Genomic DNA, 144179 nt, shown 5'->3' with positions numbered 1-144179 from the left:
AAGGTGTTATGTTGGAGCAGTGTGAGTTAGTGTCGTGGTTGTGTGTTTGGCCATAAAAACAAGAAGAAGAGGGTTCACTTCTCCCACCAGTAGGAACATGTATCTGATAGCATGCCATGAGGATCTGGTGCATCAGCGGGCCTTCCTCATGTAAAAGGGTCTTGGATATAAGTGGGTCTTCTTCATGGGAAAGGGGGAGATACCGCTTCTCGTCTAGTGACAGCATGACATCTCCCCAGTAGATGTCTCCTCCCATGTGATCCTCCCTCATGAAACTGCCCAGGGTCAGTATCAGGTAGCGGCTGTCTTCTCCCGGCCACATCGAAGGAGGTCACAACCAGGGAATCTGTGCTGACTCCTCTGGATTCTCATCACAGAACATAGAATTCAGCACCAATAATTATTCACTGCATTCCAAACATTCTGATTGGCTGAGAGGATATCGATAGTGACTTCTGTGTTCTAAAGGTAGTTACTGCATGCAGTATTTCTGATGGAAAAACTGCTAAAAGCATGTTGCCATGGAAGGCACAATACATTGTTGCTGAGTATCCTTTTCTCAGGTCTGACCTTTTTCATATTCTGAATTCATTTAGGTTATGGTTTGGTCTGTGTCAACCATTCTATATGTTCACGTCTGTGGATTCTAGGAGATTGTTAAACCCATACAACCCTACACCAGAGCCAACACCGATGAGTGTTTGCCTCTGGTTTGCATTTCAGACCCTGGTCTGATATATGCTACAGCTTTAAAATCTTGTGTAAGTGTTCAGTAATTTTCTAGTTTTCTAGTTCACTGTTTTTCCAGTAGAGCATCTCCTAATAGGATGTATAATGGCTTTCAGGTTCTTGTTTTAGGTTGCTTGCAATCTATGGTTTTCCATAATGTAATGATTGGAGGTGCTGCTACTGGGTGATTGATTTCAAGCACTGCTACATTGGGTATCTAGTCAATTCATCTAAACCGATTCCATCTAATACCATTTCATCGAAATGTTTCCATCTAAAAAATGTCCTTCGAAGGGATTGTGTCCTCCGACGTATTCCTTATCTTTTATAATACGTTTCCAACTTGCTGGCCTCGGAAATTTTTTCTGTAGAGGGCGCTGCGCGTCGACGTCCGCCGAGTCGATGTCCCTCGACGGCCACCGTATCGGCGCCGACGTCACCATGCCCATAAATAGCCACGCTCTGCGTCCGTTGCTCAGTTCCATTTTTCCGCGCTTCGTGGGGCCTCGCAACGTCGTTGCTCAGTTCAGTCAGGATAACTCTATATCTACTCGAATAATACCTACTCGTACTCGATGGCTTCTTCATCGGAACCGACAACGCCGCGATCTGGCTTCAAGAAATGTCGAGACTGCGGTAAACGAATTTCGATAACGGATCCACACAGGATCTGCTTGTGGTGCTTGGGATCCGAGCACCATTGTTCGGAGTGTGAGGACTGCATGTCCATGACGGCGAAAGCCTTGAAGGAGCGCAAGGGGAAGCTCGAGAGAGGTAAGTCAAAAACCTCCTTGAAGGTTTCTTCGGCTGAGTCGAGGCATTCGTCTCCTCGCCATCGAAAACATTCCGATTCTAGATCTCGAAGTAGCTCCCACCATTCGTCGAGATCAAGACACTCAAAAAAGAGACGTCGAATATCCCCTTCCTCGTCGTCTTCTCTGTCCCCAGAAAGGGTCTCCTCTCCCACGAAACACAGCTCTCAAGCTGAGTGGGAGGAATTCAGAAAGAAAATGTTAAGCGTCTTCGAGAACGCGGCCTTGAACCCCTCGAAGACAGCTGAGGGTGATACCCCGGGTGAAAAACCCAAAAAATCAAAATGCCGCGAGTCGCAGCACCCGGTGAAACATTCCACCCGAGAGAGCCACGAGCCATCGGGTAAGAAGGCACCATCTTCAACGCCATCGTCGAGGATTTCTTCGACGCCGTCATCGAAGATTCCTTCGACGCATGGATCGGCGCCATCGACGCCGTTGTCGAAGGGTTCCTCGAAGCATCGGTTGATAGACTCGACGCCATTGTCGACGCCGACATTGACGCCGATGAAAGAGAAGACCAAGGCTACTCCACAGCCAAGGGTGATTCCAAGGGCCTCCGGCACGGCGTCGAGACTGTCGTCGATGTCCTCGAGTAGGATCCTGATCCTCTCGAGTTCTTCGAGACCCCTTCCAGTTTTTTCGACGCCATTCTCGCCGTTCATGGAACTGCCCACAGATGGCTCCGACCAATCTTCAATCACTCCTTCAGCTCCTGTTCCATCTTGGGCTATTGGTGAACTGGCGGAAATCGTCTATGACAGTCTCTCAAGACCTGATCTTTCTGGGTTTCTGTTGGGATACCGTCAGTACCATAGTGTTCCTGATGGAAGACAGGATTGCAGACCTGGTTTTCTTTTTGTTTTTAAATATTTTTATTAAGTTTTCAAAACCAAACAAAACAAACATTACAACTGTTTCAATACGCAAAAAAGAAGAAAAAGCATCATTAGACCATTTTATTTCCATTAGAACTCCCCAACTCCCCCCCCCTCAAACCAGAGCCAATTCGCGCATGTCTGCTATTGGGGCATTATCGGGTGGCACAGTGCTTGAGCGGTCATCGCCCAAATCTTCCGTTTCATTGTTACCCTGGTCGGGGTTAGCCATAGAGGTCACCAATTGCCGCCAGGCCAGCAGGGGCCCTACTTCCTCCTCGCCCCCCCTGGTAACCGCTTCAAACCAGACAACAGATTCAGCTTCCGCCCACTTCATGAGGTCCGCCCACCATAACTCCACCCAAGGTCTATGGGTCGCCTTCCAGCTCATTGCGATCCTACGCTTGGCCAAAACATAAGCCAAGTCCTTCATCTTGTTTATGTGTTTAGAGTGCCTGGGCCTAGGAAAAAGCCCTAGCATGCATGACCAGGCCGATTCCACATCCAGCACCACTTCCCCACCAGCCAGCTTCATTTTGACCTCACCCCAGAACCTGAGCACTTCCGGACAAGCCCAGAACATGTGTAGCAGCCCTGCATCCACCTCCCCGCACCTGGGACATAGCTGCGTGGCTAGTCCCCCAAACTTTGCAATCCTCCCAGGAGTCAGATAAGCCCTGTGAGTAACATACAGTTGAAGTTGTTGGAATCTCGCATTCCGGGACACCTTTTTATGGTACCTCTGAGCCCACTCCCATTGCCCGTCTGTCATAGGTCCTCCCACCTCATCTTCCCAATCCTGTCTTAGTTGAAGCAACTCCCTCCCCGCTCTCACTCGCAGGAGCTCATATATCCTCAAAATTTCGTGCCCGCCTTCTGACACATCATACATGGTTTCCAGGGAGGCATCAGGCTCCTCCTCTAGCACCGTCTCGGGCAATCTTTCTCTAGTCTTTTTTACAAGCGTAAGTTATATATTGGCCACAGTGCACCCCCGTCTCCTCCTGTAACCTCTGGAAGTCCAGTGCCTCGCCATCCCGCCATATGTCTCCAAGGGTGGCCAGGCCTACCTGTTTCCAGTATCTCCGGATCGATTCGAGTAGTTGAGAGTCGCTCCCGCACAGAGCCATCAACGGGGCCTGTTGGGAGTACGGTTCCAGGTCCCCCATCATCCTGCAAGTCCTTTGCCAGATCTCCCAGCCTCAGCAGCCGCCCCCTGCCCACCGGTTTATCCCTACGCAACCACACCACTTCCTTCAGAAAGTATGGGGCTGAATCTCCAAAAAAAGCTGCGCTTCTGCCGAGTCTTCCGCCGAAAGCCACCTGGCTACGTACAGCAGCTGCCCCGCTAGGTAATAAAGCTCAAAATTTGGCAGGCCTATGCCCCCCTTGTCATACGGGTTCTGAAGCTTCCATAGGGCCACCCTGTTCCTGGAGTTACCCCATAAGAAACCCCTGCACACGCTATGAAGTTTCACGAATAAGCTTCTGGGTATCAAAAATGGGACATTCACAAAAAAGTGCAAAAGTCTAGGCAAGACCACCATCTTGAGCAAGGCCGCTCTCCCCATCATGGTCAGGGGCAATCTGGCCCAAAGCACCATGCTGTTCCTAATCCCCTCTTTCGCCCTTTCCGTATTATGTTTGTGTTCCGCCTCTATTTTATGGTATATACTTACTCCCAAATACCTGAATGTCTCCGTCTGCCATGGGATTGTGTCACGGCTCGCTCCCTTCGCTCCCGTTCCCGCCACTTGGGGGCATGTTTTGGGGTTTCTTCCCTACTGGACATTTCCTCCGAACCTTATGCTACAGTGTCCTGATGAATTGGGAGCGCTAAAACCCGATTTCCCAAATTACTTCCCTTCCGGATCCATTCCAGGTTTTTGGCAGCCAGCATGCTACTGCTACTTTAATCAAATGACTATGCTTCCCAGAATGCCTGGCTCACTGCCTCACCTCCTCCCTTGCAGGACAAGGCTGGGTGGAGGATAGGCAACACCTGTTGCTGCAGGTGCAGCAGGCGACACGCCTGAGGGGTGTGCTCGTTAAGCAGCTTTAAAAGCCTCAGTTTGCTTCAGTCCAGCGCTGGTCATTGTTGCAGTGTTCCTGTCGTGACTGGTCCCTTGTTCCTGGTTCCTAGTTTTTGTGCCCAGTTTCTAGTTAGTGTTTCTTGTTCCTTGTCCTGGAATTCGTATTTGTATGCCTAATTGATTTCTGCCTTTTGGAAATCCCTTTCTCCCTTTCTCTGTCTGCAGGCAGCCTTTCTCTGAGCTTTCCTTTTGCTGTAGCCCAATTGCGCTGTTCACTGTTTCCTAGAAATTGTCCTTTGCTACTGAAAGACTTGTTGCATTAATCTTTCCTTTACAGGTTTAGTTTCCTGCCTTTTCACCTTGGATGGGTGGGAAAGTTTCCCTTTTGATATCGTTTTCACTGCTCCTGATCCTTGCCTTCTATTGGGATCCATGCCATGTTTTCCTTTACACTTTTACATTTATTTCCTATTTTATTATTAGGTGTGGGAAGCTGTTGTAACTAGCTCCTCTGTGATTATCTTTTGTTTTCCACACTGTACTATTCCTTCTTGCCTCTTGACTTGGGTTTAGGTATTTAGTTATCCTCACTCTTTGCCTTTACTGCCTTCTGGGTTCTTGTTTGATTTACAGGGTTGTGGGTTAGTACTGACTTTTGAGTGGTCTTTCCGGTCCTCGTGAATACGGACATCCAAGTGGTCTTTCCGGTCTTCGTGAGTACTGGCATTCTTGTGGTCATTCCGGTCCTTGTGAGTACTGTTTCCAAATTCTTTATTCAGTACCGTCTAGAGTGTCAGCTTACAGATTCTGTCCCTGCTTGCCCTCTACGTGGGCTTAGCGCTGTCAGTATCTGTAATAGCATAGTGGGTAAGGAGTTTGCCGACTTTCCTTTCAGTCATAAGGAGGTTCTAAGTGCTTACCCTACATTCCTTTTCATATAGTGGTATACACGAGTCTTGGGTATTGAATGCACGTTGTTAGATTCAAGGTTGTTTACTGTGTATTTTGTGCACATTTCCCCTGCCATATCCATCGCCTTCTTCCTTTCCTGACAGAATGACCAGCCGTTGTTCCCGTTTGAACATGGCCAGATTACGAAGGAAAGGCAGCAAGGCCTCTAACAAGCTTATACAGAAAGCTTCCCTTACCATTACCCGTGAAAATCGAATCTCTGCTCCTGACTTAAATGAACTCCTTGACACGAATGGGTATTTACGTGCAAAGTATTTTACCCACTGGGTGGCCCATCCTACATTGCCTGATCCTAGCTCTGTCTTTAATTTTGATCCAGAGTCTATGTCCGCACAAGCCTTAGCAGTGGAAAACAACACACTGCTAGAATTTATACACACAAGTACCTCTGTTATTGAACCCCATGACTCCGGTTGTGCTTTACCTCAGATTGAACAGTTTCATGATTCAAGCATGAAGAATGGAGGGGTTCCTTGCATATCTTCTGTTTTCTGCCCTCAGTCTACAGCTTACTCCTCTGCACAGGTTCTTACTGTGGTCTCTAATGTCAAGGGGTCTGATGCCAATAGTCTGCTTAAAAGAAACACAGACCACGTCGGTACGAGAGAGTATAGATCACAAGACCTGCAAGCAGTAGATGACAATATACAATCAGTGCACTTCCAGATGGCTAGGGCAGGATCCAGCCCTGATGCCACCATGCCTTCCCCTGTGCCTACTGATAGGGATGTACAGTTAATGCGGGACATGCTAAAAGCAGAATTTGAGGAGTTAAAACAAGAATACATTTCCTTAAAAGAGGAGAATAAGATGTTACAGTCTTTTCTGAATACACCTCCAACTTTATCCGTTGATGAAGTGAATACTGTTCAGTCCCTGAGTGCGGAGACTTTTGTAAATCATGATACTTGTCAATACGTAAGATCTATTGGGAGTGAAAGTCTTTTTTCAAGCACAGCGCTTATTCAGGGCACAGGTTCTGACAACTGTCCTACCGTTTGTCAGGAATTGCTGTTAGCTGAAGATTCACAAGCCACTCCTTTACCTGAGGCTTCCTGTGTAGCGGTTTGCCATAACTCTGAGCTTGAACACATACATGCTTCTGATTTCCAAACACAATCCACAATGGTGGCATACACAGAATCAGTCACAACTGTAGGCTTAGGTTCTGCCCTTGATCTAGCTGCTGAGACTGAAGTAGACATTCAAGCTGATGTGGAAAACGATGCTACCTCTGTGTTCGCTCTTCCTTCTGCCAATTTCGGTCACTATGAGCAGTCAAAGACAGTGCAGAATTCATGTTTTGATGGACTCATTCCACAGATTACTGAACCAAAAACCCGGCAGGCGATCCCTGAACTGTTGATTGTTAATCAGCCACTTTCAGGAGCTAAGACAGAGGAATGGTCAATTGACGAAATCCTGATTAACAGAGACTTTACTATGGTGATTCCTCTGGTTGATTTTGACTTCTACAAAGGAAGAGACTCTGTGTCATCCACTAAGGAGAGGGACGGCAGGGGTACAGCTCAGACTTTGGTTACTGGTGCCAAGGGGTCAACTGCCTTAAAGGGGCTTTCCATTTCTGAACCACAAGTGTGTCTGTCGAATTCTGGGACTTCAGACTGTCCTCCTACTACCATTGACTCTTCAATAATCCTGTCCACAGCTCTGCAGTCATCGTTGGCACACGTATCTTCGATCAATAAAAAATTGCTATGTCTGCCAGTCACCCAAGAGCTTTCACCATGTACGCAGTCAGAGCCAAAGACCTTGACAAGTTTGTCTTCAGCTAACAAGATGGCTCCAGCTTGCATGCCCTCAGCCTCAGAATTTCCTCTAGTATGTCTTTCTTTGGCTATAGTGACTCATCCAGCGGATTATCCTTCAGCCAAGGAACCTCCGGTAGCACATCCTGAGTGCCTGTCTTCGGTCCCAGAGCCTACTGCTAGCTTGGCTTCAGTTCATGAAAGACCTGTATCCTGCTCAGCCTCGAAGCCAATATCGGAGGTGCACCTGTCTGCTCGGTTTGATTGTGTTGCAGATTCATCTACTTCAGAGCTACCTCCTAAATCCCAACCATTTATTACGGATGAACGTCCAATCTGCCCTTCTTATGCTTCAGGAGGATCACCAGAAGGCCTGCCTCTTACACAAGCTAATTCTCCCAACTGCTTGACTGTAGAATCAGCACCTCCCGCATATGCTACATCTGAGTCTGAGACTTCTGCCAGAAACATCAAGCTGGTTCACGACTCGGGAGGGCCTTACATGCAAGGCCGTTGGACTTGCCTGGAGTGTTACAAGGGGGAGACGGATACCATCCGCCATGGCCCAGACATCGAACAAGTAGCCAACCAGGATAACGGGCTGGACGGTTCACATTTGGGGGCCGGTTTGGATCAGCCGCTTGACAGCCTTTTTGTGGCCGGATCCCACATGAGCCTGAAGGAAGGGACGGGCACGGCCCCCCAACTGCTGCACCATTCGGGTGCTAGTAGCCAAAGGAAGGATATGACTGCTGCAGTTCAAGATGTGCCCGTTATTGCTCCTGCTGCGAGTGTGCCTGATGTACCAAGTACTGGTCTGTCACTCCTATCGGTATGTCAAACGTTCCTGCGGTTGTATTCCATGAGCAACAAGGTAGCTACATGACTGACACCAAGAGTGCCAACCTCGTACAACCCATTGGACTTCCAGGCCCCAAAGGCGTGGGACAGATGCAGTCGAACCTTGGTCACCCTCAACCACAGGCCTTTAATCAAATGGATGATGAGAGAAGATCCGAACCTCTACCTCGGCCGCCACCTTCTTTGTCTGAACATGAACATTTCCTGAAACCTGCTGTTTTCTCACCTCCTATGTGTCCACTCTCAGCAGGGGGGCTACCAGAGCATCAATCATTGTCCAAAGCATGTTGCACCAACCTGCCTCCCTCCGCAATGATGTATGAGTGTTCGCTCCCAGAGACTGAGCTTCCTGGACCTTCCAACTCTGCTTCAGGTCCTGCAAGTCCTTCATGCCTTTCTTCGACCCATGAGTCTCTTCCTCACCGAAAACCCGCCTATGGCTCTTATAGATTGCAGCCTGATTCTATTCATTCCAGTCCTTCTGCTTCTGCCCGTGGGTCATCGTTTCCGTCAGTGCCACTTTTGAAGACAAAGCGCTCCTGTCATGGAAAGAAGAGGTTTTGTGCGAGTAACGGCCGCCTGGAGTCAGCCGTGGGAGGGGGTATAGTGTCACGGCTCGCTCCCTTCGCTCCCGTTCCCGCCACTTGGGGGCATGTTTTGGGGTTTCTTCCCTACTGGACATTTCCTCCGAACCTTATGCTACAGTGTCCTGATGAATTGGGAGCGCTAAAACCTTATTTCCCAAATTACTTCCCTTCCGGATCCAATCCAGGTTTTTGGCAGCCAGCATGCTACTGCTACTTTAATCAAATGACTATGCTTCCCAGAATGCCTGGCTCACTGCCTCACCTCCTCCCTTGCAGGACAAGGCTGGGTGGAGGATAGGCAACACCTGTTGCTGCAGGTGCAGCAGGCGACACGCCTGAGGGGTGTGCTCGTTAAGCAGCTTTAAAAGCCTCAGTTTGCTTCAGTCCAGCGCTGGTCATTGTTGCAGCGTTCCTGTCGTGACTGGTCCCTTGTTCCTGGTTCCTAGTTTTTGTGCCCAGTTTCTAGTTAGTGTTTCTTGTTCCTTGTCCTGGAATTCGTATTTGTATGCCTAATTGATTTCTGCCTTTTGGAAATCCCTTTCTCCCTTTCTCTGTCTGCAGGCAGCCTTTCTCTGAGCTTTCCTTTTGCTGTAGCCCAATTGCGCTGTTCACTGTTTCCTAGAAATTGTCCTTTGCTACTGAAAGACTTGTTGCATTAATCTTTCCTTTACAGGTTTAGTTTCCTGCCTTTTCACCTTGGATGGGTGGGAAAGTTTCCCTTTTGATATCGTTTTCACTGCTCCTGATCCTTGCCTTCTATTGGGATCCATGCCATGTTTTCCTTTACACTTTTACATTTATTTCCTATTTTATTATTAGGTGTGGGAAGCTGTTGTAACTAGCTCCTCTGTGATTATCTTTTGTTTTCCACACTGTACTATTCCTTCTTGCCTCTTGACTTGGGTTTAGGTATTTAGTTATCCTCACTCTTTGCCTTTACTGCCTTCTGGGTTCTTGTTTGATTTACAGGGTTGTGGGTTAGTACTGACTTTTGAGTGGTCTTTCCGGTCCTCGTGAATACGGACATCCAAGTGGTCTTTCCGGTCTTCGTGAGTACTGGCATTCATGTGGTCATTCCGGTCCTTGTGAGTACTGTTTCCAAATTCTTTATTCAGTACCGTCTAGAGTGTCAGCTTACAGATTCTGTCCCTGCTTGCCCTCTACGTGGGCTTAGCGCTGTCAGTATCTGTAATAGCATAGTGGGTAAGGAGTTTGCCGACTTTCCTTTCAGTCATAAGGAGGTTCTAAGTGCTTACCCTACATTCCTTTTCATACAGTGCTATACACGAGTCTTGGGTATTGAATGCACGTTGTTAGATTCAAGGTTGTTTACTGTGTATTTTGTGCACATTTCCCCTGCCATATCCATCGCCTTCTTCCTTTCCTGACAGATTGGCAGAATGGGCAACCTTTGTGACGGGACATTCCTGTATCTGCCCAAAGGAAACAGACTAGACTTCCCGGGATTCACCGATATGCCAGAAAGGGCAGCGTATCGTTCCATTACCTCCAACACATACTGCAGATTTTCTTCCGGATAACGCAAGTAAAGGAGCATGTCATCCGCATATAATGATATCAGGTGCCTACCGCTAACTGTGCTTATGCCCACCTCCCCGTATTGATGACGCAGGTATACTGCCAACGGCTCTAACGCCAGTATGTATAGCATGTCGACCAGGGGCACCCTTGTCTGGTCCCCCTACTAAGTTGCCAGGTGTCCGAGATCGTGGACCCCGTTTTAACTCTCGCCATCGGGGCGCTATAGAGCAACTGGACCCACCTGAAGTACCCAGGTCCTATTCCGTATCCTTTCAGGACCGCTTTCAACCAGGGCCATCTTAACGAATCGAAGGCTTTGACCGCGTCTAACGACACTATGGCCAGCTCGCCCGTATCTCCCTCAGTTTGGTCAATGTGGTGTAGCCTCCTGTAGTTATCGGTAATGTTCCTTCCCGGAACGTATCCCGTCAGGTCTGGGTGTATCAGCTTCCCAATCCCCCTCTTCAACCTATTAGCCAGCACCGCAGTAAGTATTTTGCTGTCCTGGTTGAGCATGGACAACGGTCTATAAGACCCGCACTCCACGGCCGGCTTACCTGGTTTCAGGAGTGGGATGATCACGGCCTCGCGGAGGGACAATGGGAGTTCCCCCTGCTCATAGGCCTCGTTGAAAGTGGCAAGCAGTGGCTGGAGCAGCTCCTGCTTATATGTTTTGTAAAACTCGCTAGGCAACCCGTCTGAACCAGGCGCCTTGCACGTGGGCAGGTCCTGAATCACCAGCTCCAGCTCATCTGAGGTGACAGGTGCATCTAAATCTGCGCGTTCTAGGTCATCCAGGGTGGGCAACTCTATGTCCTCCAATGTGTCCAGTATGTCTTGACACATATCCTCCCCTGTGTCCTCGTACAAGCGTCTATAAAACTTAAGGAACTCCTTGTTTACCTCATCTTGGGTGTTGCACATGCAGCCTTCTTCATACTTGACCTCACTAATCACCGAGCGGGGGGTCTCACTCTTGTACAGCCAGGCCAGCAATCTGCCCGGCTTGTCGACTCCTGCATGTATCCTCTCCGTGTATTTACTGTAATTGAGTCTTCACAGCCTATCCCAGAGTGCACTGCAAGACGCCTGTAACTCTTTTATCTTAGTTCTGTTGTCGTGGGCGGTGTTTGCGCCACACGTGAGACCCTCCAGCTCCCTTTCCGCTGCTTGGAGTTCCCTTTCTATACCCCCCTGGAGCCCTTTAGCCTTGGAGATGGCTACCCCACGCACCACCACTTTGAACGCTTCCCACAAAGTGCCCACAGAGCGTACACTTCCCGTGTTTATATCAAAATATTCTTCGATGGCATCCCGCAGACCCTCCCGGAACCCCTCGTCCTGCAGCGCCTCGGTCCTGAGCCTCCATGTTGGGATCCGCGGTCTTGGGGGCTGGTGTCTCCACTCCACCACCAAGGGCGAGTGGTCAGATAATACTCAGGCTTTATATTCCGCTCCCACCATGTCTCCCACAATCGCGGCCGTCACAAATATATAATCTAACCTAGTATGCAAATCATGTGGCGCTGCGTAGTGTGAATATTTCCTATCCTCAGGGTGCAACCTCCTCCACACATCCTCTAGGCCTAGGTCTTTCAGTAATGCTCCCAGCGCTCTAGCCGCTGGTGCTGTTTTTCCTGCCCTGTCCGTTGACCTATCCACCCTGGAATTCAGGATGCAATTAAAGTCCCCCCCCACACCACTGTACCCCCTGCCTAGGGCCCAAGTTTACTATAAAGAGTCCTAAAGTAAGCTGCTGTGTCATTATTGGGGGCGTACACGTTTACAATGTGCACTTCCCTGCTTTCCAGGAGGCCCGTTACCACCACCATCCTACCCTCCGGGTATACCGTAGAGCTGAGCACCTGGAACGGCACATGCAGCGCCACCCAGGTGATGACCCCTCTAGCATACGCCGAATACGCAGCACCTACAACAGCGCCCTTCCATTTCTTCCTAGCCACCTCCAACTTCTCCCTTGTAAGGTGGGTCTCCTGCAGCATGGCTACGTCTATGCTCATCCTCTTTAAATACAGCATCACTTTATTCCGTTTCAGGTAGCTGTTGAGGCCCCGTACATTCCAGGTCACAACTTTGAGATTACCCGACGCCATCTGTTCGGACTACTCCCATCCCAACCCTTCCCCCAATGCTCCCAGCGCTAATTTGTTTTCTGGCTCTTTCCCTACAAACACCCTGCAACACCCGACCCCCCCACCCCCTGCCCTCTCAACAACCCCTCCCCTCCCTGTTCCCCAACAACACACCACAGCACACAACCCAACCCCTCCCCCCACCCTACCCTACCCCAACAAATGCCCAGCTCCATCCCTGGATCTCAGGCCCACCCGCGTCTGGTCCTGTCTCGTATCCGAGGACTAGGACCCCGCGGGGCATCACCAATCTAACAGTGACCTAACTAAGTATACAACTAATGGGGTCAAGGGGTGCTTCACCGGAGCTCCCTACCATCTATTTTAGGAAAAGTGCGTCCAACAGGTTCAGCCGGTTGATACCACGACTCACTCCCCACAAGCATAATACAACACTATATTCAAGTCCCAATGTCTTAGCCATGTCCCCCTGGGTGCTGCAGCAACATGCTACTTATCTGCCGCAGCTTCCATCCGGACATCCGATTCCTGAGGCCGGCCCTGCATGTCCAACCAGTCCATCGCCTCAGTTGGCGTCTCGAAGAAAAGGGATCTGTTCTTGTAAAACACTTTCAGCTTGGCTGGATAAAGCAACATGTAACGGTGGCCAGCCTCTCTTAGCCTTCGTTTCACCGACCCAAAGTTCATTCTGCTACGCTGTACGAGCAGCGTGTAGTCTGGGTACGCCGTGACCTTTGCTGACCCTCTTTCAATCCTTCCGGAAAAATTCGAGAATCCTCTCTCGATCCCGATAATTCAGGATCTTTGCGATCATCGGCCGCGGGGGGGCTCCCGGGGCCGGTCTCCTTGTCAGGGCCCTGTGCGCTCTTTCCACCGCGAACCCCTGGGTCAACACCCCACCCGTTATCTCCTGTAAGAGCAAGGTTTCCACGTATTCTGTGGGATTTGGCCCTTCCATCCCTTCAGGTAGACCCACTATACGGATGTTGTTGCGCCTGGCGCGCCCCTCTGCCTGCTCCGCTCTGTCTTCCAGGTTGCCCACCCGTTGCACGAGGGCGTGGAGCTCCTCAGCGTGCGTGGCGCATGCCTCTGTAGCCGTGGCCATTTCCTTCTCCAAGGCCCCAGTGCGCTCCGCTATCGTCCGCACATCCTGTCGCAGCAGGTTCACCTCCTCCTGGACCGCTCCGATCTTGAGGTCTAGGCCCTCCTGCAGCTCCTTCATGGCCAGGCCCAACTTAGTCTCCCAGGCCACTTTTAAGTCAGCGATCGCAGCCAGCACCTCCTGAATCGTCGCCGCCGCTGGGGTCTCTTTACTTTTGCCCCCCTCCGCACCCGGGGGCGACTTAGCGTAGGCCTCCATCGTGGGCTGTTTGATCCTAGGTCCAACCACTTTGGAGGACATCCTGCTATGTCAATTGGGCGAAAGCCTGCCGTGCCTCCCCCCCACACAAATGTCCGCGTGGTCACGAGCCACCCTCAGCGGTCCGGATGTGCACTTGTCTCTCCGCTCGCACCCAGAGTGGGCTGCGTCCTCCCAGGTACTTGTATACCTTCGGTGTCGTGGCGCCGATCTCTGCCCTGCTCCTTTCAGCTGTATGCCCGTTTATAGTTCGCCGACTTACTATTGCGCTGGCTGTGAAGTCAGTCCGCCTGTGTGCTGGCCTTAGGCTGTTTCCTATCAGTGATCAGCCCGCTCATTCACGTTTGTCCGTACCTGACCAACTCAGGCTTCCCAGGAGACTATCTTCCCACACTAGCTCCACGTATTTCTGCTGCTCAAGTTGCCATGCAAATGCACTTTCTTACAGTTCCAGTATGTCTGTATTTTGTGAGCGTGTTACGTGTCACTTCCAGGGCGCCTGACACCATACGCCCGCTCTCAGTCCACTCGCGTGTCTTAGGCGAACTGTACAGCAATATGCACCATATGTTGGATAGTGGGGCACACTGATTTCCACGCCTGCACCTATTTCAATGCCATGCAGGTCCCGATACTGTATTTTCCGTTGGATAGCTCTGCATGTCAATTTCACTCTCCGCTCACTCCATTCACGAAGTGCAGCCCGTGCTGGCCCTGATACTGTATCTGTCTGTAGGAGCGTTATTTGTAACAATGTAACTGTCCGCTCCCCTCCATGCAGCGCACACCTCACACCTCTGGGACTGGTAGTGCTCGCCCCACAGGCTAGGGGTGGTGTCGGGGCAATAGCTCTTTCCACCTTGTCGTCTGTGCTTGGCGGTGTGGGTGTCCGGCAACCTTCGCTCCTGCTGTGTGTCCTCTAGCGCTCCGCTTCAAACACTTTGGCGTTGTAGGGCAACTAATGTCTCATATATATTTTAAGCCCCACTCCCGTCAGGCGTCCCAGTTCTGTAACATTCGTGGCCCTTCCTGTGACTTTCAATGTGTTCCGCTCCGCTGGACAGGTCACTGCAACTGTCCAGGCTCCCTGTCGGTATTGATATCTCACAGCCTTTGCAGGATGTCGCATCATCCGTTCACTGTGTGCTGATGGCCCTGGGCTACGCCTTTGCAGCGCCCCTTTACGTTACCGTCACTCGTTCTGTATGCTTTCGGTGTCCGTTGCACTCCCCAAGCTCAAGGCTCGTTCCGTAGAAAAAGTTGCTACAGTGTATCCACGTGGGTGTTTTTCCAGCGCGGACTGTGCCAGCCGTGCCTTTGTTTAGTTTCCTCAGCTGTGGCTCCCGTGAGCGTTCTCCTGATCCCAGCTGCTGCGATCTATATGTGTCGGCGTCCGGATGAGAGGGACGGGCGGACCGCCGAGTCGTACCAGGCATAAAGCAAATATTTCTGACCCTTTCCGCTTCAGGCTTTACACCACATTCATATCGTATCGGCAACCAGCCCCTTGTCGTGCCAGGGCCTCGGCGTTGTTTCCCCTGTGTCGTTCCTCACGCGCCTCTCTGTCTCTGCATCGCAGTGTCAATGCAAGTCCTTTTCGTTAGAGTCCTTTGTTCTCGTTTGTGCCACCGCCATCTTGGATCCATGCATATCAGGCTACACCGTTCTCAATAATGATGGTAACTGTAACACCAACGCATCTTGCAGACTTCCGACGCACTGCAAACCGGCTCCATACTTTCATGTCCATGCACATATATTTCCATCTGCAACGGGCATCTGCATATGCACTTTTATTTCCGATCAACGCAGGATGGTCCGGAGCTCCTCTGGATACACCGGATTGCAGACCTGTTGACCACGTGCCAACTCTTCTTCCAGTCCTTTCACATGATGTCTTAGTGGTTCCAGAGACTCCTGGGCCTAATGGCTTCTTGCGTGTTAGCACTAACTCTTGCGCGCCTGAAGAGGAGACGCTCTCAGCTTGGTCTTCTGGGCAGCTGGTCCCAGGCTATAGAACAGGATTCCAAGATGATTCCAGTCACATCCTGCATGAGGGCGGATCTTCAATGGTGGCCGTCCGCCAGCAACCTTTCAGTGAGGATCTCCTTCCAGGAGCCCTACCCACAAATTACGGTTACCATAGACTCCTGCCTTCTGGGTGGGGAGCGACACTGTGTCACCTCGAGGTGTACGATTTGTGGACGCCTCAGGACAGACGGTACAACATCAATTACGTGGAGCTCCTGGCAGTTTTTTCTGGCGCTCAAGGCTTTTCAACCAACTATTAGCAACAATGTGGTCCGTATTCGAACTGACAATTCTGTAGCGATGTTTTACATCAACAAACAGGGGGCACCAAGTCCCCTCTCCTTGTGGACCTTGCTATACAAATTTGGAATTGAGCCATCCAGCACAATGTCTGGCTCCAAGCGAGTTACGAGTGGGCGATGAACAGCGATGTTCTTGCCGACATTTTTCACCAATGGGGCACTCCAGAGGTGGACTTCTTTGCAACATCATCAAACAGGAAACTTCCTCTTTGTGCGTCCAGGGACAGGTTCAGAGTGTCTTCTTGGGGGACGTCCTCGAGATCCCGTGGGACAACATGAAAGCTTATGCCTTCCCTCCATTAACACTGATTCATCGGTCACTCTGCAAACTCAGGAGCACATCCAACTGCACTCTCCTCTTCATTGCTCCTTGGTGGCCAGCCAGGTTCTGGTTTTCAGAACTGCAGTACCTGTCTGTGTTTCCTCTGATCAGGTTGCCGCAGATTCCTGACCTTCTTCACCAGAGCATTCACCAGCTGTGACACCCCTCCCCACACTCGTTCAGCTTGGCGGCCTGGTGCCTGAGTTCCGATCTTTAGCTCAGTTCAATCTGTCTGAGGACAACATGCGCATAATCCAAGCGGCCAGGAAACCTTCCACAAGGGCTCAATACAGGAGCAAATGGCTCAATTTTTGCCATTGGTGTTTAGCCAAAGAGCTCGATCCCAGGCATGCTTCTGTCAACAGTATTCTGTCCTTTGTATGTGACCTGGCAGCCTCTGACATACATGTCCTGTCATGCAGGACTTATTTGTCCGCCATTCCGGCTTACCTGTCTACAGACAGCTGTTCCTTTTCATTGGCTAATCCAGTCATCAAGAGACACTTTGCTGGTCCTCCATCTTTTTGCACTGGTACAGGCCCCTCATCCTAAATGGGATCGGAATGTGGTCCTCAGCGCGTTATGTCATATGCCCTTCAAACCTATGGCTACTACTGAACTTAAGTACCTATCCTGGAAGGTGGCTTTTTTGATTGTGGTAACATCTGCAAGACGCATAAGTGAACTTCAGGCTCTTTCTGTGGAATATCTGTTCCTAACTTTCCATAAGGATAAGGTGGTGCTTCGCACTCACCTTTCTTTCCTTCCTAAAGTGGTTTCGGAATTCCATTTAAACCAGTCTATATCTCTGCCGGTCTTCTTCTTGAACCCGGTCTCTAATGCTGAAAGGGTTCTGCACAACCTTGACATCCAACGTAGTTCTACCTCGACAGGACTAGTGAACTCAGAAGCTCTTCTCAACTGTTCGTTACATTTGGTAATCCAAAAGGAATACTTGCCTCAAAAGCATCCATCTCCCGCTGGGTTGCTTCATGTGTTTCCGAGGCCTACAAGGTTCAAGGCCTTCAACCACCTGAAGGCATTCATGCACATCTGGTCTGGGGCAAAGCGGCTGCTGTTGCCTTCCAAAAGTATGACCCTTGGGAGACCATTGCCAAGGAAGCTACGTGGGCCTCCCCATCGGCTTTTTGCAAGCATTACTGTCTAGATCTGAGCTCCTGGGCTGCTGCCAAATTTGGCCAGGCAGTTCTCAAGAATGTAAGGACACCGGTGCTGGTAATCCCTTTGCGCCCTATTCCGAGTTCCTTTAGCGGGTCCCTTCCTTAACACCTGGTTTTACCAGGAGTTATGGACGGGACCCATTAAGGGAAATCAGGGCCAATGACCCTATGGGGGCTCAAATGGGAATGGGGAATGGCTTTTACAATGGGGACTTACCGGTCCCGCCAAGGTCGGATGGAACCGGTAAGTCCCCATTGAACGGAACCGGACACGGTCCAGTTATTGGTGGTGTTCATGACGCTAATAGCGCCATGACTACCACCATCCTTGGAATGAGGGCCAATGTGTAGGGATGTCAGCAACAAAAGAACCAGTGTTCCAACATATAGTTCCAAGCTTCTTCCAGCTTCTGGCTTGTTTTACAGCTTTGCCTTCCCCAAGTTCAAAACAGTTCCAACAGGCCTTGGGGTTCCATTCCCCAAGTTCAAAACAATCCTAAAAGGCCTCAGGGTTGCCTTCCCCAAGTTCAATAAAATTCAAAAAGTGTCAGGGTTCCCTTCCCCAAGAAGGCAGCTCTTCCCAGCTTCAATACCACAGTCAATTGAAATCTCTCAGCGTTTAATAATAATTCCAGATTAACTTTGTAACCATTCAGGCTTTTCAATAGTTCACAGAGATTGTTCCTTGCAGCAATCACTTAAGCACTTATTATACAAAACAGCTTCTACATCTTGACTTTCCTTGATTCTTTCTAAGTACGTGTTACTCGGTCTAGGCGCAGTTGTCGGATCATACGGTCCACCCATTACAGGTCACGCAACCGATAACCCTTGGCATTTTGTTAGATTTATATGTTCTATTTGGACTTGCTTGCCAACACAGGCTTTCTCTCTGAACCTGTGTCACTAGTCCACATTTCTTGGTAGTCTCTTGGGCATGCCACAACTTGAAGTTCACACAAGGCACTCTGTGGTGTTTATTTCCTTCCACCACCTTGCTTTCACATTGTCCATTAGTGCTTATAACGTCCTTTCCACTTGGTTCATAAATACTCATTATTGACTTTCACTTTGTTCATACTTTCAAATTGTCCATCAATGCTTATTACTTGTTTTCACTGCGTTCATTAATGCACATCACTTTCTTTTCACTCATGCAGTATTTTCATATACTTTTCATATCTTTTTCTTTAGTTCGGTAGTCAATAATACTTGTTGCATTTCATTAGTACTTTGCACCTTATTCGGTATTCACAGCTCTTCAATTCGGTCTTCAAACCCATTTATTATAACTTTCCATCCGATCAGCATTTCCATCCGGCCAGTTCCAGCCCCAGGAGTGCCCCGGTATGAGTGTTCCCTTTCTTTCACTAACTGGGTGTCTTCTTTCTCCTCTCCGGCTTTATCTCACTCCCCTTGTGTTTGTCGGGAGCTTCAGCGAGCAGCGCTCACCTCTTTCGAACCTTGCTGCAGCGGTCTGTGGCAATCTGGAATCTTCTGTGTCCCACAGCGCCACTGTAGACATACAGTGCAGCGGATTCCAGATATCTCCACCCTCTTGTGACCCGTTTCGGGCCCCAGCATCTCTCTTACTCCTCTGCAAAACACAGCGTCCTTTTCGCCGACCCCTCTCCAGCCTGCTCCAGGTCGGGTCAATGCGTCATTCTCAAAAGGTGGGTTTCTCCCTTCTTTCTGCCGGTCTCATTTTATGCACCTGTAGCCTCTCAATTGGTTGAAGGTGCAAGTCCTTTGCCTGACCATAGTTGAATCTATTAGTGGGACATGCCTGGTGGTGTGAATGAATGGAAGTGTGCATAACTCCCAGTTGGCTCCTCCTCGTCTGAGTCTTAAAGGAACATGATTGTGGGACAGTTTGTGCGTGTGAAAGAGGAAAAGACTGACAATAACCTACAAAGGCAGGGAGAGGGTAGGGTTCATTCTGGCAAGGGAAAGGGGGATACCATGTCTCACCTAAAGACATCCTCTCACCACTCCCCAAGGTCCCTCCACCCAGGTAATTCTTCCTCACATATCCACCCTCAGGGTCGGAATCCAAGAGTGATGCCCTTTCCCTGGTCACCTGAGGGGAAGATCCAGTGGGTGTAGATGGGATGATGTCCTCAGGTTCATCACAGAAGAAGTTTGAAAAGTTGCTTTTAGGATTGTTTAATGTGTGATTTGTTTGACTGGTGGATGTGAGGGGTGTAATGTGAGGGGTGTAAAGGAGGTAGAGTAGTGTTGTTAGTTTTGGGAAGGAGGCAGTGGACACAGAGCTAAATATGCACTAGTTTACATGACCTCTCGATTCGTTAGACGTGACTAACAAAGAGTGTACAATGTAACAAAGGTTTTTCTCGATTCAGTGTTCTCTGCGGAGTGGTTTTCAAATTAGGGGGTGTGTACTTCTAGGACTGTTTAATGTTTGAGGGGTGGATGTGAGGGGTGCAAAAGTGGTAGAGTAGTGTTGTTAGTTTTGCGAAAGAGGCAGTGGGCATGGATATAATTCACACTATTTTGCCTGATTTCTCAATTCGTAAGACGCGACTAATGAAGATTATATAATGTACAAAAGGTGAGGTTTATTTTCCGAAAGTAAAAGATGTATGAGTATTGGTTCAAGAACTGTGATTCTCAATTCAGATTGTTTATTTGTAAATTAAATCAGAAGTTGAAGGTGCTGTATATCAGAAGTTGACAGTGTTGTGTTTACTTTATGTTTATATTTATATATTTATATGAAAAATATTGCAGGACGATTGGGCAGTGGTGTAGAATAAACTAAAGGTAAGTTTAGCTTTTTTTTTCATTATGTTCCAGGAAGGGGGTGCTAGACATTCAGGATGCTTGGGATGTGGGCTGTTTTTTCCGGTATATGCCTGCATTATGAGCAGTCTGAGTGCCGCTGGCCAGCGCATCTTTCCCCTCCTTACACCTCCCTCGTCTCTTAGTTTCTGTGTAGTTTCCTATGCGGGTGCTAAGGGTGTTTACTAAAAAAAAATGTAATCTTGTGGTGTGGCGCTATGCAGTGCCATACCTTTAGAAGTTCGTTTTCCTGTTGATGATGTCATGGTCCTCATTAGAGAAGGTGGTTTTCAGGAACTAGACTGTGGCGCCAAGGTGTGCCACAAGGTAAGTGTTTTTTATTTCACTTATACACCCTTTGCTCCTGCAATGGAAGCCCCACCGTTGTTAAGACTTGAGGGAGGAGTGGGGAGGAGAAGGATGTGCAGGGGATGGGGGCACTAATCAACAGCACTCAGTCTGCTCGAGCAAAGATTGTCTAATTGGAAGAAAGAAAATGACCTTGCGGCGCCCATCAGCTGATGTCGCGGTCATCAACAGAGACAATGGATTTCAGGAACTAGGGCATGACGCTGACCTGCGCCGCATGGTAAGTGGGTTTTTCTTCAAATTAAACACTGTTAGCACCTATATGGTGTGATGGGTGTTTAATTCAAACAATATATATATATATATATATATATATATATATATATATATATATAACCTTGCAGTGTGGCGCTCTGCCATACTTTTTGAAGTCCATTTCTCTGTTGATGAGGTCACGGTCATCAATAAAGAAAATGGATTATAGGAACTAGGACGTGGTGCCAAAGTGTTTTTTTTAAATCCCTTAGCATCTTCCTAGTAAACTATACTAGTGCTAATGGCGATATAATCCGTGGTGGCAGGCCGAGACTGCCGGTAATGGTACCCGCTGCCTGCGTTTAGGGACCCTTTTTTCATTTGGGCCTTTAACGTAGATGTCGGGCAATTACTGGTACGGTTAGCCTGTTGCTGTGGTGCTTAATGTTAAACCCACGTCTCTCCAGTTGAGATCTTTTTTTAAACCTTTTGGGTCCTTCTGATAACCGTTATGGGCTGGGGTTAAGGAGGGGATTGGAGGGGGAGGGAGTGGGTGTAGGAAAGATAGGTGGAAAAGTAGAAAAAATATTTTTTTAAAAAGTTTTACATTTTCTGTTTTTTTTAATTGACAGTCAGGTAAAAACAAACCTGAAAAGGGAGCAAAAAGGTGCCTCAAAAGTTGTTGCATTCAGTGATATTGACACATAGCACTTCCTGCCGGTGAGAACGCCACCAACTGGAGACCTGTGTTGCTGTGGAGGGTGCAATGCTGGGGCAGCAGAGGTGACTCTCCCATCTTTAGCACCAGAGGAAGGCGATGGGAGAGGGGCAGAGGATGAAGCAGGTGATGATGATGGTCCTGCTTCCTCTGCGTACTGTGGCGTTGCAGGTCCGGCGGTGGGTAGCAGGGCATTACAACCAAGGTGAATTGTCTGTTGCCAGAACCTGCTCCTGAAATGTTCATCCACTTGCCACCAGTGGTAATGTATCAGGTGGTTCATGAATGCTGTGGTGCCCAAGCTTTGTGCAGGATCGGAAGAGAATCCTCTCCTTCGCACCTTGCCACAAAATATTCACTGCCCCTTCTTGACATCCAAAAGGAGTGTCTTTAGGGACCGTGAAGTACCGCCAGCATGATATGATATGATATGCTATGGCATTTATAACGTGCCTATACATAGTGAAGGTGTGAAGCTCCTGCAGCGTTACTTCTTGGGTGTAGGTGGCTGCTCTACCCACTCAACCTCTTCCGTGTCTTCATGAACTATGACGCCTTTGAAAACATTTTTGTTGGAATTATACTTATTTTAGGGTTGAACACTTTTTGTCCAACGGAAGATATTTTTACTTACACATTGTCATTTGCTTCATGTGTAATCGCTGTTTGCAGAGGCTGGAATATACCTTCCTCTCCCAATATTTCTTTGGGTTTGCAAATTACCTGGTTTACTCTCCTGCCAGGTTTCTTTATGCAATGCCAACTGCCTGGTGTACTCTCATGGTAGGACTTCACTTATGAGTTTCACTTGCCTGGTATACTCCTCTGCCAGGACCTTTATATTGATATCAATTGCTTGCTGTCTTGCTTGTCAGGATTTCTCATATATATTTCATTTGCCTGGTGTCTTTGGTTTACTCAGCCCTCTCATTTATTTTAGTTGCCTGGTGTCTTTGGCTTACCAGGACTTCTCATGTGCTTCATTCATCCGGAATCTTGCTTTACCAGGACTGTCTTATACACTTCACTCGCCTTGTATTTTTGGTTTACCAGGACTTCTCATGTACTTCACCAGCCTGGTATCTTGCTTTTCCAGGACTTTGTCATATACTTCACTCCCCTGGCATCTTGCTTTACCAGGACTTCTTATTTGATTCCCTGTATCATAAATATTGCCGGTATGGCCCTCGGGTTGATATATATACTCGTGTTAATGTTTATTTAAGTTAGGCCCTACATTTACATTTCAGATCTTCACAGTTCAATGGGGTTTGCCTTTTTGCCTTTTGGTATTCAAATAAGCCTTTTGGCATATTCACAACATTACAGTGTTTAAATCGCTGTTGGCACAGTCGCCAGTACGTCCCAGGGTCCCCTCGAGCTTTGGGTAGACTCATTGACTGTCTCCAGAGTCTCCTGTTGGATCTGCGCTTCTGCAATGTGCTGCTGTAACCCGCTTTCCAATCTGGAGGCTGTAGACGTTCTTCCGGCCTCCCTCCCAGCTCTGCGATTGTAGGTCTGCTTCCCTTCAGGATCCGAAATGGAGAACGCCAGCTTCTCAAGTCGCTGAGCACCCAGGAGCATCCTCGCAGCTCCCAGCGCCTCTAGAGCGCTTCAGTCTCTACTTCGGCGTCTCTCCCGTGGCAGCCTCTTCTGCTCTGTCACCCCGGTACGTACTGTTCATGAGATTTTCCTTGCCTAACTGAAATGAGCGCTTGCTAGGTTTAAATATCCCGCGCACAGGTGCTTTAGAAAAACAACTAGACTGCTTATTGTGCATCTTCCTCGTCTCAGTACTCGATAAGGAACCTTAGAAGAAAAAGGTGTTATGTTGGAGCAGTGTGAGTTAGTGTCGTGGTTGTGTGTTTGGCCATAAAAACAAGAAGAAGAGGGTTCACTTCTCCCACCAGTAGGAACATGTATCTGATAGCATGCCATGAGGATCTGGTGCATCAGCGGGTCTTCCTCACGTAAAAGGGTCTTGGATACAAGTGGGTCTTCTTCATATGAAAGGGGGAGATACCACTTCTTGTCTAGTGACATCATGACATCTCCCCAGTAAATGTCTCTTCCCATGTGATCCTCCCTCATGAAACTGCCCAGGGTCAGTATCAGGTAGTGGCTGTCTTCTCCTGGCCACATCGAAGGAGGTCACAGCCAGGGAATCTGTGCTGACTCCTCTGGATTCCCATCACAGTACATAGAATTCAGCACCAATAATCATTCACTGCATTCCAAACATTCTGATTGGCTGAGAGGATATCAAAAGTGACTTCCGTGTTCTAAAGGTAGTTACTGCATGCAGTATTTCTGATGGAAAAACTGCTAAAAGCATGTTGCCATGGAAGGCACAATACATTGTTGCTGAGTATCCTTTTCTCAGGTCTGACCTTTTTCATATTCTGAATTCTTTTAGGTTATGGTTTGGTCTGTGTCAACCAGTCTATATGTTCACGTCTGTGGATTCTAGGAGATTGTTAAACCCATACAACCCTACACCAGAGCCAACACCGATGAGTGTTTGCCTCTGGTTTGCATTTCAGACCCTGGTCTGATATATGCTACAGCTTTAAAATCTTGTGTAAGTGTTCAGTAATTTTCTAGTTTTCTAGTTTACTGTTTTTCCAGTAGAGCATCTCCTAGTAGGATGTATAATGGCTTTCAGGGTCTTGTTTTAGGTTGCTTGCAATGTATGGTTTTCCATAATGTAATGATTGGAGGTGCTGCTACTGGGTGATTGATTTCAAGCACTGCTACATTGGGTATCTAGTCAATTCATCTAAACCCATTCCATCTAATACCATTTCATCGAAATGTTTCCATCTAAAAAATGTCCTTCGAAGGGATTGTGTCCTCCGACGTATTCCTTATCTTTGATAATACGTTTCCAGCTTGCTGGCTTTGGAAATTTTTTCTGTAGAGGGCGCTGCGCGTCGACGTCCGCCGAGTCGATGTCCCTCGACGGCCACCGTATCCGCGCCGACATCACCATGCCCATAAATAGCCACGCGCTGCGTCCGTTGCTCAGTTCCGTTTTTCCGCACTTCGTGGGGCCTCGGACCGTCGTTGCTCAGTTCAGTCAGGATAACTCTATATCTGCTCGAATAATACCTACTCGTTCTCGATGGCTTCTTCATCGGAACCGACGACGCCGCGATCCGGCTTCAAGAAATGTCGAGACTGCAGTAAAAAAATGTCGATAACGGATCCACACAGGATCTGCTTGTGGTGCTTGGGATCCGAGCACCATTGTTCGGAGTGTGAGGACTGCATGTCCATGAAGGCGAAAGCCTTGAAGGAGCGCAAGGGGAAGCTCGAGAGAGGTAAGTCAAAAACCTCCTCGAAGGTTTCTTCGGCTGAGTCGAGGCATTCGTCTCCTCGCCATCGAAAACATTCCCATTGTAGATCTCGAAGTAGCTCCCACCATTCGTCGAGATCAAGACACTCAAAAAAGAGACGTCGAAGATCCCCTTCCTCGTCGTCTTCTGTGTCCCCAGAAAAGGTCTCCTCTCCCACGAAACACAGCTCTCAAGCTGAGTGGGAGGAATTCAGAAAGAAAATGTTAAGCGTCTTTGAGAACGCGGCCTCGACCCCCTCGAAGACAGCTGAGGGTGATACCCCGGGTGAAAAACCCAAAAAATCAAAACGCCGCGAGTCGCAGCACCCGGTGAAACATTCCCCCCGAGAGCGCCACGAGCCATCGGGTAAGAAGGCACCATCTTCGACGCCATCCTCGAGGATTTCTTCGACGCTGTCGTCGAAGATTCCTTCGACGCATGGATCGGCGCCATCGACGCCGTTGTCGAAGGGTTCCTCGACGCATTGGTCGATCGACTCGACGCCATCGTCGCCGCCGATATCGATGCCGATGAAAGAGAAGACCAAGGCTACTCCACAGCCAAGGGTGATTCCAAGGGCTTCCGGCACGACGTCGAGACCGTTGTCGATGTCCTCGAGTAGTTTCCTGATCCTCTCGAGTTCTTCGAGACCCCTTCCAGTTTTTTCGATGCCGTTCTCGGCGCCTTCGAAGCCTGTCACATCGACGTCGACGACATCGACATTTTCTCACCCAGTAATGACGAGTTTGGCTCCTTCTGCCTTAGAGATGGGTTTTACACCATTTCAGAGGTCAGAGTACCCTGGACTATCTTCAATTTATGAAGAGGGGGAAGATTCTGACCAGGAAACATTTGGGTTACAGAGGACCATACTGCCTATTTCAGAGGATTTCACCTCTGAGGAAAGAAGACTGAAGGACCTACAAGAGTCACTACATGAGGCAAGTGGGCTGGACACTTCCCCAGAAGTGGAATTTGTTAAGCCAGACCCAGGGGAACATGCCGAAACACCCTATAGAACCCTTATGGCAAGAATTATTGAATTTGTTGGTTGGTCTGCGCCTTCCCCTGTTTTTCAACAGGATGACCTAACAGACATATCAGACAAAGGTCCGCAGGAGGACCCTGTGGTCCCCTTCCATGCAGCCTTACAAAGAAAAATTACATCTAATTGGGAAACTCCTGAAGTTATCCCTGCGGTCAACAAAAGATTGTCAGCCAAGTATAGGGTAGCGGCTGCTGACCCTGAATACTTATCAAAACACCCGACTCCAGAGAACCTGGTGGTTCAAGCGGCAACTTCATCTAGCAGTAGGACCGCTTACCCTACTGTCCCACAGGATAGAGATGACAAGAGGTACGATTCTATGGCGAAGAAAGTCTTCTCTGCTTGTAGTATGGCGTTGAAGTCCATCAACGCCACCTGTACGCTCGCCAGGTTCAGTCACACACTATGGGAGAGTACTTCATCAGTGGCTGACTGCATACCCAAAGGAGAGGAAAATGAAGCCTTCCTTAACATTATTAAAGATGGCAAAGATGCCATGTGCGAATCACTTCAAACTGGCATCGATTCCGCTGACAGTATCAGCAGGGCCATGGCCGTAAGTACAACAATCCGCAGGCATGCGTGGTTGCGAAAGTCTGGCTTTGCTCCAGATGTACAGGCCAGACTTTTGAATATGCCCTTTGACGGCTCTTCACTATTCGGAAAAAAGGCTGATGACAGTCTAGAAAAGTTACAGACTTCTAAAGCAGCAGCAAAATCTTTAGGAGCTGCTATTCGCCAAACTCCTTTTCGCCCCTCAGGAACCTCTGAGAGAGGAAAGTCCTTTTGCTATTATTCCGCATTCGGGAAAGGCAGAGGACAGCTGGCTCAAAGAGGCCAAAGGAGATCCATCCGAGGTGGACGGGTGAAAAGTACTAAGGCCGCAGCAGCACCAGGTGCCTCTTTACCCTCGGCATCTGCATCAGCCACCCCCAAACCACTCTGAGGCCTTTCCACACAATACACCTGTAGGGGGCAGGTTAACTCACCATCTGACGGAATGGCAGGCTATAACGTCAGATGCTTGGGCATTGGAGACAGTTGCCCAGGGTTACTGCCTACCCTTTCTACACATCCCTCAGAGTCATCCACTGGGGAACAGCTCTCTAAAAGTTCCAGATTCGCTCCTCTTGCAGGAAATTATAGACCTGCTAGAGAAAGGTGCCATAGAACCGGTACCTGTAGCGGACAGGAACAAGGGCTGGTACTCCCCCTACTTTCTCATACCAAAGAAGGACGGAGGACTGAGACCCATCCTGGACTTACGAGAATTGAAGAAGTTCCTCAGGAAGGACAAGTTCAAGATGGTAACTCTCTCTCAGATCCTTCAGGCCCTCCAGCTCCAGGACTAGCTGGTATCTCTGGACCTTCAGGATGCTTATTTCCATGTGCCAATCCATCTCAAACACAGGAAATACCTGAGGTTCGCAATTAGCGACTCTCATTATCATTTTCGAGTTCTGCCATTTGGGCTGACCTCTGCCCTGATGGTCTTCCCCAAGCTGATGTCGGTAGTGGCAGCGAGTCTAAGGAGGGAAGGGATCCACGTCTACCCCTACCTGGACGATTGGCTGATCAGGGCTGTATCTTCGGAACAGGCCCAGGCCCAACTAGATTATGTCTGCCACTTCCTTCACAAACTGGGCTTCTCCCTCAATTTAAAGAAGTCACAGATGATACCATCACAGAGACTCCAGTTCATTGGAGCGGTCCTGGACACTTCCCTGGGAAAAGCCTCGCCACCAGAGGTGAGGGCTCATGATATTCTACAGATGGTCACCAAGTTTAAAAATGCCCAACGTCTCCCAGCCTTCGACTTTTTGAGGTTGCTAGGCCTCATGGCATCCTGCATCTTCCTTGTGCCAGAGGCTCGCCTGAGAATGAGATCTCTTCAGTGGGCACTGAGAAGTCAGTGGTCGCAATTCTCAGGGAGAATGACAAATCTCCTCCGGATTCCGGACAAGGTAGCCCGTGACGTTCAATGGTGGGCCTATCCAGAGAACATCTTGAAAGGAGAACTGTTTTGGCAACCATGGCCGGAGACAACAGTAGTCACAGGCGCCTCACTCACGGGGTGGGGAGCCCATGCCAACGACTTGACCATCAGCGGTCGTTGGCCTCCATCGGAGTCCAGACTACACATCAACCTATTGTAGCTGAGAGCGATCAGACTAGCGCTGAAAGCTTTCCTGCCATCAGTACAGGGGAGAAATGTCCTGATAATGACGGACAACACGGTGGCCAGGCACTACCTCAACAAAAGAGGAGGCGTAGGATCACTGCCACTGTGCAGAGAGGCGATGCAGCTCTGGTTTTGGGCAATCCAAGAAGGAATCTCTCTATCGGCAGTCCACCTAGCCGGAGAGAAGAACTTGACAGCGGACGCTCTGAGCAGGCAGAGCACAATCTCCCACGAGTGGGAGCTAGCTCAGGAAGTCCTTCAAGAGATCTTTGCCCTTTGGGGAACCCCTCAGGTGGATCTGTTCGCCACAAGCACCAACAGGAAGTGCGATCTGTTCTGTTCAAGGGAATTTCCCCCGAGAGGAGTTCTAGGAGACGCGTTCGTAGTGGACTGGGAGTTTCCACTCCTTTACGCGTTCCCACCAGTCCCTGTTATTCCTCAAATGATCAGGAGGTTGAGAAGATTCCGGAAAAACATGATCCTAATTGCCCCGGATTGGGCCAGGAGAACGTGGTACCCGGACCTTCTAGATATGTCCATCTGCCCTCCAATCCGTCTTCCGCTCAAAGAGAATCTTCTCTCGCAGAAGGGAGGTCAGGTTCTCCATCCAGACACCAGAACCCTCAACCTTCACGCTTGGCTTCTGAAAGGGTGAGGTACAAGGATTGGGATCTCCCTGATGACGTCATGGAGGTGTTGCTTTCGGCCAGAAGGCCAGCAACAAAGTCTTTATACCGCTGCCGTTGGAACAAATTTTGCAGCTGGAGTAGGGAAGAGAATATCAACCCTTTTTCATGTGGTACACCAACGGTGTTATCGTTTCTATTCTACTTGGCAAACTCAGGCCTTCAAGTTGGCACTGTAAAAGGCTATCTCGCAGCGCTTTCTATCTTCAAGCGCACTGCGGAGGAACCATCATATTTCAAACTTCCTCTTGTGGTACAATTTCTCAAGGGATTAAATAATGTTTATCCCCCAAAACCATTCCAGGTTCCCTTGTGGGACTTAAATTTAGTCTTAAACTTCCTATTGGGCACTCCATTCGAACCACTTCACTCTTGTTCGCTGAGATTTCTCACGCTTAAAACTGCCCTGTTGGTAGCACTAACATCTGCTAGGAGGGTGAGCGAGCTACAAGCTCTCTCCTGTAAACCCCCACATACAGTTTTCCACAAGGACAAAGTTGTCCTACAGGTGAAGCCTAATTTCCTCCCAAAGGTTGTTTCTGAATTTCATATTACTCAGAAAATTACCTTACCTTCGTTCTACCCTCCTCCCCATCCGGGGAAAGAGGAGGAAAGGCTACATAGGCTGGACCCAAGGCGAGCTCTCAGCTTTTATAGCAGCAGAATGGCTAGGATCAGGCAAGCAGACCAACTGTTTGTAGGATACTCAGGTCACAAGTTGGGACAACCCATAACAAAACAAACCATCTCCAGGTGGATTATTTTGGCCATTCCGGAATGTTACAAACTGGCAGGGAAAGAGCCACCCCAAAAGCTCAGGGCTCATTCAACCAGGGGTATCGCAGCCTTTTCGGCTCTCCAAAGAGGGGTACCGGTCCGTGACATATGTGCGGCTTCCACATGGTTGTCCGCACATACATTCACAAAATGTTACAATCTGGATTCCTCCACTACTCAAGAGACCAGATTTGGCAAGGCCGTATTACATTCGGTCCATCCCTAAAGGGATACATAACATTCTCACTCCCACCTCCAATTACATGCCACTGCTATGGGAGTCTATCAAAGATAAGGAATACGTCGGAGGACACAATCCCTTCGAAGAACAAGTTACTTCTTACCTTGTAACGTTCTTTCAATGGGATGTTCCTCCGACGTATTCTTGTAGCCCCTCCCATCCATCCCCGCAGTGATACTTCCCTTGTGGTTGCAGCTTACGCTCCTTCAAGGTCAATAACCAATTCAGGCATGACTTTTCTTATGCTACAAAACGGAACTGAGCAACGGAAGCAGCGCGTGGCTATTTATGGGCATGGTGACGTCGGCGCCGATACAGTGGCCGTCGAGGGACATCGACTCGGCGGACGTCGGCGCGCAGCACCCTCTACAGAAAAGATTTCCGAGGCCAGCAAGCTGGAAACGTATTATCAAAGATAAGGAATACGTCGGAGGAACATCCCGTCGAAAGAACGTTACAAGGTAAGAAGTAACTTGTTCATCTAATGCATGTTTTTGGGGGTTAAAGGGTTAATGTTTGTTCAGGCGCATTTTAAAGGGTAAGAAACAGGGGTTTGGCGGGGGGACTCCCCTGCCCCAAAAAAAGAAAGAAAAATGCATTAGATGCACATTTTTTAGATGGAAAAATTTTGATGGAATGGCAATAGATGCAATGGTTTTAGATGAAATGACCATAAACCCTACATTGGACTCTGCACAGGAGATTGTTTGGTGGAATTGGCTATTTGTTCCCGTATATTATAGTAGTTGTTTTTTCAGTTCTATCTATAAATCAGTGAAGGCTGCCTTGCCGCCGGACCCTGCCACTCTCTGCAGCCTGGATACATGCGACCCAATTGCAAGAAAACGGCACCCCCCCTGCATATTAAGAAAAAGATATCTGTGCTGGATTGAGGATTTTTCTTATTGTGTTTTCTATTTGTGAACTTGTCTTGTTTTCCCCCTCACAAATAATGTATAGTCTATCTCTCCTACTGGATATGGGCCTGGAAAGGGTTTTAATTTCTTACAGGTAAATATCCTCTGAGATACAGAGTTGGCCTTGGTACCGAAAGAGATATTTTATGCACTGCCAGGGCAACAACTGTGGGTTAATGGGAAGTTGGGAGTGTGGGTTGGAATTCCTATTGTGATTAATTAAAAAAACAGCCAAGTATGCACTTGGTCAGGTTTATTACCTCTGTAAGCTCTCCCAAATTGGATGCAAGGCTAGGATTATTTTCATGCACTAGAAGAGCATAAGTCCCGGAATCCTAAACCTGGTCCTAGAATTCCGGCGAGCAATATATTAACATATACTGATACTGTTGAACCTACTGAAGCGTATCCTAAACCTACGCATGTGTCTGATTTAACATACTATTGTTATTCTCTTTTACACTGTAGGGGAGGCAAAGAATAGATACTGGAGCCCATGCTGTGGCGTCTAGATGATTTACCTTCAGCGGCTGTGGTGAGAGTGAGGCCCCAGACCACGAATGAAAGCAACAGTGTTGCTGTAGTAGATTCACTAACAGGCTTTCATAGAGTTGTTTTTCTGGGCAAGGGCAACATAGAAAGACCAAAGTATAGCCTTAGGAAAGGAAGATAATGCCTCAACTGAGTTGTATTTTATTCTGATAACTCCTTTGGCCTACAGGAGTGACACTGAGGTGGTAAGAGTATGTTCGAACATGACACAGGCTTTATGCCAGTATAAAACCCAAAAAGACAATAGAACATGCACACTGATACAGTTTATGGCTTCTCAGGCTTTCCAGGTTACAACATTTCACAATAGTACCCAGATGCACCAGCAGTCATTGTGGTACAGCCCCATTAGTGAGGCATATTGGTCAGGATTTCTGTATGTTGTTCTGAATGCTTCTATTGCCACTTTGATCTTTACCCTCCCTGTATCTGCACTTCAGGTCACAATGCAGTTTTCAAACTGTACAGAGGGTGTGGCCAGTGCTGCAGATAAGATTTGAAAGTGGGAGTATTTTACTTCCTATTTGTTTTAGTTGGGAGCAAAATGTTTTTTATGGCGTAAAAATGTAAGTCGAATTCACAATGAGAGTATTTTATAAGCGAGTGAAATTATGTTTTAACTAGTAAACGAAAATCTTTAATGAATAATTATTTCTTTGCACCTAGTTAGTCATGCACTTTAAAAGATGCATTTTACTTCTTCTCATGAGGCAGTTATAATAGTAGTTTCTTCCTCTGGTACTACCTGTACTACTGATCCATACATATCTTTGGAGCTGTGTGGGTGAAAACAGGGGCACAGGGTTCTGCGTGTCTGTATCCTATGCCTATTTATAGGGAGTAAAAGTGGCTGATACACCCCTTATCTTTAGGGCTGGGTGTGGTATAAGGTTAAAGCAGCGTGGTGCGGCCATAAAGTTACGACAGCTCAAGGGGAAGTTGCTCAGAAGGAGAAAGAAAAGGTAAGTATCAGGTTGGATTTGGGATGGTGCCAATACTGCCCTTGCAGCTTGGGGTATATACCAGGGCCAATCTTTAGATGTTTGTTTAGGGCCACAGAGCTATCCCCAGTGCACAACAAGGATACCAATTGTGGTGGTCCAGATGTAGGAGTCGGACAACTGGACAAGATTAGAATACATATTTTATTTACAAAAGAGAGAAAGTACCTCATCAAGCCATAGTGCGACGAGGGTGTTCCCTATCTATGAAAGTAAATGCCAAAGGTGCTTGTCAGGACGTCTTACATAACACAATGCTGTCCTCTGTGCAAACCTAAACTACTGTGAGGAGCCAGGAATGAGACGAGGACACAAGGTGTTCATGGTTTTGGTCAAAGCCTTTTATTAAAATAAAAGGTGTTGGGGACATGCCTCTCTGTCCCTGCACTAGTGGTGTTTCCCTACCTAAAACCAAAACTAAGGGTCTGTCAAGGTCAGAATGTCCAAAGCAAAACCGTCCTGTGTCCAAAGTACTATTCTGGCCCTCACATTCTAGCAAAATAAACTCTACGGTGAAAAGGGTAATGTTTTTGGCTTTGAGTGCTTTATAAATGTTCAAAAAGGAAAATGCGGAACTGCAAGACAAAAGTTAAAAAAGGATAGAGTTACTTATTCCAGAGGGTGATTCTCTTCCCCTGGATTTCTCTTCCCTCTGTAGTATATTTAGAGATATCAGTTCCTTGAGTTTTCCTTGATTCACAACACAACTGGTACACAAAACAACATGGCTATTTTTCTTGTTAGGATACCTGGGGTAATGTCCCGCCAGGTTTTCACTCCTCTTCTCTTTGGTTTCAGACATCCTTTTTCTAGTCCTTATACGCCTTCGCAGGACCCCTTTTGATGATGTATTTGTTATACATTGTTCATTTTGTCCTTGCCTGTGATGCTTCTCTACCAGGGTTTTCTCACATGAACACTCTTGTGTGGTATACTGTCCTGCCAGGGCTTTCTTAAATGCATATACTTGCAGCTTCACTTTCCCTGGTGTACTCTCCTTCCAGGACCTTTCTCACACACACTTTCAAACGTGATACATTTCTATATTAGCTTTATCTAAGATTGTGTCTGCCTGGTAAACTATTCTGCCAAGGCTTTTCTAAATATGTATTGCATACATTTACAGATTTGAAAGTCTCTTACTTTTCTTCTATTTTCCAATTCAATGAACTGCCCACTGGCCTCTTCTCTTTACAGCACTTTATTTGCCTCTTTAATGTATATACGTATGCGGCACGGCTGCCAATACGCCCCTCACCAGCTCTTGTTAGCATATTTCCTTCTTCCTGTGGCAAGCCAGTGGCGGTTGTTTGGCGTCGCTCCCCGTTTTGCCACCATCATCATCATCATCGTGTACTTTATTCGACAAATTGTTTTTAGAAATTCAATACAACGACATCATAGTTACTAAAATAATGATATATCTAAAATGTTCAGCCATTACTATAACTTTTGCAGAACAATTTGTTGTCTCAATAATAGAACAGTAAACATTAAGAATAAAACTTCAGGTATAAAACAAGATAAAAAACAAAGGGTTAAAATTGTTATAAAATATGTGCTTTTCTGAACAGCGGTAATATTTGGTGGTGTACACTCTTCTGGCTCTCCCCTTTGATGTATATCAGTTGTGCTCTGTTTTCTAGGGGTTCTTTTAGACGTTAGGGCTATTGGTTTCCCTTCTTTATGTATCAAGCAGTCGTCTTCACTGGGCCCATCTGGCCTCTACATTATGGGATTTTGAGCTTTGCGTGGCTCACTGCGGAGCTCAACAGCCCTACTCCCTCTCTACCTCCCACACTGGCTACTTGCTGTCCGCAGTCTTCTTTCCCGGGACGGGCGACCGCTCCATCAGCGGCAGTCTCCTCCTTCTCGGGACGCTGGCTCCATGCTTCCACTGGTGGGTGCCTGTTCTCCGGCACGCCCGTCTTCCACCTTGTCGACAGTGGGTGGCTTTCAGATAGAGAGCAGTGAGCTTTGCTCCTTCGGCACTCCTGGCAGTCTTGCGAGGGCTCTACGCCCACCATGTGTGGCTTGTCTTTCCTCCAGCCGGTTGAATTCACGTCAGCTCTTCTCTCTCTCCAGGTAAGGGTATGATTCCTTAAATGTGATATCTTGAGGTTAGAAACTTAGTCCTACTGGTCCTGGGATTTACCGCTCATGGCTATTAAATGTGGCTAGTGCCCTAAAAATGGCCACGCCATGAGATATTCGCTGGTTCTTTGGCCATATCCTTTTTTGGCCTTTTTCCTGCCTTGCCAGGTCAGGAAATCCCATATAAACTCATTTGCTTGCCCAGGAAAGCTGCAGCTTTTGCAGGCTAGTTATGCTTCTGTGTGTGTGTGTCCCAGGAAGTGGATGGGAGTGTCTGGTCTTTCTCCACATCTGTGGGGCATGAGTGAAACTAATAGTTGGACAACTACCGGTTGTTTGAATGGTATAAATCCTTACCATTGGTGGGCTTGGACTTGCTTCCTGGCTGGATTTTGGAAACTGACTCCTGCAGCCATTTCTTCAGATCAGCTTTGGGCCAAGAATGCCTCATAGAAGCACAGCTTCCTGCATCTGGCCCAGTTAAGCCATGCTGGACTCCCTGATCTGTGAAGGCCCTGTGCTGTACTTCAGCCCCTGGACTGGTGGGACCAACCAGTTTCAATGTTTCCTTGAGAATCCAGCCATCCCAAGCCTATGGAAATTTCCCTGGACCACCCAGTGGACTGTTCAGTTCTTCGGTGGGCTAACTAACTAGAACCATAGATGTTTCCACCTGGAACTTTGGAAGTCGCCAGCTTGTGATATAAGCCACCTTCCTGCCACAGAATTTTAGCCACCCAGCATCAAGGCATCCTGTCCTGGAAGGACTTCTATAACTGTGACTGGAAGGATGCCTGCCGTCATCTGTGTGTGGTGGCTGGCGGCAGAACTCACCTTCCCCCATCCTGTGAAGTGTCCTGAAGAGGGCTGCATCAGTGAATTCGCCATCTACAATGGCTCCACCCTGCATCTGGACCTGACCGGAAGAATCCTTGCACCTGCTGCTCCTGGACATCTCCCACTGGAACCAACATTGGGAAATACAAAGTCCAGTGAACCACAGTGGACCCATCCAGAAAATCAGAGTTGGAGGGGGGGGGTGGGTAAGTAAACGTAAAGCATTTGTCTCCCCCCCTGTCCACCATAGGATAACATTGAGAACAAGTCTCTTTGTATCCTTCCATTACACTGCCTTTTGGTCATCGAACCTGGGTAGTACCATCTGAAAGATGAGAACACATTTTACTTACCTAGTAACTTTGTTGCATCTCTTCTTTTGATCAATCACCAATACAAGCACCTTACCTGCTACATATGCATTCTGGGACAAGCATTGTGGCACAAGCCCCCATTCCTCTTAGGGATTGGACTTCTGAAGTTAGGGAATATCACTTGTGACTTGGTTGCATCTTTATTGCATCACTTTACTTACCTACTTTGCTCATTTAATTAATTGAATGCATTTAAAGAACCTATGTTGAATGTATATATGTTTATTATTGAGTATCGTGCAAAACTATCACTTGCTTATTTCATTTATTAGTGTGTGTTTACTTCCTAAAATAAATATTTTTATTTTTGATAGATTCCCATCTAAATTGAATTATTGTGTGCATCACTGTGTGGACTCAGTGTGGACCCCTCGCCGCTCTCTTGCTCTCCTGAGCCTTGACTGCGGTTCACGTTTACCTCTATTGGGCTTTGGCTAACCTCTCAGAGCTCCCCAATTCACTATGTTATGTTTATGTTTATGTAGTTATGGCGCGCCGAAAGCCCGCCGGCATCAGGGCGCGTGAACACAAAACAGAGACAGACCTAATGAAGAACCTATTGCTAAGATTACTAAGGCATTGTTCTAATCCTTTGCTGTACAGGGCTTGCTGCTTATTTGAACAGGTAAGTTTTCAACTGCCTCCTAAACGTCTGATAGTTGTTTTCAAGCCGTAAGGTTGGAGGCAACTTATTCCAACATTGCGCTGCCTGTACTGGGAAAGATTTCCCCATGCCTGTTGCTCAATTAGAACGTATCACATTCAACTGGCCTTGGTCTTTAGATCTGAGTTATCTAGATGGGATATATCTAGTAAACTGGTTCTTCAAGTACCTAGGAGCTGAGCCATATAGACATATATGAATGAGTGTCATTGACTTAAAGATCATTATGTCCTCTATTCTTAGCCAATGCAGTGACTTCCTTGCTTCTGTTATATGCTCTCGGTTTTTTATCTTTTTAATAGCGCGGACGGCGTTATTTTCCATGACCTGGCATTTCTCAATCTCTTTCTTAGGAGATCCTAGCAGTAAGGCATTGCCGTAGTCCAGCCACCATAGAATAATAGCTCTTGCAATTGTTGCTGTATTCTCCTCATTTAAAAACGGATGGATGGCTGTTAGTAGGCGCAGGTAGTACGCATTATATATTGTAAATGTATTTCCCCTGCGCCTCAGACCCCACTGACGCTTAAACCATCATCCGCAGTGTTTTAACCTGCGTCATTACTGGGACAATTGCCTCCTTGATAGCAAAATCTTTGTATTCTGCGCCTAATTTGGCTCTAGCTTGGTGAGTTCCAAAAATCATTAGTTCTGTCTTAGTATTATTAAGCAAAAACAAAGAGGTGATGGCTGGAAGGTTTAGACTGAATCTTAACCACTGGCATTGCTCAGGGCAACCCTCCAGACCATTGTTCTTCACCTGCCAAGCCATTACAGAAGGGGAAAGACCATATGCAAATCAGGCTTGGTCCCACCCCAAAAGCGGCAGTCCAGCCCGAACTGCTAGGTCACACCCCTTCTGCACGAGACCACAAGCATCCCCAAACATGTTTCGGCCTTGTTGGGCCTCATCAATGAGGAGTAGCTTGGGTCTCTAGGCCCAGCAGGCACGGGACCCACTTCTGGGCATACCTGTCCCACTTGGGGTGACAAAGCAAAAACAAAGAGGTGATGGCTGGAAGGTTTAGACTGAATCTTAACCACTGGCATTGTTCGGGGCAACCCTCCAGACCATCGTTCTTCGCCTGCCAAGCCATTACAGAAGGGGAAATACCATATGCAAATCAGGCTTGGTCCCACCCCAAGAGGGGCAGTCCAGCCCGAACTGCTAGGTCACATCCCTTCTGCACGAGACCACAAGCATCCCCAAACATGTTTCGGCCTTGTTGGGCCTCATCAGTGAGGAGTAGCTTGGGTCTCTAGGCCCAGCAGGCACGGGACCCACGTCTGGGCATACCTGTCTCACTCGGGGTGACAAAGCAAAAACAAAGAGGTGATGTTGGTATTATTAAGACACATCCAATTAAGTTGCATCCACTTATCTATGATACTGTAGATTTGTGTTATCTTAGCGCTGTCACTCAAGCAGTTGGCTTCTAATTCATTCAAAAACCAACTGCATATCGTCGGCGTAATTCTCAAAGAATACGCCAAAAGTCACAGAGACATCTTATATACAAATTGAAAAGCAAGGGGGATAAACCTGCCCCTTGTGGTACTCCTAAATCAATGTGTGTAGCCTCAGAAAACATTTCTCCCCAGTGCACCCTGGATTTCTGGTCCGCTAGAAAGGAGGACAGCCATGCTAAAGCAGCCGGAGAGCATCCTGCTACCTTTTCTAATGCCTCTTGCAGCAGTAGGTGGTCCACCAAGTCAAATGCCGCACTCAGGTCTAATAGCATTAGTATCCCTGCCTTTCCCTTGTCCAGGATAGAGAGCATACATGTCTGCAAATCTAACATTGCGGTTTCAGTAGTATGGGCCTCTCTGAAGCTTGATTGTTGTTTGTGGAGAATCTCTTGATTTTCTATATATTTTTTACGCTACCTTGTCCAGTATTTTTAGAATGAAATTGGTGTTTGTAAAAGGGCGTAAATTGTTAGGATCCTTAGGGTCCAAGCCTGCCTTTATTTATCAGTGGCGTAATGTCAGTGGCCCTATAACTAGGGTGGCTTCCTAAAAGAATGTCCACCAGGCCAGATTCTAGAAATCTATCTTAACACTTCCTTATGGACTAGTGTGCTCTCTTTCCCTTATGATATCAGTCCCGGCCCCACTCCCTAGCCTTTATCCTTTTTGTTTTTCTTTTAGCTGACTTTAGTTAGATGAAAACCCTTTTCCCTGTTGACGGTGGCCAAGTGTTGTCCGATATGAGTCGGACTGCACATGTACGCCATTACCGCTGACTATAAGCCCTTTCAACATGCACAGTTACTGGGACAAGGATGTTTGGTATGATGATGTGGGACTGGAGGGCAGGTTCGGTAAGACATCAGGGAGCAGGTTAGCTGGGGAAGGCAGCCTGTTTATCTTGCACGCAAACTAATCAATCCCCTTTTGTTTTTATCATCACCGAAAATGAGAGTCTGATTACCCCGACACAGCTATTCCCCTGGGGAGATTTCCTGTTCTCTGATGATGGTGACACGTCTTCTCCAAGGATGGGGCCGAATTGTTGTTTTGGGTGCTAATATAAATAAGGCATTGTGATTTGAGTCACTAGCAACCAAGCTGACAATACATTTTGTACAGTATAAATGTGAATCCCCAGAGACAACCATATCAAAACCAGACATGGCTTATATTTAGAGTTTCATCTGCTACGAGGCTATGAGAGGACACAATTGTGAAATTGTTGACCAGGTCTACGCATGATTAAACTGGGACTTTAGTTCCATCAGCTGCTGGCAGGAATGCATATATGAGTTTGTAGTTTCCAAAGTAAAAGTTAGCGGTTGAGAGGTGGCAGTAGACAGACCCAGCAGAGTTGCATGTCTGCACTATGCTTTGGAGCATGCAGCATTATGAAAGTGGATCTCAATAGTAGACTTTACTTTCAGAGGCAGATATACCTGCATCATTTTATATTAAATATCTTAGGCTATGCTGCTTTCACAGATGGCCTTCTGTCACACTTTCCCACATTTTCTTTGTCCTCTATGGGCACCTTCTCCAGGCCTCTGTGCTTCACCTTCTTTCTCAATACGTTCACGCTCTTTGTTCATCACTCTCTCACTCCTTGTTTCTTGCTCCGGCTCGCTTCACTCCTTGGTCTGGTCTCATCAGTGTTTCCTCGTGACGCACAGCACAGGTTCAGTATTGCTCGGTCAAGTGGACCACTCCTACAGTGTTGTAAGTCTTCCACAATCCCTTGCTCTCTCTTTCAACCTTCTCCAAGTAAACGTCTGTCTCTACTCTTTGGCCTCAAGCTCCAACTTCAAACACTTGCGCTGACAATCCAAGCTTGTGGGGTTTTATAGAACTTTGGCCGCACATTCCAGCCTATCTCTGGTAAAAGAGGACTACGTTCTGCTATCTGGGATGATGATTAGCTGTCAAGATGGGGAGCAGGTGCAAGTGGATCTAGGTCACCTGGCCTAAGCCCCACCCACCTGTCAATCACTTTAAACTGTTGGTGCCTTCCTGGTTGCCACTCTTTTTCCCTACTGAAGCCGCTCTCCAGCCTCTTTTCCTTTGCAGATGAGGAGCAGGTGCAAGTGGATCTAGGTCACCTAGCCTAAGCACCACTCACGTTCTTAGACCTGCCTCTTCCTTCCTGCTCTTCACTCTCTCTTACCTCGGCGTCCAAGGCGAAGGGCATACGAAGAAAAGGGCAATTCCCGTTTGGACCTGTTCTGACCAGGAGGACCCAGGGCTCAAACCCCTGCTCAGACAGTGGGTAAGCATGCACCAACATGTGTTTTCTCCCTCTGTCCCCACAGGCCATGCCCACAATCATCAGGCAACGCCAATGTCAAATTCTCTGGTGCTGGTGTGAGGACAGGTGCTCCGTGGCACAGTAAGTTGTGCATCTGTAAAGGTTTTATTCTCACGCCACAGAACATGTGTGCCCGCTCCCCCTTCCCTTTGTCCCGGTTACTTCCTTGTTTGTTGGCCCTCCCTTCCACTGCACTCCCATTGGTTGGCAGGACTTTAAATCGCCCCCACCCAAGGCACCCCCTGCTGTGGCAGCCCCCTCGGCCGAGGACCAGAGGCTAAGGATAGCTCCAGTGGTGTCTGCCGGTGTCCACCGTGGTAGCACCTAGTCTGCAGCCATCGACCTTCTGCGACTGATCAGGTAAGTCGAATCTGGGTGTGTTGTGCTGTGCTTGAAAACCTAGCCTTTTTCCCTTTCTAGGGAAGTCAAAACCTGGGCGTGTTGTATTGCACTTTGCTAAAAAACCTAGCCAATAACTTGGCGCGCACAACTTGGCCGCATGCGCTCCCTTGCTTCTCTAGCCGTGTGCGCTCCCAAGTATCGTAGGTACCAGCATCCTGTTCCATTCCCCTTCCTACTGCGTTTCCCTTCCTTCCTCTTGTGTCTCAGCCCTTCCCTCTTTGATCTATTGTGTACTATTCTGACACTGTCTCGTGCTCCACTGATTTTCTGGCATTACTTTGCATTGCCTGCATTCTTCTTCTAGGTTCGTGTTGTGTTCTGTGCCTTGTTGACTGTATTGACTTTGTGTTTGCTCTCTACAGTTCCTGATATTGGGCCTCATCACGAGTTAGGTGGTATCCCTGGTGGTATTCCTGTCGGGGCTATTAGTGTTACCGCCAAACCCCCCGGCGCTATTAGCGCCGGATCACAGGTTTGGTGGAACAGTAAATTCCCATTGCCCATTGGGCCCAAGGGGGAATTTTCTGCGCTACTACCGCCGGTGGTAATAGCGTGGTGGTAATAGTGCAGAAAATGAGCAAAATCACAGCAAATTTGCCCCCAGCTTATAGCTGGAGGCAAATCCGCCAAGCCCGTCATTTGGCGGACCCTTAAATGCGGCGGTAATAGCGTTACAAATGCATTTAAGGGTTACTGCCAAACTCGTGATGAGGCACATTGTGTTGCTATCCGCGGTTTGTGGCTTCACATTTGTAATGCTCACCTGATTCCCGTAGAGGCGCCGGTCTTGACTGGGCGTATACCGTATCTTCAAAGGTGATGTGTAACACACGGCTGGCTCTTTGGGCTGGACCTCTGTGCACTGTATGTCTGGCTCGAAGGGTAAGATGTCTGCAGATAGAAAATGTGGGATTAATGAACTGGGTTATTGAATGTCTCTCTCTTCTTCCCTTTCTCTTCCCCTGTAGAACCCCAAAGGTTAACGCTCTCACCTTAGGTAAGTGAACGCCGTGCTCTCCATCTGCCTCGAGGCAGGGTGCTGTAACCAGTTTCTTCACTGGATAAGGGGAGCAGGCCTCTTGACTTCAGAGGACTGCTGTCCGTCGTTTACTGCACGAACGGTAAGTTTCGAGTAATTCTAATGTCTTTAAAGTCTTTAGTAATGATGTCTCTTGTTTTGCAGGGTTCCGGCGATGGCGGATGGCGGGCTGAAGTGAGTTGAAGATGGAGCCCGTGTGATGAATAGAAGCGCCTGGAAGCACGTAAGTAAGCGCTTGTTGCCTGCTTCATGATGCGCTCTAACTGTCTTTTTATTTTGCAGGTACAAGTTCGGGGCGGCTGCAGGGTGCCGGAATACCCACTGGGTTAGATGTGGAAAGGAGTAATGGCACGTGAGTATTAAAGTTCCCCAATGTCTTTAAACGCACCTTGTTTTGTCTTTCAGATGCGGGATGCAGCGCCGAAGGCCTCCGGAGCGTGCGAAGAGTTGGTAAGCTTTTGTCTTTCAGATGCCGGAATGCAGTGTGAAGACCTCCGGAGCGCACGAAGAGTAGGTAAGCCTTTGTCTTTCAGATGCCGGAATGCAGCGCGAGGCGTTGGTGACAGCCGATGGACCAGGTAAGTGAAGAGCTGTCACTGAAGACCGTAATGCTAACCTGTTCTTTCTTGTCTTTATAGGTGTTGCTGAAGACTGGATTCAGAATGGTAAGCCTTTTTCCTTAGGCCCAGGATCAGATGCAGAAGACACGATGAGCGTTCTGCTGCTGAGGATGCAGAATAACGCAAAGCAAGATTCATCCATCGGGTGTGGTTTAAATAGCCTCCTGTAGTGCTTAGGTGTCTCCTTCTACAGCCACGCCTAGGTAAGAAAAGAGTTCCTGCTTTCCAGAAGAGTTCCAGTGTTCTGAATCTAGGGAGTGGCTCCTGCCCCACCCAACAGGAAAAGTAGTTCCAAACAGAAGAGGATCAGAGACTCAACTGGCAGGCAAGTAAGCAGCATGGTCTGCTGCAGGTAAGTCCACCCAAGCATTATGAGCCCGGCGCTTCCAGCGCTGGGACTGGGCATATTTATGAGCCTGGTGCCACTGGCGCCAGGACTGGGTCCAAAAGGTCCCAATTGGGACTGGTTGGCACTCGGAACCTGGGTTATGGATCTGCTTCCAAGGGAGTTGGGAAAACCCTGACCTTTTGGAAGCAGAGATCATGACAGTACCCCCGCTCAAGGCCCCTCCCAAACCGGGCTTCTCCGGGGGTTTTGGCTTGTCAGGAAATGTTCCGTGAAATCTTTTGATTAGGCGAGGAGCGTGGACATATTCAGCAGGTTCCCAGGATCTCTCTTGGGGGCCGTAGCCTTTCCAGTCAATTAGGTAGACTAGTTTAGATTTGGAGATCTTGGAGTCCAGAATGCTTTTGACTTCAAACTCGAGTTCTCCATCAACTAGGATAGGTTTTGGAGATTTGGTTAGTCGGGTTTGAGGTTGCACGGGTTTTAATAGAGAGACGTGGAAGACCGGATGTATCTTCATGTGCGGGGGCAAGTCCAACTTGACCGCTACTGGGTTTACTATGGTAGTGATGGAATAGGGACCAAGGTATCTTGGGTTGAATGTGCGTGGCCCTTTTAGAGGTAGATATTTGGTGGATAACCAGACTTGATCCCCTACTTGATATTGAGGGGCTTCCTTCCGATGTTGATCTGCTCCTTTCTTGTATTGTTCTTTAGCCCTTTGAAGGTGAGAAACAGCTTCCTTAAAGGCTTGGGTGATTGTAGAATGCAGGTAGTCTACTGCTGGTGTTTCAAGATCTTGGAGGGGATCCAACTCCGAGGTTCGAGGGTGACTGCCGTACAAAAGAAAAAACGGGGTTTTCCCAGTTCCCGAATGGACAGAGTTATTGTAGGCATATTCGGCTATCCAAAGGATGTCTTTCCAAGTTTTTTCAGTTTGTTGCAGCATGCAGCGTAAATACTGTTCCAGAGTTTGATTGGTCCTCTCGGTTTGTCCGTCGGTCTGAGGGTGGTGACTGGTCGATAGGCTCACATCAATTTGAGCCGACCGACAGCAACTTCGCCAAAAATGAGAAATAAATTGACTACCTCGATCCGAAATTAGAACTGAAGGAAAACCGTGCAGTCGGACGATGTTTTCGAGAAATTCTCGGGCCAGAGTTGCTGCTGTTGGCAAGCCTTTGAGCGGAATGAAATGCGCCATCTTGGAGAATAAGTCCACGATTACTAGAATCGTATTGTATCCGGAGCATGGAGGTAGATCGGTGATGAAGTCCATAGAAAGCGTATGCCATGGGCGAGGTGGGATGTCAATAGGGCGTAAGAGGCCTGCTGGTCTTTCCTTTTGACTCTTGTTTTGGGCGCATACTCCACAGGACATTATAAAGTCTCTGATATCTTTTTTCCAAGACGGGCACCAGAAGTAGTGCTTGATCTTTTCTGAGGTCTTGGCCATACCAGGATGTCCTTCCATTAAAGAATCGTGATAACAAGAGATTACTTTTTTCTGTAAATCTGTGCTGGGTAGGTATAATCGTTCTTGGAAATACAATAAGTTGTCCTTTACTGCAAAGTCCTTTCCCTGCAGATGCCAATTCTGTATGTCTGCTGGAGTTACAAGTTGCCTGGCTTTATCCTTAACTTCCTCTATGGATTCTGTGGCGATTACACCCAGAATTCCTTGTTCGGGAATGATTGGTACAGGTTTAGGGTTGGTCAAGTGTTCTTCCACTCCCATCCGAGAAAGGGCATCAGCTTTACCGTTTTTTGTACCAGGTCGATAGGTAATTATGAAGTCTAACTCGGCAAAGAATAATGCTCAACGGAGTTGTCTAGAGGATTGGGCTTTTGCGGTTTTCAAATATTGCAGGTTTCGGTGATCCGTAATCACAGTAACGGTGTGTCGGGCCCCCAGCAGATAATGCCGCCAAGCCTTAAAGGCAGACTTGATAGCCAGAAGTTCCTTGTCAGTAATCGTGTAATTGATTTCAGGAGGCGAGAATTTGCGGGACCAAAATGCCACGGGATGCAACTGATTGGTTACCGGGTCCTTTTGTGATAGAACTGCCCCCATGGCAAGGCTTGAAGCATCAGTTTCCACGATGTAGGGGAGTTCGGGGCGAGGGTGTTTTAAGATTGGTGCAGAGATAAATTTAGTCTTCAAATCCTGGAAAGCTTGTTCCGCCTCGGTAGACCATTCAAAACGTTTGTTTTTCTTTAACAAGGCAGTGATGGGCTGGACTATTCGAGAGAATTCGGGGATAAACCTGCGGTAAAAGTTAGCGAAGCCTAACATGCTTTGCACACCTTTAACGGAGGATGGTGATGGCCATTTGAGAACTGCATCGACCTTCTTTGAATACATACGCACTCCGCCAGGTGATAATATGAATCCCAAGAATTCAACTTCAGTCACGTTGAAAACACATTTTTCCAACTTAGCGAAAAGTTTGTGTTGACGCAATCTTTCGAGGACCATTTTCACGTGTTTCCGATGTTCAGATTCCGATGAAGAATAAACGAGGATGTCGTCAATGTAAACAGCAACACACACATCTATGAGCTCTCTGAGGACATCGTTCATAAAATATTGAAAGGCGGCCGGGGCATTACAAAGTCCGAAGGGCATGACCTGATATTCAAATAGCCCATACTTGGTGCGGAAGGCCGTCTTCCATTCATCGCCCTCTTTTACTCGTACCAAGTGGTAAGCTCCTCTAAGATCCAGCTTTGTATATATGCATGCTTTTCTGACTTGGTCCACGAGTTCAGGGATCAAAGGTAACGGATATCTATTCTTAACGGTGATCTGGTTCAGGGAGCGATAATCTATACAAGTTCTAAGGTCTCCTTCATTTTTTGGAACGAAGAACAAAGCTGAAGAAGCAGGGGACTTGGAAGGACGAATAAACCCATTTGCCAGGTATTGATCCATGTATTGTCGAAGGTGAAGGTTCTCAGGCTCGGTGAGGCCATAAATTCTACTACAAGGAGGAGTAGATCCAGGTATCAGGTCGATCTGGCAGTCATAAGACCTATGAGGAGGTAGAGAGTTAGCCTGATCCTTCCGGAAAACATCTTGGTATTCTAGGTATTCGGGAGGTAACTGGGGAGTCTCTGAAGAAATTGCTGCCAGTGCAACACCAGGTGGAGGGTGACAAGTAGAGACACATTCTGGAAACTGGACCGTTCTTGCTCGCCAATCGATCAGAGGATTGTGTTTCTCTAACCAAGGTATTCCTAGAATAATCTGAAACTGAGGGGCCTTGATCGCATCGAACACAATCTTCTCATGGTGTCCATCTTGACTTACTAGCGTCACTTCTTGAGTGGTATGCGTTACTGGCCCGGAGGCTATCTCCGTACCATCCACCGTAGTAATGACGTCCTTTACAGCCTTGGGACAAAGAGTTAGATTCATCCTCAAAACCATTTCATGATCCACATAATTGCCGATGGCACCGCTGTCGACGTAAGCTTCAATTGCATGTAATCGATCCGGATTATCAGGGCTAATGAGGACCATAGGTATCACGAAATGCGAGGTCACGGAACTGGTTTTCACGCTCGGCAAGAGGACCTCTATTCTTGTCGGGCGAGGTCGTTTCCCTGCTCAGAGTTTGTAACTTTGGTAACTGCAGCTCCTACTGCCTTCTTGGCAGGCTTCACCGGACAGTCTCGAAGAAAGTGCCCTGAGTTTCCGCAATAGAGGCATAATTGCAACTGTTTTCTCCTTTCCCGCTCCTTTTGTGTTAGAGGACCTTTCAGACCCCCTATTTGCATGGGTTCCCCAAAGTCTACTCCTTTGGAAGGAGTTGGCGGTTTGGAAAATACTCGAGCATCAAACTTGGAACGATCGGCCTTCCTGTTCTGCAGTCTGTGATCTATTTGAACGACTAAGTCTATATAGTCCGAACAATCTTGTGGGGGATTCACTACTTGGGCTAACACATCTTTGAGCTCTCCGCGTAGACCTCTATAAAACAGCGTAATCCTTTTGTCCTCAGGCCAGTGAGTTTCCACTATCAGTCTGTTGAAAGACGCAATATAAGCCAAAAGGTCTTGATTACCTTGTCGCAACGAAAGAAGCTCATTGTCCAAGGCCTGCCCCTGTGAATGTCTTGCGAACAGTTTTTCCATACTGAGCTGAAAAGCTTGAAAATCATGTAGGACCGGATCATCTTGATTTACTAGAGGGATCGACCAGTCTGCCGCATTGCCACTAAGGTACGAAAGCACGAAAGCTACTTTAGCTTGATCAGTTGGAAAGGCTGCTGGCCGGCATAAGAAATGCAACCGGCACTGATTGATAAATACTGCAAACCTCTTTGGGTCACCAGAAAATCGTTCGGGCGGAGCCAGAGGTACATTCCCAGGTAGGTTGATCTGCACTGGATTCATAGAGGATGTAGAAGGAAGATTTCCCCCAGATGCGGGTAACGGGGACTGTCCGGCTTGTGACTGTAGCAATTGTCTAGCGAGATCATCTGTTCGCTCCTTGGAAATAATCAGTTCCCTTCTTAGAGCGTTCGTTTCCTGACGGGCTGCATGCACTTCTGCCCTTAGTTGCCCAAGTAACTGGGCTAGCTGGTCGGTATCCCAGGTTTCCATAGCGCCTGGACGGGAGTTTTGTGGTAGGCTTTGCGTTCTGTAACGCTCACCTGATTCCGGTAGAGGCGCCGGTCTTGACTGGGCGTATACCGTATCTTCAAAGGTGATGTGTAACACACGGCTGGCTCTTTGGGCTGGACCTCTGTGCACTGTATGTCTGGCTCGAAGGGTAAGATGTCTGCAGATAGAAAATGTGGGATTAATGAACTGGGTTATTGAATGTCTCTCTCTTCTTCCCTTTCTCTTCCCCTGTAGAACCCCAAAGGTTAACGCTCTCACCTTAGGTAAGTGAACGCCTTGCTCTCCATCTGCCTCGAGGCAGGGTGCTGTAACCAGTTTCTTCACTGGATAAGGGGAGCAGGCCTCTTGACTTCAGAGGACTGCTGTCCGTCGTTTACTGCACGAACGGTAAGTTTCGAGTAATTCTAATGTCTTTAAAGTCTTTAGTAATGATGTCTCTTGTTTTGCAGGGTTCCGGCGATGGCGGATGGCGGGCTGAAGTGAGTTGAAGATGGAGCCCGTGTGATGAATAGAAGCGCCTGGAAGCACGTAAGTAAGCGCTTGTTGCCTGCTTCACGATGCGCTCTAACTGTCTTTTTATTTTGCAGGTACAAGTTCGGGGCGGCTGCAGGGTGCCGGAATACCCACTGGGTTAGATGTGGAAAGGAGTAATGGCACATGAGTATTAAAGTTCCCCAATGTCTTTAAACGCACCTTGTTTTGTCTTTCAGATGCGGGATGCAGCGCCGAAGGCCTCCGGAGCGTGCGAAGAGTTGGTAAGCTTTTGTCTTTCAGATGCCGGAATGCAGTGTGAAGACCTCCGGAGCGCACGAAGAGTAGGTAAGCCTTTGTCTTTCAGATGCCGGAATGCAGCGCGAGGCGTTGGTGACAGCCGATGGACCAGGTAAGTGAAGAGCTGTCACTGAAGACCGTAATGCTAACCTGTTCTTTCTTGTCTTTATAGGTGTTGCTGAAGACTGGATTCAGAATGGTAAGCCTTTTTCCTTAGGCCCAGGATCAGATGCAGAAGACACGATGAGCGTTCTGCTGCTGAGGATGCAGAATAACGCAAAGCAAGATTCATCCATCGGGTGTGGTTTAAATAGCCTCCTGTAGTGCTTAGGTGTCTCCTTCCACAGCCACGCCTAGGTAAGAAAAGAGTTCCTGCTTTCCAGAAGAGTTCTAGTGTTCTGAATCTAGGGAGTGGCTCCTGCCCCACCCAACAGGAAAAGTAGCTCCAAACAGAAGAGGATCAGAGACTCAACTGGCAGGCAAGTAAGCAGCATGGTCTGCTGCAGGTAAGTCCACCCAAGCATTATGAGCCCGGCGCTTCCAGCGCTGGGACTGGGCATATTTATGAGCCTGGTGCCACTGGCGCCAGGACTGGGTCCAAAAGGTCCCAATTGGGACTGGTTGGCACTCGGAACCTGGGTTATGGATCTGCTTCCAAGGGAGTTGGGAAAACCCTGACCTTTTGGAAGCAGAGATCATGACAACATTGTAATGCCCTGAATTCTTCACTTCAAGGTTCCATGCTGACCTCTGTGTTTTGCTTTTTGTCCTGTATTGCATCTGCTTTCTTACTTCCAGGTTCCCTGTTGTGCTTTGTGCTTTGCCTTGGTTCTGTACTGCATCTGCATTCTCTACTTCTAGGTTCCTTGTTGTGTTCTTTTCTTTCTGATGGTTCTGTACTACATCTGATTTGTAGGTCCGTTGTTCTTGTTCTTTGTTGTGCTCCACTCCCTTTCGTGCCCCCCCTGTGCCTTCCTCCTGCCTGCCCTCCCTGTGTGACCCGCCTCCCCCCCTGCCTGGGCACCCCTCTCCCTACCCCCTCTTTCCTCCCTGCACCCCCATTGGTGCTCTCTGTCTCATCTATCCTTTCTAACTGCTTTTCAATCGACTAGCCTATCCCTCTCACTAAGTCTGGCATGAAGTATCTCAAAAGGGACATCCTGGTCTCCAATTCAGGCCTCCCTATCCCTGATACCTATACCAGTTCATTCTCCAGACAGACCCTTACCGACATACTCTTTGTCGTTCCCTCTCCAGGCCTATGGCTCCCCCATATGGTCTTTGTTCTCTCTCCTTTTTCCTCTTCTACCATTAATGGTGGCACCCGGTGGGGGGACCTAATGCCCCCTTCCACTCCTCTAAGACCATCATTAATATCTGCTTAAATGGCACCGTCTTGGTCCAGGGCCCTCAGGCCAATCTCCTCCTCTTTGATAGCTGCTTCCCGTGCCTTATCAACTTCATTTCCTCTCCTGCTATCCCTTCTTACCCCTCTCTGGCTCTTCTGCCTCCTCCCTCTGCCACCTCTCCGGCTCCCCCTGCTGCTTCTCTGGCCACCCTGTTGCCTCCCTCCTCTACCAGCCCTCTGGCACTCTATTCTCCCTCTCTGACTACCCTGCCTTCTCTTCCTTCCTCCTCTGCCCATCCTCAGGCACCTCCAACACTTCTGCAGGGTGTACCTCTGGCCTGTACCCCTCCCGGGAAGTCCTTCAAATGTGGCAACCTACTCCACATCGCTACGCTCATCTCTCAACTCTTGTTCAGCTGTCAAACACTCCTCTTACATCTGCCGTCTCCTGGAAGAGCTTGATTTGGATGTACTCTGTCTCACCGAGATGTGGCTCACGGCCAGCTCTGTCACGAGTTTCGACACTCTCCTTCCCGATGGCTACAACATCCTCTCCGAACACAGAACAATCCGTCCTGGTGGGGGGGTACCCTTGATTTTCCCCAGAGTGGATTCCTGCTTCTATCATTCCAATGCAGCACTACTCCTCCATGGAATGCCTGGTCTTCATTCTCTCTATCTCTCCTGGCCTCTCTTTCTCACTGGGACCACCATCGACTGGCTGCCTGGCCAGGTCGGCCACTTCCTCTCTGAGTGGGCTGACCTCTCCTCCTCACTCCTTGCCTCTACCTCTCACCTTCTCCTCCTCGGAGACTTGAACATCCACCTGGATGCTACCAGCCATTCTTCAGGACTCTTTCGCAACCTCTGCGACTCTCTCTCTCTCTATTCTTCCCACTATCCCGACCCATGAAGCGTGTGTCAGTTGAGGCTTTCACCGCTACTTTCTCTCCTCCTCCTGCACCTTTGGCTGGCTCACACCCTGACACAGCCCTCTCTCGCCTTCATCTCTCTATCTCTAACACTCTCAATGCCCTTGCCCTACCATGAGCATCCACTTGAAGCCCAAATCCAAGTGCAACTCTTGGTACGATTCCGACCTCGCTGCCCTTAAATGCAAGTTTAGGGTAGCGGGTAGGAACTCGAGGGCATCAAGTGCACCCCCTAACAAACTGGCCTGCAGCCTGCTCCAGAGGCAGTACAGACTCTCTGTCCTCTCTAAGAAGAGAGCCAACACCCAAGCCTGTATCTCTGCGGCATCGAACAACTCGGCCGAACTTGTCAGAATCTGCAAGGAGCTGGCCAATCCTGCTGCAGTCTCTACCTCTCCTGTTCCCTACCAGGCCCTCTGCACAGCTTTGGCCTCTCATTTCACTGCTAAACCTCAGGTCATCCTGTCCACCCTCTCTTCCTCCTCCTCTACCACTCCTGGCCCGTCTGATGCCGTCTCACCTCCTCCTTTCTCCTCCTTTCCCCTGTTCACCCCCAACGATGTTTCTAGACAAGTCCGATCTATGAAAGTCTTTTCAAAACAAGTTCTCCCCTGCTCATCCAGAACAATCAAGGAGCACATTTTATACCCTTGCTCCAGCCGTGGCCGATTTCTGCAATCACTGCTTAGCCACTGGAACTGTCCCCTCCGCCCTTAAGCACTTTATTGTGCACCCCCTTCTAAAGAAGCCCTCGGCCGATCCTTCCTCTGCAGCTAACTATTGCCCAATATCCATCATTCCTTTCCTGGGCAAACTCTTGGAAAAGCTGGCCATCTCCCAGCTTAATCTACATACGGAATCTCTTGGTTGCTCCATGACCACCAGTCAGGCTTTAGAGCTGCCAGAAGTACAGGAACTGCTCCCCTGAACACCTGTGAAGACTTGCTCTCCAATCTCGACTCTAATCTCCCTTCTGCCCTCATTCTCCTCAATCTATCCTCTGCCTTTGACACAGTCAACCATGCCATCCTGCTCAATCGTCTCTGTGACAACCTTGGTATTACTGATCAGGCCCTGGCCTGGTTGACCTCCTTTCTCACAGACCGACCTTCTCAGGTTCAACTGGGGTCTTTCCTCTCTTCTATTTCTCTCTCTACTTGTGGTGTTCGCCAGGGGTCTAACCTCTCTCCCTAGCTCTTCAACCACTACCTGGCACCTCTTGCCTACTGCATCGCTACTTTCTGATCCAATTTTCAATGTTATGCGGATGACACTCAGCTCTCTTTCAGTCTCCCCTCAGCTATCTCGGCTTCTCTCATACCAGACTCTCTGGCCGCAAATTCAGGAATGGTGTGCCGCCAATGATCTCTGCCTTACTGCCAGTAAGACTGAGATCCTCCTCATTGGGACACTCATTGGGACACCCATTCTCTCCTTTTCTCTCTCTCTCTAGCCACCCAGATTGAGCCCTATTCCTGCTCCTTCCTATGAGGCTAAGAATCTTTGTGCCATCTTCGACTCCACCCTCTCCTTCTCTCCTTACATCTCTCTCGTCTCGAGGAAGTCAAACTATCAGCTGCACCTCCTCAGAGGTATTCTTCCGTTTCTCACCTTCCCCCAGAAGCTCTCTGTCTCCAGAGCTCTGGTCCTGTCTAGGCTGGACTATTGCAACAGCCTCTTTCTAAATCTTCCTGCCTCTACCCATCAACCTATCCAGAACAGGACTCTGAGACTTGTCCTCGTCCTCAAAACCAGGGATTGTATCTCTCCAGCTCTGAAATCTCTTCACTGGCTCCCCGTGGCTGCCAGGATCAACTTCAAGACCCTCTGCATGATTCACAAGGCTTTCTGGGGCCTGGAACCACTCTACCGAGAACTTTCTCTTCCGAAACGTCTTCCTTCTCAAGCTCTCTGCTCATCCACCTCCAACTGTCTGAGGGTCAGACGCTTTTCAAAGCAGAGAGTTAGGGGCTGATATATCTTCTTGGTTAGGGTCTCCCTCTGGCACAGCCTCCCTGCCTCTCTCAAACTTGAGCAGAAACACCACCAGTTCTGGAAGCAACTCAAAGCCTCCCTTTTCGCTTCCGCTTTGTCTCTTCCTCTCCCCTGCTGATGCACCTGACTGCTCAGCGCACTGGTCATCTGGTCACCCTCTGAACTCAGGCCCAGGCTCTTGCATGTCCAGTTGCCCTTGAACTTTCTCCGGGCTCCCCAGCACTTAAGGGTTTGTATCTGCAATCCTACAGTCCCTTCTCTCTGCATTTATGAGCCACCCGCTGGCTGCACTTCTGAGTTAACTGCACTTCTCCCCTTCCTTCTTCCCCGCACTTGCACGATCTGAATGACACAAGGCCTAGTTAGATCGTTATTTTGTCCTCCCTTTGTTCTCCCTCCTTGTCTTGTCGCGCCTAGAAACACTTGTGTACAGGCACGCTATAAATGCTACACCATATCACATCATATCAAGCACTGTCCCTAAAGCTGGCTTACTGTGCTGATGTGGGACGAGGAAGTTGCTAAGGGTGGTGCTGGATTAGGGATTGGATTTGCCGGGCTCGAGCCTGTCTTTACCTTTGTGGGGCTTTCTTGCCCCATGTTCTGTCCTTCACACTTAACTGTCACTCTACCACAGTTCAGCACAGGCTTTCCTCTGCTGGACTCGAGCCTGTCTTTCTCTTTTACTGTCGAAGACTTTAGAAACTGCAAGGAATTTACATAGACCTCTGCATAACCACTTCAACAATCTTCACAACAACAAGGCTTCTTGGTACTTGCAGTTTTACTTTTGCCCTCTTGGCAACTTTTAAAGTTCATGTCCTCTTTACTTTTGCCCTCTTGCGCTTTTCAAAAGTTCATATAGATATAGATTGCTTTTCACTCAATCAACTCTCGTTCGGGATGGCGGTTACTTTCTTGCCTTCATTTCCCGCTTTCGATTACTCAGAACATTTCACAGAGAATTTTGAATGTGCGATTCCGCTTCGCAGGACTACTCTATTACTTTGTATACTTTTCTCAGCATTCAATCATTGTTCTTTTTATTGTGCGTTTTATCGGCACACACGCAACCTTCCACTTGTGTTATATGCCTCTTTCGCTCTTCACATAAACCAGGCTTTCATTTGCCTTTGATAACTCACCGATCTTGTTAATTGTTAATCTTCAATGCTTTTCCCGTAGCAGTCAAGGATGTTACCGATGCCTCCTCTGCTCCTCCCCAACTCCGTCATTCACCCGGGAGGGTAGCGGGCCCCTGGAAGCACTCTGAAGGATTCTCTTTTCAGCTCACTCATTTTCGGTTCCAGAACGCTAATGGCTTCTTGAAAGGATGGAATTCTCGCCTGGCTCTCTCTCATTCTCTTCAGCAGCCGATTAGCCTCTTGGCCTTGCAACTTCCATAGCCTGGTTCGCATCAGCCCTGCAAGAGCTGTTCCTTCTTGCACCCAGCCTCGCTCAGAGTGTGCCTGTGCGCGCCACCTTTTATCCTGGCGGGGAGTGTTAACAAGTGGCAGGTGTATGTAATTTGTATTACGTGCCTGATTCTGCCCGATCTCGTTAGAGGGACAGACCCATTTCAAGTCAGTAGAGGTAATCCTCTTGGCCTCATTCCTCATCTTCCTCGGCTCAGTAGTGTTGTCAGTGTGAAGTGGGGAGGAATTATGGGAGTTGTAGTTTCCCATAAAATAAGCAGGTATAGGGGTTAGATGGGTTAAGGAAAAAGGGGGATACCATGTTTCACCATCATATGCTTAACCCCACTCTGTAGGGACGCCCTACCCAGTTGATCCGCCCTTGCTTGTCCACCCCCAGGGTCGGGATCCAAAACCAATGGCCTTTCCCTGGCACCTGAGTACGGGATCCCCGGGCACTAGGCTGTTAAACACCCTCTGGTTTTTCACACAGACAATACTACCAAGTATTAAAAATAGAGAGTACAAATACTTTAAACAAAAAAAAATAAGACACAACTCTCAAACGGGAGCCTTCCACGTGCGTCCACCTGCTCGGCTTCATATGTTTGAATCAGGGGTACTAGCAGAGGAATTCCAGAGAAAAGAGCGCTGTAACTGCCTTTTCATAGAGATGGTGGTCATCATCCTGCATGGGGCAAATACTGATGTGCCCTACATTAACAATAAGCCGTCTCCAGAATTAGTATACATCAACAATGCAGTTGTAATGGTCTGTACTGAGCTGGGTTTGTGGAGACTGCTGAATGTTTCTGCGAGGGTACCTTAACGAGGGCATATAGCCATTAGCACTTGTGTAGCTCCCTACACAGGTGCTAATCTTTTTCTTTAATGAAAAGTATTTTCTTTCTGAGAACGGGTCACCTTGCAGCATACTGTTCACGGAAATAAAATACTATACAAACATGTTCGCCATGGAATAGGAAGGCGGGGCTTAGTACGGAACCCCTCGTCCATTTACATGGCAGCCAAACAGAGTGTAGACAGATGCTGCAGGAGCGGCGTTGGCACTGCTGCAGCAATCAGGTAAGTAGGGGTTGGAGGGATTACATCTGGGTCGGTGGGGGGAAGATAGCAGGCAGGGGAACCGGCTATCCGGGGGCTTGGAACGCAGGCTTAGATTAGCAGTTTCTGCCCACGTTCCGTGCCTCCCGATTGGCTGGCTCCCCGCCAATGGTGTGTAACGGAGCGGCAGGGGCACTCTTAGCAGCTACGCCGATTGCCAGCAAGAGGGTACTTGGTCCCCAACAACATTCCAACTGCAAGAACGGAAGACTCAACCATAGGGCAAAGTTTACTGTCTTTATTATCAATCAAAATGACCGTTATCACACTAGAACAGCATCTTGTTCCAGAAGTTCCCGTCCTCTAAATGTGGGTTACACCGTTTTAAAGGCTGGTGATGTCATAAAACAAGTCACATCCCAAAAAACCTATCAGGGGAGGGAATTGGTCAGTTTCGGAAAACTATATATGTAATACATAGGCTTTAGTCTGGTTATTGGATCGCCGTATCTGCTGGCTCCTCCCAGGACCACCTCTAAATGTTACAATTACAAAGTTGTAGGTTAACAGGGAAAGAATTGGCCACTGCAAAATAGTATGCTCAACGTGAAAGATAGCTAAGGATCGGACAGAAAAGCTCTTCTCAGCTTTGGGATCCTGGACAGCTACCAGGCTCAGTGAAACTGTTCAAGACAATGGGAACGATCACGAAGGTGCTGTGTGTTCCCAATAGGTTGCCATCTCTGATTGCCTAAGCCCTGAGAACGTACATCCATCTTTGAACCTGTGTAGTAATTGTATCTTTCCACCTCTGGTCAGATGGAAACAGCTTTCCTCCATCTTTCTTGAATCAATAGGCACTGTCCTAGTCTTCCAGGTCACGTGTGTGTGGACCACGAAATTGAGCTCTCCTGCTTGTACTTATGAGGAGTTTAAGCTATCTCCCTTGTAGGTGTCCTATTGCTTTGGTAAACTGCAAACTTTCTGTCTCTGCTTGCCTTGGCTAGGATGTGCACCGTGTTTGTGCTGGAAGCTCTGCCTGTCTGCTTTTAGCTGAATCAGACTGTCAGCCTCTCCATGTATTCAAAGTCCGTCTTGCTTTCCCCATTCACTTCAATGCACCTATGGCTTCCATCTTTGTTCGTATGACTGTCTATGTTAGTTGCAATTAAGCATGTGTAAGCTAATTGTACGTATTCTTGCTGTCTTGCTGTTTCTGCTTAGCAAAGGATATATATTACACAGCCACGGTAGTGGCTGTGTAGTTATGGTTAAGTTGCTGTTTCCATAGGTAGAGCACTTTTTGGGCGGCTTATAACTTCGCTCCCCCTGGACGAATCCTCACCAAACTTTGCAAAAGAAGTATATGGGCCACTCTTTTTTTGCAAAGTTTGGTGATGTTTGGTCCAGGGGGGGAAAAGTAATAAGGGAGGTTATAGGGGGGGTTCCAAAACGTCTTTTTTTCCCATAGACTGAATGAGGGAAAAACTTTGCGCACGCCTACAGCCCAAACCGCTGGATGGATTTTCACCAAATCTGCGGCAGGAGCTTGGTCCCGAAAGCATGCTTTTGTAAATTTGGTGCCAATCCGTCCAGTACTTTTCTTTAAAACGACCAAAAAGTATGTCTAAAAAAATGAGTGATATCTATGTCTGCTCCGTGGTCATACTTCCCTGTTCGCTCCGCGGCAAGATACCGATAGCTAATCCGTAGCGTCATGTCCGCGGACATTTGACGCGTTCACTGATTGGATGTTGAAGAGCGTGAAGTGCGTCAGATTGTTTTGTTGTGCCCTCCATCTTTCATTCGTGTTTTGGTGTACGCAGCCATCGCCGCTAAAACATATAAAAGAACACAACATTGCACTTGTTAAACTACTAAATACTGTCTCAGAAGGTGAGGGTTAATGAGGCTGGGATGGGATGCGGCAGCAGGAAGTCAAAAAGTGGTGTTTTTCTGTCACCAAAGTCATACGGTAAATTGGAAGGTGTTGCTCAATAAAGTGTCCGCAAAGTATAGGCGAAGAATGACTGTGTCTGTGTTACAATGTATTTCAAATAATATTGCAGTCAGACTGGCGCCCTAGAATTTGAAATCTGAGGTAGCCACCTGCACTGTTTGATGGAAACAGCGGGTCTGAAAGTGTATGGGAGTACCAGTTTTCATGAATGTGTTGAGACATGTTGTTGCAAAGTCAGAATGTATTTACATTCTGAGTGAAGGTCACTTGCTTTGCTTTTTTGATTGCGAGCTCAGTAGGCCTGCGCATCCGACTGAACCCATAAGGGTCAATTGTTTTTTGACCTTGAGCGAAAGGCAAAATTCAGTAGGAATGCAGGGAGTGAAAATTTGCAAAAAATACCTTTTGATAAGGTTATGCATTCAAAACGTGTGTAAGGCACATGTAATATCAGTTCAAGAAGAATCTTTGGTTCAAGCACATTGCTGTCTGAGTTTCACGAAGACAATGGAGACGGTGAATATCGTGTAAGTTTGATTTTGATGACTCTACACCGGAACGAGATTTACTTTTTTATTACCTGAGCATTCATTTTGGCAATGTAACTGAAGTACTATCTTTCTGTGCACTTGTCATTTTTTTGTTGTTGTGGAGAGTGCAGATTCTCTGCGTTTGTAGGCTATCGCTAGTTTCACCCATGTTCAACGCTAATATTTCTTTAAAATGTCATGTATGACCACATCGATTTGCGTATCAGTTTCCACTTTCTTTTTGTCTTTTTTGAAATCACGAGATTTCATTTTTTATTACCTGAACATTCATTTTGGCAATGTAACTGAGTACTATCTTTCTGTGTAGTTGTAATTTTTTTTAGTTGTGGAGAGTGCAGATTCTCAGCGTTTGTAGGCTATCGCTAGTTTGACCCATGTTCAATGCTAATATTTCTTTAAAATGTCATGTATGACCACATCGATTTGTGTATCAGTTTCCACGTTCTTTTTGTCTTTTTTGAAATTGTTTGCTAAAGGTTGGATATTGATACGTATTTTCTGTTATGTTTTCCAAATAGCTACATCCTGCCTTACTGCGATTGCCATGGATTCCAGATGCCAAGTGAAGGTGAGCCCGCATGTGTAATATTGTGCTCACACTTGGAGTTTTGTATTTTTCACTATGTGCGCTAAATGAATGTGCGTTTATAAAAGAAAAGAGGCTTTCCTTTTGATGGCGATACTTGCAGATGCCGAGACTAGCATGAGTTGTTGAGAATGTCCATATAGGGATAGTAATTGTAAATTAGACAGAGGCCTGTTTAACCTGACAAGAGCTTGTTTTGCAGAAGGATTGTGCTTGGTCCATGTGTGTCGAAATGAGCTGAGTCTAACTGAAACTGTCTGCAGGATGCGGGTGGGGGGAAGGAATGAGTAAGCACAGCCTCGTGCACAGAGATAAGGACACAGAGGGGCACGAGAGAGAGCGAATAACAGATAACAGGAAACCACAATAGCAGATGTTGAACTGTTGACCGTTGATGCAAAGTCATGACTGGGAGGAACCGCCTTGTGGTGGACATAATCTATGTGCAGCAATGTATGACAATGTAAAACAGATGGGTATAAAAGGACCACGATGTGCAGGGGAAAGGGCGGCACTTTGACGACTTGCTTTGCGAGACGGTTGAACTTGTGGCCCATTCGCGAATGCTTGTGTGTTAATAAAGCAATGTTTACTCAACTCTTTTCTGTTTGAGTTTTTATAGGGTCCCTCTTGTACTGGTTATGGTGACGGCGAGAAATCGCACCCACAATTTTGGTGTCAGAAGTGGGATGCGAAGGAGCGACAGTCCGTCACTGGGTGAGGAACGCCGCGGCGGAACCAGAGAAGGAATTGATCACGGGGCCCCAACAACTGAATCCGCACCTTTGATTGCAACCAACGCGTCATCCTTGTTTTTCCGGCTCCGTCGGCGGTGGAACAGCAGGCTGTCGCCCTCGGTCCGGAACACTCTGGCGGGACCCTTAAGATAAGTGGTATGGACGGATGCATGATGGAATAAGGAAATAATGATTCAGGGTTTGTGAAGAGGACGGTGGTAAGTCCGTCTATGAAGAAGTAATGTTGAAATGATGATATGATATGTTAGATACGCCAGGAGGATGTATTATTATTGTTAGCCAATAGGTGCATATTTGGGAAAGGTGAGTGTTTTAGGCAATTGCGGTATACCGCCAAGATGGGTCAAACGGCTTCCCACAAGGGAGGTATAGGCAAGAGACACTATGCCCCCCTTGAAGGAACCCCTGCATTTGATATGTTGATTAAACATGGATTGAACTCGACATTGTTTTTAAGGGAGTGGTCTGAATATACAAAAGATTTGATTGAACATAATTGGCCAGATACCGGGTCCTTTGACATAGACCGCATATCCAAAATAGAAATAGAGTTAGTAAAAAGACGGGTTAGACCCGCACAGTTTGAGGCTATACGACTATGGAGGGTAGAAGCAATGCGCAGGCGCAATGCTCAGAATAAACAAAAAGCAAAGGAGCAGAAGAGAACGGTAAATCAAAAATTACATGATCTAGAGATAAAAGAGAAGGGTGAGAGGCTAGATCAGTTGGATAGACATATGATGATTAAGAACAGTGGGGGTATGTATCCTGCCGTGCCGGTGCCTCGATATGAAGATGTGATAGGGCTAGAAGCAGAACAAACAACGACTGAATTATTGTTTCCAGGAGCTACAGCTCCACCGGCAGACAGTGAGGGTGAAAGGGTGGAATTCCCAATGAAGTATGGAGACCCAGATAGGTTGATAGACCATAGGAGAACGACTACTGTAGAAAAGGATAGAGATGGAGACTTGCAAATCCTTATGACCGGGCTGTATGGCACACCCCTCAATGACAGCCTACCGGACCAATTGGGGCGTTTGACACCTTTGGAATTTAGGACAGTGGCCACTAAACTATATACCTTTCATGAGGGTAACTGTAAATTGAGAGGACAGAGTACTGCGGATCTGCCCTCAGCATATCAGGACGCTGTTGCGTTACTACCAGTGACTGCGTCCAGTGTTCAGTTATGGGGATGTATGTCCGACATAATAGCGGAAGTCATAAGGGGCGGTGTTGAATGGGAGAAGGAAAAGAGGGCATGGGAAAGAGAGGTGAGGGAAAGAGAGGCTAAACTCAAAGATGCAGACCAGGCGGGCCAAAACGTAGCTAATCGTATGATAGCATCCATACACTCACAGTCCATGTCCACCCTGATGAGTCTGATGGAGGGCCTTGGCTGGCCTATACAAGTAAACGTAATTAAATATCTTCTTATTAGGGTGGATGATATAGAAGAGGAAAAGGAGCCTAGATATGCGTCCCAGTGGAATAGGATTAAGACAGAATTGGATAAGAAACTGCTATCTAACATAAGAGTGGATGATTCTGGGGCGGAAGAATGGAGAATGGCTAAGGTGGAGAAACTGTTAAAAGATTATAAAAAAATAAAAGAGAAAAACCTTAGTCACCAGTCCTCTGCTTCATCACCAGTGCAGGCCCTTGTAAGTGAACAAACAAACATGGAAAAGTTACTATCAATGCCAATGAGAGAGTGTCAACCCACCATAGATGCAGTTACTGGTAACATGATGCGCACCTATGTGTATGTCCCCTTATCTCGAATAGAATTGATGCATATCACCAAGTCCATCCCCGACCCCCGTATAGACCCGGCAGGATTCTACAAAGAAGTGGGAAAGCTATTCAGACCTGGGTTATTTACTGTAGAGGATGTAGATAACATATTGTTAGCTATTGTCCCAGAGGAGATATGGACCCCTTTCGTGCCAAAGACAATGATACAATAAAATGGAAAGATGTAATGGAGGCGAGTAAAAATAGGAAACTGCATGAGGAATATCCCGAACCCCTAAGGGGGCATGGCATGACAGTCCTGAGGGCTCTAGAAAAGGTATTACCCCCATTTGATGTGAATGTGGAGAAACTGTCCGCTGTGATACAGGGTGCAAGTGAGGAAGTAGCACAGTACTTTCTGCGTTATGAAGCAGCATTCAAAGCGCACAGTGGGCTAGAGATAGGGTCTGAAACGGGCCAACGGTACTTTGCCACAAACTTTGTAGAGGGGCTCCACGGGCCAATTCAGGAGAACATTAGGAGGGCAGAAAGTACATGGATGACTAGAAACCCCCGGGATCTCCTCGAAATGGCTAGGTATTACGAAAGAGGGGAAAGAGTGAAGGGACAACAAAAGGCACGACAAGAGAAGGATTTAAAAACCAAAGTGTTGATGCAACAGTTGCATCAAGGGCCCCATGGCAGGTATAACTACAATTATAACGGCCCGTCACAGGGCTATAGTAGCAACATGATAGGGGGCTAAGGGACAGGTAGAGGTACAGTGCAAGGAGGTGCGCTATATGGGAGGAGGGATGGGCTACCCCAAGATGTATGTGCCTTCTGCAAGAGACCCGGACACTGGAAATCCCAGTGTCCCCAGAGTGGTGGGAGAGGAAGGGACGTACGGCCCCCTTCACAGACAACATTTGCCTCAGGAAATGGGACTGGTGGGTACGGCAACCAAGACAATAGAATGTTTAAACCCCCTCAACCCAATGCCTTTGACGGACAAGCAAGAGGGGATGTTCCCTGGCCGGCCCCGCCTCCCCCCAATCTACTGTATCAGCCACGACAAACGACACAAGTACAAGGTGTATGCCAGGGTGAAGAATGTGGAGAAGGGGTATACTATAATAACGACTTCCAGGATAACACAAGTGATATGTCCTGAGGAGGCCGGAATGAGATAGCGGGAGTGGTGCAGGTTCCTATAGACCAAAGGGGGCCTTATGCCTCTATTGGGATCGGCCCCCACCGAAACTTGAGATGTCTGGTAGACACGGGAGCTGGAAACAGTTCCGTGAATATCAGAGCCGTCCCCGCTGTCCCATTATCGGATAAAAGCAAGGTATCAGTTGGATTTGGGGGAAATCAAATAAAGTCTCCTGTAAGTGAAATAGTAGAAGCGGAACTTCATGGGGTAAAATGGGAGAATGGGTGGCTATTGACCAATCACTGCCCAGAAAACTTGTTAGGTATTGATGCATTAAAAACGCTAGGGGCCACAATATATTGCTCCCCCCAGGGAGTGAGAATGACCATAAGCAAACCTATGAGTATGATAGGAGTAATGCAAACCCTGCCCCCGGAACTCCAAGACATCCCGAATGAACTATGGGCCACTCATGGGAATGATGTAGGAGTGTTGGATGTTTCCCCAGTAGTAATCAAACTAAAGCCCGGTGCCAGGTTGCCCAGGATAAAACAATATCGCATATCACACGAGGGAAAGCAGGCACTATATCAAATAGTACAGGACATGATACGGTTAGGGGTGGTAGAGCCAACAAATGATAGCCCTTGTAGCTCTCCGATCCTTCCAGTACACAAGAAAGGTGATGAAGCCGTACCCTATCGTTTTATTATTGATTTGAGAGAAATAAGCAAAATAGTAGAACCCAGATATTTCAAGTGTACTCACTTTAATTCCCAAAACAGCGAAATGGTTTACGGTAATTGATTTGAAAAATGCCTTCTTCAGCATTCCTATTGCCGAAGAAAGCAGGTACCTGTTTAGTTTCACTCTTCGAGATAGACAGTATCGATTTACTAGAGCCCCGCAGGGATATACAGAAAGTCCCGCCATATTCAGCCAAGCACTAAAAACACAGATGGATAACCTAGCCCTACCCGCTAACACTGCTCTGATACAATATGTTGATGATTTGCTATTATGTGCAGCCACCGAAGAGGAATGCCATTATGTGACCAGATTGGTGCTAATGCACTTAGCAGAAAATAAGCACAAGGTAGCCCTAGCCAAAATGTAGTATGTAAAACAAAAGGTCCATTATTTAGGCTTTGAGCTGTCCGAAGAGGGGCGAACCCTGTCTACTGATCGCATTGCTTTGATACAGTCCATAAAAAGTCCAGACATGGCAAAAGGTCTCCGAAGGATAATTGGTGTTTTATCCTACTGTAGGCACTGGATTCCTGAATTCTCTGTATTGATCCAGCCCATGCTAAAAGCCTTAAAAGAAGTACAAGAAAACGGCCCATTAGAATGGACACCTGAGATGGAAAAAGCCCTGACAGCTATGAAAGATGTTCTATGCCACGCACCGGCCTTAGGCACACCTGATTATACTAAGAGATTTTGCCTTTTTGTTGATGAACAGGAAGGTTGCGCTGTGTCAGTCTTGACACAGGAACAAGGGGGTAAACAGAGACCATGTGCATATTTTTCTAGCACTCTGGACTCAGTAGCTCGAGGCCTACCCCCATGCATGAGAGCAGTAGCTGCAGCAGTGACAGCCCTAAAACAAAGTGTAGGTATCATCCTAGGGAGTGAAGTAACAGTAAAGGTTCCACATACGGTAGATGTTCTTCTGAATAGAGTGCATACACAGCATTTGACTACAGCTAGACTCACACAGTATGAGATGATCCTGTTTGCCAGTAATGTAAAAATTGAACGGTGTAACACTTTGAATCCAGCGACACTGCTTCCTTTGCCCACCTCACCTGATGACATTAGTCATGATTGTGTGATCCAAATGGAAGAACACACTAAGGGTAGAGCAGACCTGCAAGACACCCCGCTGGTTGATAATGAGGGTATATTATTCTGTGATGGTTCCTGTTTCAAACTGCCAAATGGGGAGACAACAGCAGGGTATGCAGTAACTACAGGGGAACGGTTGATTGAGAGTGGGAAAGTGTGTGAAAAATCGGCCCAGGCAGCAGAATTGATTGCGCTAACGAGAGCATTAGTGTTAAGCAGCGGTATGAAAGTGACAATTTATACTGATTCAGCCTACGCGCACGGGGTGGTTTCCAGTTTTGGCAAACTCTGGGGAGAGCGTGGGTTTTTAACCTCCCAAGGTGATACTATTAAACATGCCCGATTGATTGTTGAATTATTGCAAGCCCTTACGCTGCCCAAAATGGTGGCCGTAGTGAAGTGCTCAGCGCATAAAAAAACACTGGATTATGTCACGCAGGGAAATTCTTTGGCTGACCAGATGGCTAAACTAGCTGCCACAAGGGACACTCGGTGGGAAGCCCGACAGCTCATAGTGGGGAGGGATGTGACTATGGAAGGGACGAAGGAGCGCGTAAAGGAAATCCAAGCAGATGCAACCATTGAAGAAAGACTATCTTGGCACAAGGATGATCAATATGAGGAGACGGTAGATGGGCTATGGGCACATACCAAAACGAACACCTGGGTACTACCTGACGCATACTTACCTGTGATAGTGAGCGTGGCTCATGGTCCAACCCACGATAACGCAAGAACTATGGAAGAAGTTTTAAGTACTGTGTGGTACAACAAAAGATTGGGAATGTATTGTTGCCAATGGGCAAAACAATGTGAAATATGTGTTTTATATAATGTGGGGAAAGGTGTACCGGCCCCGGCGGGCCACAGTAAGTTACCCACCTGCCCTTTTGAGGTGGTGTATATGGACTTTATACAGCTGGAGCCTGTAAATAAACATTCCTACTGTTTGGTGATGAAATGTGGGTTCTCAGGATGGGTGGAAGCATATCCCCTGCGGGACAATAGTGCCACCTCCACAGCACAATGCATATTGAAACACTGGATGCCCTTGACTGAAATGGCCGGATGCATTGCCTATTGCATTATTGAGTATGCGTACTATGCCTAAGCGTACACATGGTTTATCTCCTTTCGAAATTGTTATGGGGCGTCCACCAAGTATTGGGACCCCCATATCACCTAATAGATTGTCTGAGCAAGCATGGCCTGCATTACAACAGTATTGTATTGGGTTAACTAATAGACTGATTTCTATTAATGCACAGGTGAACGCAGTAGCTCCATCTCCTCTGATAGGAGAAGGTCACGACGTGCAGCCCGGTGACTGGGTTGTTATAAAAGCCTTCGATCGCACCAGCGGACTGCAACCCAGATGGAAGGGCCCGTTTCAGGTGCTCCTTGCGACACAAACTGCGGTAAAAGTTGATGGCAAACCGCACTGGTACCACGCAAATCATATTAAGAAGACGCTGCCACTATTGATTCCTCCAGAAAAAGGAACCGACAAACCGCAGGTTGCAAGTGTACTGCCAGATGCCAGTGACAGGTGTGCCCATCGCCTCCGATCCCGTGACGTGTATGTGCCAAGCAACGTGTAAGGACACTGTTTTGAACTTTGATCATTAGGGAGATGAACATTTGGACTCTCTTGTTGGTTTTAGCAGAATTGTGCCTTACTGAAGACGACGGGCTTGTAGCCTGAAGGGTGTTCGGCGTTCCCCTCCTGGGACAGGCACTACGAGACGTGGGACAGATCGGATGAAGGTTTTCGGTGAAACCTACCACTACTAGAGTAATAAGGACACTGGTGCTTTAAATAGGGGATATTGCTATATCGCTAGGTTGCAACTGATATACGCTGTATACTGAGCCATATACTGAACTATGTCTACACCCGTGTATGCTGGTTTAGTCCCTGAACGGATAAGTGTATGCTCCTCAAACACAGAAGGTAAGAGGAAAATACCAGTTTGTACCACAAGAGGCAAAATTTTGTTTTCTGTATGCACGATAGTAGTACTAATAGCATTTGCCATAATATTCTGGTATCTGGAACATCCATCTAGATATGAATTAAAGAACCTGTTGCCCGAGTCAAATGAAACAGGGAGAACAGATTGGGTCAAGAGCAGGAATCGAGATGCCTATGACCAACACGACCCGGAAGACTATGCTAAAAATGAATATGTGAAGATAATAAACACAACATATGGGGTAGTGAATAAAACTGATTGCTGGATCTGCACCCACATGCCCCGACATAGCAGTGAAGGCATCCCAGTGTACGCATCGCCAGTTACTGAGGATGCCGGGTGTACATTAATTTACATGAGAATAGTGTCAGCACAGCAATACATGATACCGAATACCGCTTGTTATGTTAGAGGAGAGCACAAAACCCTTCTAAAGGAAAAGATACCCTATAAAATCAAAACTGAGGGAATCAGGCTTGCACCTGCTATGGTACAGATAGTAAGAGAACCTCCTCCCCCTATCACCATCACACAAGAGTTTAGGCCAAAGAATATATGTTTTAAGAGGAGCGCAAGAGGTAATCAAAGAATGATCTCGGGGTGCAGTCAAATGGTGAATCTAAATAACTACACGAAGGGATTGTTACAGATTGAAGGACATGCCTACGTCTGTAACAAGAGGGCTTATTTGTGGTTAGCCAAAGATTTTGTTGAGGTATGTTACATAGCCAGAATAATGCCGGCTGTGATGGTATATGCCCCGTCTACTCTGCATAAAGAAATACACAGCAGAAATAAACGAGCAGTAAACCCAAAAATTCCTACGTATCAACCTACAGGATGGGAAACGTTTATAGATCTGATGGGGGTCCTGGTTCCTCCAGCGGGCATCTTTATGAACAGTCAAGAAATCCAAAAGCTAAACAGGGCCCTTGAGTTCGTAATCGAAGAATCTGCAGACCTAATGGAAAACATCACTTATGAAATGAAAGCAATTCGGCTAGTGGCTCTCCAAAATAGGTATGTCTTAGACATACTCACTGCAGAAAGGGGCAGAGTCTGTTTTTTGGTGGGATCCCAATGCTGTGTTTACATACCAGAAGGGAGTACAGGAATCCTGGATGGAGTAAACAAACTGCATAAAGTGGCGGATAGCATCCACCAGGAGGAAGGGTCAGGAGATAGCTGGTGGATGAAGCTCCTGAAAGAAATTGGATGGCAACTTCTTACGCCTATACTGGTTCTAGCGGCAATAGTTGTAGGAATTTGTCTCTGCATCCAATGTTTCCCGGTATGTGTCGTGCTGTGTTTCCATGTGTTCCTCCACCGTAACACGCCTAAATGCAACAAACAAAAGCCATGTACAACAGGAATGCCTGGACATGGGAGGCCTGGAGAAGATTATGGTATACACATTATGTGATGATTAGAAATGCCTAAATTGATGCTCAAGTGTGAGCAAAAGGGTGGATTGAAGGTGAGCCCGCATGTGTAATATTGTGCTCACACTTGGAGTTTTGTATTTTTCACTATGTGCGCTAAATGAAGGTGCGTTTATAAAAGAAAAGAGGCTTTCCTTTTGATGGCGATACTTGCAGATGCCGAGACTAGCATGAGTTGTTGAGAATGTCCATATAGGGATAGTAATTGTAAATTAGACAGAGGCCTGTTTAACCTGACAAGAGCTTGTTTTGCAGAAGGATTGTGCTTGGTCCATGTGTGTCGAAATGAGCTGAGTCTAACTGAAACTGTCTGCAGGATGCGGGTGGGGGGAAGGAATGAGTAAGCACAGCCTCGTGCACAGAGATAAGGACACAGAGGGGCACGAGAGAGAGCGAATAACAGATAACAGGAAACCACAATAGCAGATGTTGAACTGTTGACCGTTGATGCAAAGTCATGACTGGGAGGAACCGCCTTGTGGTGGACATAATCTATGTGCAGCAATGTATGACAATGTAAAACAGATGGGTATAAAAGGACCACGATGTGCAGGGGAAAGGGCGGCACTTTGACGACTTGCTTTGCGAGACGGTTGAACTTGTGGCCCATTTGCGAATGCTTGTGTGTTAATAAAGCAATGTTTACTCAACTCTTTTCTGTTTGAGTTTTTATAGGGTCCCTCTTGTACTGGTTATGGTGACGGCGAGAAATCGCACCCACACAAGTGATGGATTTTTCTCACGCCAGATGCACGTACTTGTCACCGGCTGCCTAACCGTGACTGTTTTGTGGGACGATCGCGCAGGCCCCATTTGTCCGTTCACTGCAGTGGCCATTAGGAGTAACATAACATCTTTTATGGTGGTCTAGGCCCAAGTTCATGCTGACGTCTTGGAATTCACTGTGCGACAGAAGCGGTTGCTTCATCGAAAATGAATACTTTGTGTATGGGAAAAGAGCAACGTGTGCCTCATGAGTAACATTTTCGATGATGACCGAAGAAACAAAGTTACTATTTGATTGAACATGGGAATAGTCCGATGGTCTCGGACTGTTTATTGTGAAATAAAAGTACTTTACAAATTGTAAAGTGTTACTGTTTTCTTTTAAAAACCAGTTTATTACTTCAAAATGTGACGTGTTACCTTGTACGTCGCTGTGTGTTCATTTTCAGGTTCTGCGTCACGGCACGTAGGTGCTTATGGGCGATTTTGGCTACGCTGGAGAGGAACGTCATCCAAAAAAGGTGTATAATATCATTAGGGTTGGTTATGTTCCGGTAGCACAGCGAGTAGAGCGCTTGCTTTGACATCTGTGCAGAGCCTGCTGACGCAGGTTCGCATCCCGGCAAGGCCAGACTCAGCCTTTCATCCTTCTGAGGTCGATAAATGAGCACCACACACTGTGGGTAATAAAAAGCAGCGCTCAGATACCTGGGGGTTCGTAGCGCTATATAAATGCAAAATTATTATTATTATTATTATTGTTATTATTATTATCATGTGACGAGTTGTGGGAGTGTTTTCGTATTTGACAAGTGTTGTAATGTAGTTTAAAAAATAGCGGTATACCTTTACTGACTGAGGGGTAGGCTGTAGCCATGAGGAGTGGGCAGAATGTCGCGGTCATGGTATAAGGTCATGATCCTCGCAATCTGGCTACTGGCCATGACCAGAAGGGAGAAAAGATAGGATTAAAGTGGGCATGTCCACCTGGGACTGGATTTGTGGTAAAGTTGTTCGACATTAGGATACATTTGAAAGGGAAGAAAAAAGTGCTTGTGGTAATATGTTAACAGGGTTTCCTTTTTCCTTTTTACAGGCTGCCATGGAAAGCGAAAAAGGGCCCTGTATGGAACACCCGCCTTCCCTTTCTGTGGTGGCCATCTTGGAAAAGGATTTTGTTAGCACGGGTTACTGCTTTGGAAATCTAGATAGTTAATGGTATTCATCCCCCATTTTAGGGGTTGAAGGAGGGGGGGTAATGATCCAGAGATCGCGTTATGCACTCTCGCTTCGATTGGGCTGGTAACTTGGCCTGCTGGCCCTTTATTCACCGTTCCAGTCCCTGGAACGGAGGATGAACGGTACAATATTCCCATTAGCATAACACAAACTGCAAATGGAAATGTTGGAAAATCTTATTGCGTCTATGTACTTTACTGAGAAATATAAAGTTGATGGAGTCTATGCGATTTTATTTTTATTTATATTTTTTAACTGTGAAAGGTGGTTCTTAAAGGAACATTTATTTTGTTTACGAATGGCTTTTTTTTGAAGGACAGCTAAGAAGGAAAGTTGCGGACGGCAAATGAGCAAAGAGGCACCAAACAGTAATATGGAGGGGTAGGTGGATGGGGGAAAATGTTGTGCGTGTGTTATTTGTAAGGTAGGGGCAGCGTTTTTCATGCTCCTTCATTACAGCAGTGGTGCTTTTTCTTGGGGAGGAGGGATGGCCTTAGCTCATGTCTTTTTCAGATAAATAGTACTTTTGCTAAAAGTACGTACTGTGCACTACATTGTTAATGGCTGAGTATGAATAGGTGTTGGAGCTGTGCAAGGGAAATGTTGAAGTTGCAAGTTCCTACATCAGTAAAAAATGTAGTTCCACACTGTCCACGAGGCATAGATCTTATTGTTAAGTGTGTACGGATTCTCGGACACGTCACTGTGCTGTGCGCCAGCATATGGTCATGTGGCATTCTCCGGAAGGTGTGCAATGAAGTCAAATGTTTGTTTACATTATGGTTACGTGCCACTGCTACAAACCTATGACCTTCAGTAAAAAAACTTTGTTAAAGGGATGTTATGGTTAAGTTGCGCTACTAAAAACCTATCAAATTCAGTAAAAAAAACTGTTGCGCTACTAAAAACCTATGAAATTCACCAAAAAAACATTGTTAACGGAACGTTATGGTTCCAAGTAAAACCGAAAACCCTTGAAATTCGCCAGTTATGGTAAGCTAAGCAACCATAACTCGCGCCACAACTGTGCACTGCTAAGACTAACACCCAGGACATCAAAGATGACATCACAAATGTCATTGATGACATCACTGATGACATCACATGTGCATTTACTTTGCATGAAAACTCTGTAGAAGGTATTCTTATTATAATGTTGACCAAACAGTGTCAAGGATGATTGCAATAAATATCAAGTGCTAATTAGTGCATTAAGCAATGCATTGATATAAATAGCATTCTATTATGAAGTTATATCCAGTATACTAAGCTACTCATGTAGAAACATAGGCATTGTGTGCAGCATACATGATGGAGGTGCAATATTCATAAGCTTGCCATGTTGAATAGTGAAATGATAACTGTTTTCTTATTAGAGTTTTGCATACTGTGAAACATGTGATAAGTAGGTAATACAACCCACTTACTACATAATGTCATTATTATAGACAAAACACAAAGAGACAACAACACATACAAATATGAGTATATACAAGGAAATTAAAGTAAAGAAAAAAGCAGCAGTATTAGCAGAAAGTGTTCATAACCTAACTGATTACCTTTATGCAGAGAAATGATTGCTCTGTTTCAAAACTGCTACTTACCCTATGCATATGTATCACATGATTTGACTGGACCCTAAGGGAATTACTGTAAGAACATACTTGAAGGATAAGTCTACAAATATTGTACCTTTTCAATTTTTAATTCCTGACTGTTACTGAAGAAAACCATGTGGCCTAGATATTTCAGTAAAGGAAAAAAGGAGGAGCCAGACATGTGATGTCATCAATGACATTTGTTTTTAGCAAAACTGAGTTAGGCATCATAACTTCAAATGTATACTATCCACCGCCATAAGAAGTAGATAGGTGGTTTCAGTGGGTCAACGGGAATTAGATAAGGTGATTGCTGCTCTGTGCGAGGTAGAATGTCCTCTGGGCACCTTTTGGTAATTTTCACAAAATGTATAATAGTTATCACTCTGCAAATAATTTAGCATATTCATAATGTACATCTCCATCTTTCCGCCAACTGATACATTTGTCCCATTTTAAAATCAGCCAGAAATGAGTCTTGATTGGCCATTTCAGTCCACAAAGTCCTAGAAACATGCACTTAGTCTCTGCAAATCCGCCTGGAAATCACATGGAAAAATATCATAAAACATCATTTTTTTTCTTATTCTGAATGCTGGGAAAAATGCCTAAAATGTATCACTATTTTAATGTCAATTTGGAATCCTGCCACGCAGCAATCTGTCTCTCCCTGGCTCAGCTTGCAACAAAGGACTTTTATCGTACCCTTCGAAGTTTGTCAGTTTATCCTGGGAATGGGTGCTGGAGGAACTTGCACTTCTCGATCAAACACTAGCCCCACTGGCTTACTTTCTCTTTTCTGCCAGTACTGCCTTCTACTCTGGTAGAACATGTAATTACCACACCCTCAGCCACCTCATCTGTCATTGCTGAATAGTTCACTGATAAGTGGTGTGACTTCCAGTGGGAGGCAAAACTTCCAGCCAAACTGGTTTACTGGTATTCCTGGGCCTCTGCCAAATTGATTGAAGTCTTGTGGGGGGGTACATAATATACATGGCTTTATCAGCCCCCCACCGACAACATAATCACTAACAATTCTATGCAAGCAAAGCTACCCTTTCACAGTAACTTTTTAAAAGTGATTTTCCTTTTTCCTCTTTTACATGTGTGCAAGCCGTATTTGATCCAATGTTTGGAATGTGGTTCGGTAAGTCAGGGGATTCTTTCGATTTATCCTTCTTGTTTGGGTTTACATTTGTAGTTGATCCATAGACACAGAGGCAGAGACAATCTGCACAAGCCGTTTTTCCTTCATTTGCAGTGTTTCAGAGTGCTGCCATTCGCATGAAAGGGAAAACAAAAGCTCTGTCAGGTTGCAATGTGAAAAATTTGCCCCTCATGTGAATGAACAGTAAGACAAGGCTATTTTCTGATGTATTGCCTAACCTTTTGGCAATCAGATGGAATAAAGCATGCATGGCTGTTTTTCAATGCAACGCATAACTTTGTGGTATTTCAGATGAAAGGAAAAAACAAATGCAGCGCCGTCTTGAATGCAGTGCACAACTTTGGTATTCAGATGACAGAACAGCAAATGTAGACCCATTCTGAATGCAGGGCATGACCTCTGATTATTCAGATGACAGAACAGCAAACGCAGGGCCATTCTGAATACAGGGCATAACTTCTGATTATTGAGATGAAAGGAACGCAATTGTAGAGCCGTTTTTCAATGCAGTGTTGAACTGCTTGCCACACATGTGCCAGGGAACAAAGCACAACTGTTTTTGGTGAAAGGTTCATATGCTTGCCGCACATGTGCCAGAGAAGCAGAGCACCAGCGTTTTTTGTGGCAATGTTTAAATGTGGTTTTTAGATGAAGGGGTTTCTGTCAGGGCCTGTAAATGTACCCCACAGATTCCCCCCTGCTCTTCTGTGACTTTTTGTTGGGGAAGAGTAGGGCAGAGTGGGGTTTCCTTCAGCGGAATTCTCCTTAATCAGGGAGTGGCGCTCCAGGATCCCCTTCCATCTTAGCGTTGGAGAGTGTGGTGTGGTACCCTCTTTCCTTCCTTCCCTTCCAGGTCCCTGGGGTGTCCCTCTCCAGGTTGGAATGTAAGGAAGTTAATTATCTAATAGAAGATAGACAAAAACAAGTTTTAGTACTTTTTACTGACATTATTCCCTGAAAATATACAACAAGGGAACAACAACAATAATGCTCACAATTTTTTTATCAGAAATTTTTATCTTTGTATTATTTTTCAATATATCACTTTCCTTTTCCTTTTCATTTTAATAACAACAAAAAGAAAATGACTCCTTGTTATATAGATATACATATGCACCTAAATACTCTTGTCTGCTTTTTCCTCCTTTCTTTTCATTCCTCAGATGGTTCCTCCGCTCGATTTGCATTTAGTTCATCAATCAGTCGGAGAGCGTGTCTGGGGTGACAGCTCTTTTAACTGATTCGTGTGGACCCATTTCTCTTCTGACAGTTCTCCTTTGGGAATGCAGATCTTATAGGCGACAGGTGAGATTTTGCCTACAATTTCAAAGGAGCCACGCCAGGAAGGGAGGAATTTCCGCTCCTTGGTCTTGTTCCTTTGAAAATTGTACAAGTAGACCCTGTCTTCTACTTGATATTCTTTTTTAGTAGTCTTTAAATCGTAGTGGATTTTCATCCCCTCTGCCAATTTCTCCAGATTATGCTGAGCGTACGCAAAAGCATGCTGAAGGTGTTTTCTCAGATTCTCAATATATTCATGTGTTGTGGATGCGTTAATCAGTGTTTGCTCTTGTGTTCTTTAGAGCAGATGCTTGGGAAGCACCATTTTTTGCCCAGTCATTAGCTCAACTGGAGACATTTTGGTCGCAGACAATGGTGTAGATCTGATGGCCATCAGGACAAGCGGTAGTCAGATGTCCCAACTAGGCCCAGAGTCCACCACAAACTTCTTAAGAATACTCACAATTGCTTTATTGTACCTCTCATCTCCCCCACTAGAGGCTAGGCAGTAGGCAATATGGAGTTTTCTCTTTACCCCTAGTATATCCCACATCTTTGTCATCACCTCGCTGGTGAAGTGACTTCCTCGGTCCGACACAATCCTTCGGGGAAGGCCGAAATGCGAGAAGATGTGGTTGATCATCAGGGTAGCTGCTGTTTCTGCCTTGCAATTTGGGGCCGGGAGACATTCCACCCATAACATGTACTTGTTTCCCCTAGAGGAGCGAATCACGAGCCCAATGAAATCTACTTGTAAATCTGACCAAGGCAGTGTCATCCCCCTTTTCTGAAGGGGTGTGAGTGAACTTTGCTGAAATTGTGCACACACAAAACACCCCTTCAAATATTGGGTGAGGTCCTGTCCCATGTGTGGCCAGTATGCAAGATGTAGTATGAAAACCCCCGATGACCGGCTGTGGCCGCGTCATGGTCGTGACTTAGCATCAGGCTACGGAATGAGGTAGGTACCACCCACTGGTCACATCCAGAGATGGATCTTCTTACCAACAAACCGTCCTGGGTTCGAAACATTTTGGGAAACTTCATTAACACCTGGAGATCCTCTTTCCCGACATAATCGGTTTCGCTAATCGGTTTCGGTCAGAAGAAAATTCATGGGATCTTCAATGTGTCAATAAAATTTCCCAATAATTGGATCCCCTTTTTGGTGCCATGATCAAATCAGCATCTGGGGTCTCCTTACTCCACTGGACAGTTGAGAGTTCATTTTGGGCAAGTGCTTGGGACCTGGTGACGGCAGCGACCTGGATTTCCCCCAACAGGGACTCAGTCTCAAGGGGATCCCCCTAGATGGCTCTCGTTTTGGCAAACTGGTCAGCCAGGTCATTTCCGGTTTTGTCTGTTCCCTCTATTCTGGAATGACAATTGATCTTTTTCCCGTAGATGGTCATCACATTAGAATTGACCAGATCATTAATGGTCTGTATTAGTTTGCCATGTTTGAGTGGTTTATTGCTTGCACACAGCATTCCTCTGGTTTTCCAATTGGTCAGATGCTCCACAAACCCATTCCAGACATAGGGCCTCATCACGACTTCGGCGGTAACCCTTAAATCCGGCGGTAGCGCTATTACCGCCGGATTTAAGGGTCCGCCAAAGCAGGACTTTGGCGGATTTCTCCCAGCTCTGAGCTGGGGGGAAATCCGCTGAAAATTCGCACTATTACCGCCGGCGGCAAATCCGCCGGCGTTATTAGCGCGAAATTTCCCCATTGAGCCCAATGGGGAATGGGGCATTCCCGAAAGGGCTCAATGGGGAATGGGGATTGACATTACCGCCGAACTCGTGATCCGGCGCTATTAGCGCCGGGGAGTTCGGCGGTAGGGCTAATACCGCCCACGCTAATAGCGTTACCGGCCAAGTCGTGATGAGGCCAATAATCTGAATCCGTGATCGTGACCAGTTTGTGGAGTCGGTGTTGCATGGCAGTGAGGATGGCCTGGTGAACTGCCATCAACTCTGCCACCTGACTACTGTGAGGACCGATCTTGTACCCAGCGGAGGGCTCTGGAGCATCATTCACCCAAGCATTCCCAACGTGGCCACCATTCCTTTTCCCCATTGTTATCAACATGGTAGGAGCACCCATCCACATAAACTGTGGGCATCCTCTTGCACGTGTCTTCTTCATAGACCTTGTGCAGGGAATTCAGGTACGCCTCCATGTTGTCTTGTGTTTTGAGACTTTCGTCCTCGAGATAATTTTCTCGGGCTCAATCATGCAAGTCAGCCAAACCTTGCACAAGGGGACTCTTCTTGTTTTGGCAATATCTGACCTCCACTGGAAAGCCTTCCATGGACGGAATCCAGGAAGTAATTTTGAAATAACTCACATTCCCTGCCCAGATTCTGTCACTTTGGAGGTATCGCAAAGGCTGGTGAGGAGGCTTGACGATGATGTGCTCCCCCTGGATGAATGAGTAGTACATTTTCAATGCCCACACCGTTGCCATGAGTGCCTTCTCACAATCTTTGAATTTTTCCTCCACAGAGGATAAAGCCTTAGTTGCATAGGCGATGACTTTATTGACATTGTCATGCTTTTGGTATAATACTACTGTTAAGCACGTTTTCGAGAACCCTGTCTTCAAGAAGAACTCCTTGTTTTTGACGGCCTAAGCTCGAAAAGGCGCTTGTGAGAGGCTTCTCTTCAGTTGTTTCACTGCCTCGGCTTGTTCTGGACCCCACTCCCACTTGACCCTGGCCTTTAATAAATGGACCAGGGGTCTTGAGAGTTCTGCGTAATCCTCAATGAACTTTCTACTGTAATTAGTCAGTCCAAGAAGGCTCCTTAGTTCACGCAGAGTTGTGGGGTCTTTCAGTTTTAGTAGTGCTTCCACTTTTTTCACCTGGGGACAGAGGCCCTCAGGGGGGATTTCATGTCCTAAGATGTTTACATAGGTCCTACACCACTGTGCCTTCTGAAAGGAAAGTTTCGCTCCGGCAACCTTCAACTGGGTCAGAACATAGCGGATTTCCGCTATGTGTTCCTCCACAATTGAGCTTTTAATTATGACATCATCCACATAGGCCCGGTTACCCCTTTCACCCAAGTTGGGCATGGCCTTATGCAGAAAGATGTTAAATTAATTGCCAGAGTTTATATATCCGAAGGGAGTTCGGGTCCATGTGTACTGCTGCCCCCCAAAGGTGAAGGCCAATTTGTACTGGTCTTCCCTACTTACGGGTACTGTCCAGTATCCATTGGTCAGGTCAGTGGCGGTGTACACCTTTGACCCCTAGATCTGGGCTAGTCCCTGGTCAATGAAGGGAAGAGGCCATCGGGACATGTGGACCCGTTTGTCCAGCTTCTTAAGGTCTGCGTATAGTCTGCATTGGCCATTAGGTTTTAGAATCCCCAGTACTGGATTGTTAAAGGTACTGTGGACTGGACAAATTATCCCACGGAACTCTAGGTTCTTTGATTTCTGTAAGGGACTCCAAAGACGCAAGCGGCAATCGATATTGCTTCACGAATACAGGAGTCATTCCAGGGTCCGTGGGAATTGAGGTAGAATGTATCTTGGTGCGACCACAGTCGTACAAGTCCACAGCAAAGATTTCTTGAAAATCTAAAAACACCTGCTTCAGCTTTTGCTTTTGCTCCTTGGTCTCACAGGCATTAGCGAGGTGACCCATTTCTCAACCATCTGCCTCAAGCCTGGGAAGACCTCGGGTTTTGCAATTTAAGCAGTCTCGTCCAGCTGTGTGGAAAGATCTCTGGTTAGGGTGTTGACCTGGACAGGAGGTTTCAGGTAGGAGAGGCAGTCATTGTGGACCTGGAATATCACCTCATCCCTCCTGATGTCACAGGTCACCTCTTCCCTCCCATAAGGGCAGGAAGAGTACACCAAGAAATTCCCCGCCTTGCCGGGACCAGGCTTTGCAATTAATGAGTTGCAAATGAATCGTGAACCGATTGAGAATGTCACTGCCTAAGTAAAATGCAGAGAGGACATCTCACACGACCCAACAATTATGCTGTATGGTTTTTTTATCACCAATGGAAATTTTTAGCATGCTCCTGCTAAGCAGGAGATGTTTGGAATCAGGAGTTTCCAGGCACATTTCTCACTTATCAATCAATTTAAATGTGGGAATGGTCTGATCTTTTAGGAGTTTTCTGAATAACGCTTGGTTGATGAAGCTTTTTCCATTATTTAAGCATACTCTGGCGAGAACAGGCTCCCCCCCTCATTTACCTGAATGGGGAGAAACAGCTGTCCACCCTTTCTCTGAATATCGGCCAAGCTTTGGGCTGGCTTTTCATCACTTTTTATCATGGGACTTGGGTTTTCAAATTGTGGATCGGTATAAAATTTCAGGATATTTCCTTCCAGTGTGGAATGCCACTTGGAACTGGAAGGAAGGTTGATTTTCAGGAATGGAGAAGAGTTCCCGTCACCAGTTTGTTGTCCTACAGCAATTACAGTAATGCCGGGGAATTGATTGTTCTGAAAATGGAACTCAATTTTGTCAGACCGCTGCTCAACCATGTGGCATGTGCCATTTAGACTGACATAGTTGGTGCTCTGTTTTAATTTTATTGGCCGGTTTGCCTGTGTCCAGAGGACCTTGTTCACACAGTCTATTAGTGGAGACAACCTCTGATGGAGGTCATTCCCTAAGAGACAGGGTGTCACATCTCACTACTCTCTCTGGTCATGGTGGTGCTCTGACTTCTTCCAAGATGGTGGCCAGGAAGCGCCGATCTAATAAGACTGTTCTGCCGGTTACAGAATACAGGGACACTCCGCCTTCTTGCAGTCATGTGACGGCTTATAGGCAGCTGAAGCCGGTGCTCCAGTGCGTCCCTACTCTAGTGATTGACGCTCCCTAAATTCGCAAACTAGGGGAAACCTTTTCCGATCACTTGTAATCATTTCTGCTAAACCTTCCCTTTTTCCCCTACACAGCTTCTCCCTCCACGGTTACTCCCGCTCCAGGCCCCCACACTCTCTCTCTGCCCATTGCTGTCCGTAGTGTTTCACCTTCAGTCTCTGCTCTCGGCTCGCACAACACTCGACACTCAGGAGATTCTGAATCATGGTAGGGATACGCATTTATCTTTCAACCGTCCCAAGTGTAAAGAGGACGGTCGAGGTAATTTCTCTGTCCTCAGTTCGACTGCAAGAAACGACACGTCCCCTTTGGAGACGTTGGATTGTTTACTGCAGAAAACATATGGGTCGACAAGCATACAAGTTCAAGTAGGTTCTAATGGGATGGGAACACATTAATGGGGAATTTGAAAATGCTGTCCTTATCGTTTCCTTCCTACCTGCATAGGAGACACGCCACATTCGAAGGGATTGTGTCCTCCAACGTATTCCTTATCTTTGATAATTCATCTCCAGCTTGCTGGCCTCGGAAGTTTTTTCTCTGTAGAGGGCGCTGCGCGTCGACATCCGCCGAGTCGATGTCCCTCGACCGCCACCATATCGGCGCCGACGTCACCATGCTCATAAATAGCCACGCGCGGCGTCCGTTGCTCAGTTCCGTTTTTCCGCGCTTTGTGGGGCCTCGGAATATCGTTGCTCAGTTCAGTCAGATAAACCTTCTACATTTACTCGAATATACCAACTCGTTCTCGATGGCATCTTCATCGGAACCGACAACGCCGCGATCCGGCTTAAAAAAATGTCGAGACTGCGGTAAAAATAATTTCGATAACGGATCCACACAGGATCTGCTTGTGGTGCTTGGGAGCCGAGCACCATTGTTCGGAGTGTGAGGACTGCATGTCCATGATGGCGAAAGCCTTGAAGGAGCGCAAGGGGAAGCTCGAGAGAGGTAAGTCAGTCAAAACCTCCTCGAAAGTTTCTTCGGCTGAGTCGAGGCATTCGTCTCCTCGCCGTCGAAAACATTCCCATTCTAGATCTCGAAGTAGCTCCTACCATTCGTCGAGATCAAGACACTCAAAGAAGAGACTTCGAAGATCCCCTTCCTCGTCATCTTCTGTTTCCCCAGAAAGGGTCTCCTGCCCCACAAAACACAGCTCTCAGGCTGAGTGGGAGGAATTCAGGAAGAAAATGCTAAGCGTCTTCGAGAAAGCGGCCTCGACCCCCTCGGAGACAGCTGAGGGTGATACCCTGGGTGAAAAACCCAAAAGATCGAAATGCCGCGAGTCGCTGCACCCAGTGAAAGATTCCACCCAAAAGTGCCACGGGCCATCGGGTAGGAAGCCACCATCTTCAACGCCGTCGTCGAAGATCCCTTCGACGCATGGGTCGGCGCCATCGACACCGTTGTCGAAGGGTTCTTCGACGCATTGGTCGATCGACTCGACGCCATCGTCGACGCCGACATCGACGCTCTTGAATGAGAAAACCACGGCTACTTCACAGCCAACGGTGATACCAAGAGCCTCCGGCACAACGCCGAGACCGTTGTCCACATCCTCGTGTAGGATCCCGATCCTCTCGAGTTCTTCGAGGCCTCATCCAGTTTACTCGACGCCGTTCTCGGCGCCTTCGAAGCCTGTCACATCGGCGTCAACGACATCAACGTTTTCTCGCCCAATAATGACGAGTTTGGCTCCTTCTGCCTTAGAAATGGGTTTTACACCATTTCTGAGGTCAGAGTACCCCGGATTATATTCAATTTATGAAGAAAGGGAGGATTCTGACCAGGAAACCTTCGGGTTGCAGAGGACCGCACTACCTGTTTCAGAGGATTTCACCTCTGAGGAAAGAAGGTTGAAAGACCTACAGGAGTCATTACATGAGGCAAGTGGGCTGGACACTTCCCCAGAAGTGGAATTTGTTAAACCAAACCCAGGGGAACATGCCGAAATACCCTATAAAACCCTGATGGCAAGGATTATTGAATTTATGGGTTGGTCTGCGCCTTCGCCTGTTTTTCAACAGGATGACCTGACAGACATATTAGACAAAGGTCCACAGGAGGATCCTGTGGTCCCCTTCCATGCAGCCTTACAAAGAAAGGTTTCATCTAATTGGGAAAATCCTGAAGTTATCCCTGCAGTCAATAAAAGATTGTCAGCCAAGTATAGGGTAGCTGTGGCTGACCCTGAATACTTATCAAAACACCCGACTCCAGAGAGCCTGGTGGTCCAAGCGGCAACTTCATCAAGCAGCAGGTCCGCTTACCCTACTGTCCCACAGGATAGAGATGACAAGAGGTACGATTCTATGGCGAAAAAAGTATTTTCTGCTTGTAGTATGGCGTTGAAGTCCATCAACGCCACCTGTACGCTCGCCAGGTTTAGTCACACACTATGGGAGTGTGCTTCATCAGCGGCTGACTGCATACCCGAAGGAGAGGAAAGGGAAGCCTTCCTTAACATTATTAAAGATGGCAAAGATGCCATGTGCGAGTCACTTCAAACTGGTATCGATTCCGCTGACAGTATCAGCAGGGCCATGGCGGCAAGTACGACAATCCGCAGGCATGCGTGGTTGCGAAAGTCTGGCTTTGCTCCAGATGTACAGGCCAGACTTTTGAATATGCCCTTTGACGGCTCTTCTTTATTCGGTAAAAAGGCTGATGACAGTCTGGAAAAGTTGCAGACATCTAAAGCAGCGACAAAATCGTTAGGAGCTGCAATCCGCCAAACTCCTTTTCGTCCCTCAGGAACCTCTGGAAGAGGAAAGTCCTTTCGCTATTATTCCGCATTCGGGAAAGGCAGCGGACAGCTGGCTCAAAGAGGCCAAAGGAGATCCACCCGAGGTGTACGGGTCAAAAGTACTAAAGCCGCAGCAGCAGCAGGCGCCTCTTTACCCTCGGCATCTGCATCAGCCGCCCCCAAACCACTCTGAGGTCTTTCCACACAAGAGACCTGTAGGGGGCAGGTTAACTCACCATCTGACGGAATGGCAGGCTATAATGTCAGATGCTTGGGCATTGGAGACAGTTGCCCAGGGTTACTACCTACCCTTTCTACACATCCCTCAGAGTCATCCACCAGGGCACAGCTCTCTAAAAGTTCCAGATCCGCTCCTCTTGCAGAACCGGTACCTGTAGCGGACAGGAACAAGGGCTAGTACTCCCCCTACTTTCTCATACCAAAGAAGGACGGAGGACTGAGACCCATCCTGGATTTACGAGAATTGAACAAGTTCCTCAGGAAGGACAAGTTCAAATGGTAACTCTCTCTCAGATCCTTCAGGCCCTCCAGCTCCAGGACTGACTGGTATCTCTGGACCTTCAGGATACTTATTTCCATGTGCCAATCCACCTCAAACACAGGAAATACCTGAGGTTCGCAATTGGCGACTCTCATTATCAATTTCGAATTCTGCTATTTGGGCTGACCTCCGCCCCGAGGGTCTTCACCAAGCTAATGTCGGTAGTGGCTGCGAGTCTAAGGAGGGAAGGGATCCACGTCTACCCCTACTTGGACGATTGGCTGATCAGGGCTGTATCTTCGGAACAAGCTCAGATCCAGCTAGATTGTGTCTGCCACTTCCTTCACAAACTGGGCTTCTCCCTCAATTTAAAGAAGTCACAGATGATACCATCACAGAGACTCCAGTTCATTGGAGCGGTCCTGGACACTTCCCTGGGAAAAGCCTCGCCACCAGAGGTGAGGGCTCAAGATATTCTGCAGATGGTCAACAAGTTCCAAAATGCCCAACGTCTTCCAACCTTCGACTTTTTGAGGTTGCTAGGCCTCATGGCATCCTGCATCTTCCTTGTGCCAGAGGCTCGCCTGAGAATGAGATCTCTTCAGTGGGCACTGAGAACTCAGTGGTCGCAATTCTCAGGGAGGATGACCGATCTCCTCTGGATTCCGACAGGGTAGCCCACGACCTTCAATGGTGGGCCTATCCAGAGAACATCTTGAAAGGAGAACTGTTTTGGCAACCATGGCCGGAGATAACAGTACTCACAGACGCCTCACTCACGGGGTGGGGAGCCCATGCCAACGACTTGACCATCAGCGGTCGTTGGTCTCCATCGGAGTCCAGACTACACATCAACCTATTGGAGCTGAGAGCGATCAGACTAGCGCTGAAAGCTTTCCTGCCATCAGTACAGGGGAGAAATGTCCTGATAATGACGGACAACACGGTGGCCATGCACTACCTCAACAAAAGAGGAGGCGTAGGGTCACTGCCACTGTGCAGAGAGGCAATGCAGCTCTGGTTTTGGGCAATTCAGGAAGGAATCTCTCTATTGGCAGTCCACCTAGCCGGAGAGAAGGACTTGACAGCGGACGCTCTGAGCAGGCAGAGCACAGTCTCCCACGAGTGGGAGCTAGCTCAGGAAGTCCTTCAAGAGATCTTCGCCCTTTAGGGAACCCCTCAGGTGGATCTGTTCGCCACAAGCACCAACAGGAAGTGCGATCTGTTCTGTTCAAAGGAATTTCCCCCAAGAGGAGCTCTAGGAGACGCGTTCGTAGTGGACTGGGAGTTCCCACTCCTTTACGCATTTCCACCAGTCCCTGTTATTCCTCAAATGATCAGGAGGTTGAGAAGATTCCGGAAAACCATGATCCTAATTGCCCCGGTCTGGGCCAGGAGAACGTGGGACCCGGACCTTCTAGATATGTCCATCTGCCCTCCAACCCGTCTTCCACTTAAAGAGAATCTTCTCTCGCAGAAGGGAGGTCAGGTTCTCCATCCAGACATCAGAACTCTCAACCTTCACGCTTGGCTTCTGAAAGGGTGAGGTACAAGGATTGGGACCTCCCGGATGATGTCATGGAGGTGTTGCTTTCGGCCAGAAGGCCAGCAACAAAGTCTTTATACTGCTGCCGTTGGACCAAATTTTGCAGCTGGTGTAGAGAAGGGAATATCGACCCTTTTTCATGTGGTACACCAACGGTGTTATCGTTTCTACTCTACTTGGCAAACTCAGGCCTTCAAGTTGGCACTGTAAAAGGCTATCTTGCAGCGCTTTCAATCTTCAAGCGCACTGCGGAGGAACCATCGTATTTCAAACTACCTCTAGTAATACAATTTCTCAAGGGATTAACTAATGTTTATCCTCCAAGAGCATTCCAAGTTCCCTTATGGGACTTAAATTTAGTCTTAAACTTCCTAATGGGTACTCCATTCGAACCACTCCACTCTTGTTCGCTGAGATTTCTCACGCTTAAAACTGTCCTATTGGTAGCACTAACATCTGCTAGGAGGATGAGCGAGCTACAAGCTCTCTCTTGTAAACCCCCCCATACAATTTTCCATAAGGACAAAGTTGTCCTACAGATGAAGCCTAATTTCCTCCCAAAGGTGGTTTCTGAATTTCAGATTACTCAGAAAATTACCTTACCTTTGTTCTACCCTCCTCCCCATCCAGGGAAAGAGGAAGAAAGGCTACATAGGTTGGACCCAAGGCGAGCTCTGAGCTTTTACATCAGCAGACTGGCTAGGATTAGGCAAGCAGACCAACTGTTTGTAGGATACTCAGGTCACAAGTTGGGACTACCCATAACAAAACAGACCATTTCCAGGTGGATTATTTTGGCCATTCTGGAATGTTACAAACTGGCAGGGAAAGAGCAACCCCAAAATCTTAGGGCTCATTCAACTAGGGGTATCGCAGCCTCTTCGGCCCTCCAAAGAGGGGTACCGGTCCGAGACATATGTGCGGCTGCAACATGGTCGTCTTCACATACTTTCACAAAATTTTACAACCTGGATTCCTCCGCTAGTCAAGAGACCAGATTTGGAAAAGCCGTATTACATGTGGTTCATTCCTAAAGGGGATACATGACATTATTACTCCCACCTCCAATTACATGCCACTGCTATGGGAGTCTATCAAAGATAAGGAATACGTCGGAGGACACAATCCCTTCGAAGAACAAGTTACTTCTTACCTTGTAACGTTCTTTCGATGGGAGGTTCCTCCGACGTATTCCTTATCGCCCCTCCCATCCATCCCTGCAGTAATACTTCCCTTGTGGTCGCAGTTTACGCTCCTTCAAGGTCAATAACCAATTCAGGCATGACTTATCTCATGCTACAAAACGGAACTGACCAACGGACGCCGCGCGTGACTATTTATGGGCATGGTGACGTCGGCGCCGATACGGTGGCTGTCGAGGGACATCGACTCGGCAGACATCGACGCGCAGTGCCATCTACAGAGATTAAATTTCCGAGGCCAGCAAGCTGGAGACGAATTATCAAAGATAAGGAATACGTCTGTCGGGGGGGAATTCTGCCGGGGTCAGCTGACCGTCCGCGGACCCCCGTGCAGGGAGGCCCCAACTCCTCCCGTGTATCCCAAAAATGAGTATGAGGCACACGCAAGAAGCAAGGTGGTTCTGCTGTTTATTAAAAAACGGCAGGGATGGATCAAGGATCGTACTCGTCCGTTCTGACTCTCTCTCAAAATTCGTGGGGCTCGCAAGCCCTTTTTACCTCAGTATGACGCGCTACTCGCGTCACCTGGGAAAGTTAGCAAAAAACCTATCGCCACTCTGGATTGGTTCCTCGAGTGATAGGGTTAGTATAGCATACGTATAGAGAACGGTGTTAGTGGTTGAGGGTCAGTCAGGTGGTATACTTGGGTTGTCCCTTCTATTAGATACATGAAAATTGTTACATGAAGACCCCTGAGGATTGGCTAATGTTAATGGCGTTAGTGATAAGTACCCCATGTTCTGATTGGTCCACTCGCGTGCCCCCCAGCCTGGGACCATCGTTATTCCCAGCTCGCGGTGCACCTGCTATTTTCAACAATGTGTAACTATGTGTTTGTGCAGACAATGCGTGGATTTGTTCATATGCTTGAAGGCAGACTACTCCCACCACCGCAGATGTCCATTGAGCCGCTTCATTGTTGCTGCCTGTGTCTCGAAACGTGGGACCCAGGCGCCTCCTCCCTCCTTGGTCTGGCACCCTGTCAGGTTCGGCTTGGTCACGTGAGGAGAGACCGTGGTTGAGGCAGAATTCTGCACATTTAATGTTGCATTTTCCACTGTGTGTCTGGCTTAGTTTGCAGGTGTGACCTTTGCTTCGGCTTGTGGCATGCGAGTTTGCAACATTGTGCCCTTGGCTGTCTCTTCTCGCCGGCTCATTCTGCAGGGTCAGAAATTGTACTCTGGCTCGTTCAATGTTCGTGGAGGCTCTTGCTTGCGGCCTACTTGGGCCTGGTGCATAGGTGGGGATGTTTGATGCACGGCGCTTTAGGTTATGGTATCATATTGCTTTATCCCCAGTATCATGTCTTCGTTATTTTTCTCATTGCAATGCATGGGTTAGGAGAAGCGTCAGCAAGCATTTTAGATGAGTTTGTTGTGCGTCTTGCGTTTCTGTATTTTGAAAAACCTATGTGAAAAATAATAAAGATGCGCGTTAGTGGGTGTGTCCGTCACCTACGTCATAGCACTGAATATGTTCTTCGTGTGGATTGATGTAGGAGTGTCCAGTGTGCATGTTTGCACGGGTGTTCTGACCGTTGGCTAGGTCGTCATGGCACCTCTAACGATGTGTTCATTTACTGTTGAATGGTTCAGTCGAGTTCATCCATGCCGCAGGAGTCGGCTTGGGCAGGGCAGGCTGGTGGGCAGGCTGGTGGGCACATCCGTATGTTCCTGTACCAGGGTATTTGGTCGTCTGGTAGATAGGCAAACTCCTCTCGTGGCGGGTGTCTGGGCTGCGATCCTCTAGGCCAGGGGCGTGAGGGGATTGGTGGGAGTCTTTTGTTCCATTCTCCCACTTCAGTCCCCCCTCTGGTCGACTTGTCGACCACAAACATATCTTTTTCCTTATCTCCTCTTACTCTCCATATTTTAGTTACTCCTCCCAAGTGTCCATAATGGTTGACATGGTCTTCAAATGACCAATACATATATACACAGGTTCCTCCAGTTGTGCAGTATACCCATTTCCCTATGTAGCTCCTTGGGTTTCTTGGGTTTTTGAGCTTCACAGATGGTGGGTCCAGGTGGTTGGTGATGATCTGTTTGCGCAGTTTTTCTCTTTCTTTTATTATTGTGCCTGTGTGCTGGCCATCATCTGTCGGCATCAAGGGGTGCATACCAATCATTTTCGATCATTTCGTCTGTAGTGCGTGCCTTCAGGGCCTTCCAAAATCTTATTATGATCAGTGCAGCTCCAGCCAGTATTATGCATCCAACTATAATCTTTAGTCCGTCTGGCAGCCAAGATGGCATCCATGACCATAACATTGAAAAACAGCTGTCATCCTTCTTCACTCCTTTACTTTCTTCCATCATTTTGGAGTGCATCTGGGCCAGTTGTGATACTGCTTCTGTCAGTGTACCATTGTCAGCATCGTTAGCAGGAATGAATGTGCAGCATGATTGTCCTATCTTTGCGCAAACTCCTCCTTCCATTGCTGTAAGGAGATCTAATACATATCTGTTCAGTAGTGCCACCATCCTCACTGCTCGCAGTTCCTCTTTTATTGTGTTGAATCCATTTACTGTAGAATTAATTGTCATCATTAGCTCCCATCTAGTTATCTGGAGCCATTTTGCGTTTGCGTAAGCTTGTAGTCCCGGATGTATTATTGACGAGAAGAACATTGCTGCTCTGCTGAATAGTCTGTGTTCTGGTGGGATTGAAGTGAGTGCTGTTTCCGACCTTCCCCATAGGTAATTTCCTGTCAGAGGTTCTCCTTGTCTCTTCTTTCTATTCAGGACATTGTTGTTGTTCTTTTCGTTCTCTGACCCCTTCTGAGGTTTTACAGATCTCTTCTTCCTCTTGTTTCCTTCATCCATTTTAGGGAAGTTCACCACGTTCACATGTTTCTGGGGCACCACTAGTGATTGTACATTAACGTGTACCATTGTGCATATACCATTCCACAGAGGGGGCAGTGTGTGGTATGCCTTGTTTCCGCAGGCCCAGTAATGGTCCATTAATACTGCTGTTCCTGCTCCCCCCTCAGGTAACTCTATCACGCTTGCACAGTTGGTGTTGTATCCCACGTCCACTTTTCCTCTGTGTTGGTAGCATACCTTAGGTGCAGACAGCGGCAGTATGCTTATTGGGTCTTCATCCTTCTCCATCCACGTCAGCATGGGTACGTACTTGCCCCAAATCGTACAACATCTGTTGTTGTGTTCATCAATAGTTGTAATATTTTCACTTGTTACCATGTTGCTGCCAATCACTCCTATGTCCCATTTGTTGTCCATGTACACCTTCCCTGTTATTGTTACCAGTGGTATTTCCCAACATCCTTGTTTACCAGGAACTTCAGTGGCGTACCAGTCACATGGTAGGTATTGTAGTGTTACTTTCTTTGTTTCTCCCTTTTCAGGACCACTTGTCATGTATCTGAATGCTTCAGCATGCAAACTGCTCTTGTGGTAACTCAAATAAGTCTTGAGGAAGTTGTTTTCGTATGGATATGTGTCTCGCGTTTTCCACACCAGTTTCACCACCGTCCCTTGAAATCTCCCTTTCGTTTGGAACAGTGCCAGGTATATTATACATCGTGCTGTCTTTTCATCTATTTCCGTGGCAACAAATGATCGAGAAGCGCTCATGGCGTATTGGATCAATGAGCAGACGTAGCAGCTGTCTTCTGTTGTCTGCTTACCTATTTGGGTCATGTGTTGGTACCACATGTTGTTCGAGACGTGTGCTGAATCTATTATGTAATTATCAATACCTTTATTATCTGAGTATGTGCTACGTTTAACTCTATTTCCCTTGTGTGGAGGCTTGCTAGTACCACCTGACGTAACACCTGTTGCAGCCGTGGGTGGGGGTACATTAGGTTTGGGTACAGCCAAAATATTGATAGCATAACTTTTCTGCCATACAGAGGCAGCCAAAAACCCAGTGATCATCAAAATCCCTATCATTTTTATTACAGAACCTAGTCTCACCGGCATTTTGCTCTTACCTTGCTGCAGTCCGGAAGCTTATTCTTGCGACGTTAGAGTTGCCCGCCCGAAAATTCTCAATATGCTTGTTATTAGTGTTAGTTGTTGTTTTCAAGCTCTCCCTATCAAGTAGTCGTTCAGTGCCCAGGCGAAGAGCTGTTCCCACGCCAATCTAAGCGATCTGTCTCTTAGGGAAGGCAAGTGTTGGTGAAGATGGGGCATTGATTGTTCTATGGCCAAGATAAATGCTGTGTAGTAGACACGTACCCTCCTTCTTTTTAGGTACTTTGGCCTTTTTATGTGATAGACAAATTGGTGTGATAGGGCTTCAGGGTAGTTATCGTCTGAGGGTAGCATCTACTCCTGGGCAATGAACTTTGTTAGTTATCTGTTTTCTTAGCAATAAAATAATACGTGGTACCTGCATGTGCGAGAAAGAAAAAGAGAACATTCAAGTGTTTACATGTGTATATGTGCAAGACAATGTCCTTCAATTGGGTGGTTACTGTAGTGGGTAGGAGGTCGATGGGCAGAGGGTTTGGGGTTCAACTGGCGGGAGTCTCTTTACTCTTTGATCGTGTGACCATGGGGTGGGCGGTATGGGAATTACCAGTTTCTATTTCAGTAGTTGTCTCTGGGGAATCTGGGGGGTGGCAGGGTATGGAGACACTTAGGTCGTCAACTGTGGTAGAAGTCTCTTCCTCCGTGGGTGACGCTGTCGCTGTTCTTCCAATGGCCCTGTCGGTGACGCTAGGGCGGGTCTGGAGTTTGCAGATCTTTACGTCGTGTAGGTGATTCCAAGCACGCTTATCCTGCAACTTTACTGCTCTCGTAGATACCTCCTCTACAAGGTGGGGACCAGTGATGCGTGGGCTGTTCCACTTTCTATTGAAATTGCGGAGTAGCACGTGGTCACCTTTAGCAATTTTGCACAGTTTTTCCTTTTCCGATCCTTGGTCCTCGTCTTCTTGTTGATAACTCTTAGACCCGCCCCGCGTGCGCTCGAGCTGTTGAGACACAAACACTACACTAGTAATCAAAGAAGACACATATTGGTACATTTCATCACCAAGAACAGTTGCAGTGTTTTCATAGTCTGTGAATGCCCTTGATGTTGGCGTTAGAGGAAGGCGCATTTGACGGCCGGTCACCACCTCATGAGGAGTGAGGTGGTGGTCGGAGCCTGGTCTATTCCTCAGCTCAAATAGAGCTAGCGGAAGGCAATACAACCAACTCTTCTTTGCTGTTTGCTGTATCTTTGCAATTGCCTCCTTCAGTAGGCCATTGAGGCGTTCGCATATACCGTTGACCTGTGGGTGATATGCACATGCAAATTTATGCTTGATGTTCAGTAAGAATGTGATGTGCTGGAACATTTCATTAGCGAAATGTGAGCCGTTATCCGACCGCAGTACCTCGCACACTCCCCACCTGGGGAAAACTCCCTCACTAAAAATTTAGCTGCTCTAAATGCATCTGGATGTGAGCAGGGTCCTGCCTCAATCCACCTGGAGAATGGGCATACCACTACAATCATATACCTATTTCCTTGACATACGTTGATCATATCAACGTAGTCAATATGGATGTGCAAGAAGGGTCCCTCTGGCCGGGGTATAGTACCTTTTATCACTTTCAGCGTGTGACCCGCCGTAAACTGTTGACATGTGAGACAATTGCTGATAAAATTTGTCACATGGGAATTTAACTCGGGACAGAACCAATCTTCCCTAATTCGTGCTGCGATAACTTCCTTGCCTGTGTGGGCTGGGTGGTGGAGTTGGCTCACGGCGGTGTTCAATAGTGCCAATGGCATTACCATCTTTCCAGTGTTACCCTGGCGCCATAGTGCGTCAGTTGGCGACATTGTACATCCTCTTTTTACCCATATTTCTTTTTCTGCCATTGGTGCAGCCGCTTGTAACTCCATTATCTGTGTGGCTGGGAGATGAGTGTACCCTTCTCTCATCAGCATCTCTTTAGCTATCCCCCTCCCTGTCCCTCTCTCTGACTCTGGAGGGTTCCATATCTCACCAAAATATGCAGCATACTTTGCATGTGCGTCTGCTGCTGCATTTCCTTTTGAGATATGATCTTCTCCATTAGTGTGTGCAGTACATTTGACCAAAGCTAATTCTTGGGGGTCATTTATTACTTCAAATAATTCGGCTAATAAGAGAGCATGTTGCACTCGGGTGCCGTCAGCTCTCCTAAACCCTCTTCTCCTCCATTTGGACAATCCTGAGTGGACAGTAGACGTGACATGTGCGCTGTCAGAATATATAGTTACTCTTTTGTCAAAGCTTTCCTTCAACGCCAAGATCAGTGCAACCAATTCTGCTGCTTGAGCAGAGTAATGTTGTGGTAATTGTATGCATTTCACCACCACATACACCAATTCCTCTGTCATTTTTACCACTGCTGCCCCAGTTCTCCTTATCCCATCACTTTGGTCTATTGTCGATGACCCATCAATGAACAAGAGCTGTCCTCCATTTAGCGCGTCCTCTTCAACTTTTCTAGTACACGAGTACATTTCGGTATTCTGCGTACAATCATGTGCATAGTCGCCTTCCTCAATCACTTCCGCTATAAACCTTGCAGGATTAACTGTGCTGCATCTAACAATTGATAATTCTGGTCTAGATAAGATGATCTCATAACCTGACGCCCTCTGTGTGGTTAGTGTGGACTTAGGCTTGTTCAATATTGCAAATAGTGCATGTTCCACAAATAGTGTGGTTGGGCACCCCATTGTAATTGATGATGCTTTCTCTACCGCAAAGGCAGCTGCGGCGAGACCTTGTTTGCAAGGGAAATATCCTAACATTACAGGATCCAAGTGACCGCTGTAAAATGCTACTGGTTTGTAACCCATGCTTGTTTTTTGAGCCAACACTGCTTTCATTACTGCTGAGTCGCAATGTGAAAATATAAAGAATTGTCGTTCATAATCTGGGGTGGCCAGTACTGGAGCAGTTGATATTGCATCTTTCAGTTCATCAAAGGCCTCTTTCATTTCCATTGTCCACCCCAATTTTTTCTCCCCTTTGTTAGCTTCTCTTAATGCCTCAAGTAGGGGTCCTATGTACGAGCTGTAATCAAATACCCATGCTCTACGTAGTTGCACAGTCCCAGGAACTGCTGCAGTTCCCTCACCGTTGGTGGCAACGGCGTTTTTGATATGGCCTGTGCTCTTTGTGGTGCAATCTTTCTTCCGTATTGGGATATGAGCTGACCAATGTATAGTACCTGTTCCTGACAGTACTGTAACTTTTCTTTGTCTACCTTGTAACCCTTTTCAGCCAATATTGTCAGCATCTTCAATGAGTCCTCTCTGCATTTTATTTCTCTTATGCTGCAAATTATTATATCGTCAACATACTGCAACACTGTGCTTTCCAATTCAATGTTTCCCAAGTCCATCTGTATTACTCTGTTGAAAATTGAGGGTGACTCGCAGTACCCTTGTGGCAATCTGGTGTGTTTCCATTTTGTGTTTCTGTACGTGAAGCTTGTTAGATCTTGTCAGTCTGGGTGCAGGGGTATTGAGAAAAAGGCATTTTTGAGGTCAATCACTGTAAATCGTGATGCCTCTGCTGGAATGCCAAACAATATAGTGGCCGGGTTTGCTGCTATGGGGTATTCTGCTTGCACTATGTTGTTCAAGGGCCTGAGGTCCTGGATGAAACGCCAAGACCCTCCTTTAGCTTTGCGCACTGGATATACGGCTGTGTTACATGGTGATTCTGATGGTACCAATATGCCATTATTAATAAGGGCCGTTATTGTTTCAGATATGCCCTCATCTGCCTCTTTTGATAGTGGGTATTGCTTCACTCTAGGGAGTATTGCACCTTTTTTCAATTTTATTCTTACTCCCCCTATACTCTTTATGCACCCCACGTCATAGGGACTAGTAGTCCATAATGATGTTGGGACTTTTGCCATAGCTTCCTCAAAGAAGGGAACTGGGGTGGATGTGGGTGCTTCAAGTGCCATTGCAATTTTCTGTGCTACTTGTTTGTATGTAACTCTTAGCCATATTTCTACACTCATCATAAATACCATTTCACCTTCTTCCTTTTTTTCTGAAAAGAGCTCCTCGTCTGACACCTGGGTGAGCCTGCATCCCTCAGCTAGGGCTATCACTGCCCTCCATGCTCTTCCTTCCCTGTCTTGGGCATGTACTGCAATATAATCAGCAGTTGCTATAATGCTCTCCATGCTCACTGAAATCACCTTTCCTTCTGGTTCATTGGCTGGTGTTTCTGGTCTAAACAAATAGGCTGTTGGCCTCCTCCAGATCTTTCCTTCTATTCCTGGCATCCATGCGAATGCCATGTCTGTTCCGTACTGGAACAGTTCGCCATCTACTGGCTCAGCCCTACTCACTGTCTGTCCACAATATGCTTGCATGATTTGTCGTGCAGTGAGCATGTTTATTCCAGGAGTGGAGCAAATTATGCCGTCCTCCGTAAAGGAGATCGTCATATTCAACCTTCTCATTATGTCTCTCCCGAGTATGTTTACTGGTGAGTCCCTAGAATATAGAAGCGGGACGGACATGTCATAATCCCCTATCGATAAGGGAATGCTATCAGTAAAGGGAACCAACCCCCTAGCCCCAGAGAATCCTGGGGTGTTCATGGCCTCACCTGACATCTTACATTTACCTTCCCTTATGCAAGACCGGGTCGCCCCGGTGTCAACAAGGAATGATAATTTTTTGTCACCTATCGTTACCTCTATGCGTGGTTCCTCCGCACTATTAGGTGTTACCGACAGGATGGGACACACCAAGGCCGTCTGTGGGCTGTCCTATTGAGGGTTTAATGATTGACCACTTCCTGTGTAAGGGTTGTGTCCCAGGACCATCACCCTTCCCAGTTGTGTTTGCTGTAGTTGTGTATTGGTAGAGGTTATTTTACGGTCTTGAATTTGGGCAGGTTGCTGTACTTGCTGCACTTGATGTTGTTGTGTTATCGCTACCTGTTGTTGTAGTAGTGAATATGTCTGTGGCTGTTGTTGTGTTACTAGTTGTTGCTGCACATTTCCCGGTTGCAGTGCCTGCTGTTGTTGGGTGTCCTGCTGTTCCCTTGTAGGCCCTTGTTGTCCCTGTTCTCCCCATGATGGTGTGCCTGGTCTCATTCTACATGTGCGTGAAAAGTGTCCTATTAATCCACAAATCCAACATACCGGTGGTTCCCTGTTCTGCCATGGAAAGCTCCCTGAATTGTCCTGGTATACTGGTTGCCCGGTGGGGTAGAAATTTCTGAATCCTCCCCCTTGCTGTTGTGTGTTATAGCCGTATCCCCTCCCCCTCATCATTCCTCCCCTTCCCCTGTTATAATTATAATATCCAGCTCCTGGCGTTAAGTATCCTCCTCCCATGTTATTTGTGTATGGTTGGGGTGGTGGCAACTGTTGTGCTACAATCTGTGATGGTTGTATTTGGGAGGGATCTTGTGCAGCCACTACTTGTGTGGGGTTTTGAGTCATTGTTGCAGGTGTAGTTATTAGTGCACCTTCCATCGTGTATTTAGTAAGTTTTTTCTGTACCAATTTAGCCTCTTCCGCTTTTCTATCCTCTTCCTTTTGTTTCATCTTTTCTTGCCATGTCCTACAATGATGTACTATCGTCAGCTGTATTTCTGGCCATGCTTTTGCTTCCATCCCCACTACCTTCTTCAGTTGTTTCTGAACTGCTTCCGGGACCCCTTGTATTAGTATATGATAGAATATTGCTGGTGTTTTGTCCCATTGTTCTCTAGTTTCCATACGCCACTTCTCTTGAATTTCCTGGATATAATCAACAGGATCTTCGTTCTCACGCATCTTGCGTGATGTAATTGCTCCTATGTCTGATGTGTCCGGGTTCTGTACCCTCAGCGCTTGCCATAATGCATGGCTGCAGTTTGCGAATGGTGCCCCATCGTGCGATGTGTTTGTTATTGTGACCCCGGGGAAGCCTGCTCTCTTCCAGATGTCATCTGCTGCATCCCCCAATATTGATATTAGATGGCCCTTTACATCTCCCACTGCCAGTTTCTGTCCTGCGGTGTGTTTTTCCATTTCATATATCCATTTTCCCGCACCTCCACTTAATGATGGGAGCCTGCACTTTATATTTTCCTTGTCTGCATGCTTCCAAGGGACGTATTGTGGTCTAACCCCTCCCCTCTCCAGAAGTGGCATTAAGTTGTATCCTGTTTCACCCCCTGGGTTCCACAAAATCGAGTCCGTGTACCCCTCCTCTTCTTCCGTGTCTTCTACATCGTCAATTGCGTCCATATTTCCCCTGCTCGTAACTGTTTCCCCTCCATCTCTTCCCCTTCTTTTATCATTTCCTTTATTTAATGTGGGCGTGTGTATTCGTTCTCCCTGCCTGCGTCCAGGGAGGTCTCTAAGCCTGCCTGCGTAGGGTGTCAGTTCGTGGGGGCGGGTGTAGGTGGGCATGTTGCACGTAATGAGTGTGGGGTGGTGGAGCATGTTGGACGGGATGATGAGGGTGTAGCTGCACGTGTCTTCCTTCCCGCCATTCCTTGCTCTTCCCCCTCACTTCGCTCCAGGTCTTCCTTTCTCCTGCAGGCCCATGGTGATTCTCTATTTGTCCGGGTGATGTATAATTTATCTAGGCTTTCCCTTTCACTATTTCTTCCTTCCTTCTCCATTCCTTCTTCTTCCTCACTACAAAAGCCATCCAGGAATGGCAACCCCCAATCTGTCCTTTTCCCCCTAATCGTTACTGTTTTTAAGTCTATTAGATCCATTCCTCCCGTTTCTTCTTTACCAATTGCTCCCCTTTGTGCTGATGTTGTTGCTACTTCTTTGTCTCTGTGTACATACCTCCTTACTTCACTCTCCCCTCTCCTATCTTCTCTTTCCCCTTCATTTTTCTCCGCTATTTCTCTACCAATTTCCTCTCTTTTCTTTTTCAATTCCTCCATTACTTCACTACTCATCTTTTCCAATATCCTTTCTTCTTCTCTCTTCCTTTCCCATCTTGCTCTTTCCCGCCCTAATATACTCTCTATCATCCTCCCTTCTTCGTATTTCCTTGTCGTTTCTGATAGTAATCTCCTCTTCCATATTTCCATTTCTTTTTCTTTCTCTTCTTCCTCTCTTTTCCTGTCACGCAGTGCTGCTCTGGATACCCTTTCTGCTACTGCCTTTACCCTTTCGGCTTCTCTCTTTTGCTCCTCAGTTCGTTCCCTCATTTTTTTCAACTCATTCTTACTTTTTTTCCTTTCCCGTGCTCTCTCTCTTTCCTCTCTCTCGAGCTGCTTGATCAGTGCGTTCTGCTCATCCCTTAATTCTGCTAATCGTTCCTCCAAAATCTCTTCCTTTTGTCATAACAGCTCTTCCTCCTTTCTTTTCCCCTCTTCCCCTTTCATTTCAGTCTTTCTGGTATTATCCTCGTCCATTTTCCTTACTACCTCCTTCTCTTCTCCTGTTAATGAACCTCGTAATTTTAATAGTACCTGCGCAGCTACCCACTCATCATGTCCTATTTCCGCGATCTGCTCTTCGCCAGTCCTCCCCTCCCCTGCGGGCATCTTCCTATGAGCTGATCCCGTCTTACTAGTCCGCTCCCTTCCCGTGTGGCCACCTGTAGCTGTATATGGTAGCGGGCTGTATGCCGGGTTCGAGTACCCCTCAGCCGCCCGTAATTGTTCTCTTACTATTTCTCCTAGTTCTCTTAAAGGATATAACCCCCCTCCCTCCGTTTTCACTACCTTCGCTAGGGACATATGGTCGCTCTGTTCCTTTTTTATTTCCTTTTCGTTTGAGTTGTTGCTCTTTTCTCCTCCCTCTTGTCCGTTCCCCATGTTCTGTGTGCCTTCACTCTCTTTTTCCCCATTCTCTCCTTCCTCCTTAATCTTCTTCGCTTCCGTTGTTTCCCCCATAGTGAACATTCCGTTTGGTCCTGGTCGGGACCCTTCGAACATCCTCCATAAGTTAAACACCTCCACGTGGTGTGTCAACTTCTTCTCCTTGTATGTGTTATGCAGATGGGTTAATAGTGAATGTTGGGTATATGGATCGAAACTGCCATTAGGCGGCCATGGTGTCGTCATTTTGTTGTCCGTCCCCTGTGTCCATTCTATGCTGTATTTGATCAGTTTCTCCCTATGGGGTGACAGTGTTTTACATATATGCTGCAGCGGGGTAGTGAGGGTGTTTCCCCACCCTCCCGATCCTGTCCCGTGTGACATAGTAGCACTTCAATTGTTATCCTCCCTCTATATGGTAGCGGTTATCTTGCTAATAGTGTACGCTATACAATTTCAGATCTTTACCTGGCCCCGTAATTTTGGGGACTTGCGATTGTCCGCTAAAACAAAATAGTAAAATATAGCATTTGCATTAGTATATTCTTTTCTTTCTTTTCTTCCTTTACCGAACACCGAGGCGCACGTAGCCCCCTGTGGCTGCGCGCCCTGTATGAAGTTCTTATACAGCCATCCCACTTTGTTTTACCCCTCCTCCTCTTTCTTCACTTGTCGTGGCCGGCGTTCTCCGTGCGCGGCCACGCCCCCTTTTCACCTTGCCCCGATCTACTCGTTACCGTTTATCTCTGTCTCCATTCCCTTACCATTATTCTCTTCCCCACCACTCTCCGAAAAATGCCTCGCGTTCGAGATATCCTATGAAAGCCCTACTGGTGACGTCACTGATCTCTTCCAAAACTACTAGTAAGTTCTTTACATGTTTTTAAGAGTTCAAAATACGCTTGCAATCTACTCCAGTTAACCCCATAGCTGTCCTCTTGTCTCGCCTGGAACAAGGTAATCAACAATATAATCAGACTGCGCACGCTGCGTCGCCTCGCGTGTGATACGCCCCTCGACAGGAGGGCTTAACCAGCCAATTATCTTCCGTATTAGGCAACCAGTTAGCTACCACCTACAGGGAAACGTCATCTATCTATCGAGTTTCCTGCTCGATCAATAAGGATCCTCATCTACTCATTGATCAATAATCACCAAATCGTAGGAAACCTCACACACACACACACCCTTACAGGTGGTCGCGACCTAGGCCAATCAGTGTCTACGAGCGGCGGCACGTGATGTTTTCGTGCTCCGCCCCCTCCTCTTCCGTAACGTAGCGGACTGCTCTCGCACTTGTCCAGCTACCATTCACTTCACCCTCAACACTAATTCATCAAACCTTCTCCGCGCACCTGTGTAACACCTCCCACCTCCCGTATTCTATTCCTCCCCCCTCCCTCACAATTTCACATTGCTTGTTGGGCGTGGCATACTCACCAAGTTCTCTTGACGCGGGGCCGCTCGACTGCGTGCACCCCTCCAAGCGGCTCGCCACCTCCCCTCGTCTGGACCACGTCTGGACACTCGCCAACCGTGGGCGGGATACTTCTCAACCGGCTCCCGAAGGCCAATATCCGGATTGCGCTGTCCGGTCTTCTCGCAGTTCCGCGATGGTCCTGTAGTCCTCAAAAGGGGGCAGCGGCAGAGGGGGCCGCGCCGCCGGGCCTCCTCGCAACGAGAGCACTCGGAAAAATAAAATAAAAGCAGATCTTAAACAGATCTCAGCAGTGCCTCCAACTTGTCGGGGGGAAATTCTGCCGGGGTCAGCTGGCCGTCCGCGCGGACCCCCGGGCAGGGAGGCCCCAACTCCTCCCGCGTATCCCAAAAATGAGTATGAGGCACACGCAAGAAGCAAGGTGGTTCTGCTGTTTATTAAAAAACGTCAGGGATGGGTCAAGGATCGTACGCGTCCGTCCTGACTCTCTCTCAAAATTCGTGGGGCTCGCAAGCCCTTTTTACCTCAGTATGACGCGCTACTCGCGTCACCTGGGAAAGTTAGCAAAAAACCTATCGCCACTCTGGATTGGTTCCTCGAGTGATAGGGTTAGTATAGCATACGTATAGAGAACGATGTTAGTGGTTGAGGGTCAGTCAGGTGGTATACTTGGGTTGTCCCTTCTATTAGATACATGAAAATTGTTACATGAAGACACCTGAGGATTGGCTAATGTTAATGGCGTTAGTGATAAGTACCCCATGTTCTGATTGGTCCACTCGCGAGCCCCCCAGCCTGGGACCATTGTTGTTCCCAGCTCGCGGTGCACCTGCTATTTGCAACAATGTGTAACTATGTGTTTGTGCAGACAATGCGTGGATTTGTTCATATGTTTGGAGGCAGACTACTCCCACCGCCGCAGATGTCCATTGAGCTGCTTCATTGTTGCTGCCTGTGTCTCGAAACGTGGGACCCAGGCGCCTCCTCCCTCCTTGGTCTGGCACCCTGTCAGGTTCGGCTTGGTCACGTGAGGAGAGACCGTGGTTGAGGCAGAATTCTGCACATTTAATGTTGCATTTTCCACTGTTTGTCTGGCTTAGTTTGCAGGTGTGACCTTGGCTTCGGCTTGTGGCATGCGAGTTTGCAACATTGTGCCCTTGGCTGTCTGTTCTCGCCGGCTCATTCTGCAGGGTCAGCAATTGTACTCTGGCTCGTTCAATGTTCGTGGAGGCTCTTGCTTGCGGCCTACTTGGGCCTGGTGCATAGGTGGGGATGTTTGATGCACGGCGCTTTAGGTTATGGTATCATATTGCTTTATCCCCAGTATCATGTCTTTGTTATTTTTCTCATTGCAATGCATGGGTTAGGAGAAGCGTCAGCAAGCATTTTAGATGAGTTTGTTGTGCGTCTTGCGTTTCTGCATTTTGAAAAACCTATGTGAAAAATAATAAAGATGCGCGTAAGTGGGTGTGTCCAGGGCTTTAAGTGGGCCGGGGCCTGCCGGGGCTGGGCCCCGGCAGGCTCCGAAATTTCGTTTTGAGGCGGGGCCCTGCCGGGGCCCACTAATCTCCCCTTGCAGCCCCAGCCACTACACGAAAAGGCTTTTTTTCTACAGCCTGAAGCTCTCGCTCGTGTGCGAGAACTTCAGGCTTCAGAAAAAAATGCCTTTCAGCCATAATGGCCACCATTATAGAGAAAACGTGAGGCCTCTGGAAGCAGAGGCCTTGCTTTCTAAATACTGAAGCTCCCGCGGATTCGTGGGAGTTTCGGTATTTAGGAAAAAGGCCTCTGCTTCCAGCGACCTCACCCTTTCAACCTTAATGGTGACGCTGCCCCTCCCCAGCTGGCGAAGGGCAGCGCCACCATTAAGGCTGAATAGGCGAGGCGCTGTCCACTGCCAGGCAAGCCTATAGAAAACAAATGCAGAGATCAGCACCCTCTCCCGCATGGGGAGAGGGTGCTGATCTCTACAAAAGGCTGCCTGGCAGGGGTGCCAGTAGCCCATTGAGCCGAGGCTTGTCAAGGGGGCGTGGCCTCACGGGCCAGCAGGACCCCCGCTGTTAGGCCACGCCCCCTCGATGAGCCCCGGCTCGATTTGTAGTGCCACTTAAGGCACTGGGTGTGTCCGTCACCTACGTCATAGCACTGAATATGTTCTTCGTGTGGATTGGTGTGGGAGTGTCCAGTGTGCATGTTTGCACGGGTGTTCTGACCGTTGGCTAGGTCGTCATGGCACCTCTAACGATGTGTTCATTTACTGTTGAATGGTTCAGTCGAGTTCATCCATGCCGCAGGAGTCGGCTTGGGCAGGGCAGGCTGGTGGGCAGGCTGGTGGGCACATCCGTATGTTCCTGTACCAGGGTATTTGGTCGTCTGGTAGATAGGCAAACTCCTCTCGTGGCGGGTGTCTGGGCCGCAATCCTCTAGGCCAGGGGCGTGAGGGGATTGGTGGGAGTCTTTTGTTCCATTCTTCCACTTCAGTCCCCCCTCTGGTCGACTTGTCGACCACAAACATATCTTTTTCCTTATCTCCTCTTACTCTCCATATTTTAGTTACTCCTCCCAAGTGTCCATAATGGTTGACATGGTCTTCAAATGACCAATACATATATACACAGGTTCCTCCAGGTGTGCAGTATACCCATTTCCCTATGTAGCTCCTTGGGTTTCTTGGGTTTTCGAGCTTCACAGATGGTGGGTCCAGGTGGTTGGTGATGATCTGTTTGCGCAGTTTTTCTCTTTCTTTTATTATTGTGCCTGTGTGCTGGCCATCATCTGTCGGCATCAAGGGGTGCATACCAATCATTTCGATCATTTCGTCTGTAGTGCGTGCCTTCCGGGCCTTCCAAAATCTTATTATGATCAGTGCAGCTCCAGCCAGTATTATGCATCCAACTATAATCTTTAGTCCGTCTGGCAGCCAAGATGGCATCCATGACCATAACATTGAAAAACAGCTGTCATCCTTCTTCACTCCTTTACTTTCTTCCATCATTTTGGAGTGCATCTGGGCCAGTTGTGATACTGCTTCTGTCAGTGTACCATTGTCAGCATCGTTAGCAGGAATGAATGTGCAGCATGATTGTCTTTGCGCAAACTCCTCCTTCCATTGCTGTAAGGAGATCTAATACATATCTGTTCAGTAGTGCCACCATCGTCACTGGTCGCAGTTCCTCTTTTATTGCGTTGAATCCATTTACTGTAGAATTAATTATCATCATTAGCTCCCATCTAGTTATCTGGAGCCATTTTGCGTTTGCGTAAGCTTGTAGTCCCGGATGTATTATTGACGAGAAGAACATTGCTGCTCTGCTGAATAGTCTGTGTTCTGGTGGGATTGAAGTGAGTGCTGTTTCCGACCTTCCCCATAGGTAATTTCCTGTCAGAGGTTCTCCTTGTCTCTTCTTTCTATTCAGGACATTGTTGTTGTTGTTCTTTTCGTTCTCTGACCCCTTCTGAGGTTTTACAGATCTCTTCTTCCTCTTGTTTCCTTCATCCATTTTAGGGAAGTTCACCACGTTCACATGTTTCTGGGGCACCACTAGTGATGGTACATTAACGTGTACCATTGTGCATATACCATTCCACAGAGGGGGCAGTGTGTGGTATGCCTTGTTTCTGCAGGCCCAGTAATGGTCCATTAATACTGCTGTTCCTGCTCCCCCCTCAGGTAACTCTATCACGCTTGCACAGTTGGTGTTGTATCCCACGTCCACTTTTCCTCTGTGTTGGTAGCATACCTTAGGTGCAGACAGCGGCAGTATGCTTATTGGGTCTTCATCCTTCTCCATCCACGTCAGCATGGGTACGTACTTGCCCCAAATCGTACAACATCTGTTTTTGTGTTCATCAATAGTTGTAATATTTTCTCTTGTTACCATGTTGCTGCCAATCACTCCTATGTCCCATTTGTTGTCCATGTACACCTTCCCTGTTATTGTTACCAGTGGTCTTTCCCAACATCCTTGTTTACCAGGAACTTCAGTGGCGTACCAGTCACATGGTAGGTATTGTAGTGTTACTTTCTTTGTTTCTCCCTTTTCAGGACCACTTATCATGTATCTGAATGCTTCAGCATGCAAACTGCTCTTGTGGTAACTCAAATAAGTCTTGAGGAAGTTGTTTTCGTATGGATATGTGTCTCGCGATTTCCACTCCAGTTTCACCTCCGTCCCTTGAAATCTCCCTTTCGTTTGGGACAGTGCCAGGTATATTATACATCGTGCTGTCTTTTCAACTATTTCCGTGGCAACAAATGTTCGAGAAGCGCTCATGGCGTATTGGATCAATGAGCAGACGTAGCAGCTGTCTTCTGTTGTCTGCTTACCTATTTGGGTCATGTGTTGGTACCACATGTTGTTCGAGACGTGTGCTGAATCTGTTATGTAATTATCAATACCTTTATTATCTGAGTATGTGCTACGTTTAACTCTATTTCCCTTGTGTGGAGGCTTGCTAGTACCACCTGACGTAACACCTGTTGCAGCCGTGGGTGGGGGTACATTAGGTTTGGGTACAGCCAAAATATTGATAGCATAACTTTTCTGCCATACAGAGGCAGCCAAAAACCCAGTGATCATCAAAATCCCTATCATTTTTATTACAGAAGCTAGTCTCACCGGCATTTTGCTCTTACCTTGCTGTAGTCCGGCAGCTTATTCTTGCGACGTTAGAGTTGCCCGCCTGAAAATTCTCAATATGCTTGTTATTAGTGTTAGTTGTTGTTTTCAAGCTCTCCCTATCAAGTAGTCGTTCAGTGCCCAGGCGAAGAGCTGTTCCCACGCCAATCTAAGCGATCTGTCTCTTAGGGAAGGCAAGTGTTGGTGAAGATGGGGCATTGATTGTTCTATGGCCAAGATAAATGCTGTGTAGTAGACACGTACCCTCCTTCTTTTTAGGTACTTTGGCCTTTTTATGTGATAGACAAATTGGTGTGATAGGGCTTCAGGGTAGTTATCGTCTGAGGGTAGCATCTACTCCTGGGCAATGAACTTTGTTAGTTATCTGTTTTCTTAGCAATAAAATAATACGCGGTACCTGCATGTGCGAGAAAGAAAAAGAGAACATTCAAGTGTTTACATGTGTATATGTGCAAGACAATGTCCTTCAATTGGGTGGTTACTGTAGTGGGTAGGAGGTCGATGGGCAGAGGGTTTGGGGTTCAACTGGCGGGAGTCTCTTTACTCTTTGATCGTGTGACCATGGGGTGGGCGGTATGGGAATTACCAGTTTCTATTTCAGTAGTTGTCTCTGGGGAATCTGGGGGGTGGCAGGGTATGGAGACACTTAGGTCGTCAGCTGTGGTAGAAGTCTCTTCCTCCGTGGGTGACGCTGTCGCTGTTCTTCCAATGGCCCTGTCGGTGACGCTAGGGCGGGTCTGGAGTTTGCAGATCTTTACGTCGTGTAGGTGATTCCAAGCACGCTTATCCTGCAACTTTACTGCTCTCGTAGATACCTCCTCTACAAGGTGGGGACTAGTGATGCGTGGGCTGTTCCACTTTCTATTGAAATTGCGGAGTAGCACGTGGTCACCTTTAGCAATTTTGCACAGTTTTTCCTTTTCCGATCCTTGGTCCTCGTCTTCTTGTTGATAATTCTTAGACCCGCCCCGCGTGCGCTCGAGCTGTTGAGACACAAACACTACACTAGTAATCAAAGAAGACACATATTGGTACATTTTATCACCAAGAACAGTTGCAGTGTTTTCATAGTCTGTGAATGCCCTTGATGTTGGCGTTAGAGGAAGGCGCATTTGACGTCCGGTCACCACCTCATGAGGAGTGAGGTGGTGGTCGGAGCCTGGTCTATTCCTCAGCTCAAATAGAGCTAGAGCAAAGGCAATACAACCAACTCTTCTTTGTTGTGTGCTGTATCTTTGCAATTGCCTCCTTCAGTAGGCCATTGAGGCGTTCGCATATACCGTTGGCCTGTGGGTGATATGCACATGCAAATTTATGCTTGATGTTCAGTAAGGATGTGATGTGCTGGAACATTTCATTAGCGAAATGTGAGCCGTTATCCGACCGCAGTACCTCGCACACTCCCCACCTGGGGAAAACCTCCCTCACTAAAAATTTAGCTGCTCTAAATGCATCTGGATGTGAGCAGGGTCCTGCCTCAATCCACCTGGAGAATGGGCATACCACTACAATCATATACCTATTTCCTTGACATACGTTGATCATATCAACGTAGTCAATATGGATGTGCAAGAAGGGTCCCTCTGGCCGGGGTATAGTACCTTTTATCACTTTCAGCGTGTGACCGGCCGTAAACTGTTGACATGTTAGACAATTGCTGATAAAATTTGTCACATGGGAATTTAACTCGGGACAGAACCAATCTTCCCTGATTCGTGCTGCGATAACTTCCTTGCCTGTGTGGGCTGGGTGGTGGAGTTGGCTCAGGGCGGTGTTCAATAGTGCCAATGGCATTACCATCTTTCCAGTGTTACCCTGGCGCCATAGTGCGTCAGTTGGCGACATTGTACATCCTCTTTTTACCCATATTTCTTTTTCTGCCATTGGTGCAGCCGCTTGTAACTCCATTGTCTGTGTGGCTGGGAGATGAGTGTACCCTTCTCTCATCAGCATCTCTTTAGCTATCCCCCTCCCTCTCCCTCTCTCTGACTCTGGAGGGTTCCATATCTCACCAAAATATGCAGCATACTTTGCATGTGCGTCTGCTGCTGCATTTCCTTTTGAGATATGATCTTCTCCATTAGTGTGTGCAGTACATTTGACCAAAGCTAATTCTTCAGGGTCATTTATTACTTCAATTAATTCGGCTAATAAGAGAGCATGTTGCACTCGGGTGCCGTCAGCTCTCCTAAACCCTCTTCTCCTCCATTTGGACACTCCTGAGTGGACAGTAGACGTGACATATGCGCTGTCAGAATATATAGTTACTCTTTTGTCAAAGCTTTCCTTCAACGCCAAGATCAGTGCAACCAATTCTGCTGCTTGAGCAGAGTAATGTTGTGGTAATTGTACGCATTTCACCACCACATACACCAAGTCCTCTGTCATTTTTACCACTGCTGCCCCAGTTCTCCTTATCCCATCACTTTGGTCTATTGTCGATGACCCATCAATGAACAAGAGCTGTCCTCCATTTAGCGCGTCCTCTTCAACTTTTCTAGTACATGAGTACATTTCGGTATTCTGCGTACAATCATGTGCATAGTCGCCTTCCTCAATCACTTCCGCTATAAACCTTGCAGGATTAACTGTGCTGCATCTAAAAATTGATAATTCTGGTCTAGATAAGATGATCTCATAACCTTATGCCCTCTGTGTGGTTAGTGTGGACTTAGGCTTGTTCAATATTGCAAATAGTGCATGCTCCACAAATAGTGTGGTTGGGCACCCCATTGTAATTGATGATGCTTTCTCTACCGTGAAGGCAGCTGCGGCGAGACCTTGTTTGCAAGGGAAATATCCTAACATTACAGGATCCAAGTGACCGCTGTAAAATGCTACTGGTTTGTAACCCATGCTTGTTTTTTGAGCCAACACTGCTTTCATTACTGCTGAGTCGCAATGTGAAAATATAAAGAATTGTCGTTCATAATCTGGGGTGGCCAGTACTGGAGCAGTTGATATTGCATCTTTCAGTTCATCAAAGGCCTCTTTCATTTCCATTGTCCACCCCAATTTTTTCTCCCCTTTGTTAGCTTCTCTTAATGCCTCAAGTAGGGGTCCTATGTACGAGCTGTAATCAAATACCCATGCTCTACGTAGTTGCACAGTCCCAGGAACTGCTGCAGTTCCCTCACCGTTTGTGGCAACGGCGTTTTTGATATGGCCTGTGCTCTTTGTGGTGCAATCTTTCTTCCGTATTGGGATATGAGCTGACCAATGTATAGTACCTGTTCCTGACAGTACTGTAACTTTTCTTTGTCTACCTTGTAACCCTTTTCAGCCAATATTGTCAGCATCTTCAATGAGTCCTCTCTGCATTTTATTTCTCTTATGCTGCAAATTATTATATCGTCAACATACTGCAACACTGTGCTTTCCAATTCAATGTTTCCCAAGTCCATCTGTATTACTCTGTTGAAAATTGAGGGTGACTCGCAGTACCCTTGTGGCAATCTGGTGTGTTTCCATTTTGTGTTTCTGTACGTGAAGCTTGTTAGATCTTGTGAGTCTGGGTGCAGGGGTATTGAGAAAAAGGCATTTTTGAGGTCAATCACTGTAAATCGTGATGCCTCTGCTGGAATGCCAAACAATATAGTGGCCGGGTTTGCTGCTATGGGGTATTCTGCTTCCACTATGTTGTTCAAGGGCCTGAGGTCCTGGATGAAACGCCAAGACCCTCCTTTAGCTTTGCGCACTGAATATAGGGCTGTGTTACATGGTGATTCTGATGGTACCAATATGCCATTATTTATAAGGGCCGTTATTGTTTCAGATATGCCCTCATCTGCCTCTTTTGATAGTGGGTATTGCTTCACTCTAGGGAGTATTGCACCTTTTTTCAATTTTATTCTTACTCCCCCTATACTCTTTATGCACCCCACGTCATAGGGACTGGTAGTACATAATGATGTTGGGACTTTTGCCATATCTTCCTCAAAGAAGGGAACTGGGGTGGATGTGGGTGCTTCAAGTGCCATTGCAATTTTCTGTGCCACTTGTTTGTATGTAACTCTTAGCCATATTTCTACACTCATCATAAATACCATTTCACCTTCTTCCTTTTATTCTGAAAAGAGCTCCTCGTCTGACACCTGGGTGAGCCTGCATCCCTCAGCTAGGGCTATCACTGCCCTCCATGTTCTTCCTTCCCTGTCTTGGGCATGTACTGCGATATAATCAGCAGTTGCTATAATGCTCTCCATGCTCAATGAAATCACCTTTCCTTCTGGTTCATTGGCTGGTGTTTCTGGTCTAAACAAATAGGCTGTTGGCCTCCTCCAGCTCTTTCCTTCTATTCCTGGCATCCATGCGAATGCCATGTCTGTTCCGTACTGGAACAGTTCGCCATCTACTGGCTCAGCCCTACTCACTGTCTGTCCACAATATGCTTGCATGATTTGTCGTGCAGTGAGCATGTTTATTCCAGGAGTGGAGCAAATTATGCCGTCCTCCGTAAAGGAGATCGTCATATTCAATCTTCTCATTATGTCTCTCCCGAGTATGTTTACTGGTGAGTCCCTAGAATATAGAAGCGGGACGGACATGTCATAATCCCCTATCGATAAGGGAATGCTATCAGTAAAGGGAACCAACCCCCTAGACCCAGAGAATCCTTGGGTGTTCATGGCCTCACCTGACATCTTAAATTTACCTTCCCTTATGCAAGACTGGGTCGCCCCGGTGTCAACAAGGAATGATAATTTTTTGTCACCTATCGTTACCTCTATGCGTGGTTCCTCCGCACTATTAGGTGTTACCGACAGGATGGGACACACCAAGGCCGTCTGTGGGCTGTCCTATTGAGGGTATAATGATTGACCACTTCCTGTGTAAGGGTTGTGTCCCAGGACCGTCACCCTTCCCAGTTGTGTTTGCTGTAGTTGTGTATTGGTAGAGGTTATTTTACGGTCTTGAATTTGGGCAGGTTGCTGTACTTGCTGCACTTGATGTTGTTGTGTTATCGCTACCTGTTGTTGTGGTAGTGAATATGTCTGTGGCTGTTGTTGTGTTACTAGTTGTTGCTGCACATTTCCCGGTTGCAGTGCCTGCTGTTGTTGGGTGTCCTGCTGTTCCCTTGTAGGCCCTTGTTGTCCCTGTTTGTAACGCTCACCTGATTCCCATGGAGGCGCTGGTCTTGGCAGGAAGGTGTCTGTGACCCGAAAAGTGATGTGCAGGACTCGATTTGCTTCTGGGGCCGAACCTCTTTGCACTGTGTGTCGAACTCGAAGAGTGAGATTTCTTAGATAGGGGAATGCTGGACTCTCCATCTGCGTCTGGTGCAGGGTGCCGTTGCCAGTTCCTTCACTGGTGAAACATAGGCCTCTTGACATCAGAGGATCGCTACCGTCGTTAACTGCACGAGCAGTGAGTTTCCGGACACCTTTTTAGTCCTTATAGTCTTTAGGTGCGTGGGCACGTTAATATAGAACAGGACTCTGTATAATGATTTTTCCTATTTGTCTTGCAGGGCTCTTGAGATAGGAGATGGTGTGAAGAGAGCCGAAGTTGGAGCCAGAGCCTTGGAATGAAGCGCTTGGAAATGCGTAAGTAAATGCAAGCGCTCTAACTGTCTCTTTTCCCTTGCAGCTGTGAGTTCGTGCTGAAGAGATGCTGGAAAACGCCGGAGTATTTGCAGGCATTCAATTGTGGCGAGCGCGATGGACGTGAGTAAATACCTGTCTAATGTCTCTTTGTGTGTCTTTCAGATGCTGGGTTGCAGCGTTGAAGAAATCCGGAATTCGCGGAGTGCCGGTAAGTAATAACAATGCTTTTGTCTTCACAGGCGGAGGTGCAGCGTGAAGAAATGTTCGCTGCCCATGGATCAGGTGAGGAAAGCGCTGCGTGTAAAGGTTGCCGTGCTAACCTGTTGTTTCTTGTCTTTGCAGGTGCTGCTGAATACTGGATACAGGAGTGGTAAGTATTGTTCTTGCAGGTTCAGGATCGGAAGGAAGAAAGGCTGGAGCAGACTCGGTGAGCGTTCTGCTGCAGATGCAGAATAACGCGAAGCACGTTTGTTCAATCGGGTGTGGTTTAAATAGCCTTGGAGTGATGAGGCGTCTTCCTCCACGGCCCCGCCTAGGTAAGAAAAGAGTTCCAGTTCCAGAAGAGTTCCCGTGTTGTATCCAGGGAGTGGAGCTTGCCCCACCCAGGTAAGAAAGTAGTTCCTGTTCACAGAGGATTCCTATGTGGCTGGTAAGTAAGCAGCATGGTCTGCTGCAGGTAAGTCCACCCAAGCATCTTCATACATATTATGAGCCCGGCGCTTCCAGTGCTGGGACCAATGGCTTTGATGAGCCTGGTGCCACCGGCGCCAGGACAAGGTCCAAAAGGTCCCAGTGGGGACCGGCTGGTGCCTAAGATAACGGTTAGGGGCCTGCTTCCAAGGACGTTGGGCTCATGGAAGTGATCATGACACTGTTCTCCCCATGATGGTGTGCCTGGTCTCATTCTACATGTGCGTGACATGTGCCCTAGTGATCCACAAATCCAACATACCGGTGGTTTCCTGTTCTGCCATGGAAAGCTCCCTCAATTGTCCTGGTATACTGGTTGCCCGGTGGGGTAGAAATTTCTGAATCCTCCCCCTTGCTGTTGTGTGTTATAGCCGTATCCCCTCCCCCTCATCATTCCTCCCCTTCCCCTGTTATAATTATAATATCCAGCTCCTGGCGTTGAGTATCCTCCTCCCATGTTAGTCGTGTATGGTTGGGGTGGTGGCAGCTGTTGTGCTACAATCTGTGATGGTTGTATTTGGGAGGGATCTTGTGCAGCCACTACTTGTGTGGGGTTTTGAGTCATTGTTGCAGGTGTAGTTATTAGTGCACCTTCCATCGTGTATTTAGTAAGTTTTTTCTGTACCAATTTAGCCTCTTCCGCTTTTCTATCCTCTTCCTTTTGTTTCATCTTTTCTTGCCATGTCCTGCAATGATGTACTATCGTCAGCTGTATTTCTGGCCATGCTTTTGCTTCCATCCCCACTACGTTCTTCAGTTGTTTCTGAACTGCTTCCGGGAGCCCTTGTATTAGTATATGATAGAATATTGCTGGTGTTTTGTCCCATTGTTCTCTAGTTTCCATACGCCACTTCTCTTGAATTTCCTGGATATAATCAACAGGATCTTCGTTCTCACACATCTTGCGTGATGTAATTGCTCCTATGTCTGATGTGTCCAGGTACTGTACCCTCAGCGCTTGCCATAATGCATGTCTGCAGTTTGCGAATGGTGCCCCATCGTGCGATGTGTTTGTTATTGTGACCCCGGGGAAGCCTGCTCTCTTCCAGATGTCATCTGCTGCATCCCCCAATATTGATATTAGAAGGCCCTTTACATCCCCCACTGCCAGTTTCTGTCCTGCGGTGTGTTTTTCCATTTCATATATCCATTTTCCCGCACCTCCACTTAATGATGGGAGCCTGCACTTTATATTTTCCTTGTCTGCATGCTTCCAAGGGACGTATTGTGGTCTAACCCCTCCCCTCTCCAGAAGTGGCATTAAGTTGTATCCTGTTTCACCCCCTGGGTTCCACAAAATCGAGTCCGTGTACCCCTCCTCTTCTTCCGTGTCTTCTACATCGTCAATTGCGTCCATATTTCCCCTGCTCGTAACTGTTTCCCCTCCATCTCTTCCCCTTCTTTTATCATTTCCTTTATTTAATGTGGGCGTGTGTATTCGTTCTCCCTGCCTGCGTCCCGGGAGGTCTATAAGCCTGCCTGCGTAGGGTGTCAGTTCGTGGGGGGCGGGTGTAGGTGGGCATGTTGCACGTAATCATCTTTTCCAATATCCTTTCTTCTTCTCTCTTCCTTTTGCATCTCGCTCTTTCCCGTCCTAATATACTCTCTATCATCCTCCCTTCTTCGTATTTCCTTGTCGTTTCTGATAGTAATCTCCTCTTCCATATTTCCATTTCTTTTTCTTTCTCTTCTTCCTCTCTTTTCCTGTCACGCAGTGCTGCTCTGGATACCCTTTCTGCTACTGCCTTTACCCTTTCGGCTTCTCTCTTTTGCTCCTCAGTTCGTTCCCTCATTTTTTCCAACTCATTCTTACTTTCTTTCCTTTCCCGTGCTCTCTCTCTTTCCTCTCTCTCGAGCTGCTTGATCAGTGCGTTCTGCTCATCCCTTAATTCTGCTAATCGTTCCTCCAAAATCTCTTCCCTTTGTCGTAACGGCTCTTCCTCCTTTATTTTCCCCTCTTCCCCTTTCATTTCAGTCTTTCTGGTATTATCCTCGTCCATTTTCCTTACTACCTCCTTCTCTTCTCCTGTTAATGAACCTCGTAATTTTAATAGTACCTGCGCAGCTACCCACTCATCATGTCCTATTTCCGCGATCTGCTCTTCGCCAGTCCTCCCCTCCCCTGCGGGTATCTTCCTATGAGCTGATCCCGTCGTACTAGTCCGCTCCCTTCCCGTGTGGCCACCTGTAGCTGTATATGGTAGCGGGCTGTATGCCGGGTTCGAGTACCTCTCAGCCGCCCTTAATTGTTCTCTTACTATTTCTCCTAGTTCTCTTAAAGGATATAACCCCCCTCCCTCCGTTTTCACTACCTTCGCTAGGGACATATCGTCGCTCTGTTCCTTTTTTATTTCCTTTTCGTTTGAGTTGTTGCTCTTTTCTCCTCCCTCTTGTCCGTTCCCCGTGTTCTGTGTGCCTTCACTCTCTTTTTCCCCATTCTCTCCTTCCTCCTTAATCGTCTTCGCTTCCGTTGTTTCCCCCATAGTGAACATTCCGTTTGGTCCTGGTCGGGACCCTTCGAACATCCTCCATAAGTTAAACACCTCCACGTGGTGTGTCAACTTCTTCTCCTTGTATGTGTTATGCAGATGGGTTAATAGTGAATGTTGGGTATATGGATCGAAACTGCCATTAGGCGGCCATGGTGTCGTCATTTTGTTGTCCGTCCCCTGTGTCCATTCTATGCTGTATTTGATCAGTTTCTCCCTATGGGGTGACAGTGTTTTACATATATGCTGCAGCGGGGTAGTGAGGGTGTTTCCCCACCCTCCCGATCCTGTCCCGTGTGACATAGTAGCACTTCAATTGTTATCCTCCCTCTATATGGTAGCGGTTATCTTGCTAATAGTGTATGCTATACAATTTCAGATCTTTACCTGGCCCCGTAATTTTGGGGACTTGCGATTGTCTGCTAAAACAAAATAGTAAAATATAGCATTTGCATTTGTATATTCTTTTCTTTCTTTTCTTCCTTTACCGAACACCTTTACGGCCCCCTACGGCCGAGGCGCACGTAGCCCCCTGTGGCTGCGTGCCCTGTATGAAGTTCTTATACAGCCGTCCCACTTTGTTTTACCCCTCCTCCTCTTTCTTCCCTTGTCGTGGCCGGCGTTCTCCGTGCGCAGCCACGCCCCCCTTTTCACCGTGCCCCGATCTACTCGTTACCGTTTATCTCTGTCTCCATTCCCTTACCATTATTCTCTTCCCCACCACTCTCCGAAAAATGCCTCGCGTTCGAGATATTCTATGAAAGCCCTACTGGTGACGTCACCGATCACTTCCAAAACTACTAGTAAGTTCTTTACATGTTTTTAAAAGTTCAAAATACGCTTGCAATCTACCCCAGTTAACCCCACAGCTGTCCTCTTGTCTCGCCTGGAACAAGGTAATCAACAATATAATCAGACTGTGCACGCTGCGTCGCCTCGCGTGTGGTACGCCCCTCGACAGGAGGGCTTAACCAGCCAATTATCTTCCGTATTAGGCAACCAGTTAGCTACCGCCTACAGGGAAACGTCATCTATCTATCGAGTTTTCTGCTCGATCAATAGGGATCCTCATCTACTCATTGATCAATAATCACCAAATCGTAGGAAACCGCACACACACACACCCTTACAGGTGGTCGCGACCTAGGCCAATCAGTGTCTACGAGCGGCGGCACGTGATGTTTTCGTGCTCCGCCCCCTCCTCTTCCGTAACGTAGCGGACTGCTCTCGCACTTGTCCAGCTACCATTCACTTCACCCTCAACACTAATTTATCAAACCTTCTCCGCGCACCTGTGTAACACCTCCCACCTCCCGTATTCTATTCCTCCCCCCTCCCTCACAATTTCACATTGCTTGTTGGGCGTGGCATACTCACCAAGTTCTCTTGACGCAGGGCCGCTCGACTGCGTGCACCCTCCAAGCGGCTCGCCACCTCCCCTCGTCTGGACCACGTCTAGACACTCGCCAACCGTGGGCGGGATACTTCTCAACCGGCTCCCGAAGGCCAATATCCGGATTGCGCTGTCCGGTCTTCTCGCAGTTCAGCGATGGTCCTGTAGTCCTCAAAAGGGGCAGCGGCAGAGGGGGCCGCGCCGCCGGGCCTCCTCGCAACGAGAGCACTCCGAAAAAAAAATAAAAGCAGATCTTAAACAGATCTCAGCAGTGCCTCCAACTTTTCGGGGGGAAATTCTGCCGCGGTCAGCTGGCCGTCCGCGGACCCCCGGGCAGGGAGGCCCCAACTCCTCCCGCGTATCCCAAAAATGAGTATGAGGCACACGCAAGAAGCAAGGTGGTTCTGCTGTTTATTAAAAAACGTCAGGGATGGGTCAAGGATCGTACGCGTCCGTCCTGACTCTCTCTCAAAATTTGTGGGGCTCGCAAGCCCTTTTTACCTCAGTATGACGCGCTACTCGCGTCACCTGGGAAAGTTAGCAAAAAACCTATCGCCACTCTGGATTGGTTCCTCGAGTGATAGGGTTAGTATAGCATACGTACAGAGAACGCTGTTAGTGGTTGAGGGTCAGTCAGGTGGTATACTTGGGTTGTCCCTTCTATTAGATACATGAAAATTGTTACATGAAGACCCCTGAGGATTGGCTAATGTTAATGGCGTTAGTGATAAGTACCCCATGTTCTGATTGGTCCACTCGCGAGCCCCCCAGCCTGGGACCATCGTTGTTCCCAGCTCGCGGTGCACCTGCTATTTGCAACAATGTGTAACTATGTGTTTGTGCAGACAATGCGTGGATTTGTTCATATGTTTGGAGGCAGACTACTCCCACCGCCACAGATGTCCATTGAGCCGCTTCATTGTTGCTGCCTGTGTCTCGAAACGTGGGACCCAGGCGCCTCCTCCCTCCTTGGTCTGGCACCCTGTCAGGTTCGGCTTGGTCACGTGAGGAGAGACCGTGGTTGAGGCAGAATTCTGCACATTTAATGTTGCATTTTCCACTGTTTGTCTGGCTTAGTTTGCAGGTGTGACCTTGGCTTCGGCTTGTGGCATGCGAGTTTGCAACATTGTGCCCTTGGCTGTCTGTTCTCGCCGGCTCATTCTGCAGGGTCAGCAATTGTACTCTGGCTCGTTCAATGTTCGTGGAGGCTCTTGCTTGCGGCCTACTTGGGCCTGGTGCATAGGTGAGGATGTTTGATGCACGGCGCTTTAGGTTATGGTATCATATTGCTTTATCCCCAGTATCATGTCTTTGTTATTTTTCTCATTGCAATGCATGGGTTAGGAGAAGCGTCAGCAAGCATTTTAGATGAGTTCGTTGTGCGTCTTGCGTTTCTGCATTTTGAAAAACCTATGTGAAAAATAATAAAGATGTGCGTCAGTGGGTGTGTCCGTCACCTACGTCATAGCACTGAATATGTTCTTCGTGTGGATTGGTGTGGGAGTGTCCAGTGTGCATGTTTGCACGGGTGTTCTGACCGTTGGTTAGGTCGTCATGGCACCTCTAACGATGTGCTCATTTACTGTTGAATGGTTCAGTCGAGTTCATCCATGCCGCAGGAGTCGGCTTGGGCAGGGCAGGCTGGTGGGCAGGCTGGTGGGCACATCCGTATGCTCCTGTACCAGGGTATTTGGTCGTCTGGTAGATAGGCAAACTCCTCTCGTGGCAGGTGTCTGGGCCGCGATCCTCTAGGCCAGGGGCGTGAGGGGATTGGTGGGAGTCTTTTGTTCCATTCTCCCACTTCACGTCGGAGGACCATCCCATCGAAAGAACATTACAAGGTAAGAAGTAACTTGTTCTTCTGTGGTTAACATTCCGGCTCTCAAGTGCATCATCCGCTGCTTGGATAAAATCACCAGTGCTACTGGTACAGGTGCAGCTCTCTACATTTCTTTCTATCTCTGTCACCTCTCTCCTCTGGCAAATCTACTTACCAGTCTCTTATCTTTGGTAGACAATCTCCAGACAAACGCTAAAGAAGTCCAGTTCCTGCTTCCGAAGAGCCAACATCCGTTGTTATCATCGCTCCCAAGTCCGGCACAGGGTTTTCTGCCCCAGAAGGTTTCCCTGGGGATTTTGACTCTCTCCATTTCCTGTTCCAGTCAGGCGGAGTGTGGTAAAGTTCACAGGGGGGTTTTCCTGATGCCCAGGGATTGCCTGCTGCCCAGGTTAGTGGCTATCTGCATCTTATGTACCAAGTTTGTAATAGCCATAATACAGGGGTCCCCTCTGGAGTTACCACTATAACTGGGTGTTGCACCTTGTGTCGCCCAGTTTTGATCTCCAGATCCGCAGTCCCCTCAATGGGAATGTAATTCCCATCAAAGTTCTGGAGTTATCCAGGAGGAGGTGTGAGAGGAATTTGGTAACTCTCCCCCTTCCTGAATTAAGTTGCTCAAATGCACTTTTGGACAAGAGAGTGGCTTGGGATCCGGTGTCCACCAGCGCTGAAATTACACACTGCCCCTGCACCTGGACCGGGGCATAAAACCTACATTCTTTCTCCTCCAGGGGGCAAAGGAAATGGCTATTTTGGGCTAGCTGGGCAGTTAATTACTTTATTTTGGACTCCGACACTGGAATTTTGGGCCGGTTTTTATGACAGAGTTTGTGAATCTGTAAATAACATTTGGCATCCTGAGATTGGTGGGGTTTTGGAATCCCCTTTTTCCTTTGATTCTGGGCTGTCCCCCTTTCTGAGGATGACTTTTCTGGGGTTCAGGGATGGGCGGTGTTAGTAAAGATTTCCATTTATGTGTAATATTCCCTCCAGTTGTGTACCGTCCAACTTTTTGCTGCTGTTTAACACCATAGTCTTACTTTGCCAGAGGAGCCCAGCCTTCTGCTGCACTCCTCTGGGCTTTTCGCTCACTTTTTATGGGGAAACCTACATGCCCTTAAGACAGTCAGTACTGGGAGACTTTGTTTCCCTTAGTCCTTTTCCACTGTTGCAACTTTTCTGCAACATGTAACAAGTGTACAATGTACCTTCTAGTACAGTACACTTGGGTCTCTTACTCATTTCCAAAGGCCCTATTTTTTAGGAGATGTGCAGATGTGTCATGGACAGGGCTGGTGGCAGCTTATCTTTTCATATAATTTTAACCCTTTCCTGCCAGGAAAACCACGATTACCACGTTTGGCACGAATAGGTGGCCTGGCTCCAAAATGGCCATGCCACGAGGTTCTTTGTCCAGGTCGAGCCGACCCAGGTCAGTCCTTATTTGGGCATGCATTTTCCCACGAAATGCCAAGCTTTTGCGGCCTTCTGCATGCCGTGTGTGTGTGCCTCCAGGATGTGGGCTGAGGTGCCTGTCCCCAATACACATCCTGGGTGCCAGAGAGCCTGGAGTGCTCTGAATGCCTGGGACCACCGTGGTCCGTGATTGGTCCACGTATGGTATGCTTGAATGTGAGCAGATCTCCCATTGGGTCCTCTTCGTTTTGGCGCGAAGGAGATTCTGGATAAAAGAAGCCCCCAAGCACCCATACCATGTCGATCTCTGGAGTTCTCACTGAACGAAGGATAGGATACAAGTATCCTGAAGCTAAGAAGCCGAGTCGAGGAACTGCTGGTGACCCGCTGGAAGGTTTGGCACCCTGAGCACGCTGTCGTCCCGTGTGACCCCTCTGCAACTGGTCCTCCTAGAAGGTCTGCGAAGACGCTTCGACCCATTGGAATAGTGGGACCAACTATTCTCAGCACCTTCACCAAATCCTGCTAGTAAGCCTTCTCGGAAGTATCCCTGGGCCATCCATTGGGCTGACCAGTTTATGCAGGACCTTTGCTCTGTCTCTGCTGCCGTTTTGAGGAGACATTCTAAACTTGGTATACTGCTAGCTCTGTGTTCGCGGCACCCTCACACCATATTTTGTACACTTGGCATTCCCAGGTCTGAAGTGAGACGAGTGCGCCAGAACCGGAGCATACGAGGTTACCGTGTCACTCAGCCGTGGTGACGATCTTTGCAGGTGCGCTGCATTTGTGACCCTCTTGCCCCTGAAGCCTGCTGCAGTGAAACTGGCCTGATCCACTCACCAGGAGCAGAGAAATCACCACTGTCCCGTTTGGGAATCATCACTGTATCTTCGCTGCTAAAAGCCGCAGAGCCGTCAAATTGCTGCACTTGAACCTGCAACCGAAGTGGACTCGACTGCCGAAGTTTGATCCGGAGTGCGCCAGGGGTCGGTGAGTAATCACAACCCTAACTGGAGGCCCCTAGCGCCTCCATCCATTTTTACGCACGAGTGGCCCCTGAGGGCCCCTCTCCTTTCCACTGCTGGTGCGAACTAGCCAGCTATTCCCAACTCTTGGAATCGACTCTGCCCTCAAGTGGAGACCCTCGTCGAATAGTGGGAACCTATTCTTCATCGCCTCACCCACCTTCCTGAGCTGCTACAGACCCCTGTAGAGACCCTATTTTGCCCATTGGAACTACCGCGTGTGCTTGCATTGCCTGTACTTTTGAGCATTAGGCTCCCCTCTACTTAGGGATTGGACAGCCTCTTAGTTAGGAGAGTGTTGGATGTAGAAGGGGCTAAAGACTATTTGCACTGCATGTATTTAGATAGGATTGTGTTGGTTTAATAAGTATTACTGTGATTTGATTTGTGTGTATGAAACTCAAAGGCCTTTAAATAAATGTATATGTATTTTTAATATACTTACACCTGAATGGGAGTGATTTGTAAGTGTCATTTACTCTGTGTGCTCATAGAGGTCTTTCAGTCACCCTCACCCCTCCTGAGACCTAGTCTTGACCGCCGCCAAGCTACCATGATTGGTCTGGCTTGTCCAGAAGGTTACCCTGTTCCAAGAAACTAGGCTGGCCTCCTGAACCTCTGCCCACCAGGTCAGAGTTCAGAAATCCATCTTAACAGGCAGTTCTAGGTAAGTGCCCATACAGCCTCATTCTGGGTTATGGTCTTTTGGGACCCATTTTTCTTTAGGAAGAATTCTTCCCCTTCAAACTGGAGGACGCGGACCTCCTCCAATAAATGGGCCTTCTTTGTCTGTTTGTTTCTCCTACTTACCCTCTGTTCCCTGGGTTGCAGCTTTTCGGGGTTAGGAGATTTGGGTACAGGTTCAGATGTTTCTAGGGACTTTTCCCGGGTGAGGAAGGAAGCTTCCTCTAGGGCTTTGCATCCTCCGTCCTCCCGAGCCTCCTCTGGAAACTGCTGGTTGTCGGGTTCTCCCTGTCATTGTTTCACGGTGCCAGACCCTGGGTTCGAGCTGTTCTGAGCAGCCATGTTCATTCGAGGGTTCTACTGAGCACTCAACATGCGACTCAGGTCTTGGGTCAAGCTCTGGACCTGGCGCTGCAGTTGGGACACCCTCTCTGGCTGATAAGGGGGTCTAGAGTCAACTCTTTGCTGCTCACGGGGAGGGTAACTGTCCCTTCTCCCTGAGTAGCCTTGATATGGAAGGTTTTCCTGGTAGCCCTCCATTCTTGGCCTTCCTTCTCCCTGATTTGGTGGTCTAGACTCTAGAAAGTGGGGAGAGAAAGGAGGGTTGTTCTGAACATTGGGGTTTTGACGTTACCTGGGGACGAAACTTAAACTAGAGGGTGGAAGATTACTGTCCTCCTAAGGGAAGTTTGGAGGGATGTTTGAAGGGAAGTTGGGAGGAAGATTTCCTGGGGCTGTACTTACCTGGTTGGATCCACCCCACTGGGCCGGGGGAGTCCACACATACCCCAAGATGGGTCTATTCCCCTTGTACCTGGGGCTGATGTAGGTGGCAGAGTCAGGTGACACATTTGTGGGGTACCCTGCCTGATTATCACCTGTTTGAGACTCGCCAGAGGGTCTTCGCTGCCTCTGGTTTAATTGGTTAGTGGGAGGTGTATTTTTAGGCCCCCCCCCATTTCTAGGTCCAACATGGGAGTAACCTTAACCTCTGCCACCTTGGCAGCAGCGCGCTGTTGGTTTGTTTGGGTTTTTTGGGAGGATTCTTATTTTCTCCCGACTTTTGCACCTCATAGCTCCGGGTAGCTTGTTCTATTTCCCAGTCCAGAGTCCTTTCTTCGTGGAAGTCCCTAACCAACTGCGTAATAATATATTTAGGAAGTGCATGGATATAGGTCATGATGAACTCTCTACTATTCGTGCGCACCCACCTTGTGGTTTGTGCAAATGACTGTTTCAATTCCTGAACAAATTCTCTCGTGGCCTGATCCTCTCCGCACTGCAGGCTATAGGCCGCCTTGCAAACCTCCTGAGGGTTTCTGTGCGTGGAGAAGTGCTTCAAGATGGCTGCCTTGTAGGTAGAACACCGTCAATGGTTTTGCTCCTCCAGCCCAGCAAAGAAGCTGGAGTATTCTGTGGAGAATGTCCATTTGGCAATGATGTCATCATCTGGTCATACAGCTCCAGATGTTCCCAGACTGAGTACTTGGCATTTTTGTGGTAGAGTGTCATGAAACATCTGAGGCTTTTATCTGTCTAATGGGCTGTTTTACCAAAGTTCTCTTTGGTTTGGCAGTCTTCTTTTTCCGCTGCACCTGAGTCCATTCGCCCTCAGACTCAGTGCTGCTGCTATTTGAGGTCCCATCCCTATTTTCTAGATGCTCCCTGATTCTGGGAGACTGAGAGTTTCTCCCAGAATGATAGGGCCTAGTCTCTTCTCCCCTGTTGTATTGTTGTCTCTCTGGGTCACTTCCCTTGGACTCCCTCTTTCGCACAGGGGCTTCTTCCGGGGTTGGTGGAGAACTCCCCCCACCTCCCTGATTGGTTGGAGGTTTTCAGAATACTCTTCTGGGGCCTAAACTCAGGCTCCTTTTTGTCTGAAAAGTGGACCAGGTTGTTCCTTTGTAGCCAATGTTTCTGCCAGTCTAACCCCCTGATTTTCTCTTCATGGGAGTCTTCCTGGTTAGGTAGATGGGCCACAATATTTTTGAACTTGAACAGGGAAGCACGCCCATCAATCTCTGATGGACACTGGCCTGCTGGCTCAATCATGCTGGGCCTAATAGTCCGGCTGCCTGATGGTTTCTGGTTCTTGTGAACCTGTGAACATTAAGTTAGCAGTGCCTTGCACATACAGGATGGTAAGTTGACTTAAGGCCCTTGGTACAGAGGGGATAACCCTGTGATCAGGGGTTGCACTGTCAGACTCTAACTGTTCAAGGTCCCTGAAGTCCTTATTTAACCTAGCACACTCTTTTTCTAACCTCTCAAATTTCTGTTTCTCAGCCCCCATTTCTTAATAGTATGCAAAGGCCTGAACTTTGTGCTCTGCAATCAGGGCTTGACTGGCCTCTTGACCTTCCCTTGTGCTACTACTTGGCTCTGGAGTCCCACGTTCTCATCACCACGGGCCTCATTTTCTCTCTGGGCTTCTTGTATTGTCTGGGAGTACTCAGACCATTTCTGTTGCAGGAGTTACATCTCCCCACTCTGAGCATTGTTTTTTTGTATTGTCTGATCTAGATCATGTTCTATTTACCTTAAGCGCCCCATTAATTTTTCATTCTGCAATTTTATGTTAGTCAGTGCCTGAAAACATGACTCACTTCTCTCCAGGTCTGTTTTAAATGTACACACTTCTTGGCATAGGGCATCTTTTTCCTGATACAGGGTACCAATCTGTTCAGTCGGGTTATCTCTCTGTTGTTTTATAGCGCTTATCTTCTGGTGCTCCTGGTCAAATTCTGTTGGGGAATGGACTTCTTTAATGATTAATTTATTATTCTCCTCTTGCAGTTGCTTAATCTGCTTTCGAAGAGTGTCTATGTCCTCTAAGCATATTCTATTGTATGTTACTTGTTGGTTCAATTTCAGTTGACTCTTTCAGGCAATCAACCCTTTCTTGGCTCTCTTCTTTTAGTGCAGACAACTGGACCTCCTGTTCTGAGTTAGTTTGTTGCTGAGCTGCCAACTCATTCTTTAGCTGCTGAATGGTATTTCCTAGTTCTAACTCAGAGTTTTGATTTTCTTGCATTTTCTCCTCTGCCTGCCTTAACTCACTATGGATTTGATTTAAAAGCTCAGACTGGTTTTGCACAGAGGTTACACTTTCTTGGTATTTTTCCTCCATAACTATCATGTGGAAGTACATGTACGCAGTGAGTTGGCCCATCTTAATCTGCTCATCTTTGATGTTCTGAGTCATATAGAACTCAGTCAGTGCTTGTAAAAGGCCACTGTCCTGCCACACATTCATGCTTATAGAGGTCACCTGTTGCATCATACTGGACAAGCCAGGTTTCATGTTTTTGTTCTGCCCATCCCCCTCTAATGAATAATTTGGACAGAAGGTGCTGCCTAGCCATGTAAATTTCCACGATGCTCATTGTGAAGAGTGTTCTGTACCTGCTGGGTTATCTATGCAAGGACAAAATCTCGACCCCGCTCTTGCCTAGTTTAGGATTACACTATTTTATTTTGAAACACAGGCCAGAGACCCAGGGTATACGTTTTGGGATGGCGCCATTACAGTGTAACACAGTTTTCTAGCCACTAAAAGTACACTACCTTCAATGGGTTAGTCTGTTGTGTTGGACTGTCACAGGTGAAAACACTTATTGCAATCGTAGCACGAGCCCCTACTTTGTCATGGTTTTAGAACAGTCACACTCCAGCCAGGGACTCCTTCCCCTGACAATGAATGTGACGCACAATAAAAAAGCCTTTTATCTTAAATAACCCACAGGTTCTTTTACTTGAGTAGGCCTCCAACCCGTCTCGCACCCACCTTTACAAACACCCTGTGTCACAATGGACTATGAACCAGGCCTTTGTGTATCAATAAGATATGTATTAATTTATTATTTAATGAACAAAAGCACAATATTCAAAATAAAACTTACAGCAGCCACCAATATTGTGGCACACAATGCAATGTTTCCTGCAGAACAATTGGTTCAGAAATCCTACACAATTCACATGAATCTTCAATGGCAAACAGGAAAAATGGTTTTAAAGAATGTGATTGCACTAAGGTTAAGCACTCCCCCCGCAACACTCACCCCCAAACATCAACTAACTTAATTCCCTTTGGATGGAAGGCAGTGACAAGGAGTGAGGATAAAGAGAAAAATCGGATTTGGAACACCCCCCCACCACCCCAAAATGGGAAGTCAGAAAAGAAAATGAAAACCAATTTTAGGAGCAAAACGGTAGAATCGGATTTGCTTATTACTCGCACAGCAGCTCACAACCGCGGTGGGACAGCTAGAAAGGAAATTCATGCTGCTACACTTGAGGAGATAAGGAAGCCAAAAGACTACTACTCAGCATACCAGAGCAACGTGAAAACAAGGTAGGACAATTGATTTGGGAAGAGGCAAATGCAAAAGAAAAATACACACGGCAACTGGAAATTCGTTTTACACAGGATTTGTGATGACAGGCAGCTAATGGAAGGGACTAGCTGTCAAAATCGGAAATCGGTTTCAGGGTCAGAAACAAGGCACACAACAGGTAAGATGCTAGGCACAATGGATTACTCTCAATGGGACTACAGTTTGGGTTTTCAATGGGACAGATGCAAGGTTAGGAAGTCGTAGGAAGGCACACAATACACTGACAATTTCAGTGTTCAGTGACAAGGACTAATTCTGTTGTGACTATACTTTAATGACTATAGTTAGTAAAAACACTCGACAAAATTGTTGATTTCGAATGGCAACAAGATTGAACGTGAATTTCAATGGGAAATTAATTGATTTATTTCAAAATGGTACTAACACTTATACAGACAACTGAAAGGTTTATCAAAGGAATGCACTAACATACACGGGATAATACAGATTCTTCTATCGAATGGTGAATTAATTATACTGGCAATTAGGACTTTCAATGGGATTTTCAATAGGATTTTCTATGGGATTTTTAACGGGATTAAGGTTACAAAAGAGAGGGGTATGTAATTTGGGAATGGGGTTGTTTGCTACTTACAAGGTAAGCCTTGTTTTGGGATTCTGGAAAGCCAGCTGGATCACATGGCCCTCTGGACAGCTAGGCAAGGGGTCTGGTCTCTGCACTCCTGGATGGGATTCTGGACAGCTAGGCTGGCTCTCAGGACTCTCTGGACAGCCAGGCAGGGGATCCAGTCACTGCGCTCCTCTGGCTGGGACTCTGAACAGCTAGGCAAGGGTCTGGTCTCTGCACTCTCCTGGATGGGGTCAGCTAGGCAAGGGTCTGGTCTATGTACTCTCCTGGATGGATCAGCTGCCTCCGTCCTCTCACTCCTGTCTCCCTCGATTCTTGTGTGTGTGTGCCTTATCCTGTGTCTACTACAGTCTCTTCTTATATAGCCCAAATGACATCATTTATTATACAATCTAGGGGAGTACTCTAAAATTACCCCTACCCCTAGGATTGGACAGTCTATCATTCATCTCTCCGCCCCCTGGCCTTATTGGTTCAGGGGAGAGAGCATCATTTGTCTGTTTGGTCATTTATTACAGTTCTTTGTTTCTCAGGTCCACTTTTTAGCAAAACTGAGTTAGGCATCATAACTTCAAATGTATACTATCCACCGCCATAAAAAGTAGATAGGCGGTTTCAGTGGGTCATGTGGAATTAGACAAGCCGATCGCCGACTCTGTGCGAGGTAGCATGTCCCCTGGGAACCTTTTGGTAATTTTCACAAAATGTATAATAATGATTACTCTGCAAATAATTAAGCATATTAATAATGTACATTTCCATCTTCCTGCCAACTGTCAAATTTGACCCATTTTCAAATCAGCCAGAAATGAGTCTTGATTGGCCATTTCAGTTCACAAAGTCCTAGAAACATGCACTTAGTCTCTGCAAATCCACTTGGAAATCACATGGAAAAATATCATAAAACAACATGTTTTTTCTTATTCTGAGTGCTGGGAAAATGCCTAAAATGAATCACTATTTTAATGTCAATTTGGAGGCCTGTCACATATGGGGGCGGTGCCTCATCCCCCGCAGCAAACTGTCTCTCCCTTACTCAGCTTGCGACAAAGGACTTTTATTGTACCCTTTAAAGTTTGTCAGTTTGTCCTTGGAATGTGTGCTGGAGGAACTCACACTTCTCAGTCAAACACTAGCCCCACTGGCTTTCTTTGTCTTTTCTGCCAGTACTGCCTTCTAGTCTGGTAGAACATGTAATTATCACGCCCTAAGTCACCTCATCTGTCATTACTGAATAGTTCACTGATAAGTGTGACTTCCAGTGGGAGGCAAGACTTCCAGCCAAACTGGTTTTACTGGTATTCCTGGGCCTCTTGCCAAGTTGATTGAAGTCTTATGGGGGGGAAAACATAATATACATGGCTTTGCCAACCCCCCACCCACAACATATTCACTAATAATTCTATGCAAGCAAAGTTACCCTTTCACAGTGACTTTTTTAAAGTGATTTTTCTTTTTCCTCTTTTTCACATGTGCAAGCCGTATTTGATCCAATGTTTGGAATGCGGTTCGTTAGGTCAGGGGATTCTTTTGATTTATCCTTCTTGAATGGGTTTACTTTTGTAGTTAATCCATAGACACGGATGGAGAGATCCTCTGCACAGAGTTCTTTTGATTTAATCATGGAAGAAAAAGCCAAGCCTTGTGGTAGATTGTCCAGTGCTACATTTTAAAAGACTGTTGTATTTTAGACATCTTATTTATAATCCGATTTTATAGATTATGAACATGTATGGTTTTATTTATTGTATGGTCACTCAAATGATGGCATCTTCTCACTGTTAAACTTTCCAAATGCTATTACCTTAGGTATGGTTGGCCTTTGAGTATGTATGTTGAGTTTTTGTTAAGCCGACACGTATTTTATTATGTTGACTTTCCCCTGTTTTTCTTTTTAGGATCCCTCTATATGTGTCTTCGACCGATGTGAAATGTGTATTCTCTTGGTTATTTTAAGGTAAAATGATTTTTATTTTTGTATCCAGTTATTTTAAAGCTGATGTAATATTCTAAAGGTATGTAATGCACCACATACAATTAAAACAACAATAACAATGGAGGCTGTTGGGATGGCTGGAGCTATGACGAATAATATACGGTACTATATTAGCAGTCTTGGACTGTTTCACTTATTTTCACTGGGGATAGAGTTTCAATCAAACAAACCTATTGGAAGCGAATTGAGTGTCTGACAAGTCACTATTAAAAACACGTCTAGTTATTGGTTACCCCACCATCCCATCAAGTTTTACACCGGTTTTGCACAGTATTTGGATAACATGATCCTGTCCAACTGAGGGAGATGTATTTCAGATTTCGACTGCAGACTCCTCCGCTCCACGCCTCACAAGGCAAGTGGAGGAGCCTGGATGGGTGTCCAGCCAAATGGTCGAAAATAAAAGATCGAATGACCATTTGATCGACAGTCAAATGGTCGGACAAAAAGGTCAAATTTTTTATTTGTTTATTTATATATTTTGTTTTAGTTTTGGTTGGTTAAAAAATATTTTAATAAAGAAAACGGGGTTGGGGGGAACCCCCCATAAAAAAAACAAAATAAATAAAAAAAATCGACCATTTTTTTCGACCATTCGACTGTCGATCAAATGGCATTCGATCCTTTGGTTTTCGACCAAATGACTGGTAACTGCCTGGATGGTCTCGCTCTTTAGGGTACATGTGATCTGGAGCATATTTTACAGGCAATTTTGTAATTGTGTGCCCCCATTATACAGTGGCCAGGTAGGTCACGCTGGCCGAAACCTTTTGAAAAATCATGGAATGCATTAACTGAAAGCCGCTGCCTTTTCCAGATCTGAGGATAACATGGATGCTCTCAACCCTTTTTACGATTAGCCTAATCGCATATAAAGAAGTTAGTACAAGATTTCTGCAAAAATTGCAAACTCTGCTTTGAACCTTTGGTGCAATTGAATAATATATTTTAGTATTACATTTATTTGTTTCCTTTGTGTGTCTAATAGGAACACAAACTACTCAGCCTATTTGTATTGGCGAAGTCTGATAAAATATATCAGCTGCTGGCTCAATCAAAGGTTTGGCTCTGTTCGAGATAAGCCTCATAGGATTAAGATTTAGACGAGGAATATTAGGACACGGTATAGCCGGTAACATGGCGATAAGTAATCATTCATTATCCCAGGCCATCTCCCTCGCTAGCATTGGCCAGCAATAATGTTTAAACGTGTGTGTTACCTTGAAAAAAGTGTTCCTTGTGCAAATGACCTACTGCCTCGCATGAATCAGGCCCTTCCACGCTAGTAGGAAACATGAATTAGACAACAATTGCAATTGCGAGGCGGGGTTGTCTTCCGAGGTATAACGAGAATGAAAAATGAAATAGTGCATTTTGTGTGTCGGTATTGACACCAATAAACCACTAGGTGTCGCCTGAGACCATAACTTGGCCAGACCGATCTCTCGTCTTCAAGGCACGGCACTTAACCACAAGACCAAACAAGGCTCACAGCTTTAATGGTTACCCTGCAATCATATATATATATGCATAATGTCCTTTCATCGCCAGACATTTGAAAGCCTGTATTTGAAACGTGAATAAAATAACGAAAGAGTTCATCACATTTTTTTTGTTTTTCTTTGGGACGGCGGGGGGAGGGGGGGTCCCACCAACCCCCCCTCACCTATTTGTAACTATACCCGACCCCCTAACCCCTTATCTGCCCCCCCCCCAAAAAATGGATGAAGTTTTTCGTTTTTCTTTACATGTTTAAAATGCAGGCTTTGAAATGCCTGGCGATGAAAGGACGTTGTACCATGTATAATGGCAGGTTGAGTATGAAAGTTGTACCCGCCACCTATACGTCCAGTTTGGTCATGTGTCTAATTGCCGTGCCTTGAAAACTGGTGACCACGGTTCAGCTGTACATTTTCTTTTTGCGTATATCAGAATCATGCACCCATTTGGGGCGAGGGCGATTTGGGCACAGCTGCTAAATGTCGGCAACTGCGTCGAATGAGTGGCCCGAATTGGCTGTAGTGGTGGAAATGGAAAACATGTAAAGGGGAATCCAAGGGCCGTGGTGGGGCTGGCGTTTGGAGGTATGGGCGGAGTTCCGAGGGGGCAGAGTTCCGAGGAGGCAGAGCTGGCACTTGGACTCCACTCAGAGGAAATGTTCAAAACAATATTTTAAAAATGTGTTGTGTGTTTGTGTTTTTTTTTATTTTTATTTTTTTCTCTTGTTTTCCTCTGATTTTTGGCTAGTTATCATTTCAAATTAGGTTTGTTGTGATTAGTAGAGATAATTGATAGGTTTTTCTTATTTATTCTGTACTATTTGTATCAACTTGTATAATGCTTTTTCGTTTTATTTGTCGTTTTCTTGTTATCATAATTGTTGTTTTGGAATGATATGTATTTCTTTTGATAAATCTTTAAATAAAGTCGTCAAAAAAAAAATGGTGCAATTTCTTTCATGCTGCTTCTTTCCAAATTTCACACTGCATCATTGCACCATAAATCACTTACATGGCAGTGGTGCACTCAAAATACTGTTGGTAATGCAGTAATTTTAGTACATTAAGGGATCCATAGACATGCTCTACAGTAGAAGGCTACCAGGCCAGCTCAGCTGGTTGAGAGACCATTGCTGAGAGTTACGACGTCCTTTCATCGCAGGATGTTTTTTCGCTGTTTTTTTACAGCAAATATTTTGCCGAAAAAAACTTATCTAATTTTTGGGGGGGGTTAGAAAAACATAAATTGGATGTGGGTGTTTGGGAATATATAACAAATTAAAGTGGACGGGGGGATTTGAGAGGAACCCCCCAAAAAAAAATCAATAGTTTTTTCGTAAAACAATCTGCAGTAGAAAACCCTACAAAAAACCCATCCTGCGATAAAATGACATGCAACCTGCTGAGATGTTATATTTTCAAAACGGGTTGTTAATCGGGTAACTTTTTGCAATTCCTTATATAAAAAAAAACGCTATAAAATATGTTTGGCCAGGGGATGGGTTGGGCTGGTCGCTTGCTTATGTTCAGGGCGGAGGTGGGGATATTTCTGTAACTGTATTAAAAATCAAAAGTTGTCAACCATGAACCCACAGTTAAATTTCCTAATAACTGCTGTCAGCACAACAGAAGCATTTATTTGTGATTAACCAGTTTGACAAGCATATACCATCTTTATAAATATAACCTGTGATAAAACACCAAGGAGCGCACATGTGTATGTGTGGGTACTCCGACAAAAAAAAAATCAATGAAAACTAGTGAACGCAAGCAGCATTTTTCAGTTTGGGAATTACTTTTGTTTTTCTATGGAAGTGTAAAATGCACATTTGGAAAACAATAGTGTGCCCAGCGTGTAGAAAGCTTGCTTTCAACAGTGATGCCACCCAGGGCAGTTTCTAGTCCATTTGGTGCCCAGGGCGAAACACTAGAAAGCACCCCCCTCCCCCGCCCCACACACCACTTCCAAACGACACTGTTAAGTAACTCCTACCCAAGGTCAATAAATCACTGCTATAAAATGAAATCGGTTTTATTAAATCATGATTCAAGAACTTTGCAGTAATTCCTCGGGCAAAGCAGAGTACACAAACAGTATATACTACTTTACAAGTACTTGTCAATTTTTAGTCTATGGTAAGGGCACTCTCCTTGACTTTGCTGCTGCGCAAGCATTTATTGCTGCTGCATAATCAATTTTGTCAACAAGTTCACTCTCAATTGAAAGTTTTGCAAGGGCTGATAGCCTTTCCCCTGCCATTGTGGAGCGCAAGTATGTCTTTATCAGTTTCAATTTACTAAAGCTCCTCTCACCACTTGCCACTGTAATTGGAATGGTTAGTAAGAGCCTCATGACAACCCATACATTTGGAAAAAACCAATGTGTTTTTGTATGATGAATGTGCTGCAAAACTTCGAGGAACGTAATAGAACTCTCCTGAAGCGATGGCTAGATATGTCTCAGTTCCTTTGCTAACAATTGCTCCAGGTGCTTGCACAGTTGTATCAGTTCTTCTTTTCCAGGCTAGAGTTTTATGTTGTACATGAAACCCCAGCGTGTATTGTGCGCAGACAACTGGGAGGCCAGAGTGAAGCAAGGGGCACTAAGGTAAATAAAAAGCAGCGTGTGGCCTGAGGGTAAGAGCATCCCTCACGTCACCGAGGACTAACTTCCCACATAGGCTGCAGGTCACTACAGCCTGACTACTGGCACTTCTATGAGCGTTCACTTTTCAGTACCTGGAGGCTGCTCTGTGCCAAAGGAAAGTACTAGTCAGCAAACAACTCTTCTGACGAAGCACCAAAAGTAGGCATTACGCTGATGTGAGCACGGAGGGCAGGACTCCACTTCATAGAGTCTTTCAGCAGTCCTGGAGCTTAGCCAATTTGCACATTCTGGTGTACATTTCACAGCAAGTGTGATACAGCAGTCAGTCCTGATCACAGTGCTCTCTCCCAGTTACATTTCTACTCCTCCTCCTTCTGCGCGTCACATCTAGCTCTACCCTCTAATCTCTTCCATCTTACTCTTGCCCTTTAACCGGCCATTGCCTCCCCTTCTTACGTGCAATCTCTGGCCCCCTTTTGCTTTCCCTATAGCGGCTATGTTTTCCTCTTTTGTTCCCCCTTTCTTAATCTCACTTTCCTGACCTTTTCCTTGACTATATCGTTTTCTGTCCCAATTTAATCTCTTTCACTCTGCATGGCGGTCCTTATTTAGCCTTACACCTGCTGGGCACAATCTCTTACAGTGAAAGACACCTTACATTTGGCCACTTATTAAATGTCAGAAACCCTTTTAAATAGAAGTGGTTCCCATTCACTATACCATCCGCCCATCGCACATGGCTTTCAGGTGCCTGTGTAGAACTCTTCAAAGTAATTCAACCCACAAGACAGGATCTCAAGTAGTCCAATTTCTGGACGGAAATAATAAACCTCACTCATATCAGATTGTATTCTGGTACTTATGGGCCTGTTTACATAACCTTTACAGGATTGCAAAATGAAATGCATAAAAATGGCAGCTCCCTGTAAAAGTGGATTAGAGAGTGCTTCTTCGGTCTATTTTAAAGAAACAAGAGTGTGAAAAAAAGCATGTGCAGAAAAGTGGTCATTGGTCTCACTGCATTACTAGTGGTAAAATATTCACACTTCAGAGTTATTTTGTATGCAGATTACTTTTGTGCAGCAGAAAACATTTACATCTGTCCATGCAAGGGGCTCACTCCATAGGGCCAGTTACACATGCATGTAAACCTCCAGAGATCTTTGCAATGCCTGTGTTTTCGAATTCTGTCCAGACCCTTTCTGCCCATCACCCTTGCCCTGCCGATGAAAGGAGTGCCATTTTGCTGTTCTCAACAATGAAATAAATATATACCATCAAAACTCAAACTCTGATCTTGTCCGCGGGACCAAGCAAAAGCAAACAAACCGTCTCATCAAATATATTCCCCTTAGTTTATGGGGAACTTTATCATAGGCCCACGTGTACAGAGCGCAGGTTCACCCTGTCGAGAAATCCTAGTTGCACCGCTGCCGCCAACTCAGTACGAGAAAGGACTCCCGCCAGGATGAAGAAGAATTTGCATGGGGATAAAACTTCAATGGAACCATGAAAAGAACTGTAATTAGTTCCATATGTTCCTGCCTCGAATCCTAACTCCAAACAAATGAAGTTCTTTGAACTGCAGAAAACAGTACCAAGTTTCAAACCTGTCCAATTAAAACCAACAAAGAAGAAAGGTTGCGGCTGAAAGTGCCCAGAACAGAAGCAACTTCCAATATACACTTTCAAACGTAACTGGGAAATGTTTCTGCCGTTTACATTTTTTTGGGACAGAGAGTGAAGCCACGTTCTGCCATTTACCCTTTCAGGCACGGGACGCATTCTAAAGGGGAAGCAGGAACACAGCAAAGCGATTCCAATACACATACCCGATCCAACTGAGGCAGACATCTACACATTGGAAAGAAATATGGGCTAGGAAAGTGTAAAACAAATTATTCCCATTGACCCATTCTTGTCTAGAATGCACTCTGAACTATGCAAAATACTGTTTTGGCACCAGCAGAACGCTATGTACACAGTTTAAAGGAAACATTTTCTAAAATGTCAACAGCAGCATCCAGCTGTACCTACCTGCTTTCTGAGTAGTTCCGTACACAAGCCAGTCGGGGAGGCAATGCAGTCTTCTTTCTTTGCGCACAGGTCTGGGTAGAAAGCAATTGGAGTGTCAGGGCAGGAAGCCGGGACCCCTCAAAGGCAGCCGTCTTTTTTTCTCTGTGGTGTGTTGTTCTGTCACGGTTTATTACAAGCACACGCCAATTAGGGAACTCCTTCCCCTACAATGGATGTATGTGGCGCACAATAAAGCGCTTTTTATCTTTAATATACTACAGATTATTTTTGAGTAGGCCTCCAACCCGTCTCGCACCCAACCTCCACAAACACCCCGTGTCACAATGGACTAGGAACCAGGCCGGTGTGTATCAATAATATATTTATTAATTTCTTATTCAATGTAAAGGAGTACAATCAAAATACAGCAGCCACCAATTTAGTGACAACACAAAATGCAATAATCTCTACAAAACAACCACGTTAAGATAATCCTATTACAGTTAATTCAGGTCTTTAATGGCAAAACAGAAAAAAAACAATTTACCACAAAGTGATAACACCTACAGTTAAACACTCCCTCCTGCAACACTCCCCCCCCCCCCAAACATCAATTTGGACTTGATTCCTTTGAATGGAAGGCAGTGGCAAGGAGTAGGAATATAGAGGGGAAATCGGTTTTGGGTTAAAGCCCACCACCACAAGATGGGAAGCCAGCAAAGAAAGGGAAAACCTGTTTTTAAAGCGAAGGGAAGAATTGGGTTTTGGTTATTTCTCACAACTGCTAGGGGCCAGAATAGCAGGACATTTGCATTGCTTACACTTAGGGGGTAGGCAAAGTTTTAGAGCATATTAATCAGCACACCAGGGAAAAATAGTAATTAAGTGGGAAAATCAGCTTTGGCAGAAAGCAAATGCAAAGGGAAAATACACTGGCAAATGGAAATTTGTTTACACTGGGGCTTGCAATGACAGACAGCTCAGGGAAGGGGTTTAGCTTACAATAGGAAAATCGGTTTTCAGTGACAAGGACAGAGGCTCATAACAGGTAGACTTCTAGGCAAAAGGGATTGCTCACAATGGGAACAACGGTTTGGGTTTAATAGGACAGATGCAAATAGGCATTTGTTTGGTAATACACACAATACACTGACAAATTAGGTTTTTAGTTACAAGGAGAATAATGATTTTGAGGCAACACTTTAATGACTATAACAATTAAATAAAAACACCAGGAACATGATGGTTGATTTTAAATTGCAACAATCTTGAACCGTGAATTTCAATGGGGGAATTCATTTATTTACTTACAAAAATACTAAGGATTTACACAGACAAATGTGTTTTTTTTAAATGGGGATATGCTAACATATACAGGCAAACAATAGATTCTTCTATGGGGAGATGACTGAACTACACTGGCAATTGGGGTTTTAATGGGGAAGGTAGGATGCACTGCTACAAAAATGAAGGTCTTATGCAATTTAGGGCTGGGGTTATGGCTACTTACATAGCAAGCATTGGTTTAAGATTCACGAAAGCCAGCTGGATCTCAGGACACTCTGGACAGATAGGGTAAGGGTTCTGGTCACCGCACTCTTAAAAATGGTAAGGTTCAGCAGCTCCCTCCCCTCCTTCTCCTGTCTCCCCGGTTTTTGTGTCTGTGTCCTAAATCCAATCACAGTCCCCCTTATATAGCAGAAATGGACAGGAGGGAGACGATCACTATCGAGTAGAGAAAAGAACCAGACTGGTGAGATCTGCGGGATCGACACAAACCTGCTCCTTTACAGTGGAACTTGTCTTGAAAGACGGAGACCATGTAATTCTGAACAGGAAAACTACCTTGAATCTTCTTCACCACGTCCTGTTGCTGACAAAACTTGTCACAAGAGACATTGATATAGTGGAGTTTATGAACGAAAAAGACACAGATTGAATCTATTTGCATATTCTATCTCCAACAACAAAGAAACTTCCTAGAGAAGCCAGTAAGAATCTCCATAAACCTGGATATGACCTGAACTCAGGTCACTTAGCTGAGACTATTCCAGATCACCATCATGTTGAAAAAGAAGAAACGCCATTAAGGCCAAGAGAAGTTTTGAAGAATCCAAATCCATTTATGGTGAGCACATTGACTCACACCAAAGGTGCTCAAATGCAAGTAGACAACACTGCTTCAAGTCGGGATCCAGAAAAACGAGTAACAGGATCGACCGAAGACTGCAAGCCCACGCAAATAGACAATACTGCTCCAAATCTGGATCCCGAGCGAGGAGAAACTCGACCGACAAGAAACCGAAATCTAGCCACAAGAAGCCCGTAACAACCAGAAAAGAACACACCAGAACCCGAGAGGAAGCTGAAAATCGAGATCCCAAACCCTCAATCAGGAGAGCAAACTCATTTCAAAAAATCTACTTCAGATCGACCTCAAACAACCAATGCCACACAAACTCATACTGGGAGACATTGTTCGAGAAAGAGCGAATACCAGCAGGCCCACAGAAAAACTGGTGGATCATCATTGATCAAGATACTTCAAAAAACTCAAGAATCAATGAAGTGCCCCATTCTACACAATAAAGGAAGACAGAAGAGGAACTAAAAAGCTGGTCCTGGCTCCCGGCAGCCCTTACTACCAAAAAATCCTAGCAACGAAGTAAAGTGTCCTGCCCTCCTAAACCATTGAGCACTGTAGCTAAAAACTCAACCAACTCTTTAACCCTCGGGTAATGGAACACAAGGGGTTTCTCTCACCTGACGTCCACTTCAGACATAAACCTAGGTTCATTTGACCTATTGTGTTTGCCAGAGACCTAGATGACGAACAAACCATTCATCGATGGCTGCGAATTTGCATTTTCCCAGCACTAAAAGGTCCACTTGGAAGACCGCGGGCCGGGCTCATCACCGCTATCAGGATAGGGGGCCCCCTTCATCTTGAAAAAACGATAACAAGAGATCCACACATCTTCGCTACTTTAATTTCTTGGCAAACAAGAGACTCAGTGAACTTCAAGATCAAACCCAAAACCTACTTGGTGATCAAGCTTTATTGCAACCCCAAACACTTTTCAGTAGATTACTTCACCACAAAAATGTAATCGTTGCTTGACGTCTCGAATCATGTTTGCCCAGTAGATTACATCATTTTATGCGGGGATCTAAACGCTACAATAGACTCGTTTGGTCAATCCACCTGCCAAAACATAGATTCCTTTAACAAACTTAAAAGGAACCAAACTCACTCCGACCCTGATTCGGTAGCCAGAGGGAAACAATGGACTTCAATCTTGGACACCTGGGACCTCCATAACCTTAATTGGCTAAAAAAAACGGAATGAACTGACAATTGCAACCTGGGAACTCACAGGAAGACAAGCCACCCTAGATCACATTTACACCTCTAGAAATCTGTTGGCAAGAATAACCTCTTTTGAAGTTATTCGTACACTGAACAGTGATCACAACCTCCTAAAGACTCAATGGGAAACAGAACATTCAGAACCACCCATTAGGGACCAACAAATGGAGGCAAAAGTCGAGACCAATACAACTGGAACCAGGCTCAGATTAAATGATACAGCAATTGCTGAAATAACAAGGCGATATTTGGTGAATAAAGACTCAGACAAATAAAACATTGAATTCTCACCAATTGATTATTGTACCCTGCTGATCCTTTACCAGTGTCCAGTCTCAAGAAACAAAATTGCCATGGCTCACCACCACTCGAATAACCGAACCCTGAGACTGAAACGTTTGGAACTGAGGCAAATAACTCGGAACGCAAAGAAACATCCCTCCAACACCTCGTAAGATGAGGCCTAGACAGCTTCGAAAAACTACAAAAACTGGCTCAAAGCTTAAATAATTGCGCTATATCAAAAAGACTCAGAAAACATGCTGAGAACTCTGAGTGGGATACAAGACAAAGCTTTTTGCTCTCTAATCTCATCAGACAGAAGATCTACTGAAGATAACCTATTGAACAGTGTTAGTGAACACGAGTAGATCTTGCACTTCACAAAATGTTTTGATAGACCACAATCAAACCAGTCGGACCAAGACCTCAACCACTACAAATGGGACATAGAGCAAGATAAAGTGACCATCATGCACAAGATCAACAAGTTAAAAACACCCAGAGTGCTTGGTCCATATGGGCTTTCAAATGCAGATCTAAAAGCCAACCCTGAAGCTTGGTCAATCTTGATTGCTAAAATCTTCAAAACATGTGACGAGACAAACATAATACCTACATCTTGGAAAACTGCCAATATCATTCCGGTCTATAAAAAGGGGGACAATGGAAACCCAAACAACTATCGTCCCATCACGTTACTGGACTGTATCGGTAAACTCTTCAGAGCCTTTCTTCTAGAAAAATGTTAATCATGGTCATCATCTTCAAAAGGCTATGATAATTTTCAAACAGGTTTCACTAAAAATCTAACCTCAGCCAACATAATGACACATAGCATTTTAAAATCCAAAGTGCTAGAAGGTTCTCCCTGTCTTATGTTGGCTTTCATTGATCTCTCTCAGGCCTTCGACAAGGTTAATAGAGTCAAACTCTGGGACAAACTCACTAACTGGGGCTGCCCTACATCTATACTAGCACCAATCAAAGCGCTCCACACAGATACTTCTATGAGGGTGCAGCTCAATAAAGCGGGGCTCCTCTCTCAAAATGTATTCACCTACAGAGGGGTCAAACAAGGTTGCCTCCTGGCACCTGCGCTCTACAACGCCTACATTGGTGACCTTCAATTTGCTGAGAGCAACATCAGAACCTTCCCGCCATTTGTGGGCAACGAAAAGATCTCTAGACCTTTTTACGCAGATGACATTATTCTAATCGATTAGACTGCTGTAGGACTTCAAAGAAAACTGGACAATCTTTTGGACTACCTTACATGAAATGACCTAGAGATCAACACTCGAAAAACCTCTGAAAACAAAGAAAATACCATCATGGCACCTAGTTAAAGAACAACTTGAAAGAGTGCAAGCATTCAGATAACTAGGTGTAACCTTCAGTACCAATCCTCAAGAAAACCCATGCAGGAAACCATTTGTCAAAAAACCAAAAACTTAATCACTCAGACCCAGATGAAGGACAGAAAGTTTGGATGTTTTTCCCTCAAAGCCTCCTTAACGTTCTACAAAACGAAAGTAGTTCCTGCAATAGTTTACGGGGCAGAAGTGACGCCGGCTATACTGTCGGAACTCTGGTCCAAACTAGAAGGACTATTTTGGAGGAAAATACTCCATTTTCCAACCTCAACGCCCATAGCATCAATCAGACGAAAGCTAAGCCTAACTTCATTAAAAGCCACCGTCGATCTCAGTGGCTTAATGCTTTTTAGGAAAATTCGCCAACCAAGCCAGAAAATCTACGAGATCATTCTGAAAGAAATAAACAAAGGAGATAACAAAATGTTGGCCTTGTGGATCGGCAAATACCTGCAACTTTTGGAGGACATTTGAAGCTCTGAGGAGGAGCTCGAGAAGAACCCCATGAAAACCGTTAAAAAATGAAAAGAAACAGACTGGTGTTTAACAACCGAGTTGGCAGGAAGGAACAAGATAACCATGCATCTACCCACATCTGTGCAGAAACTGAACGAGCCTGTAAACTAGCTAGTGAAATTTCCCAACAAAAGGATATGCTCAATCTTCATGAGAGCCAGGCTGTCAGAATCCGAGGTAGTAGAACCCGAGGTTGTACCCGTAGTGTAGCTGTCGAGTTCTTCCTACCAATGTAACTGTCATGCCCTTCAGGAGGCGCTGGTCCCTTTGGCATCGATGGTCCCGAAGACGGGTGTCTTCCATTTTTCCTTCCAAGAAGGCGTTGTTTTCTGACTGCAACGGTCTAGTTTCCTGGCCTTTGGAGGATTGGCAGACTCTGCCTCCTCTACAGCACACTGCAGATCAGAGAATCGCCACAACGCGTTTACGCGTTGCTACTCTGCTTTACCAGCGTTCCGTGAGTACGAACCTAGGCTGTGTCTTACTGTCTATATTTCTTTCACTTCTTGCACCACATACTGTTTTCTATTCTCAGGATCATTCGACTGCTACCCAAGCTCCCAGCTCTCTCATTCACTTGTTGTCCTTGCCTCGAAAGATTCTGCCGATCAGCGGTACTAGTTTTCACTGTGCTGAGAATCGGCTGCAACAGCGACGCGTCGGCTTCATGGAAATTGCGAGATTCTTTATCCGATCTCCGAGACTGATTTCAGAATACTTCGTCAGTCACATTCCTGTTTTCAGGTACAATTCCGATAGATAGACTGCACATACAATTTCTCCCTTTCTGCTTTCCTAACAAACTATTCCTCTGACAGGGAAATCTTCCAAGGCCATATCTCCCCAGCACTCCATGCCAGAACTTATATCTGTCCTTAATAGCGTAACTACTGTAACTTTTCCCAAATCACTTACCTTGTCTTCTTACCACTTTCATTAGAGATCTTTGGTCGACTAGAACTCCCAAGACTAAGCCACCGCATTGAATCCATCCGAAGCAGACGGTTTACCTGACGAAGGAACAGGGTTTTATTCCCCAGAGGGTTTCCCTGGAATCCTTCTCCCCTTCTGGGCTTTTCCTGCCATTAGGGAGGAGGAGAAGGAGTTCAGACTTACCAATAACCTTTCCGATGATACTGTACCAGCAATACACCCAGTGTATTCTATTCCTAACCCGATGGCACGAGGACGCCTAAACGATTTGAGGTAGTCTCTGGTCCCCATTCTATCCCGCCGGCACGAGGATGCCTAATGACTTCAGCGCTTGTAGGCAGTCTCAAGTTCAGCGATTTCTATAATACACTAGGGTGTTGTTGGTGTCGTCCAAGAAGTGAAGAATGAAAGGGCGACAATCCAGGTAGGTGAATTCCAAATCAGCGGGCAAGCGAGGGAGTCAGAATGCAGACCGGGTTCAGTACACAGGAAGTCAGGCAGTACCGAATCGGCGGGCAAGCAGAAAGTTGGAAACCAGACCGGGTTCGGTACACAGGAAGGCAAGCAGTTCTGAATCAGCAGGCAAGTGGAAAGTTGGAAGGCAATCTCGGTTCGGTACACAGGTAAGCAAACAATTCAGATTCGGCAGGCAAGCGGGCGGACAATAACGGTCCGGGTCACAATAAACACAGAGGTACAGGGCAAGGAAACAGAAGCAAGTCGAAAGGTCACAGGAAACAAGGAATGAAGCAAAGCAAAAGCCACGATTGATTCAAAATCAAAAGCGGCGAGGTGAGCAACCTGGAAGTGCTATATAGGTTGCCATGGCAGTTAAACACCACGCCCTCTCCGTGATACATTGTAGGAGGAGCGAAACGGATGCCATAGTCGCCATGGTAACCTGTGTCCATTATATCTATGGAATCGGGAACGGCGTAGAAGAAGCAGAAGATTAGACGACCGCATAGACAACGGTCCTTTATTGTTCACGCACTGTTTCAGGCTCTGAAACACATACATAAATTAATGGGAAGGGTTTGAAGTAGGGCGAATCCTGACACAGGCTAAATGTTCTAAAAACTAAAGAAATCCAAGCTATCTGAGACAAAACTAAATCCAACAAATGCCGATACTGTGAGGAGCCCCAAACAGTTGAAACATTAAAACATCTTCTTACCAACTGCCAAGGCCTATCGGCTACCAGAAAAACCCATCTCGGTCATCTCTTCACATACTTCTGTAGTTTAGATGAAGACTATTGGTGGATGTATCTGATGAATGGGAAAAACATCAAACCGGTGATTGCAGTTGGAAACTTCATAGAAAGCCTTGATCTGGACAACAAACAAGTCGGCGAGAGCGGACAGGAAACACAAGAACATTAACAAAGAGCCAAGAAAACTTCACTTCATTTTTCAAAAAGAAAGATCTTTTTTTTAAAAGCCACTCAAAGGACAAAGAGAGGGAAACAAATTTGAAAGGCTCATAAAGCTTGTAAAACTAGTAAAATAGTTCAATCAAGTATAAAATTAAAATAAACAAATATAGCAGAAACGACATCACTAATGTTACAGTCTAGGGGGAGTACCCTGTAATAATCCTTGCCGCTCCGATTGGACAGTTACCATCCCTCTCTCCACCCCCTGTCAGGATTGGTTCTGGGGAGGATAGCACCATCTGCTGTTTCCATTTAATACCATCCTTTGTTCTCATTACAACTTTTTGGCAAAAATGAGTTATGTATCATAACTTCATAATTATACTAGCCGCTGCCATATGAAACATATATTCTGTTTTAGTTGATCATGTGTAATTAGATAAGCCGATCACCAAATCCGTACGATGTAGCATGGCCATGTGGCAAATTTCTATCATTTTCATAAAATGTACAACAGTTATGAATATGTAAGTGATCAAACATGGTCCTAATTTCATTTTCCACCTTTTCCCCAACTCTCACATTTGTAATATGTTCAGATCAGCCAGAATACTAGTCTAACTAGCCATTATAGTCCCCAAAAGTCCCAGCTAAATGCAATTTATACCCCCAAACCGCCTGGAAATTACATGAAAAATGGCATAACATTGAGATCAATCCTCAGTCTGATGGCTACACAAACGGCTAAAAATGAAAACAGTCTTTTAATATCAATTGGGAGTGTCTGTTCAACATGTGGGATGGCCGCTTCATCCCCCACAACCATCTGTCTTCCTCTGGGCTCAGCCTGTGACCAGAGATGTTTATGAGTCCCTTTGACATTAGTGTGGGCTCTTTGAAGTGGGTGCTACAGCGACTCACACCTTCTTGTCATGCTTCAGCAACATTTTGCCTTCTTTGAACTCCCTGGGCTCCTGCCATCATGTCTGCAGAATAGGGAATTTTGACGCCCTCAGCAGCATCACATTTTATTGCAGGATTGTTAGAAGAGAGGTGTGATATCCAGCTGGATGTAGGGCTTTCATTGTTAGTAGTGTCTCTTCACAGGTACAGGAGTTTTGTGGGTGAAACCTAATATACATTTGCTTTGGTCACCCCCACATCATGTTTCCCTGACATTTTCTGTGTGAGCAGTGATATCTTTTTCCATTGTGGGTTTTTAAAGCCGTTTTGTTTGCAAACACCTGTGCAGGCTGTTTTTGCTTTTAATGTTTAAAAATCCTGTCTTGCAGGTCACAGGATGCTTTGATCCCCTCGCCCCCTTCTTGGGTGACTTTACATTGCTGCTTGTCCATTGATAATGATGGGTAGGCCCCTTTCTCCATGTTTTTTTTATTTTATATTTTTATTTTTATTGTGTTTATTTACTTTAGTTTACTTACAAACTTTTAACACATTACTACATTTCCAAACTTTAGTTACAATCCAAATTCTCACAATTCAGTTAACATTCCAAGTATCTCATGTTGTTTGCCAGTACTGGACTCAATCATGTTTCCGTTACAGATTTTAAGCGTCTACTTTCTTCATTATTAGTTCAAGAAAATCAATTCCAGTGCAAACCAATCCTTGAATATGCCCTTGTAGGTATAGTTCCCACCATTCTTCGGCAGTAAATGTTGTGAAATGTCTTACATATTTAAGTAGAAACAACATTCCATCTTCCACTACTGCAGGGCATAGAGTTTGTAGATGTGCGATTGTTTCCAACTCTCCTCTGTTATTGCGAAATCGGCATTGTCCATCATTTATCCCACGTCTCCCAGTCCAGTGAAGATCTGCATTAGTGGTATATATATTCAGCCTAATTCTTAACATTTTGTCCCGATGGAATTTACTTGGGAACATTTCGAGGTATGGAGGAAGTGTGTTCCTTGTCCTAGGAGGTATGCTGAGGTTTCTTATTTCCTTTGCGTATGGCTTGGTTTCTAGGGTTTCAATCCAGTCAGTTCGCCTTATTGTTTCTTTGATTTTCTCTGGATTTTCAACTAAGAGTTTTATTGAGGAACCTAAGTGGGGCAGGTATTTTCCACACTTTTCCTTCCAATCATTCAATGTCTTTGATCCTTTGCCAGCCCCAGTTTGTTTTAGAATGAGATAACCTGCCACTGGTTGAACTTCTGACAGTTTTCTTAACAGACCAATAGTTTTCCGCAAGGCAATCAAATGTAATGATTGTAGACTTAGCTCTTTCCTTATTAAACTCCTTGGCAGATGTTTTGGCAGCCCTAACGTCCTTTTCCAGAATTGACCTTCTAGAACTCCCCATATTTCACTGGATAGGTTAAGCACTGCCTCTCCTCCGTATGTCAAAATCGGAAATTACCTTATGTAGATAAAAGGTCCGTAATAGTTTTAGTGAAAATTTACCATAACGAGAATTCAATATTGCCCCTTGCAAGGCTAACATTTTCACCTTTTGCACCAGTTTGAATTGCCATGCCTTCTCGACTATGTTTTAAAGGTTATCCCTAAGTAACGTATTGAATTTACCGATTCCAGTTTGTCTGACCCTATTCTCCAATTGAAGGAGTTGATTCTCTTTGCGTTCTTTTCATTGATGGTCATGATCTTGGTCTTGGCTGTGTTGATAACCAGGTCATTTTTTGCATTTATTCTTGCAATTTGTTGAGTAAGCGATGAAGCCCGATCTGTGTCTGATCCATTATCACAAGATAGTCAGCGTATGCAATTACTAGGATCTCAGTATTATTTAGTTTTGCAGGCAAATGTTTGGTCTGTGTGAGAGCTTGCGGTAAATTGCTATGTAGAGCTTGAATAATGTAGCTGCCAAAGGACAGCCCTGTTTCACTCCTCTCTTGACTTGTATTGCTGCTGTTAGCATTCCATTAGAATCTTATCGGATTGAAGTGTAGTGTTTTCATGTAGGGCCTCGATGGGGCCCAGCAGATCTTCCAGACAATTCCACGCTCGTAACTTGGCCTATAGTTTCTTACGATTTACCCCATCGAAGGGCTGTTTGAGATCGATGAATGCTATATATAGCTTTCCTTTTGATCTGATTATGTCCAGCTTTAAGATTGACAGGAGGAATAGCTTTAGGTCTGTTCCAGTGCCCTTTGTGAAGCCTGCTTGGCGTGGGTTGCTTATCCCCTCCCTACTAGCCCATTGCGTTAACCGATTTTGAAGAGTAGATGCAAATATCTTACCAATCACATCTAATAACGCAATGGGCCTGTAGTTGGCTGCATCGTCTCTCACATCTTTTTTGTAGATTGGAATTATTATGCTTGAGGTCCAAGATGTTGGTATCCTTCTGCGCTTTTGGAGATTGTCAAAAACCACTGAAATGAACCTGGCCCACTCCTCAGGGTTATTCTTCAGTGTTATATTCGTTAGTCGGTCTGGACCCGCAGGTGTCGAATTCTTTAATTTTTTTATTAAGCTTTCAATAGTGGTCACATCAGTCTCCACCAGCCAATTATGTTCAGTGTGACCATGTTTCATAGTTTGGTCGATTTCATTACTTCCAAAGACTGTTGCATAATGCGTCAACCACTTAGGCTCTCCACAGCTAAAACGGCCATGTTGGTTTAATGTGATGTTATTGATTATTGGCCACCATGGTTCTGTACTTTTACATGAGCACAAAAGAAAAAGCCAGTCCGTTTTTGTTGCAGTGTTGAAATTCTTGCCACTCATGTGAGATAAAAGTAAAGCAAGGCCGTTTTTGGTTGCAGTGTTTAAATGCTGCTGTTCAGGTGAAAGGGACTTCTGTTTGGGGTCTTTAAATGCACCCCACAAACCCACCACCCCCTTCCTCTTCCATGACTCTTTGTTGGGGAAGAGTAGGGCAGAGTGGGGTTTCCTTAGGCGTAATTTTCCTTCATCGGTGAGTGGGCACTCCAGCCTCCCCTTCCATCTTTGGGTTGGAGGGTGTGGCACGGCACCTCCTTTCTTCCTTTCCTTCCAGGTCCCTGGGGTTCTCCTCTGCAGGCTGGAATTTAAGGATGTTAGTTCTCTAATAGAAGATTTAAAAAAAACAGGTTTCAGTACTTTTTACACACATTTTTCCTGAAAGATTTACAAAAAATGTACACAACAATAACCTACAGTTACAATACCTTCTAGTTTCATAAACAATGTTTATCTTTTTTTTTCTTCATTTGTACAGTAACTTCAGATAAATGACTCCCTGTTTTATATATATATATATATATATATATATATATATATATATATATATAGAGAGAGAGATTTTATTCATCTGGGTTCCAGTCCTTACCTGTACTCTTTGGAGGATTCCTGGGCTCTACCCTCACTGGGTTCTTTAATCAGCCACAAGTCCTGCTCTCTTAATTTTTAGGGGGATGGTGAATCGTCAGGCCAGTCCTGGGATGATGACCTCTTCTCCAGTCTGAACTTCCACTGCATATGGTCGCAATTGTGCTGACCAAAATGCCTTTTCAGGATTGTCAAAGCCCATGGGGTTACCCCCCAGTTGGGACCAGACTTTGTAATTAATGAGGTCCAAATTAATTGTGAATCGATTGAGAATGTCACCACCTAAATTGAAGGCAGAGGGGACATCCGCACAACCCAACTATTATGCTCTATGCTTTTATCACCAATGGAAATGTTTAGCATGCACCTGCTAGGCAGGAGAGGTTGGCAATTGGGGTTTCCAGGCCCCTTTCCCACTTATAAATCAACTCAATGGTGGGATGGTCTGATCTTTTGGGAGTTTCCTGATAAACGCTTTGATGATGAAGATGTTCACATTATTCAGGCATACTCTGGCAAGAACAGGCTCCCCCCCTCATTTACCTGAATGGGGAGGAACAGCTGTTCACACTTTTTCTGACTATCAGCCAAGCTTTGAGCTGGTTTTTCATCACCTATTGTCATGGGGTTTTGGTTCTCTTCAAATTGTGGATCAGTATAAAATTTCAGGGTATTTCCTTCTGTGTGGAATGCCACTTAAAACTGGGAGGGAGGTTGATTTTCAAGAATGGAGAAGAGTTCCCATCACCAGTGTGTTCTCCTACAGCAATTACAGTTATGTCGGGGACCTGATTGTTCCTAAAGTGGAACTCAATTTTCTCAGACCGCTGCTCAACCATATGACATGTGCCATTTAAGCTTACATAGTTGGTGCTCTGTTTTAATTTTATTGGCTGGTTAGTCTGTGTCCAGAGGACCTTGTTCGCACAGTCTGTTAGGGGGACAACCTCCGAAGGAGGTCATTCCCTTGGAGACAGGGGGTTCCCTCTGGAGTGACGACTGTAACCGGGTGTTTCACCTTGTGTCGCCTAATTTTGATCTCCAGATCCGCAGTCCCCTTGACGGAAATGTCATTTCTGTCGAAGTTCTGGAATTGTCCAGGAAGAGGTGTGAGGGGAATTTGGTGACTCTCCCCCCTTCCTGAATTGATTTGCTCAAATGCCTTTTAGGACAGGAGGGTGGCTTGGGATCCTGTATTCACCAGCGCTGAAAAGGCACACTGTCCTTGCTCACTAACGGGGGCATAAAACCTACCTTCTTTTTCCTCAGGGGGGGCAAAGAAAATGTGCATTCTGGGCCCGCTGGGTGGTTAATTTCTTTATTTTGAACTCCGACACTGCGTGATCTTGGGCCATTTTCTGTGTAGGAGTTCGGGACTCTGTGAAGAAAATTTGGCATCCTGAGATTTGGGGATTTTGTGAATCCCCTCTTTCCCCTGATTCTGTGCTGTCCCCCTTTTCCTGTAGACAGTCACTTAAACCGGTTTGGGGGGGAGGATCCCTCATTTATTTCCGAGTTCTCGGGATGACATTTCTGGGGTTCAGGGATAGATGGTTCTAGGTCAGTCCCCATACTTACCCAGTCTGAGTTATGGTCTTTTGGGACCCATTTTTCTTTGGGAGGAATACCCCCATCCCTGAAAGAGAAGACTTTCTTCCCAGAATCCTCCAAGGATTCAAACTGGAGGACGCTGATTTCCTCCACAAAATGGATGTTCTTTGTCCCTTGGTTTCTCCTACTTACCCTCTGTTCCCTAGGTTGCAGTTTTTCAGGGGTAGGAGATTTGGGTTCAGGGGTTTCTAGGGGCTTTTCATGGGTGAGGAAGGAACCTTCCTCTAGGGCTTTGCATCCCCCTTCCTCCTGAGCCTCCTCCTCCTCTGGAACCGGTTAGTTGTCAGGGTTCTCTCCCCGTCCTTGTTCCGGGGTGCCAGACCCTGGGTTTGAGCTGTTCTGGGCAGTCATGTTCATTTGAGGGCCCAGCTGTGCCCTCAACATGCGCCTCAGGTCTTGGGTCAAGCTCTGGACCTGGTGCTCCAGTTGTGACACCCTCTCTGGCTGATATGAGGGGTCTTGGGTCAAATCTTTGTTGCTCTCGGGAAGGGTAACTGTCCCGTCTCCCAGAGTAGCTGGAGTATTGAGGGATCCCGGGTATCCCTCCATCATTGGTCTCCATTCTCCCTGATTTTGGGGTCTAGTCTCCTGAAAGCGGGCAGAGAGAGAAGGATTGTTCTAAATGTTGGGGTTTGGAGGGTACCTGGGGAAGAAAATTAAATTTGAGGCTGGAATATTACTGCCCTCCTGAGGGAAGCTTTGTGGGAAATTTGGGGAAAAGTTGGGAGTTAAATTACCTGGGGTCACACTTACCTGGTTGTATCCCCCCTTGAGCTGGGGGAGTCCATATGTACCTCAAGATGTGTCTGTTCCCTTTGTACCTCGGGCTGATGTATGTGGC

Source organism: Ambystoma mexicanum, chromosome 2p (assembly GCF_040938575.1).
Source record: "Ambystoma mexicanum isolate Mex_15411 chromosome 2p, UKY_AmexF1_1, whole genome shotgun sequence".
NCBI classification, from domain to species: Eukaryota; Metazoa; Chordata; class Amphibia; order Caudata; family Ambystomatidae; genus Ambystoma; species Ambystoma mexicanum.
Note: the sequence above shows the minus strand (reverse complement) of the source record.